Source organism: Cetorhinus maximus, unplaced genomic scaffold, assembly GCF_964194155.1.
Source record: "Cetorhinus maximus unplaced genomic scaffold, sCetMax3.hap1.1 HAP1_SCAFFOLD_636, whole genome shotgun sequence".
NCBI classification, from domain to species: Eukaryota; Metazoa; Chordata; class Chondrichthyes; order Lamniformes; family Cetorhinidae; genus Cetorhinus; species Cetorhinus maximus.
In genome coordinates this window covers 5,418-136,158 of record NW_027596578.1, presented here as the reverse complement: position 1 = coordinate 136,158, position 130,741 = coordinate 5,418, and the positions used below count along the sequence as shown (strand labels likewise).

The 130,741-nt window shown below is 45.4% G+C and overlaps 1 protein-coding gene across 10 annotated transcripts; it reads left to right on the top strand.

Moving 5' to 3' along the window:
* Positions 1–18,601: 18,601 nt before the first annotated feature.
* Positions 18,602–110,387, top strand: LOC144674366 (GRB10-interacting GYF protein 2-like). Of its 10 annotated transcripts, none has more exons than XM_078535762.1 (34): positions 18,602–18,693; positions 22,470–22,547; positions 23,363–23,527; positions 38,314–38,390; positions 42,337–42,474; positions 55,820–55,884; positions 58,118–58,247; positions 61,522–61,617; positions 63,384–63,495; positions 65,310–65,418; positions 70,449–70,489; positions 70,844–71,008; positions 73,282–73,502; positions 75,580–75,715; positions 76,589–76,786; positions 79,111–79,268; positions 79,898–80,060; positions 80,701–80,867; positions 82,583–82,687; positions 83,318–83,415; positions 85,857–85,964; positions 88,432–88,532; positions 89,648–89,736; positions 92,693–92,827; positions 96,218–96,361; positions 98,339–98,560; positions 100,341–100,439; positions 102,354–102,518; positions 103,506–103,702; positions 104,444–104,601; positions 106,885–107,051; positions 107,638–107,697; positions 108,437–108,584; positions 109,593–110,387. In XM_078535762.1, the coding sequence occupies exons 6-34, from the start codon at positions 55,844–55,846 to the stop codon at positions 109,658–109,660; spliced, it is 3,801 nt and encodes a 1,266-aa protein (XP_078391888.1). In that variant the 5' UTR covers positions 18,602–18,693; positions 22,470–22,547; positions 23,363–23,527; positions 38,314–38,390; positions 42,337–42,474; positions 55,820–55,843; the 3' UTR covers positions 109,661–110,387. The 10 variants fall into 10 exon arrangements, with proteins under 10 accessions (XP_078391888.1, XP_078391886.1, XP_078391887.1 ...); XM_078535760.1 differs by having other exon boundaries at positions 70,835–71,008; positions 79,114–79,268; XM_078535761.1 differs by having other exon boundaries at positions 70,835–71,008; positions 102,357–102,518.
* Positions 110,388–130,741: the final 20,354 nt, after the last annotated feature.

The following is a 130,741-nucleotide window of genomic DNA, read 5'->3' as shown; positions in this document are numbered from 1 at the left end:
CTCTATATGGTGCAGTGTCACTACACACCAATAATGTAGGTTGGCCGTGTTGTTAGTAGTCTTTCCGTAAAATAAACGGGCTTACATTTACGTTTAAAAAAAGATTCATATGAATACTTTAACCATTAATATAATAATATCCCATGGTATGGATTTCAAGGTCTAATCTCTTCCTATTGCCTGGAATCAAATAGCACAGAAAGTCTGTCATGTCTGTGCCACTCCCTGAAAAAAGTGCTATTCATTGGTGTCTCTTTAAACATCAATGCCCTTCTGAACAGATATTGATTTTACCCCTCTTTAAAGGCATTAGTTGACTTCTAAACCTGTGGTTCTCAAAGTGAGGTCCACAGATCACTGGGTCCTCCTGGTGGTCCATGGACTGGTCCAAAACGCAAGTCACTGACACACAAGGCAATACGAGAGAACACTCCAGAACCCTCACCCCAGTACTCGTGTGATGTCACACAACCAGACTGGATGCTGTGTGCACAGCACAAGTCGCCATAAGCTCAGGCGACAACAAAGTAGTTTAGTAAGACAGATTTATGTCCTGTTGATTTTGTTTAATTAATACAGATGTGAGGTATTAATTTCCCAGAAGAAGATTGTGATGATTTCCATAGCACATATTAGAATGATTCAAATAAACGTGTTCTCTTGTCATATTAATGTTTATAATATAAAAGCGTCTATACGTTTATGGCATGAATAAATAATTTACTTATGTTTAATTAAAAATATAATGCACATAAGTTTACGTTAGAAAAGCAGAAATGTATTTATAATTTCCATAATTCAGATGAATTTTTTTGTGGTGGCAGCGAGTGAAAGAAGTTGGGTGGGACTGGTAAATGGTCTTTTGACCCACCTAAATGGACTGAGGGCAAAATGTTTGAGAACCACCGATTTACATAACCAACTTCTCTGTGTTGATGCCCACTGTCCTGAAAGGAATAGAAAAATAATCTTTAATTTGGCTGAAGGCTCATGAATTTTGTGTCCCCTCGCTCTCTGCTTGTCCAAATGTAACTACCTTCCTTAATTTATCCTTATTTATATCTTTCAATGGATGTAAACAGTTTCAAAATGACTGAAAAAAAAGAGAGAAGCTATGAACATCAGAGGAATATTTAAAAGGAGACATAATCAAACTCAAGTCACCAATAAATCCAATCGGGAATTCAGGAGAAACTTCCCCCCTATGGAAAAGACCATCACCAGGGCCCATCAATATGAGAGAGTCACAAATAAATCCAATAGAAAGATATTCCTTTACCCAGCAAAGGGTGAGAATATGGAACCTGCTAACACAGGGAGAGGTTGAAGTGAATAGTATAGGTACATTTAAGGAAAAGCCTGACAAGATTATGAGGGAGTAGGGAATAGAGGTTAGGATATAAGATCTAGATGAGGAACAATGGGAGGAGGCTCTGTGTGCCAGTGTCCATTTGATCTTGGCGATCTCCTTATTCTCGAGCATCTGTTTTAAGCTTGCAATGTCAATTTGTAATCTCTTCTCGTTAATGCACTTTGTGGAGTGAACATTTTCCCAAAGTGACTTATTATCTACAAGACATTTGAAAGGTACCATTCCCAAATACCCTTTCCCATCCAAAATTCCTTCCATTATCTTTGATATAAAGAATGCCATATCTACCAACTCAACAAGGGCAAGAGTCTCTGCTGCCAATGTACTTTTTGCAACTCTTCATATCTTTTTAGATTCCCATGCCAAAGGGCAGCATTTGCCTTCTTCCCCACCATGAGAAATATTACAAATCCTCCTGCACTCGAAAATCCATCACTTAGATTTGCATAAGATGCATCACTAAACACAGTTTCATTTTTCTAAGATCACCCATCAAGATGGGAATTTCAAAACACATTGCTCCATTTTTCATTTTGCCAATGTTTTATTTGCCCGAATAATCTCTTCAACCTTGGGACCATTCATTTTAGTGCTCAATTCCAAAACATCAAAACTGACATCCTTCCTGGTTTGTTTGCCTAGCCAATTGCACTGTCCAATTAGACTTCTGAGTTCCTCTTTTTCCATTTCAGAAGTTGCTGTATCTTTCCGGGAGGCCCTACCACGACTAATTGCAATGGGATTGACATTCTCTTAGTAGGATTGCTGATGTAGAAGGACGTGCGATCCTCTCTGCCTGATTTCCAATCCAATGTACTTAAACGCACCAGAAGCCTGACTTTCAATTTTAAATTCCGGTCCTGAGCCCATTAATGACAATCGTTTCAAATTTGCTTACTACCGCCACACACAAAAAAAAATCATCTACATGCATCATAAAGATGCCTGCAAATTTCCCTCCATGGTGCCAATAAAACATTGCCAGGTCTGCTTCCAGCTGATCTTCTAACAAAACTGACCTCACTGAGAGACACCAAACTCTGGAGGCGTCATTTACGCCATATACACATTTATTTAGCTTATAGAGAGTCTTTTCTGCATTTGGTATCTCTTTCAGTGGCCGGAGAAAAACTTCCCTTTGAAGTTGGCCCCTGCAAAAAGGCAGTTTTAATATCAAAGGAATAACAGTCCCAGGCATTTGTAGCTAACAGAGCCAAAAAGATCTTCAGCATAACTTTCCTTGCTGTAGGTGAATCTATTCTTATATCCCGGTCACCCAATTTCTCTTCAAACCCTCGTGCCACTAGCCTGGCTTTAGCTTTATAAGTCCCATCAGGAAACACCTTTTCGGTGCATATCCATCTGTGAGACAGAGGTCCCCTATCTGGCACCTCTCTGTATACCCAAAATTCTTTCCAACTATATAGTTCTTGCTGTTTGGCATCGTTTATTCATTTATCATCGAATTTATTTGATGCTACTAAGACTTCTCGATCACATGGGATTCTGCTCCATGAAGTGTTACCAGTCCGTGCCATATTCTTTGACCTTGTTAAGCTACCTGCCTTCTATCACGCTCCAGACTGTTACTGTTTGATCTCCCTGTCCCATTTATAGATGTTCTTTCAACAGTTCGCGATCTCTTCCTAGAGGCATGTTCACTCCCAGACCCACTGTCCGAACTGATACTGCCTTTCCGTGCCTTCCATTTTTGAACTTCATGTTCTCAATGCATAGGCCTAACCTCCTGTCCTTTATCTCGTACATTTAACCAGTTTTTATATTTTCCAGCGGCCTTCCCTGCTCTACCTACAATCGTTGCATCCCGCCATTGATTGGCCCCTTCTGGCAAGTATGTAACTTTAGTGCCAGCTTTCGGCAGTTGTCCTCTGGACAAATCACCTTATCTTCTTCATCCAAATTACTGTCTCCATCTTCAGATGCCCTGTCAACTTCAGCTACCTGGTCCTCACAATCATGCAACATATGGGTATGAGAAGTACATGGTTCATCGTCCCTTTCTACAACACTTTCCAAACCCTCAAATTTGAGGTCCACGCCAACTAACCTTGATGGGAGTGTACCCGATAGCCTTGTTCCCATGTTGTAAAATTACTGTTTTACCATCTTTACCTATAATCTTTCCTGGGCCTTTCTGCTAGTTAAGTCCTTCTCTTTTATAGTATACTGTGTCTCCCTGATTGAAAATAGTTTCCGATGGTCATTGTGTCTTAGAGCTCGCTGATTTCTTTCTGAAACTTCAGCTTTAAGGAATGCTATTCTACTCACGTATAGCACATTCAAATGCTCAGAAAAGGTAGAGCTAATTGTAGTTCCCTCCCAAGCTGGGGGATGATCACTCAGGTCTGAAGGAATTTGAGTTTCTACCAAAAACCAACTAATATGGACTATAGCCCCAACCATCTGCAGTGAATTCTTGGCATGGACAACCTATGCTAGAGCTGATGTTAATTTACAGCTTGGTCTACCTGCCAGTATTTCACATGGCATCTCATCTATCACTGCGTCATTCCTTTCACACACTCCGTTACTAAAGGGGCTCTCTGCTGCTGTATCCATAATGATTGTATTCATGTTTTCACACGTATCCTGGAACTCGTCATTAGCAAATTCCCCCCCCCATTATCAGTGAGGAATTTTGCTGGTGGTCCCAATCCAGTCCCTATCCACTTCTCCATTACCTGATCCACAATTATTTTCTTTTCTTCACTGTATATGATTGTCAACTGGCTCATCCAAGAAATGTAAAATAAAAATGTTCTTTTCTTTATCCCATACCTTTAAATCCATCCATCACCAACTTCATTGTCATCCCTTGCTAAGGGTAAACTCACTATCAGCCGTGACAATGTCTTCTGTATTTCTTACACATCACCTCTATTGCTTATTTCCTCCATAAGTTTAGCTTACTCTCCATCCTTATCAAAATGTTTAATCTTTGCCAAGAAGGTGATGCAATTTAACACAATTTGCTTTTTGTCTTCTAAATTTCCATTCCCTGACGCTAATAACATTTCTTTAGTCTCCTTAGTAGAAAAGTTAGGTTTTATTAAAGGAATACAGTGGGCGTCCAGGTTGCGTAAATTGTTAATCCACAGGGATTTCCAAATACAATGCCCTTGTCATTTTCCATGTCCAGCTTCATTTGCATTTTCTTCATCGATGGTCTGCTCAACAGCAATGGTATTTCGCTAGGCACTACATTGTCCTGATGAAATGATTGACTCCAGCTATCTTACAGGGAATCAGAACCTTTTTAAAAGATTTTAGGGTATTATCATCTCCAAACCTAAAACTGGTGGAACTCTCAAATTCTTTAGCTTTAATCCGATCCTTGGTCATTTCAGGAGTCCAGGTAGCATTTTAACCAGTCTATTCCACAGACTGTAGATGTGCATCCACTATCTAGCACCACACAGTTGAAGGACTCTGCCACCAAGATATTCATCACCAGGCTGAAATTTCTTGTAACCAATACAATGCTCTCTTTTTGGTCAATATCTCAATCTTCCTCTGAGTCTTCCATCTCATGTTTAATTTCAAACACCTTATTATATCGTTCAGGATAGTTCATTGCATAACGGCATTTTGAATTGCATCTAAATGATTAACCACAACCCGGGCACTTCTGGGATTCATTCTTTTGCCATAAATCCCAAATTCTTTTCTCCTACCATAATTGTCAAAGGTGTTTCTGTCCCCATTGTTTCTAGTTACAAATCTCCTTTCGTACTGATGCCTGTGTCCTGTTTCTGTACGATCACGCCATCCTGTCAACATTGTATCCTCCATTTTCTGTCTTACCGCCGAATGGCTTATTTGCGCCATGAACGCTGCCGGAAAGGAATGTTTTCCAAGGAATTTTTTTTAGAGCTTCCGACATCTGTTCTAGCAGTGTGTGTCTTTCTGCAAATTTAACTCCAGTCAGAACTAGAAGCCTGTCCATTTTCGATTCTCTGGCACAGTCTAGTAACTTAAATGCCAGCACTGATTGGGAGAATTTCTAGACAGAACTTTTATAATCTTGCATATAGTCTACTGAATTCCAATGCGTAATCTTCAAATGGAACTATCCTCCAACTTTCTAAATTTGTCAAAATCTGACCACGCTTCAAAAGCACTTAAGTCATCCTTCTGGTAGATCTTATCCATAAAATCTAATAATGTTTCCAAACTGTAATCCGTTTTCAAATGCAAACTGTAATCCGTGTTCAAATGCTCAGGCTCCAACTCCAAAGATACTTTGCATCTTATTTTGCTTTTGTATGGTAACAAAAGTGCCAAGGCCATTCCTTGTTTTTTTCTTCAGCAAGGACGTAACCCACGTACACATAGTTACTTCCTTCTTCCAATGCTCATGGGGTTCACTCTCAGAAAACATCGGTGGGTAATCACCCTGAAATTCTACATTTTGATTCAGCCATTCTCCAAAGTTATTCCAAATCACTCTTCTCAAAGTTAACTCCAAATACAGTCTTTTGTCTGAAGAAAGCTTAGTTTCCAATCTTTCACTTACAAGCAGCAACCATCCTCTGCTACCACTGTTAAGCTCCAATAACTGTTTGGCAACAAAGACTGAGACCAAGATTGGCTTCTTCAAACAGAGTTTTACTTTTAGTGCAAAGAAACTCTACCAACAAACTTGTCTCACCTTTTATACAACCAGGTGGGTACTTAGGTTAATGAATAATTTGCAACTGAACCCCTTTGACTGTTTCCTTTGCCAACAACTGAGACACAAACAGAGGTACACAAGGTCCTGAACGTTGATGACCAGTGGTTGGCTCCTATAGAGCTGGCACATGCACAACAGGCCGAATGGCCTCCTTCTGTGCCACAACCACTTTGTGTGTCTGCCATTGATAGCCCTTTACCCTACATTATAAGTGGCTACACTTCAAAAAAAATTTTCATTGGCTGTAAAGCACTTTGGGAAGGTTCATGAATAAACGCAAGTTCTGGAATCCCCATTATAGGAAGGATGTGATTGCACTAGAGAGAGTGCAGAGGAGATTTACCAGGATGTTGCCTGGGCCGGAGAGTTTTAGTTATGAGGAGAGGTTGGATAGACTGGGGCTATTTTCCCTGGCGCAGAGGAGATTGAGGGGGGACATGATTGAGGTGTATAACATTATAAGGGGCATAGATAGGGTAGACAGGAAGGAACTTTTCCCCTTGGTCGAGGGATCAATAACCAGGGGGCATAGATTTAAGGTGAGGAAGAATTTTTTCACCCAGAGGGTGATGGGAATCTGGAACTCACTGCCTGAAAGGGTGGTAGAGGCAGATACCCTCATAACATTTAAGAAGTATTTGGATGTGCACTTGCAATGCCATGGCATACAAGGCCATGGGCCTAGTGCTGGAAAATGGGAATAGAATAGTTAGGTACTTGTTTGACTGGCACAGACTCGATGGGCCGAAGGGCCTTTTTCTGTGCTGTAGACCTCTATGACTCTATTTACTCTATAACATTTTTCAGTCAAAGCAACAACCAAAGTCACAGCATAAGGCTTGCCATAAGTTTGCAATTTTCGCATAAGAAAAAAGGAAATTTTCTCCAAAAGACAACAGTTAAAGTAAACAAAGATAAACACTGCTGTTCACCCTGGTATAAGTAGACCTGATTAGCTGAGTTGCTCTTCCGGAGAGCCAGCACAGATACGACAGGCTGGAATGGCCTACTTCTGTGCTGTAACAATTCAGATTCTGACAAGTCAATGGCGAAGACTGTGTCCCCAATCTAGACAGGTCACAATAGGCCCAAAGTTTGGGCTGGGTGGCAGCAGGATACTACAACTGAGATTGCAGATCTAAGATCCTATTTTTGGCATGTTACCTGGTCCATTTTTCTGTCTGTGGGAATTTTACTACTTAAGAGCATAAGAAATAGGAGCAGGAGTAGGCCATTTGGCCCCTCAGGCCTGCTCCACCGGTCAATAAAATCATGGCTGATCTGCCCTATGGCCTCAACTCCACATTCCTGCCTTCCACCCGCTCCCCTCAAAACCCTTGACTCCCATGTCAATCAAAAGCCTGTCTCGCTCAGCCTTGAAAATACTCAATGACTCAGCCTCAGAGAATTCCAAACACAAACGACCCTCCGAGAGAAGAAATTCCTCCTCTCAGTCTTAAATTGGAGACCCCTTAATTTTAAACTGTGCCCCCTCGTTCTAGATTTCCCCCATGAGGGGAAGCATCCTCTCAGTATCTACCCTATCAAATTCCTCAGGGTCTTATATGTTTCAAAAAGATCACGTCTCACTTTTTTAAACTCCAATGGATACTTGGCCCAACTTGCTCAACCCTTTCCTCATAAAACAAATCCTTTCATCCCAGGAATCAGCCTTCTGTTAACTGTTTCCAATGCAAGTATGTCCCTCCTTAAGTAAGGTGACCAAAATTATAAACAGTACCTCAGATGCAGTCTCACCAATGCCCCGAATAGTTGTAGGAAGAATTCCATAATTTTACACTAATTTTACATCACGCCCCTGACCCCTGTATTCTCTAGTACAAATTGGCTGCCAGATCTTTCCATGTGCCAACAGCGACTGCCCTTTAAAAAGGAAGGCATTGAAATGAAATACTTTAAGACGTCATGAGGGTGTGTTGAAGGATGTAATAAATGTCCCTTCCCTCTAGTTCACTGTAAACCGATGACTCACTGACCAAGCAGTCTGATCAGGCCTGGAACTGCTTTAATAAGTAAAAGTTTACAACTATATGACCTTACCTACATCCATGAGTGGACTAGAGCTGACATCTCCACATGCGAGGGGATCTGATGGATTTACCTCTGGAAAGTGGCTCAAAGTTGTCTGTCTCTTTGCAAGGACTGACCAGCTATAAACTGTGTTCAATTATCAGCAATCAGCCATTCCCAGAACCAGTCAGGTGACTGAGGGGAGGAACGGGAGGCAAATGAATTTCTCCAAATGAGTTGCTAATGGCCTCATTGTCTCAACACCCATGGTCGTCTCCAAGTTGATGTCTGCCCATCCCCCAAAGTGGAAGCTCGGTGGCCACAACAAAACATTGCTTTAAAAATGCATAAATTCCCATAGCTGGATGCTCCTGGTGAGGAGCACGGTGGGGAGGGAGGAGGAAGGAGGAAGGGAAATTGTGGATTCACAGACTAGATTCTCTATTGAGTAATCAGGAAAATCAGCAGCCTGTGGGCCTGCAGTTTCCTGACCTCTGTTTGTTAAGTGTTTGCCAATCCTGATCAGGAATGTACAAATTGTAGGAGGAGCCCAATGGTGATGGGGAGCTCACCGGAAGCTGTGGTCAGCGGTGTGAAAAAGGCATGGCTGGTCTGAGTGGGGTTGCCAAATTTGAATCAAGTCCAAAACCGGACAAGATAAGTAAAATATTTGCATTTACGTAGTACCTTTCACAACTTCAGGATGCCCCAAAGCCAACTACATACTTAATTCTCGTTGCTGTTGTAATGTAGGAAACGCTGCAATTACTTTTTTGCACAGCAAAGTCCCACAAACAGCAATGAAATAAATACGACCGAGGAAGTCCTTCCAGAGTCGCAATGCATTTTTCGCCCATTGACCGATGTGATCGTCTCTGTGTGGCAAATTCAAGAAAAGAGCAAGGAACAGCACCAACCGCTGGACATTGCCTTTTCAACCTCTTGAAAGTCTTGTTGTGGAGAATATTCAAGCACCGCTCCAGAGACAGAAATGTGTAGAAATTCAAAGTTTATTCAACCATATGCAGGGGAGAGATACTTAGCAAGCTAAGTATTCTCAAAGAATCAATGGTTTCAGTAGCCGTGTTTATGCTTCCCCCTCGTGTGACCATATTATTCCAGCTAACCCAATTAATAGCTCCAAAATTCAGTTACATTGTTACGGTTTAATAGCAATTGCATTAAGATTTAATTGCATTTACATTGTTAAAAAGGGGGTGGGCATTTGTGCACCTATAAATGGGAATAGCTGGGACATTGGGTGTTGAAGTAATGTTGACCATGAACTAAGTCAATAAATTCAGCCCATTAACAATTGTAAAATCAACAAGTAATTTATTGACCCATAGTTACCCCACACCAGCCTTAACCGCGAAGGAGTGTCCTTCTCAGTTCTGGCTGCCCTCAGAAATTTGTCACCATCCTCGGGCTATAGTTAATCTGTTATAGTGATGTTGATTGAGGGATGAATACCATAAAAAAACCACCAGCCAAGTTATGTTAATCTTGAATAACATGTTGCTAGGCCACACTTGGAGCACTGGTCCCCATTTTATAGAAAGGATATAGAGGCACTGGATAAAGTGTGGAGGCGATTTACCACAATGATACCAGAAATCAGAGGTTATAACTAACAGGAAAGATTGAACAGGCTGAAGGTCTTTTCTCTAGAGAAGGGAAGGCTATTGGATGACCTGCTAGAGATCTTAGAATATTGAAGTGGTTTGATAGGGTTGACAAAGAGGAAATGGTTCCAGTACTTGAGAACAAAACCAGAACTGGGGCCATAAGATAGTCACTAATAAATCCAATTGGTTAGTCAGGAAAAACTTCTTTACCCAGAGAGTGGTGAGAATGTGGAACTCGCTACCACAGGGAGTGGTTGTGGTGAATAGTATAGATACATTTAAGGGGGAAGATGGATAAATACATGAGGGAGAAGGGAATAGAGGGTTACGCTGATAAAGATAGATGAGGATGTTTATCGGATCCACGCTGGTTGGTGAAGTTAAAGCTAAGACACAGCTGCTTTCTTTGCTGGAGAGAGTTTATTGACAGTTCACAGTCAACACTACTCCAGCACCCAGTGTCCCAGCTATCCCCAATTATGTGTACAAATACCCATCCCCTGTTTAATAATGTAATTACCATTAAACCTTAAAAATATGATTGCCATTAAACCTGAACAATGTAATTAATAAGACATTGACAGAGGAAAGATGGGGTCACCCTTTTAGGACACAGATGGGGGGACATAAGGAGGTTGCAGACGGATCTAGATGTGTTGAGTAACTGAACAAAGACCTGGCAAATGGAGTTTAATGTGAAGTTGTTCACTTTGGCAGGAAGAATAAAAAAGGAGAATATTATTTAAATGGAGAATGGCTGCAGAATTCCGAAATGCAGAGGGATCTAGGTGTTCTAGTACAAGTCACAAAAAGTTAGTATGCAGCTAGTAATTAAAAAGGCTAATGGAATGCTATCCTTTATTACAAGAGGAATTGAACATAAAAGTAAAGATGTACGCTTCCATTATACAGAGCATTGGTGAGACCACATCTTGAATACTGTGTGCAGTTTTGGCCTCCTTATTTAAGGAACAATGTAAATGTGTTGGAGGCGGTTCAGAGGAGGTTTGCTCGATTGATACCTGAAATGAGCGGGTTGTCTTATGAGGAAAGGTTGGACAGGCTGGGCTTGTTTCCACGGGAGTTTAGAAGAGTGAGGGGTGATTTGATTGAAGTATATAAGATCCTAAACGGTATTGACATGGTGGACGTGGAAAGGATGTTCCCTCTTGTGGGGTGAATCCAGAACTAGGGGGCACTGTTTTAAAATTAGTGGTCGCCTTTTTAGGACAGAGATGAGGAGAATTTTTTTCTCTCACAGGGTTGTGCGACTTTGCGCTGTAGATACCACATGGTTTTAGCCGCCCAGGAAACTCTCCTGCTCTTACCACCAGCCACAGGCTCATCGGAAGCATTTGCAGGTTGATAATTAATCTGTTTGGCCACATTATGAACACACCCTCTGTGGCCAACAAGTCTTGGTTGGGACTTGAAATTGGAGCTTGTGGCCCAGAGGCAAAGAGACTACCCACTGCAGTGCAAGACCATCAAATTGCTTGGAACAGAGGTCGGCCATTGAGCTCCTCAAATTTCTTCCACCATTCAATTTCATTCGCCTAGGTTCTACATTAAAATCTATGCTGTTCAGATTTTTTTTATTCGTTCATGGGATGTGGGTGTCACTGGCTAGGCCAGCATTTATTGCCCATCCCTAATTGCCCTTGTTCAGAGGGGATTTAAGAGTCAACCACATCGCTGTGGGTCTGGAGTCACATGTAGGCCATACCAGATAAGGGCAGTAGATTTCCTTCCCTTAAGGGCATTAGTTAACCAGATGGGTTTTTATGACAATCAGCAATGGTTTCATGGTCATCATCAGACTTTTAATTCCAGATTTTTATTTATTTCAAATTTCACCATCTGCCGTGGTGGGATTTGAACCCAGGTCCCCAAAGCATTACCCTGAGTCTCTAGAATATTAGTCCTGTGACAATACCACCATGCCATCACTTAACCTTCAGCAGTTCCTTGGGATTGAGAATTCGACAGCTGAAAAGCAACAAAACCCCCGGAGCAGATGGAATCCCCGCTGGAATTCTGAAACACGGTGGACAACCAGTATGACTGCACAACCTCATGTCCTTCACCTGGGATGAAGAGTGCATGTTGGTGGAGCTCAGGGAGGCTGTGATTGTGACTATACTCAAGAAGGGAGACAAGTCTGATTGTGGTAACTACAGAGGAGTCTCCCTGCTGTCTTCCACAGGGAAGATCATTGCAGGGATTCTCCTCAACCGCCTCCTCCCAGTGGCAGAGGAATGGTGCAGTTGCAATACAGTTCTTGCCCATTTGGAGGCACCACAGGCATGATCTTCACTGCGCAGCAAATTCAAGAAAAGTGTAAGGAACTGCACCAACTGCTGGGCATGGCCTCTTTTGACCTCACAAAAGCCTTTGACTCCGTCAACCGCAAAGGATTATGGACTATCCCCATCAAGTTTGCCTGCCCCAGAAATTTGTCACCATCCTCCGCCTACTCCACAATGTTCACCTCAAGGGTGCCCATGACTTATATTCTTTAGCAAAGCTTCCTAATGAGTTGAAGTGCTTTCTGGGCCCTTTCTAACACTGAAAGTTTTTTTTCCTTGCCCTCCTACTCTTACATTTTCCATTAATAAACCGCAACACTATATATTCCTTCTGCTGCAATATTCTACTCCCGCCACTTGGTGGGCTCTCTTCATCTGTGCAACTCAGAACCTGAAGCCAAATATAATGGTCATTAAGAGGAGGCCTCAGTGAATTGGGTAGTAAGTGACAATTGGGCCCAGGCAACATGGTTTCGGATGTAAGCTGCACGCATGCCTAGGGAAAGAGCGATCAGCTCCCTTGGAACATTTATCCAAAAATCAGCACCAAATTGTTAAAAAAGAATTACAAAATTAACCACCTCTTCACTGAAGTGGAAACAGTAGGTATACCATTAAGGAAAAAGATTATCCTGTTGCATCATCCATTCACAAAGATAAAAATATTTGGCTTCTTATGGTAGGACATCATGCCCCCAGTTCTATTCTCCTGATTTGTGCTCTGAGCCCCCCCTTGCTTATTTCCCCTCTCCATCGCTTTAATAATGGCATTGACCATTTTATTTCATAGAATCATAGAATGGTTACAGCACAGGAGGTCATTCGGCCTATCGTTTCTGTGCCAGCTCTCTGCAGGAGCCATTCACCTAGTGCCACTCCCTGTCTTTTTCCCACTGCCCTGCAAATCTTTCCTTTTCCAGATAATGATCCAATTCTCTTTTGAAAACCATTATTGAACCTGCCTCCACCACAGTCTCAGGCAGAGCTTTCCAGATCTTAACCACTCGCTGCATAAAAATGTTTCTCCTCATGTTGCTGTTGCTTCTTTTGCCCATTACCTTAAATCGGTGTCCTCTGGTTCTCGATCTTCCCATGGGAACAGTTTCTCCCTATGTACTCTTTCCAGACTCCTATTGATTTTGAACACCTCTATCAAATCTCCTCTCAACCTTCTATTCTCCAAGAAGAACAGTCCCAAATTCTCCAATCTATCTATGTTATTGAAGTTCTTCCTCCCTCGAATCATTCTTGTGAATCTTTTCTGCACTCTCTCTACTGCCTTGACATCCTTCCTGGAGTGTGGTGTGAATACTTCGGTTTAGGCCAAACCAGATCGGTTAGGTTTATGTGTGTATGACTCTTACAATATCAACCCTCTGAAAACTTTGGCTTCCTCCAATTCTGGCTTTTCGTGCATCTAGGATTGTGACTCATCCAATTTGACAATGGTCTATCTGGTTTTCAGTTGGTCTAACCACTGTCTGGTATTGGATGGTTATATATATCCAGTATTTTATGCCTTAGTACAACAGTGAAACACTAGCAGAGGCCTGTGCTCATTCCTTTCTGCATCTGTAGGGAATCAAATCAGCTGGGACACAGCAAACAATGGTTGGTCTTCATATTTGTATAATATTTTATATTGTAAACAGACAGAACATGTCCACTCATTGTGCCTTTTTCAACTAAATAAAATTGTGGGGGACAGCCATTCCCTAGTTCATTCCCCATGGTAATGCCTTGACCAATCAAAGTCGACCTGCCTGGTTGGAATTTAAACAAAAGCTTGGCAGTTAATTGTTCCCTGGAGCATTCTCCATGGTGACATCTCTACTAATCAGAGCTCACTTGCCAACCAATCAGCATCCTCTTCTCATGCAGTATAAATTATAGTTCCTTTTGAGATTTGGTATTCTTGCAAATCTGTCCTGATGAGTGCAAGACGAAAAGCTTTGACAGCATGTCTCTTTTTTCAGCAATACTCAAGTTCTATACTACCAAGGGACTAGTTTTTGTATTTTCCCTCTCCCCCCACTGTCATCTCTCATTTACTTGCAATTAGGCCTTTTCCATCTCGAGCCATGATTGGTCTCTGTACATGATAATGCCATTTCTGTACAGAATGATGTCATCCACATGCTTCGCAGTGGTTCTTGGTATTAGTGGCCTCCAGGAGTGGCCACCCGATGTGAATTGCAGATCTTTATCGCTCCATCATTGGCAGCCATGCCTTCAGCTGCCTGGGCCCTAAGCTGTGGAATTCCCTCCCTAAACCTCTCCATCCCTCTCTCCTCTTTTAAGGGACTCCTAAAAAACTGCCTCTTTGACCAAACTTTTGGTCACCTGAGCTAATATCTCCTTATGTGGCTCAGTGTATGTCTCTGTGCACCTGACAAGCACCTTGAGATGGTTTGCTATGATAAAGGTGCAATATAAATGCAAGATGTTGTTGTGGGATTCATGATGTTTGTACAGGGGCTCTCTCATCAGGCTCAGTGTCCTTGTACCATGTAATGAGAAGCATCTCACAGAAGAAACTGAACGCCATCAAACCTAGTGGTGTTAGTTTGACCAGGCTTCAGAAAGATTGAAGGATCATACATGCATAACACATGGTGATTCACTTCGTAAGGCAAGGAAGTTTAGTTAGAAATATAGAAACATAAAAACATACAGCACCAAAAGAGGCCATTCTGCCCATCGTGCTATCCAACTTAATTCCTAATTCTCCTGAGTTCCCCACTGGACTTATTAGTTACTATCATAGTGTTGGTGGATGAGTGAAGCCCCTACAGCACTCAAGAAACTTGACACCATCCAGGCCAAAGCAGCCCGCTTGATTGGCACCCCATCCTCCACTTTCAACATTCACCCCCTCAACCACAATGGCAGCAATGTGTGCCATCTACAAGATGCACTGCAGCAACTCACCAAGGCTCCTTCAACACCACCTTCCAAATTCATGACGACTACCATCTAGAAGGACAAGGGCAGCAGATGCATGGGAACACCACCACCTGCAAGTTCCCCTCCAAACCACTCACCATCTTGACTTGGAAATGTTTCGCTGTTCCCTCGCTGTCACTGGGTCAAAATCCTGGAACTCCCTCCCTAACAGCATTGTGGATGTACCTACACCACATGGACTGCAGCGGTTCAAAAAGGCAGCTCACTACTACCTTTTCAAGGGCAACAAGGGATGAGCAACAAGTGCTGGCCAAGCCAGCGATGTCCACGTCTCATGAAAGAATAAAAAAAATTGTATTGACACCCAGAATTGGAAACATTTTCCCCAGGTCTACGCAATCAAACCTTTTTATTATCTCAAAGGCCTCCATTTGGCCACCTCTCAGCATTCTCTTTTCTATTGAAAAGTCTCCCAGCTTGTTCACCTTTACTGATAAGTCTGTCATCTCAGTTTTTCCTTATTAACTTCCTGGAGGGCGGGGATAATCACAGCATCCACTGGAGGTTGGGTTGGAGAGTATGACAAAGTGGAGAGACCAGTTTTAGGTGGGGAGATGATGGTCCATGCAGACTGAGCAGTATGGAAACCCGTATTTTTCAGCTTTATATGAAGTAATGTTGGCTTCCCTAGTCGCTGAGTCAATGCTGCAAATACGTTTGAAGAAGCACCATATTGTACCAACTCCTCATCCTGCCCCCATTTTTTGCAATTGGATTCTAAGCCTAAACTCCATTTCTCTCAAACCCTGACTGGGTTTGATAAATATTTTTACTTCCCTTTCCTTCATCACCTAACCCTCCTGTTCTTATGTGCACCTTATCACGCCAATCCCTTTCACATTCATCACCAAAGTCTGTGACCAACTGTGCATGCCTCCACCTTTGTCCTTCAATTAGCCCTTCCTTGCTCTCTCATCTCTCTCAACTCAAAACCACATTGCATTTTTATTCATTCATGGGGTGCGAGCATCGCTCACAACATTTATTGTCCAACCCTAATTGCCCTTGAGAAGGTGGTGGTGAGCTGCCTTCTTGAACCGCTGCAGTCCAGGTGGCTGAAGAACACTCACAGTGCTGTTGGGAGGGAGTTCCAGGATTTTGATCCAGTGCCAGCGAAGGAATGGCACAATATACTGTATCTACTGGAGTGAAAGTTGATCTCGCATAAAATCCAACCCCATGATTTTGGGCCTAAGATAACCACATTTTTCATACATCTTGTGTAAAAGTCAGCTGTAGTTTTCCAGGGATCTGAGCTCAAACATTTCAGAGCCAATCCTGGAGATGTTAATGTTCCGCTTTAATTGTAAATGTCCAAATGAAATGAAAGTGAGTACCAATAAATAATGTTTAAAACATTTATACCTTTAAGTTTTGTTTTTAATTCATGCAAATTGTGATCAGATTATGAATGACAAACTGGGATGGGACCGTTAATGAAAGCAAAAAGCGGATGTTGGATATCTGAAATAAAAACAGAAAGTTCTGGAAATACACGGCCGGTCAGTCAGCATCTGTGAAGAGAGAAACAGAGTTAACGTTTCGAGGAGAATATGACTCGTCTTCGGAAGACAATCCTGCTGAGTATTTCCAGCACTTTCTGTTTTTATTGTGATCATTTCTTACTAACTGGTAATTAGTAAGGTTTATTTTTAATTACTGGGTTATATTTTTAATTATTAGGGATCATTACAGTTTTTTTTGGATTTCCCTTGGTCCCAAATCAAGCAAGAACCTCATCTGCTTGAAAACATTATCCCTGTAAGGTTCAACCCAGGACCAAAGATATTGGGCCTCAACAATTCAACTCTCACACAAGACTAGGCACTTTACAGCCTTCCGGACTGAATATTGAATTCAACAACTTTAGATCTTGAAATGCCTCCTCCATCCCCACCCCCTTTCCGTTTCTTCCCCCTCCCTTTTGTTTTTTCCAATAATTTATATAGATTTTTCTTTTCCCACCTATTTTCATTATTTTTAAATCTATACCTTTTATGCCCTGTTAGTCTTTCTACCCCATCCCCACTAGAGCTGTACCTTGAGTGTCCTGCCATCCATTCTTAATTAGCACATTCTTTTAGATAATATCACCACCTTCAACACCTCTTTGTTCCTTTTGTCTGTGACATCTTTTGATTATCTGCTCCTATCACTGCTTGCTTGTCCCTACAACCACCCCCCCGACTTCTCTCCCCCCACCCCCCCACCTTAAACCAGCTTATATTTCACCCCTCTCCTAATTTTACTCAGTTCTGTTGAAGGGTCATGAGGACTCGAAACGTCAACTTTGTTCTTCTCTGCCGATGCTGCCAGACCTGCTGAGTTTTTCCAGGTAATTCTGTTTTTGTCTCACACAAGTAGATACAGTAATTCCAAATTAGGAATTTATGGGTGGAGTCTCAGCTTGGAGGGTGGGACTTCAGTCTGGGGGTTGGGGTCTCAGCCTGGAGGGTGGGGCTCAGCCTGGGAGGTGGGGTTTCAGTCTGGAGGGGCGGGGTCTCATCCTGGAGGGTGGGGTCTCAGCCTGGAGGGTGGGGTCTCAGACTGGGAGGTGGGGCTTCAGTCTGGGAGGCGGGGTCTCATCCTGGAGGTGGGGTCTCAGTCTGGAGGGTGGGACTTCAGTCTGGAGGGTGGGGGCTCAGCCTGGAGGGTGGGGGCTCAGCCTGGGAGGTAGGGTTTCTGTCTGGAGGGGCGGGGTCTCATCCTGGAGGGTGGGGTCTCAGTCTGGAGGGTGGGGTCTCAGCCTGGGAGGTGGGGCTTCAGTCTGGGAGGCGGGGTCTCAGCCTGGAGGGTGAGGCTCAGCCTGGGAGGTGGGGTTTCAGTCTGGAGGGGCGGGGTCTCATCCTGGAGGGTGAGGTCGCAGCCTGGAGGGTGGGACTTCCGTCTGGAGGGTGGGGTCTCATCCTGGGAGGGCTGGGTCTCAGCTTGGAGGGTGGGGTCTCAGCCTTGGGGGGTGGGGCTTCAGCCTGGGAGGGGGCCTCAGCCTGGGTAGTGGGCCATCACTTTGGGGGGCGTGGGGTCTTAACCTGAGGGGGTGAGTCCTCAACCTTGTGGGTGGGGTCTCAGCTGGGACGAATGGGTCCACAACCGGGGGGGTGTGGCCTCAGACTGGGGGGGTGGAGCCTCAGTCAGGGAGGTGGGGCCTTAGCCTGGGAGGTGGTGCCTCAGCCTGGGGGTGGGGCCTCAATCTGGGAGGTGGGGCTCCAGGCTGGGGGTGGGGCCTCAATTTGGGGGGGCAGGGCCTCAGCCTGGGCGGCGGGGCCTCAGGCTAGGAGATGGGGTCAGCCGGTGGGGGTGTAAACCTGAAAGGTGGGGCCTCAGTTTGGGGGCGGGAATTCAGCTTGGGGCCGCGGGACCTCAACCTGCTGGGCGGGGCCTCATCTTGGGGGCGGAGCCTCTTCCACGTGGGGGGGTGGTCGGGGTCGGGGTCAGGGGGCGGAGTCTCGGCCTGAGGTCGGGGCCAGGGGGCGGGGGTCTCGGTCTCGGGTCGGGGTCAGGGGGCGGGACTTCAATCTGGTGTTGAAAGCAGTTGTTTGGTTTCCCGCGCGGCACGTGGTGTCTAGGGCCCCGCCCACATCCGGGTGTTCGCTGAACGGGGGGTCACGTGACGCGCTGCGCGGCGGCCATTTTAGAATCGGAGAATCCGCAGCGACAGAGGCGGAGACGGACTTTCCTGCTTCAGCCCAGGTAAGGAGTCTGGGAACAGCCCGGGCTGGGGCAAGTGTCCGTTTCTAGTTATATAGTCACCACCCTCCCTTGTCCCTGCACCTTCCAGGCCCCTCACCCTCATTCCACCCGGGCCTTGAGCGAGCGAGCCGCCGCCTGGCACTCAGGCAAGGCCGAGGCTGTGAGGCCTACATGGAGTGGGGCTGGTGCTGAGAGGAGGGCGGCCCTTGAAATAAATCCTAGTGCTGGGATAGTGAGAAACCTTGTCCCAGAACCCCGCAGTTAAAAGAGTATTAAAATTGATCCATAATGACAAAACCAATTTTTAATATGTTGGGTTGGGTTAAAATGTCCCCAGATTAACCCAGAAAGGGGGAGGTGATGTCAAAACAGACGTGGCAGCTCTGATTCAAGGGATGGTTTGTTTAGGAGTGAAAGGCTTTATGACTGTTTGTCGTGAGCTGATCACCAGCTTTTTATTCAATATTCATTCATAATTAATAAATTCACCCCCCTTTTTCTTGCTCTCTCCTCCAAAAGCTGCATCTCATGTCTCCTCCAATCTCAGGTGACAGTTTTAGTTGCTTAGCATCTAAGTAGGATGCAAACACCCGAAGAGGTCTTGTGTTAATTATATGTTTTCTTTTAACTTTAAAATAATGCATTTATGGAATGCAGTTAGTGGTCTCTCTGTAAACACCTTCTGCTGTGACCTTAGGCCCTTCCCCACTCTGTGTGAAGCAGCCCCCGCCCCCCAACATATCGCTGTCCCTTTCTCATTCAGAACAGGTTGAACCAAGTTGTGTTTTTAAAAAAAACTGTGACATTTGCATGTAGAGTGCCACCCCACTTTGCTTGTTTCCTCCCCTCCCTCCCTGAGGAAAAGAGGGGGAATGACTTTTTTGTAGAAGGTAAACATATCTGACTCGTATATTCTGAAGGATTAAGTCTGGTTCGAGTGAGGCCTGTTGCAGGCTTTGCGACTGAAAAAGGGATTAAAGATGTCTTCCCTGCTTGCAGCCGTTTGGTTATGATCACCTATAAAAAGTGTTATTTTGACTTTAATGGATTATGGTAGGAATCCATATGTTACCGATGGCAGTTGTTTAAAACTGAGTTGTGTTCTGCAGTCTAATTCTTTTTGGCATTGTGCCATATTACACATTTAAAGCTTTTATGCTTTTGTAATTGTAATGTAAACTTCTGAAATGTTAGTTAATGTTTTGCTGGCTGAATAGGAACTTTTGCCTGTGCAACTGTAATAATTTTTGCTAAAAATGATTATAGAAGTGAACTGTTTCTTTTCCTCTTGCTCAAATGATTTGACCAGCGACATTCAAATTATTTCTTGTGTGTTTATATGTGACGCTGACCTGTCGCTCTGACTACATGGCTCTGGTCCTGTTTAACCATTGGCAATGTTGGCTGTGTTATGGTCAATTGTCGAGATTGGATTCTCCTTCGCTAAGATTGATTGCGAAGTATCACCAGTATATGTTAAGGCAAGTTAATGTGCGTGAGATAAAAACAGAAAGTGCTGGAAAAACTCAGCAGGTCTGGCAGTGTCTCTGGAGAGAGAAACCGAGTTTATGTTTCGAGTCCAATATGACTCTTCATATTCATTGGACTCGAAACGTTAACTCTGTCTTTCTCTCCACAGATGCTGCCAGACCTGCTGAGCTTTTCCAGCACTTGTTTTTATTTCCGATCTCCAGCATCTGCAGTATTTTACTTTTAATGATGTGCGTGACAGTTGTGTATGTATGTCTGTGTATACAAGACTGTATTTGAGTTGCTGCATTCAGTTCTTGGTGTGCAAAAAAAGGTAAAAGCCATGGGATTGTTGAAGGTATTTGACACTTGGGATCCCGTTTTTATCGTGTTGCCACTGCTGTTCGTTTCTTCCCATTTCCACCCTGCTCCTTTTTAATTGGCTTATGAATGTGAGGACCTGTGCTGTATACTTCAATGTAACCAGCAGTACCTTGGTATATTGGCAGTGGTTGTCCATGTGAGCTTAAAGGGCTGTCATGTTCCCTTGCATCCTACTGTTAATGTGTGAATTTCCCGGTGTAGACTAGATTGTGATGGAGAACCCTGATTTCTGTCTTTCCACTATGCTCCACCACGGAGCCACCAGTGCAAATTAAGGTATTCCATTGCTGTTCTGGCTGTGATTCAAATTTCAGCTCCGACTGGGGTAAAATTTATTAAGCCTATGTAGCTGTGTATCAATCTACATGGTGCATTTACTCTCTGAACTGTGAAGATGAGCATATTCTCCTTTTAAATCTCCCTACAAATACAATTTGACTAGTTACAATGGCCGAACTAACTTGCTGCCATTTGTTAAAACCAATATCTGTAAAATGCAATGTGTTTTGAGGTGGAATGTTGCATTGTAAAATCTGAGGTAGAGGTGTAATGAATACGCATGTAAAGCACTCCTTTCTTGAGTGTACAGTCTCTTCTCTGTGTCCCTACTTGATCCTGTGTGACAGCAGGTGTCATACACTTGAAATATCCCACCCCTCCTACCTTACTCGTGCAGGTGTTGCCACATCCCTGTGCAGGTAGCTTATTAGTGCTGCCTTTACAGCTCTGCCAGTGGCTTGTGTCAGTGGGGTGTACTAAGTAGAGTTGCCATTTTTCCCATTTCCTTCAAACCACCCCCACCCCTCCCTCCTTCAGGTGCCAGGCAGTTACATTTGGGTTGTCTTCCTAACATGGCTGTGATTGAGCCCTCACTGATATGGGACAGTGGAATCAGTGTGATCCAGTGATATGTTGTCTATCAGTACCTTTTATTTTCTTTTCCTTTGTAGCATCATTTGTTTTCCCATCTCCTAATTTTTAACGGGTGGTACAGTTCCAAGAGTACTGGCAGCCCTGCCATAGCTTACCCAAGTTTCCATTCTTCACATGGACACAGCCTGAATGACACGCTGCTTGAATGAAACGCTGCTTGACTATGTAAGGCCTCACAGTGGTGCCCTGGTCCATACTGGTGCCCTGGATGTTGAACGTCCCTGGTCTGATTTCTTGGTTGTGCTGTGTTCGCTGATTGCAGATGTAGATCTGAATTTCTCTCTGCCAAGAAACGCAAATCGGCCAAAGTTGCTGCTTCTGATTACTGTCTGGAACAGAAGTCTTTCAGATTAGGAAGGGGATTGATGTCGAGAAGATGTTTCCAGTTGCTGGGGAGACTATAACTAGGAGCCATCAATATAAGACAGTCACTAATAAATCTAACCGGGAATTCAGGAGAAACTCCTTTACTTAGAGAGTGGTGAGAGTGCGAAACTTGCTACCACAGGGAGTGGTTGAAATGAATAGCATAGATACATTTAAGGGGCAGCTGGATAAATGAGGGAGAAAGGAATAGGTGGATAGGGTGAGGCTCGGATGGTCCAACAGACCAGTGGGCTGAATGGCCTCTGTGCTGTAAATACTTTGCTCTTGTGATACTTTGTGATTGTAATTCAGCCACCCCAGATGAATATTGAGGCAGAATAGAACTAGCTTGGTTGTGATAATCCTTCATGGGTAAATAGTCAACTAGAATTAGTGCCCCATCATTCTCAGAGAATGGTCACCTGTTTAAGGTACCAGGACCCACTTATACAACTGTATCCTCCTGGATTTGGCACCTTGAAAAGGGTGAAGGTCTTCAACATGTTTAATAAGGAGTTCTAATGATGGAACTAGCCAATATGCTGTTTTTTCTGATTTCATTTCTTTAGTTTGTGAATGAACGCAGTTTCTAACATATTTTCTTTTCTTCCCCCTCTCTACAGATCTATTTCTTTTAGGTGGTGGTGAGACATCAGGTCATCAGAATAATTCTCTACAACCATATTTTTGGCTGTGTTGCAGTAAGTAACAATTCTGCCTAAATCCTGTTGGTACTGTGAAAGCAAAGTTTTAACTTCAGTGTTGTCGCAGAGGCGAGTGTGAGAAATATTCATATTTTGTTTATGTGAATTTGAGAAGTCAGTGTCGGGATGGTCCTTCTGAGCTTGGCTTGTGTTTGAGAGAGTGCATTTAGCAGTAAGGTGAAGCAATGGTGGGGCTCCTCACCCAACCTCTCACCTTTTGAATTCCCTCCCTTTCCCCAAAGCATAAGGTTACCGATAAGGTCAGCTGTGGCTCAGTGGGCTGCACTCTCACCTCCTGAGTCAGACGGTTGTGGGTTCAAGTCCTGCGCCAGAGACTTGAGCACAAAAATGTAGGCAGACGCTCCTAGTGCAGTACTGAGGGTGTGCTGCACTGATGGAGGTGCCGCCTTGGCTGAGATGTTAATTGGCATCCACTCTGTGGGGTGGACGTAAAAGATTACACAGCCGCTATTTCAAAGAAGAGTAGGGGAGTGCTCCTCAGTGTCCTGAGGCCAATACTTATCCTGCAATCAGCTTCATCAAACCAGATTATCTGGTCATTATCATGTTGCTATTTGTGACAGCTTGCTGTGCGCAAGATGGCTGCCATGTTTCCAACACTGGCTAAACTTCAAAAATAATCCATTTGCTCTAAAGCTCATTGGGACGTCCTGAGGTTGTGAAAGGTGCTCTAGAAATGCAAATCTGTCTGTCCTTTGGGTGCTATATGGACCCAACATTGCACGTTTATATATTTTAATATCCACTGTTGCACTGTGTTACATGACTCATTTACACCTTTCCTTTTAAAGGCTTGATTTACGGCTGGAACCCTGTTCTGGCACAAACTAGAAGGGAGCGCCGAGTTGATAACCACAGCTTTCTGATGCACTAGTCTCTATGGCTGCCAGCGCTCGACTTCGGGTCAGACGCTGTCCCCACCAATATTTGAACTAACAAATTAACCGCAAATACACGTAAGTAGATGTGATGGAGCAAATTGTTGAGTTTTACAATCACATGAGGGACGGGCAAAGGACCAAGATCTTTATTTGCAGTGCCCTCATTGGTGTCCCTGTATCAGACAAGCCGCTCTCTTGTTCTTCTGATTTTTAAACCAGTTTTACATGTGTTAAGATCGCCCCCGTGTAGGGTGAGAACTTCAGTGCCCACCATTTTGTAATGTTTCAGTTGGCCACCGAGCTGTGCGCACAAGAAAGATCCCAGGTTAATCTGTGTTAGCTGGGGTGGGGGAAGGGGCCTTGCAATTGGCACCTGTGTTAAGGAGCGGAAAGTTGTGTAATGGATTGCTCCAACTACAAATACATGAATTGGGCAGCTTTGACCCGATGGTCTTACTGAACTGTATTTTCTTTGGTCTGGTTTTTTTTTAAAAACGTCTCCTTCTTCCCAAAGCCATTGATGCCTCACAGTCCCATCTGTGCACAATTTGAGTACTTTATTTCAGGTAAAGGTGCAACCTGGGTACTGTGTGGCTGAGCAAATTTACCCAGTGAATCGCTGAGCTGTGTGGATAAGGAGGACCCCAGGTTAGCTGGGTGTGGTGATTGAAGCAGTCTGAGGGAAGAGGAAAGTTGTCCACATTTCTGTTCCTAATTGTTATCTCTCTAACTCCTCCTCCTCCTACCTGGACATGTGCCTGCACTGGTGTTGGGTAAGGACTGGATGGGGAAGTTGGCTGTGACATCACCTGCAGTTGAATAGCCTTATGACACTTCTTCAAAACATGCACATGAAGCACAGCCACTTTGCACTAAGGGAGGGGCAATTGGTGTGGAACCCAGCAAGAGCAAGCATGTTCAGAAGAGGAATTCTCTTGCTGGTGGGAGGATGAGATGACGATGTCTAACTGGAGCGTCACTGGGGCAGGAGAGAGCTAGGAATAAAATCCTGTTGCAGTCAGTTCAGAAAATCAATGGATTTTTAATCATATAGTTCTGCTGTAAACCTAACCTGGTGTCTTAAAAAATCATGGTTGACCCTGTAGTAGCGCTTCTTTATAAAATGTAGGATGACTAGTGGAAATTAAGAAGCCTCGCTTATTGAATAGATTAGATGATTATCATAAGCTGTGACTCTTGGCTTGTATAGTTTTTAAATTGTCTAGCCTTTCTTTTGAAACGTGTGTTTACCCTGTTCTACCGCCATGTTTGGGATTTTATAGTTATGTTTTAAAATCAAGTCAGTTCAAAACAAGGTTAAAACGAAAGGCCACAGGCATTGAAAAAATATGTTAAAGCCATACAAGCCAGTTTGGGGATGTGGCAACTCGCAGTCCATTTCATTCTGATATGTTTCCATAATAGCTGCTGTCTCATCCCTAGCCCATTAGCCAGGATAACCAGGGATATGGAACCTTTTGCCATCATGCTTCAGGTGGCCAGACAAATAATCATGTTCAGTGTCAGGGCAATTCTGTACAAGTGGGCAGGGCTTGTGATGCCTGCCTAAAACGCATTCCTGAGAGAGCGAGCGGTAGTCAGTTGGGTTGACCGCTGGCCAATCTTGTAAATGGAAAGGTGTTGAGGCCCCTGTTGTTGCTCTCTTTCCTGAGGCCAGATTACCAGGGGGAAAGGGGGAAGGCCCCAGGCAGGCAAGAGGCTGAGGGTTGTAGGCCTGTGGCCAGCAGCTGGTCAACTTTTGCAGCAAGGAGTGATCTGAACCAAAAACAAGTCGGCCAGCTTGCGAGTGTGCTCTGCATCAGCTTTAATATTTTTCTCTGGTGTCTCTGTCCTTGGGCATGGCGGAGGCTGCTTAGAATCAGTTGGATGGATGGAATGACAAATGAGTGGGTAAATTAAGAGCAGAATTTCAGGGGTCAAAAGATGTTGCTAAGTACTGTTAGAGAGAGATAGGACATGGAAACAAGGACCTGAAAGCCTTGTCCTGGCAACAGTTGAAGGAGAACTTGAGGGTAAAGACGAGAGAGAAGAAAAATCGAATGGGTGGATAACATTTGAGGCATGGACTGAGGGAGGCTCAAAGAAAGCCAGAGAAAAACAAGACGATGCAACAGCCCCACTAAGATTATGGTGACAATGAATGAACAACCTGACCTTGATTCTGTTTCTCAGTCCAACTTGGAAAGGATTGGAGAAGTATGCAACAGAGCATGTGTGAGGGGCCCAGTATCCAGTTTGATTGCAAGAGGTCATGCTGTTTAAGCCCCTGGGTTACACTATCATATAGTTAGGTTTGGGGCAGCAGTGGCAGTACTGCTTATGGAGTGACTGGCTCTATTGTATCTAAGGCAGACCCTTAACTTTATATAGAGATATATTGAAACAAAAACCTTGCTAATGTTTCATTAACCGCACAAACAAAATCATCACTGTTGAATAATCTATGCAGTTGATTTCCAATGTTATAAATCATTGGTGCTTGGTAATAGTGTATATATGAGGAGTATTTGGCCCAGAAAATCAGTACGAGTTAGTTTTGCAGTGAGCTTTTTAGTTGGCCTCTTTTTTTATTGCGAGGGTGCGATTCCAACCTTGTGTCCTCAGCAGCTGAGATTAGAACTAACCTGAAACTTGAGCAACTGGGAAGTTTAATAGCCTTTTTTGTATTTGCTAATGTGATGTGGACGCCACTGGCTAGGCCAGCATTTATTGCTCATTCCTAATTGCCATTGAGATTGAACCGCTGCAGTCTGCGTGGTGTAGGTACACCTACAGTGCTGTTAGGAAGGGAATTCTAGGATTTTGACCCAGTGAGAGTGAAGGGATGGTGATATATTTCCAAGTCAGGATAGTGAGAGACTTGGGTGGGAACTGGAAGGTGGTGGCGTTCCCATGGTTATTGCTACTGCAATCTTTCATTAGATGACTTTTTGAAGTCCTTGTTTTTTTTAAGTGCTATCAGCAGAATTATAGTGCCTTAACTGCAATATTTTCTTCTCTTGAGGTTTCAAAAGATAAGAGTTTCATTTTATACAGAAGTTTTCAAGAGCCTGTGAAGCACTTTGGAAGTGTCGTCACTGTTGTAATGTAGGAAACGCAGCAACCAATTTGTACACAGCAAGCTTCCACAAACAGCAATGTGATAATGACTAAATAAACTGGTTTTGTGATGTTGAATATAGGCCAAACTTTGAAAGACCGTGAAGGATTTGTTGAACTTGTGGCTTTGTAAGAAAAACTGGCAGCTTTTATGATGTTTTTTTTGTGGAGCCTGATGAGATGTTTGACGACTTGTCATCTTTCTGTGTTTATTTGAGCACTTTCTACTTTTATACCCATCCTTTATTACCAAAGGGAGATCCACAGGGCTTTCAGGCTGGTGTCGGTGCTCCTTGTGACTGGCTGACAAGTCTCCACGAATCTCCAGCACACTCGGTCTTTCTTACCTGATGTGCTTAGGATCTTAAACCCAGTGAGTTAGCAGGGTTATCTTCATTCTGTTGCCAGACACTAGGACGTTATTTTTCTCTTGACCTCTGGAAAAAATATTTTTATTTTGCTTTCTCCCCCTCACCTCTCCACCCCTTTCCTCTCTTTTCCCACATTGTGGAGTATCCCCATCTGACTGAACACACGGTCACTGACTTACAGCTATGCTGGTGTTTCCCAATCGACTACACACATTTGAGCAACACTTGCTGGAATTCTTGCTTCTCTGTTTGAGTGTGTCTGTTTCTCACACCATATCTTCTGTGCTTTCTACCTCTACCATGAGAATGTCCAGATTTCCTAAAGAAGGCCTGGGTTCTTTAGTGACAGACAGTGGCCCCATATGAGCTTCAGCAGAGGTATGGCATCTAACTGAATTTTTTTTTTGCACTGGAATGCTATAGTCCTGTTTTTCAAGAACTCTTATTTCAATGCTCTGACATGACGGTGCTCATACAGTAATTTATGCCCTGGTCCAGCGACTGGGTTAGACATGTTTTCGAGGCACATTTTCCATTGCTCAGATAAGTGAGGTTGTCCAGTTTGCCAAATGGGTTTTGTGGTGTTTTTCAACCATTAGATGTTCATATTTTTCATTAGCTTCAATATTACAGCAAGCTCTACTTGACTTCGGAAGGTGAATGCGCTGTAAATATCACACCTATAGATAAAGAATCCACCCTCGTCACAATTAAAAAATGTCCTGTGTTTCGTAACCTTTGAGCAGCCCAGGCCACACAGTATCTAGACACTGCTTCGCACCTGAGTTGAGTCTTTCTCCAAGTGTATGGTTTGATTGTGGCCAGACTTCCATGTCTGAAGCCACCGTTCTGAGGGGTTAAAATCGGGTCTGCCAAGTGCTTTGGCCAACTGCTTGGCTTTTTGGACTGGAAAGGGGAACACCAATCAAACCACCTTTTCCATTGACATTCTGAAATCACTAGAGGTGCCTCCTCGGCTTTTTTTCCCTTGTTCTTTCTGTCTGGGTTGGAATTTTAATGTTGTTGAGTGCCGCTCACACGCTGTCTCTGAGTCAATGACAGTACCTAAGGCAGACCGAGGTGCACCCTAAGTACCTTCAGCTCATCCATCTTGTTCAGGTGGTCATTTTTCGTGCCAAGGGCCATGTTACTGTAAACTGTAAGCTGACACGGTGACTGGAGATTAAATACCTAAGGTAATCATACCACCTGATTGAACGGTTGAATCTGCCTGAAACAGAGCATTTAGTATGGTATGATTATTGCCTTTGCAGTTGACAGATATGGAAATGCAGTGTGCTTGTTGTCTGGTATAAACGGCTGCTTGCAGTAAGCACATAGGATCAAGAGGAGGCCAATTAAACCGTCAACTATTCTGCCATTCAACGATCATAGCTGATCTGCAATCCAATTCCATATACCCTCCTTTGCTCCATACCCCTTAATGCAAAAATAGCAATCTGAGATTTTAAATTAACTGTTAATCTAGCATCAGTTGTTACTTGTGGAAGAGAGTTCCCAAGTTTCTACCATCCTTTGTGTGTAGAAGTCTTCCCTAATTTCACTCCTAAAATGTCTGGCTGTAATTTTTAACACTGTCCTGAGTCTTAGACTCCCAAACCAATGGTTTGCAGAGCAACTGTCTCTTCCTGTTAATTTGTTAAATTTCAATCAACACGCCCTTAACCTTCTAAATTCCAGGGAATACAACCCTAGTTTGTGTAATCCCTCCTCATAATTTAACCCTTGGATTCCAGGTATCATTCTGGATAAATATATGTTCCACTCTGTCCAAGATCAATATATTCTTCCTCGGGTACAGTGGCCTAAACAGCTCAGCAGTACTTCAGGTCGGTCTAACCAGAGTTTTATATTGCTGTACCCTGACTTCTGCCCCCTTGTATTCTAATCGTCTAGCTATAAAGGCCAGCAGCCCATTAACCTTTCTGATTATTTTCTGTATCTGTTCATGATATTTTAATCGTTGTATCTGGTTCCCCACAGATAATAACAAATGGTGGGAGCAGTATTTGCTCCTTTTTGCTGTTTGTGTACAGCTTCATAAGCAGTGCTTTTCTATTGATGACCTGGAGAAACTAAAATCCTAAGGCAACCACTAATGCAAATCATCAATTGGGCAATATAATATTTTGCCAATGCCTCTTCTGCCTTGAGTCATTTTATTAATAGATTAATGTGGGGCAGTAGATTTTCTATGCCAAGTGGTCAAGTGTTGTGAACAAATTTTGTTTGCCAAATCCATGGAAAACTTAAATTAATCTAATAGTATTCTTCAGTAAGCAGTTTACTCTGATGGATTAATTTAGACTCTGGCTCCACTAATTCAGTATGGAAGAGAGTAAAGAAAGATCCAGATTATAATTCAGAGGGAATGTAGTTGTCAAAGGGCCTCATAATGGTCATTGATACTTGCTTCTCACCCCCCCCATGTCACTATTCCTCTCATCTTTTCTCTGAATTTATGCTCTTCAAAATGGCGGAGATAGTGTTAAGGCTCAGAATGGTTTCCGTTTCATATCTGTGTCAAATAACTTTGATCAGATGCAGCACAGGTTATGTGGAGAATAAAGTTTGCTGTATTTCAGGCAAACTTCAGAGGTTCAGCTGCACCAATGTGACATATTTTACACTGTTACAATTTGGCCTTGATGATTTCCTAATTTCTGCAAAGTACTACCCATGACTGGGTCGTTGTCTCCACGCTGGGGTAATATTAGGCATGGGTTGTATAGATCAGGGCTGACAGTTACCTTACTTAACAGTAATATTGTCTCCTGTTGAACAGAAATGTCATACATTAAATGCTCAGGCTAAAACTAACCCTGTTTATTTACAAATGAATAACATATGTGAGCAAAGATGTAGGTGACTGCTAAGGAGCAGAATAAAGATATTTTCTAGACCCAGATGGAGCTTTAGGTTTTTTCAAGTAAACATTCCATCAAAACTTATTCCAGATTTTTAGATCCTCGGGATTGAAGCAGCTTTTGGAATCAGCCGTCTCTTGCTGAACAGAATGCTCTCTCCACATGTATCTTTGGAGCAGAGGTATTATATAGTATTCTAATAACAATTGATGGTGTCTACCCTGAAGTCATGAACACAAAGATTGAGTTTTAATTCCTAGTGTGATTACTCATTCTGCTCCAAACAGAGGCTCTCTTGAGAACAAATGTGCATTTCTTGAAATGTAGGCAGACATGGCAGACAGTTGGTGCATGGCATGGCCCCACACACTGCAGTGAGCTGAAGATCACTTAATCTACTTGTGGTATTGGCCTAGTAGTAAATGTTGAACTGGACATAAGGAACGTTCCCTAACCCTTTTGAATAATGCTTTGGGATTTTTCATATGCATATGAAGATGGAGATGGGGCCTTGGACAAGTCATTCACCCAAAAGAAGGTGGAGGGTTTAAGGCCTATTCCAGAGACTTGACCAGATTATCTGTAATGTTCTCCCACAATCAGTTTCAGCAGGGTGGGGTGAGGGAGATGAAAATGTTTTCTAAAATGGAGCGTCTTGGCTGTTGCAGTATTGCTTTATATTTAGTGATTTCTTTTGGTGACGTTTGAGCTGATGAATGACTCATAGGCAATAGATAGGTGTGAATACTAGACTGTACATGCAGTATGTGCATCATCCCCATGAGATACAAATCCTGGCTGAAGACTCTAGCTCTCTGCAGCATTGGCCAACTATACAATAATAGCGCCTCACATAATTGAGTATTCTGATCCCTTGCGTACGTCACTAAGCTGTTGGAATCAGCATCAAGTGTGTTACTTCAGTTATTCTGTGCCTGGTGGCTCCTTCTGGTTAATATTCTATAACTGTGTCATTCTCCAGTGCTGATAGTGTTCCAGGAGGGTAGCTTTTTGAAAATTTTTTCCCCTTGAACTGTACAAGACCTTAGCAAAAGGGAAGAGTGCAAAGCCGTGCTAAAAGTTTAACCAGAAAAAAAGACACTGTTCCTCCCAAACCTGTTGATTTTTTTTCCTGAGAGAAGGAAGTGGGATCATTACCAGAGGGCTGTGTGCCACACTAAAACATGCATTGTGGATACAGTGCTGTCTGGCATTTTGTTCTGTCAGGTTCAATTTTTTTCTTCAAGTGCAGCTCCTTGAATTGTTTCAAATATTTGCACTTCTGATTGGCCTCTCTAAACTCCAACTCATGGAAAGCTCTGCTGCCTCTCGGCCTAACTCACACCAAGTCCTGTTCAGCCATGTGCCAGCTGATCTGCATTGGCTCTGGCCTGGCAAAGCTTTTTTTTTAAGTTCTCGCCCTTGTATCTAATTTCCTTCATAGCCTCCTCCCCTGTCTGTGTCTCTGTACACCCCCTGCAACCCTAACATCTGCCAGGATCTCTGTGCACCTAAAACTTATGTCCCTGAGTTGCTTTGCCTCTCCATTGGTGGCCATGTTTTCATCTGCCTAGGCCCTCTACTCCAGAATCCCCTCCCTAAACTTCTCCACCTCCCTCTCCTTTTAAGCTACTCTTTAAAATCTACCCGTTTAACTAAACTTTTAGGTAGCTGTCCTTAGGTGGCTCGATGTAAGATTTTGTCAGATACCATTCCTATGAAGCACCTTGGAACCATTTTTATACCCTTTCAGAGGAAGTGGGTGTTGCTCATCCCTAATTGCCCTTGAGATGGTGGTGGTGAGCTGCCTTCTTGAACCGATGCAGTCTGTGTGGTGTAGGGACACCCACAGCGCTGTTAGGGAGGGAGTTCCAAGATTTTGACCCAGTGACGTTGAAGGAATCGTGATACAGTTCCAAGTCAGATTGATGTGTGACTTGGAGAGGAACTTGCAGGTGATAGTATTCCCTTGCATCTGTTGCCCTTGTCCTTCTACATGGTAGAGGTCACATGTTTGGAAGGTACTGTTGAAGGAGCCTTGGTGAGTTGCTGCATTGCATCTTGTAGATGGTACACATTGCTGCCACTGTGTTTTTGGTGAAAGGAGTGAATGTTGAAGGTGGTGGATGGGAAGCCAGTCAAGTGGGCTGCTTTGTCAAGTGGGCTGCTTTGTCCTGGATGGTGTCAAGCTTCTGGTGTTGTTGGAGCTGCACTCATCCAGGCAAGTGGGGAGTATTCCATCACACCCCTGACTTGTGCCTTGTCAATGGTGGACAGGCTTTGGGGAGTCCGGAGGTGAGTTACATGCCACAGAGTTCCCAGTCTCCAACCTGCACTTGTAGCCACAGTATTTTTATGGCTGGCCCAGTTCCATTTCTGGTCACTGGCAATAGGATGTTAGTGGGGGACTCTGGTGATAGTGTCATTGAATGTCAAAGAGGGAATGGTTGGATTCTCTTTTTGGAGATGGTCATTGCCTGGCACTTTTGTGGCGTGAATGTTACTAGCCACTTATCAGCTCAAGCCTGAATGTTGTCCTGGTCTTGATGGATATGGACATGAACTGATTCAGTATCTGAGGAGTTGCGAATGGTGCTGAACAATGTGCAATCAGCAGCAAACATCCCCACTTCTGACCTTATGATGGAAGGAAGGTCATTGATGAAGCAGCAGAAGGTGGTTGGGCCTAGGACCCTACCCTGAGGAACTCCTGCAGTGATGTCCCTGGACTGAGATGATTGACCTTTAACAACCTCAACAATCTTCATTTATGCTAGGTATGACTCCAACTAGCAGAGAGTTTTGCTCCTGATGCCCATTGACTCCAGTTTTGCCAGGGCTCCTTGATGCCACACTCGGTCAAATGCAGCCTTGATGTCAAGGGGAGTCACTCTCTGGAGTTCAGCTCTTTTGTCCATGTTTGAACTAAGGCTGTAATGAAGTCGGGAGCTGAGTGGCAATGAGTAGGTTATTCCTGCCAAAGTGCTGCTTGACAGCACTGTCAACGACCCTTTCCATCACTTGGCTGATGATTGAGAGTAGACTGATATGACGGGTAATTGGCTGGGTTGGATTTGTCCTGTTGTTTGTGGATAGGATGTACCTGGGCAGTTTTCCACATTGCTGGTGTTTTAGCTGTACTGGAACAGCTTGGCTAAGGGCACAGCTAGTTATGGAGCACAAATCTTCAGTACTATTGCCAGAATTGTCAGGGCCCATAGCCTTTGCAGTATCCAGTGCCTTCAGTTGTTTCTTGATATCACGTGGAGTGAATTGAATTGACTGAAGGCTGACATCTGTGATGCTGCGGACCTCCAGAGGAGGCTGTGATGGATCATCCACTCAGCACTTCTGGCTGAAGATGGTTGCAGATGCTTCAGCCTTATCTTTTGCATTGATGTGCTGGGCACCCCCATCATTGAGGATGGGCATATTTGTGGAGTCTCTTCCTTAGGTTGGTTGTTTAATTGTCCCCCCACTATTCACGACTGGATGTGGCAGGACTTCAAAGCTTAGGTCTGATCCGTTTGTTGTGGGATTGCTTAGCCCTTTCTATCAGATGCAGCTTTCACTGTTTGGCATGCAAGTAGTCTTGTATTATAGCTTCACCAGGTTGATGCCTCATTTTTAGGTATGCATGGCGCAACTCCTGACATGCCCTCCTGCACTCTAAGATTCTTAGCATATCCCCCACTCTGCCAATGGTTCAATGAAGACTATAAGGTAGTAAGCTATTTGGAAGCTATTTAGAAGTAAGCTATTTGGCCCATCGAGTCTGCTGGGCCATTCAGTGAGATCATGACTGATCTGATAATTCTCAACTCCACTTTCCTGCCTTTTCCCCATAACCCTTGATCCCCTTACTGATTAAAAATTTGTCTACCTCAACCTTGAATATACTTAGGGGGCTTGACAGGGTGGATGCCGAGAGGCTGTTTCTCCTTGTGGGAGAGCGTAGGACCAGAGGGCATAATCTCAGAGTAAAGGGTCGCCCATTTAAGACAGAGATGAGGAGGAATTTCTCCTCTGAGGGTGGTGAATATGTGGAATTCTTTACCGCAGAGAGCTTTAGAGGCTGGGTTGTTAAGTATATTCAAGGTTGAGGTCGACAGATTTTTAATCGGAATGAGGATCAAGGGTTATGGGGAAAAGGCAGGAAAGTGGAGTTGAGGATTATCAGATCAGTCATGATCTCACTGAATGGTGAAGCAGACTCGATGGGCCAAATGGCTTTCTTCTGCTCCTACGTCTTATGGTCTTCATTGAACCAGGGTTGATCCCTGGCAGAGTGGGGGATATGCTGGGCCACGAGGTTACAGATTGTGGTTGTGTATAGTTCTGCTGCTGATGATGGCCCACCATGCTTTATCGTTGCCCAGTCTTGAGTTGTTAGGTCTGTTCAAATCTATCCCACCTAGCATGGTGGTAGTGCCACACAACACACTGGAGAGTGTCCTGAATGTGAAGGTTGGACTTCGTTTCCTCACGGACTGTGCAGCGATCCCTCCTACTGATGCTGTCACGGACAGATGCACCTGCAAAAGGCTAGAAGAAAAGTTCAAGTAGGCTTTTCCTTGGCTCCCTCACCGCCACCTGCAGACCCAGTCTAGCAGCCTTTTGGACTTGGTCAGTAGTGGTGCTGCCGAGCCACTCTGGGTGATGGATATTGAAGTCCCCCACCCAGATTCTCTGCCTTGCCACCCTCAGTGCTTGTTCCAAGTGGTGTTCAACATGGAGTACTGATTCATTAGCTGAGGGGGGCGGTGTTGGTTTTTTATTCATTCATGGGATGTGGGCATTGCTGGCTAAGCCAGCATTTATTGCCTATCCCTAATTGCCCTTGAGAAGGTGGTGATGAGCTGCTGTCTTGAACTGCCTCATTCCATGTGGTGTAGCTACACCCACAGTGATGTTAGTTCCAGGATTTTGACTCAGCGACAGTGAAGAAACGATGATATATTTCCAAGTCAGGATGGTGAGTGGCTTGGAGGGGAACTTCCAGGTGGTGGCATTCCCATGTGTCTGCTGCCCTTGTATTCTAAATGGTAGCAGTTGTGGATTTGGAAGGTGCTGTCTAAGGAGGCTTGTTGAATTCCCTCAGTGCCTTTTGTAGATGGTACACACTGCTGCCACTGTGCGTCGGTGATGGAGGGTGTGGATGTTCATGAATGGGGTGCCAATCAAGTGGATAAGATGATAATTATGAAGTCTCCTTGCCCATGTTTGACTTGATGTCATGTGACCTCATGCGGCCTAGATTCGATGTTGAGGACTCCCAGGGTAACTCCCTCCTGACTCCGCTACCATCTCTGGTGGGTCTGCCCTGTCATTGGGGCAGGACGTACCCAGGGATGGTGATAGTGGTGTCTGGGACATTAAGATATGATTCCGTGAGCATGGCTATGTCGAATTGTTGCTTGACTCGTCCGAGAGACAGTTCTTGCAATTTTAACACAAACCCCCAGATGTTAGTAAGGAGGACTTTGCATGGTTGGCAGGCCTGAGTTTGCTGTGGTCATTTCTGGTGTCTGTGTTCATATTGGGTGATCGCCTAGTTTCTTTTTGTAGACTTTGTAATGGTTTGATACAACTGAGTCACTTGCTAGGTCATTTCATAGGGTATTTAAGAGTCAACCACATTTATGTGGGTCTGGAGTCACATGTAGGCCAGACCAGGTGAGGACAACAGATTTCCTTCCCTAAAGGACGTTAGTGAACCAGATTGGTTTTTGCAACAATCGACAATGGTTTCATGGTCACTATTACTGAGACTAGCCTTTTAATTCCAGATTTGTTAACTGAATATAAAGTCCACCAGCTGCTGTGGTGGAATTCGAGCCCATGTCCCCAGAGCATTAGCCTGGGCTTCTGGATTACTAGTCCAGCGACATTACCACTATGCCACCATCTCCCTTTTATGTTAACTATGAGTTACATTATACGGTTCTGTGTGTACTTTGATTTTTAATACCTTATCTTAATGGCGATACTTCATGTGTGATGCTAGGCAATGGGTGTTACATGCTGTTTTACCATGATAGGATGGTACCAAATACTGTCCTCATTTGATAACCCTTACTTGTGCACGTGCCAACAGAGTGCAGCGGAACTTTGCTGAACTTTTTTCTTCCCTTCTAGTTTAGGGCACTGAGGCCGTTGGTAGCATCCCAGCTGTACTCCCTTGCTCGGATCTACTGAAGTCAGTGTTCACGCATGCAACCAGTTGCATTGCCACACAGCATTTCCAAACTGAGCCATTTGCACTATGGGCAGGTGGTGGGGGTGGAGGGAGATTTGTTTTTTTGACTGTCCCCATTTTTCCCATGGTACAGATCCATAAGTGTTGGCAGCCGATCACACCCCCACCAGCGGCCGTTCCTTGGGAGTAAATGCAGACGGCAAATGTCACTTGATTATTTGACTATGGAGGCACCACAGTTAAGCCCAGTTGCATATGCGTGCTGGAATTCTGGTCCAGGAGTATAGCGATCGGTTAATGTAGGGCAGGTTGGGGAGTGAAAATCTAAGAAGTTCCTGGCCAAGAGAGCTCAGGCAACCAGGAACTGGATCAACTCATCAAATTAATCAGGGGAGGATTCTGACCACGCACGAGCTGTTGTGAAAAGCTATTGAGAGAACAATGGATGCCTGGAAGTGACGGCATTGCAGTTAATTTTATCAAGAGATTCTGTGGCAGCATGGGTGTTGAGCAGGGTGTTCAAGCAGGCCGTAACTTGCAATCCCTGTGTTTAGTTGTTACAAGGTTGTAATCACTTGAGCGCCTGTTATTTTACAGTATATATTGGGAAGTTGAGGATGGACAGCCATTGTGGCAAGGATACATTGCCATGGGCTGAGAGCTGATAATTTCACTTCAAGATTGATGGGCGTAAAGCAATGCAGACGGGTTCATCAGGAAATTACATGGCCTATGTATATTTTTAACTTTGGGGAATGGCTGTCGTGGTTGGTACTTGGCCAGCAGTGAAACAGAATGATCTCCAGCAGAGTCTTGTTTCAGACAGCTGGCAGCAAGTTCGTTTTCTTGCTCCCCTGTCCTCCTCACCAGTCAGCTCCTCGCTGGGTTATAATTGCACAAGAGTCAATCGCATTCCATTATCCTGCCCGAGTGACAGCTCACCATGGTTGAATGTCAGTAGGCTATTCAGCTGTTGGACCATCACACCTCAGCCAGAACCTATTGTTGCTTACAATTGGTACGTTTAGATGGTTAGTTATCAACAGTGGCCTCAGTTTTGCATTTGGCCCGTTACATTTGTATTTCCGAAAGAGCGATCCATTCACTTTTCAACTTTATTTTCAGAAGTTTAGTTTTTTTAAAAAGTATATTTTGCGTTTGCTTCCACCACTTTCAGTTGGGGTAGTCAATCTGTTACATATTTTTAAAAAACTCAACTCTTTGAGCATAAATTTTGCCGCCTGGTTACCAAATCAATGCACCATGAGGAATAGGTTATCCCTGTTTTACTTATTTAAAACTGCTCACCATTTTGAGCACCTAATCCTGAATCCCTGAATCTTTTTGCTCTCATAAAGAGACCGCCAGCTTCTCAGCTCATCATGGTAACTATAGCCTCACATTTCGGGTATTATCCTAGTAAAATTCTCCTGGATGTTGTGAATTGTCTTGATACTGCCTAAAGTAAAGCAATCAAAACAGGTCATAGTATTCTAACTAATGATTTCTATAGGCTTTGTATTATCTGTTAGCTTTTGTGCTCAGTGAACTTATTTATAAAACAGGCTGTTATCACTTGTTCTCCCACTTTAGAAGATATAACTTCAAAGTATCTGTGCCCTCTAATCTTTTGAAGTTTTACTGTTGAGTTGTGTTCCCTATTCTTGTCTGCCTTCTGACTTGCCTTTTCAACACTGTTTATAATTATGTTCTCCTTGGATTTTTCCCCCCTCGTTTCTCCATGTTACATTTAAATGGACACAGCCATTTTACTGTTGTTAGCACTTTTGCCTCTGAGTTAGAAGGCTATGGATTCAAGTCCAGGACTTTAAAACAATCTGGGCTGACACTGGTGGGAGTCCTGCTCTGTCAGAGGTGCCATCTTTTGGATTAGACATTAAACCGAGGCCCTATCTGCCCCCTCGGGTGGATGTGAAAAAAAAAACCCATGGCGTTATTTTGAAGATGAGTATGGGAGGTAATCCTGGAGTCCTGCTTTATATTTATTCCTTAATCCACATAAGAAAAAAAAAACAAATGATCTGGTTGTTATCACCTTGCTGTCTGCTGTTTGGGGGAACTTACTGTGTGCAAATTGCTTGCTGCGTTTCCTACATGAGAACAGTGAAAAGTGCTTCATTGGTTATAAAGTGCCTTGAGAAATCTGATGGTCGTGAAAGGTGCTATCAAAATGCGAGACTTTCATTCATTCTTTACATCTGCTAACATAAAGTTTCTTAATATCCTGTTGCTAATTCTCTTTTTCTCTTTTCTCCCAACTAGCGGTGCTGAGACCAATTGTAGTGTCCCTTCTGCCATCCTAGGCGACCGTGTAACCAGCTGAGCTACTGGGCGAAACTGTGAGTACAAATTTTATGTTGTCCATCTTGAAAGGAGAGAGCTAATTGATATTTTCCTGTTCAACACTTTGTTCCTGAAGGGTCTCTTCAGCTGAAGATTTGTCTGAAAATAAACCTTAAAAATTTAGTTTAAACATTTGGAGCACAGCCCCTTCTCCTTCCAGCATGGTGCCAAGTTTCTTGCTATGGTCCTTCTCCAATCTCGTGACACAATTGCTTTGCAGTTTTAATCTCCTCCCCTTCCCTCTGCTCAAATTATTTATAGAAGTGCAAGGCGTTGACTCACTGATCAAATTGTGGGGATGCCCAAGGTTAGCATGGTGGGAGCTGCTATAGTGGTGTCCTTCAGAGCTGCAGTAATTCTCCTTGAAAGCTTCAGCCAGTTGTTACAATGAAGCTTTAGGCAACGTGTTTGTCCGGAGGTAGCGGCAAGGCTTCTCCCATTTGGGGAAGGGTGCAGCTCTATTCTTCACACCAACTGTATATTAAAAATATTGACCAGTAGAAGGAAGTATGTAAAACGCTTTATTTTGGCATGGTTGTGTGGTAAGATTCCAAAGATTCATCACTTTTGCATTTTTTGTGTTAGAACTAGCAGAGCAGCTTGGAGAAACATGAACAAGAGGACACGCATTCTAACTTAAATTGGTAAACGGGGAATGCAGAGAAATTTTGTCGTGCAGCATATCATGGGGAAATGTGGCAGGGACAGTCTCATTGGGCCGCATTTCTCCCTAAGAGTCATGTAAGATTGAAATATGGACAGCCACTTGGCAGAACAAAAGGTGGAAAGCACCCATTAAAATATAGTTCAAGGGAAACTGGTGTAAAAAAAAACGCAATTCAAATCAATATTGCTTGTGCGATTCCTTTATAAATTCCTATAGGTGCGTACAGCATTGTGTGAAGGGTGTGATGCTTACGAGCGTGTGAAATTATCGGCAGACATTGTCCCTCAAGCTTCCCCCATGCTTCACAATGCTCCAGCCTATTAAGACTTGTTCTGAGTCAGTTGACTGCACCTTAACTATGTCTATCTTCATTCACTGGGCCCTGAATTTGATGCAAATGTAGTTTGTTAAAGTGAATTAGGAATACAAACTTAATCTTCACCCCCTGCTTCTGTTTCAGTGCCGGCAGGAAAGGATTTTGTTCTCAAAGCTGTTTATAACTTAATTGGTTGAATTTATTCCCTTGTGCACCATAGCACAGTCTGCAGGAGGGGATGCAGTGTGCTGATGGGAGGCGCACGAGCGATATTGAGTTGAATTGCGTTTTTTTTTACACCAGTTTCCCCTGAAACATATTTTAATGGGTGCTTTCCACCTTTTGTTCTGCCAAGTGGCTGTCCATATGTCAATCTTACATGACTCTTGGGGAGAAAGCTGCAACTCACGTTCTGTTTCGGCAAGACTCTGATGCCCACTGCCTCCTACGCAGCATTCCTCCTCCTCCTCCTCCCCCCCCCCGCCCAAAAATTAGTGCCCATGCTGAGATCAGCTGACCCAGCAGAGAGCACACTTTGAATTTGGGGCTTTCTCAGTTACACATGGGTTAAACTCCCTGAGCTGTTTCTGGGAGGAGTCTGCTGTCTAATTTTTAACTACCTCTCTGGATGGTGCCTCTGGTCAACAGGATAGCTGACAGTGGTAAGTCACGGTGCGGGTGAACTGTGGGTCCGTTTCAATGGCCAAACTTCAATCCTTTGTTTGAAAAAAAAGGAGTTGCTGATGTTTTTTGGCTCTTTTCCATACAGTCAGTAATCTGGCTGCAATAGAAAGTTGTATACATTGTACTAAGTTGGTTAGCCAGTTCTGCCTTTTGATTATGCTCTTATTAAATGAGGCAAACAATAGTCTGTGGCCGTGTGCCAGGCTGAGATAATTTTACACAGCGAACAGATTGCAGAGTATCTGTTGACGTCACCTCAAGCTCTAGTTCTTGCTATTTTAATAAGGGATTCCGGGGGCTGTCCCCAAACTTTGTGCTTCTGAATCTTCAAATGCATGCCTGCTGCCTGTGTAAAATCCTGAAGGATTACTTTTAACTCTGTTGGCTGGGGAGCTGAAGTTTTAAATTTTTTTTCAGTGTAAATTGTGATATTGGGTTGTAGCTCATACATTATCCCTCATTCCCTGCTCCTCATCTTCTCCATTCCTCAAGAGCTGTGATATATACTGCATTTCCAGTTGCATGGACTCATCCCAGACCCCTGCCGTTTTTTATTAATTTATGGGATGTGGGTGTCGCTGGCTAAGGCAGCATTAATTGCCCCTTGAGAAGGTGGTGAGCTGCCTTCTTGAACTGCTGCAGTCCACGTGGTGTAGGTACATCCACAGTGCTGTTAGGAAGGGAGATCCAGGATTTTGACCCAGTGACAGTAAAGGAACGGTGATGTGTTTCCAAGTCAGGATGGTGAGTAGCTTGGGGACTTCCAGATGCTCCCATGTGTCTGCTACCCTTGTCCTTCTAGATGGTAGCAATCGTGGGTTTGGAATGTGCTGATTAGGGAAGCTTTGTGAGTTCCTGCCGTGCACCTTGTAGATGGTACACACCGCTGCCACTGTGTTTTGGTGGTGGAGGGAGTGAATGATTGTGGATGGGGAACCAATCAAGCAGGCTGCTTTGTCCTGGATGGTGTCAAGCTTCTTGAGTGTTGGAGCTGCACTCATCCAGGCAAGTGGAGAATATTCCATCACGCTCCGAACTTGTGGCTTGTAGATGGTGGACAGGCTTTGGGGAGCCTGGAGGTGAGTTACTCACTGCAGGGTTCCTAGCCTCTGAGCTGCTCTTGTAGCCACAGTATTTATATGGCTAGTCTAGTTCAGTTTCAGGTCAGTGGTAAACCCCAGGATTTTGGTAGGGGGGATTCAGTGATGGTAATATCATTGAATGTCAAGGGATGATGGTTAGATTCTCTTGTTGGAGATGGTCGTTGTCTGGCGTGAATGTTACTTGCCACATGTCAGCCCAAGCCTGGATATTGTCCAAGCCTTGCTACATTTGGACATGGACTGCTAGTGAACCAGACAGATCTTTCCGACAAACAGTAGCTTTTATTCCAGATGTGTTTAATTAACTGAATTAAAATTCCCCAGCTTCCTTGCTGGGATTTATTTTGAATGCAACTTTTCAGATTATTAGCCCAGGATTCTGGATTATTGGATCAGTAACCTAACCACTGTGCTACTGTGCTTGGAGTTGCATAGCAGGTCTTGAGAGTGGTGTGTCGTCCTGTTGTAACCAAGGCTGAAAGCTTGGTTCATTGTGAGATAGCAGATCAAATACTGAATCTCACCACCTTCTGGCTTGTTATGTTTGTACACCAGCTATGCGTCTATTTTAAGATACTCTTATGCACCATTCAGTGTGGGTTGGTTTTGATTCCAGAATGTTTCCTTCTCTGGGCTTCTAACCATTACTGACTTGTCATCATTAGCAGTCTTTGACTGGCAGAGATGCTTATTTGCAAGTACTGTATAATCATGTCTTTCAACAGGTTCATTTTTTTTCAAGGGCTTTATCCTGCCTCTAGGTGAATTGAGTATAATTTTCCTTTTTTGAGTTTTTGACATTTATAAATCTGTGTGGGCCTTTAATGTCTGCTGTTCCACGATTTAAAATGATGAAAGTTTTTGATAGCATGGATGCAGAGAGAATATTTTCACTTGTGGGGAAGAGCATAACCAGGGGCCATCAAAATGAGAGTGTCTAATAGGAAGAAACTTCTATATCCAAGAATGGTGAGAATGTGGAACCTGCTACCACAGGGAATGGTTGAAGTGAATAGTATAGATACATTTAAGGGGAAACAGGACAAGCTTAAAAGGAGGAAGGGGAGTGGATGGTTATTGACTTTATTGGCTAGATTCCCAGTTCCCACAACCCCAGAAGTAAATGTCTAGATGGTCAGATTTCTAATTGAAGCTTTGTCCATTTTTTTCAGTGAAGTTAGCCAGAGGGCTTTGTGAACCATAAAGGGATTACGACCAGACCAATTCATCTCTTGTTAGCCACTCAGAACAACACATCTTGGGGAGTCTCCAACACCGGTTGTAGGTTGGGGACCTGACCTGTGGTCAAGGTATGTGACACTCTACTGTTTCTATTATTTTCTGGATATAGTACAGGCGAACTAATCTTAACCCTGCTTGCTCTTGGTGGTGAGGGCAGGGGGCGCTGCGGCAGCGGGGGGAACCTGCTTCGTATGGTAAATTGCATATAAGTTGACAAGACAAGCACATTTGTCTGGCCCCAAAATCATGTTTTTGCGTTTTCGGCCACAACATGCTGCACTCGCATTAGTCAGCTTCAATATTTCTTCCCACAATTGATATTTTATTTACCGGCACCGTACAATTGGGCACAAGGGGTCAAGTAAGTGATACTGACTGTGTTGCGAAGATGCACAGGAGTTTAAGACATGCCCACTGTTCGAGTCACAAGCAGACATTTCAAAATGGCGACCACCCACGCCGGCAGTTCACTTATATACTCTGCATATAAGTCGGCACCTGTTTTTGGAGGGATTTTTCGAGACTTCAGAGGTTGTCTTATCTAGAGAAAGTGATTTTCCCCAGCGCTGTGTGCTCCCCCCGCAAGCCTACGCTCTTCCCCCGCTACAGAGAAGTGTTGTGGTTTGTAGAATTAACATTGGTATGTAAGTTTTGAGAAGAGAATTGGCTGGCTTCTGCAGAAGTTAAACATTAAAGTTGGCTTCTTCAACAGTGTTGGTCTCATTTGTCAGATGCCTCCCTTTTTTTAGCATTAAGTTTTATTTATCCACAACAATTTTTGTGATGCACTTACTTTTTGTTGTAAAAATGTATTTTTGGACTGTATCCATTTCCTATTTGAGAATTCCCTAGTGCTGAGCTCCAGTTCTGTTTGCTGCTCACTTAAATTTTGAGCATTATGCTCAACTAGTCAACTTTTATTTCTGGTGGTATTTGGTGGGGAAAGAAGTAAGGAGAACTCCTCGCTTCCCTTTGGATAGTAGAACAGAATTTTTAACATCCACACAACAGACAGACAGCTCCTGGATGTTCAGCAATTGTCTGAAGTGTGGAACCTTCGACAGTGCACAGTTCCCCAGTACAGTGCTAAATTGCAGTGTGGCGAAGGATAACTTGCCTCCTGAAAGTTTAAAGAAATCCCCCCCACCCCCAAAAAAAAAACTGGTAACCTGAGCATTACTTATGCGGTGAACATGTAAGACCTTGTCTTGTGTGACTTTACAGTTTTTCATATGAGTATTAAAAGACCTTGGGTAAGGGAAGGGAATGAGAAGAGCTGATGTTTCCTGTAGATGGATATCTTCAATTTTTAAAAAATAGTATGAGTAATAAGCAATACTGCATGAAGTTAGAGAACTTGCATTAATGAAGCACCTTTCAGAAATTCCGGAGGTTCCAAAGCACTTCATAACCAACAAAATGTTACTATTGGAATGTAGGAATCCCAGCAGCCAAATTGTGCAAAGTGAGCTCCCTCAAACAGCGCGATAACTGAACAGATAATCGATGTTGGCTGAAGAGTAATTGTTGGCCAGGCCATAAGGAGCCACCCATTCCCCCCTCCACTGTTCCTGGAGATTTTTTTATGCCCACCCGAGAGGAGTCCTGGGGCTTCCAGTTCAATGTCTCTCATGAAAGGCAGCACCTCTGACAGTGTGGTCTTCTCTCAATACTGCACTGGAATGTGAGCCATGGTTGTGTGCAAGCGGGACTTGAGCCCATGACTTTCTGACTACTACCAACTGAACCAAGGCACCTGAAAAACTGGCTATTTTGAGTGGCGCCGAATGAAAGCTTTGTCAGCTTGGCATCTCATCCAAGTCAGAAGGTTGAAGTTTCAAACTCCATTCTCATAATCTAAGCTGTCACAATGTAGTACTGAAGGAGTGCTGTTATGTTGGAGTTTCCATTTTTAAAATGAGATGTTGAGTCAAGAAAGATCCCATGGCACTATCGGAAGAACAAGAAGTTGTCCCAGTGTCCTGATTGACTTCCCTGAATCACCTCAACCGAAAACAGGTTTACGGTAACCTGGCCATTCACCTCACTGCTGTTCCTGCAGTATTGCTGCTGCATGATGGCTGCAGCATTTGCTATTATAAGAGATTTCATTTTAAACGAATGCATTGTTTCTGAAGAAATTTGGCATGTCCTAAGAGAAATTATGTAAACGTAAAATATTTCCTTTTTAAAATGTGGCTTGGGCTGCAGCAAAGTAGTTTTATTCCTTGTACCTGACTCTTTCAGTATTTTGCCACTTGCTCAGTTTCTGACACATCATTTTGTGGCACTGTGTTTCTAGAAAAATTATATCTTGTATTTTTAAAGTTTTGTCTGTAGTTCACCTTTTTCCCTTTTGCCCATATTTAAAAAATAAAAAATCCTGAAATCCTTAAAGGACTCTGAATTTCATCATTTAGTTGGGTGCTGAGGATGTGCTTTAAGATGCCAGAGCTCGCTGCTTCATTAAAATAAGCTTTAAATTGCTGTGCTGCTAAGCTTCCAGACATTCTATGCCTGGTGAACCTGCTTTTTAAAAAAAAAACTTCCCTCCTAAAGTCGAGGAAAAACCCAGCAATTTCCTTTTCTGGGGGTGTCTGTTGCATGCAAGAGGTCAGCACACGAACTGACATTCCAAATGTGTGTGCATCTGGGGCTGTTCACCTAGTAGCAGGGAAGGCTATGGGGAGATTTGACAAGAGATGTTTAAAATCATGAAGAGCTTATTGAGAATAAATAAAAGAGAAACCTGTTTCTAGTGACTCATGGGTCGAAAGCCAGAGATGATTGGCAAAAGAACCAGCGGCAAATTGAGAGAAAGCATTTTCATACAGAGCGATTAGGATTTGAAATGCACTGCCTGATGGGGTGATGTAATCAAATTTGAATCTTGCTGAAAAGAGAGACATGATGTTGAAGCTTTTCATCTTGCACTCATCAGGCCAAATGCAAGAATGCCAAATTTCAAACAATCACAACAATTTATACCACAGGAGAAAGGGGTGCTGGTTGGTTGGTTGTGATTCTTTGGAATTTGGTATTTTCTTGCATTTGTCTCCTGATGAATGCAAGATGAAAAGCTTCAGCAACATGCCTTTTCAGCAATTATTAAGTTCTGTACTACCAAGCGAGTAAACAGATTTCCTTTCAAAAGGGAATTGATTAAACACTTGAAAGAGAAAAAAATGCTGAGATATGGGCAAAGCTCTGGAGAGTGAGATGAAGTGGATTGCTCTTTTAAAAAAAACTAGCACAGACTCAGTGGGCTGAATGGCTTCCTTCTGTAGTGATATGATCCCTGGGCTGGATTTTCAGCAAGGTGAGAAACTAAGGCTGTGCAACAGAAATTTTTACTTTTCAGGGGCCTGGATTTGAAGCAGTTTTAAAAATAGAGAACTTATCTGGATAACATTGCTGGCCTTAGATCTATTTCTGCTGTGAGGAATGTACTCACTAGTACTGCAGCAAATGCTGCATTTTAACCTCTGATTAGGGATGGAGCAAGGACAGCTGTGCACTGGTGCAGTAACCACACTGACATTTTTCTGAAGACTTCATCAATCAAAGGCTGATTCAGGTCACGCACTAAATCATCTTTTTAACAAAAGAAACTAGATCGCAACTGTTCCCCCATGCACTCTTCCACCATTAAAGTGGCTGGAGCCACGACAATGAGCATAGTTTCTTTTAATTTTATTTTCAATAATTAAAATTTTGAGGAGAATGAGAGGCTGCTCGTGAGCCCGCCATGATATTGTAAATAATAGTTTGCCTCTTCGCTTGACTGCACCTCTATGAATAATGAGAAGCTTGGAACTGTGGAGAGCCAAGTGTCCAAGTAAATCCTACATTAATGCCACAATGTTAACATATTTTTGTTTTAAATTGGCTTTAAAAATGGAGAACTTACCCACGTAGCACTGCAGGCCATGGCCTCTATTTTCGCTTTAGCGCGATTAGTATGCACGTGTCAAGAACAACGTTGATAAGTCATCACTGGGCATATGTCAAGGAGCACACCACTGCTGCTGTATTTGGTGATGAAGCTACCTCAACATTGTTCTGTGGAAGATTTAACATTTCATTTAGCATTCCTTGAAACTTGTGCTGTACTGTAAATGCTCTGTATAAAATACATTAAATTAATGCATCAAAATAGGTTTTTAATCTAAAATTTACAGGTTAGGCACGTAACCCTCCTTTATTGCATGCTTTCATATGGGAAAGTGGTTTCCATTCATCACATTTTCATTTAGCATGCCCTTTTTTTGTGAACACATTAGGAAGGCTAAACAAGGTTCATGCATCATTAACAGCTCATAGACAGGTACCAAAAAGCTAATGGAATGCTGGCCTTTAAGTCATCTGCAATAGAAAAGGACGGAAGTTATGCCTTGGTTGTACAAAACCTGTTTGACCCCTACAATCCATTTTAGGCACTGCACCTCTGGAAGCCTGTGTTGACCTTGGATAACACTAAAAGTAAAACTTGAAAAACCCAAATTATTAAATTGACAATTAAAAAAAAAAGTGACTTTTATAATCTTTAATGGAGTGATAAATATTTAGTGATTTCTAAGGAGGTGCTTGGGCTGTGTTGGATGTCAGTTCAGTGCAGTGTGGTTGGGATCTTGTCCATTATACCTGTATCACCAGATCACCAGCGAAGAGCAATTGAGGTCGCAAGCTCCCTTTCCTCCGTGGCAGCACTGTTGACTGTGGAGCGGAGATTCCTGAGATGGGGCAGCTCTGGGATTGGCTCCGAGGCCGCTTGACGTGCGCATGTCCAATTTTTTCCTGCCTTGGTCCATCGGGTGTCGCCTAATGAAATTGGCTGAGGCCTGATCGCTACTTCCAACAGAGCGTGCAAAACAAAGTGGAAAAGAAACATTGTTGCCTGTTCTCCAAACCCCCATCACTCTCAAGTCCCCTCTCCCCGATTCATACTCACTCCCCTCTGCTCCCACAAATCTCCTTCCTGACCATACAACAGCCCCACCCTTAGAACTCTCCACCCCTCTGAAAAATCCCCCTCAATTCCTGCAGATCTGGCCACCACCCCTGCTGTCTCAGACCCTCACCACGCTCTGAGAGCTGTAGTCCACACACACTCACACACACATACACACACACACAGTCCTCCCCACCCCTGGCTCTCATTCCGGGATCACGGCAATCATGAAGCTTCACAGTTTGGGAAGCAGCCCACTGGATTGTTTTTTGGTTCATCTAATGTTGGGGTGTACTTTCACCAGTATGTTAGTAGTTTGTTGCTGGAAGCTGTCCTGTGGAAATGGGAAGGGAGGAGAGGGCAAGCAGTGTTTGATCCAGAGGTCCAGTGGAGGTGTATAATGGTATTAGATGTTGACACCAGCAAAGGAGCGATAAGCAGTGGAAGTGAAACTCAAGGACCAAGAGTAATAGAGACCACAGATAGTAAACAGCAAATCCACTGAATTGGTGCAGGATGTGGGAGCTGGTCCACAGAATAGCTGCAGACAAGTGAGAGCACATGAAATGGGGGCCAGCAGGAAGTACATGAGGATTCAGTCTAGTAAATAGTGAAGGCAGAGTCCTGAAGGATGAGGGAGTTGGTGACAACACGAAGAGCAGGTGTATGGTATTAAAGCTGAGATCGTTCAGCTGGGGAGTGGAACCTGAGGAAATAAAAAAATCCATTCACACATCAGGCATGTACCATATAGAGAGCTCCACGTTTATTCCGTCATGGACTCTCCAGCCATCGGTAGTTGTGCTCCTCTTTAAAGAAGCCATAGCTCCTTCTTACGGGGATTAAAAAAAACCAAGCAGTGTCATAAATACTCGAGCAATATTCATTTAGCTGCTTTTTAAAAATGGGCATATGATCCCAAATCAGCAACCTTTTTTATTTTAGAATCCACTCTACAGGTTCCCTATCTCACGGGGAGGAGGAAGACCAGTGTTATTTCTTATCTCAAAGCTTGCGAATGTTGCCCTTGTGTCCTCTTGTCCTGTGCTCACAGTCCAAGTTAAATATCTTGTTTACTGTTATCACCTCCATATCTCTCCCCGTTTTCAAATTGGTGACAATGCAGCTATGTGCTGGGGTCCTACTGCCTGGTTACTGATTTTCATGAGATTTTAAACACTAGTGTGAATCATTACTTAGTTGTGGTAGAAAATGGTGTGTGGGTACATGTGTTTATGACATGTTATAAAGAAAAACAAATGATCGCTGTTGAAAATTGGAATTGGCCAGAATTTGCTGGCAGGGATTTTTGAAGAATTGCGCAAGATTTCCAAGAGTTCATGATTCATGGCAAAATTCATTTTGAGATATATTAAGCATGTTTCCGTGTCCACTCATTATTGCCGTTCCCAGTAAGATTATTGCCCCATTCTAATGAAATCATTTTGCCAGTAAACCTTTTTTGTCCATAATTGGTAAATCTTGGAAAGGTGAAAATAAACTCTGAAGGACAAGCCTTGCTGCTCAGTCTGTTTAATGTGAATTACAAAACAGCATGTTAAGTATGACCCCTAGACTCTTTAATTGCTAAAGCTGCGAGAGGTCAAGATGGTCAAGTATGACCCTTGCCCTCAGGTAAGAGTTGGCCTTTTTATATTTTATGCATATTCAAGATGGAGTTGATCAATTTACTCTCCCCTTTCTGTTTGCCCACCCCCCACCACCCCCTGAAATCCCAATGCCCAGAATACAGCAGTATGAGTTATGTATTCTTAAAACAGCATATGAGTGTTGATTTGGCGCAGTGAGGTCAAAATTGCTACATATCATAAAACCGTATGTCTGGCAACACGCATGGATGATCGGGGAGTGTCTTGGCAGGCTCAGGCTGTGGGAAAGCCAAGGACAGTTTGTCCAGTAACACGGTCATAGTGCCTGCTAGGGAAGCTCTGTGCTGTAGTTGGCCGCCTCTACTTCTACCAAGTGGCACTTGTGCATTTCTAAAGCTTTCTCTTCCCCCTTCAGATAAAGTCAAATGCAGCGATAGATGCTCTTGTGCAATTATTCCTTTTACTGCCTGGCAAGCTTGTCTGGTGAGACTCCCTTCAAGCCTCCCATCAAGACGACAGCAGGAAATCATCAAACGCTTCATTTATAATCCCAAACCCTCCCGGTCAGTTTGTTTAGAAATGTGTGTTTTTAAAAAAACTTAAACCAAACAGAACCTGAGGGCTGTTGGTTAGATCCACAGGGTGCAGTTGGCTGGTCTCAGCTGGGACGTCAGGTTTGAGTGTGGTGGTTGGCACTGGCCTGGCCTGGTGGTAGCTAGGGTTGACTGCAGCCCAACCAATGACCTGTGCAAACATGTGGATGTTGGGTGCAGGCAAAATGGGCTCTCCTGTGGTGCCCCTCCATGGACCAATGCGAAGAATGATTACTGGAAAGGTACCAGAAACCTGCCTCTGCCCTGACCACCAACCGGAACTGCCAGGAGACCAGTCAAAAGGAATGTCAAAAAAAACCACACTACTTTACCTTGTTGGGCTTTAATTTCAGACATTTATCACTCGATGCTCTGTCATTATCCAGTGTTGCTTTCCATTCTAACACCAGGCTGACACAGGAATGGGAAGTTGTCCAGTCAGTGCTGCCGCTGTCTGAGCATCTGTTTGAATTTGGTGCTCATGACTTGGGGAATGATGGCGCTGACTACAAGTTGGAGAAGGAAGTAGATAAGCATCAAATTAGGTCGTGGCCAGCTGGCACTCTGGACACCAGCAAAATCAGGCTGGTTTTTGCAGTGCAGGGAGAGTGGTATCAGACTCTCATACAGCTAAGCTCAGCTACAGAATTACTTCTGTTGTATTGCGTTTGAGCCTGGCACCAGCGCATTACTTGCAACAGCTGATGGATGTGAACGTTTAAGGGGTGATCTAGCTGAAGATTCAAACTTAGAAGCTGGAAATTTTAGGATTGTATTTTTGTTCATGTGGATAAGAAAGGTCCCATGGCACTACTCTTAGAAGGGCAAGGCAGCCCCAATATCTGGGTCAGGCTTATCTGTCATCCAACATCACTAAAACAGGTTCATTGATCATCTGCCTCCTTACTATTTGTTGGACATTGCTAGGAATAAATTTGGCTGCTGCATGTGGCCAAAAGACAGAGTACAATTCAAAGATCATTCACTTGCTGTGCATTGCCTTGGGATGTGAGATTCTAGAAGACACCATATAAATGCACGCTGCCCCCTCCACAAGTTTAAAGAGAGGGTGTGCACGAGTCCCTACAGTAGTGCAGTAAGGCTGCATGCTAACTGTGTACCTGGCATTCTGCGGGGAAAATGCCACTATGTTCTTTCCTAAGTTTTCCCCCACTCCACCTGAAAGTTTTGACACGCTGTGTTTCAGTTCCACAGGCACATGCAGCCCTATTACCTCACATGACTGTGAGCCTCTTCGTTGACTCCATTTGACTAAGCAGGATGTCGCAGCTGTCAGCGAGCTTATTAACATAGCTCAGGGCTGTTGGAGTTTAGTAAATTCAGTTTAGACTTAAATGGACCCTGGGACCTTATTGTTCTATTCACCTGCTGCACCACAGGAGGAGTTCAGCAGCATTTTCGTTGTAAAAATGGGCTTGATATTGGAGGGAAAAGAGTGAGTGATAGAGACCGGAGGTACATGAGTATGAAATTCACGATGAAAACAGAAGTTCACTTCCCCTTGCTAGAATCTAGCAAATACACAGGATATTACTTGTAACCACTGTAAAGTTTCATTCAGGATGCTCTAATTAAAAACCCTTAAAACGTTTGATCTCTTTTATAGCGCAGAATTCAGACCTGTAGCGTTCAAATTTGTGATCTGTGTAAAACAGAATCCAAGCCAAGTCTCTTTCTGCACCCCTCTGCTGTTTGTTGCTGTGCCAGATTTCTTCCTCTGGGGTCTGCATCCAAATATATCATATCAGGGAATGGAGTTGGTGGAAATTGTGTCATCGCCTTTTCCCTGTTTTGGGATGGATGTACTTGTCCTTCTCAGTGCTTGCTCAGTTAAATGTATTCTTTCTTCTGAGTCACAATGATACAGTATTGAAGGTGGCAATTCAGCCTATCATGCCTGTGCTGGCTCAGAAAGAGCTATCCAATTTGTCGCACTCCCCTGCTCTTTTTCCTCCACTGCCCTATGAATGTTCCCCCTGCAAGTATTTATCCAATTTCCTTTCTGAGAGGTACTATTGAATCGACCTCCTCCGCTGTTTGAGGCAGCGCTTTCCAAATCACAACAACACTCGTTTAAATTTGTTTCCTCATGCCAGTGGGAACAGTATCTCATTATGTACTCTTGAACCGTTTAAGATTTTGAGCATCTCTATTAAATCTCCTCTTGACCTTTTCCACTCCAACATAAGGAATAGGAGGAAGAGCCATTTGGCTCTTTGAGCCTGTTCTGCTGTTCAATACAATCATTGCTGATCTTCTACTTCAACTTCACCGACCACATTATGTCCATATCCCTTAATTCCCATAGTACTCAAAAATCTATTAAACTCTATCTTGAATATACTCAGTTATGAAAACGTCCACAACTCTCCAAGGTAGGGAATCCCAAAGATTTGCACCCCTTGAGTGAAAAAATCTCTTCTCCGTCCTAAATGACCAGTCTTTTATCCTGAGACTCTGACCCTGTGTTCTAAGTTCCTCAGCGAGGGGGAGCAATCCTGCTTCTCCAGTCTCTTCACATGACTGATGCCTCTCCCTCTTGGTACTATTCTAGTAAATCTCCTTCTCCATGGCCTTGACATCATTCTAAAATCATGGTGCCCAGAATTGAAGACACTACTGCAACTGAGGCCTAGGGCTTGAGCACTGAAGCTAAGCTGCACTGCTGAATTGTTGTGTGACCCAGTAATCAGAGGCCCTCTGCTGCTTCTTCTGGTGATATTTGAAATGCCAGAGCATGATATGAAGAGTAGGTGTTCTGGTTAACATTCCTGCCTCAATCATTGCTGCTAAAACTGTGTAGATTAACCAGCTATTAATCTCATTGTTGTTTGCTAGACCTTAGTGTGTGAAAATTTATGCTGGCCATAATAGTGACTGCATTTTAAATAGCAATTCATTCCAGGTGAGTTGTTTTGGTCTATTTTAAGGTGACATAGTTTAGATTTGATCCTTCAGTATCGGAGCATTGGTCCTGCCTCCCTTCCAGGAGAATTCCGTCAGGGCTATGATTAAAGTATAGTTTTCAGTGGGTGGTGATAAAGGTAAATTATCCAGTTGATTTCAGGCAAGAGGCTTTATCAGTAGCCCTTGAGACTGTTTAGACTAATTGCTTTGGACCAGATGACAACTATTCTGCTTGGAGTGCATCAGGAGTTTGCAAACGGTGGGAGTAGGAGGGAGCATTATATCGGAAGATTTGGATCTGAGATCAAGTTTTATCAAGTTTATAAGAACGCCAGTAATGTGTATCTTTGTAATCACTGCCTCGAGGCGCTGTGGTTTCACAGGCACCAGCTGCCCTCTGGTACCTTACCCAGCTGCGCATTGCTTACAACTCTCAGCAGGCGGTGTGACTGTGGAAGGCATTCCTGCTCACCTAAGCCTGTATTTGGCTGAAGCCTGCTCAAGCATACTTTCAGCAGGAATGAATGAAGCCAGTTCTTGAACTTCCGAAGTGCTGCAGTCAGCCAATGGAATATACTTGAAAGTCGATAGCGAGTGATAGTACTTCTTAAAAAAAAAAATGTATACTGTACTCTAAAAAGGCATCATGGTGTGTTGCTAATCTGTACAGGTCAGAATTTTCCACATTTCTGCCCTGAGAATTATTTCTGTTGTTCAGTGATGCAGCAAACTTAATCTGTCATAACTGATGTGTCAGCCTCTGCTTTGGTAGTACTTTTGTCTCTCGAGTCCGAAGGTTGTGAGGTTGAGCCCCACTGCAGAGACTTGAACGTGCAATTTTTGGTCTGATACACCAGCGAGGGAGTGTTATACTGTTGGAGGTGTGGCCTTTTTGGGTGAGACGTTAAGCTCTTGGTAAGGTATAAAAAACATCTCATGGGGCTACTTAAAGAAAATCAGTGAAGTTCCTCTTGTTGTCCTGACTAATATTTACCCCTCAATCAATGCTTCTAAAACAGATATCTGGTGGCATTACATTGCTGTGGGATTTTGCTGTGTGAAAATTAGCACCACCCTTTTCCCTACATTACAACGGTGACTCCCCTTCAAAAGTTCTTCATTGTAAAGCCCTTTGGGACCTTCTGGGGTTGAGAAAGGTATTATATAAATGCAAGTTTGTATATAAAGAGTGGTGGAACATTTAAGTAACTTAGGAGAAATTGGGTTATAGCCACTAAGACAGAGGTTATCAAATGGGTTAGAACTTCCAAGCGGTGCTTGATCAGCATCGTGGACTGTACTGTATATTAGTATATGGTCAAACCAGGTGCATTGTTTAAAAGGATCCAGATAAGTGAAGGCGTTTTCAATTTTGTGGTCCTTGCTGAGACACAAGTGCAGTCCTGATGCATTTCTTGTGTCTCTTACGAGACAGCCCCGCAACTGAAATCAACACTGCAGTATTGCAAACTCGTCGTCTTGGAATGCATTACAGGAACTACCTACACCTCATATTTCCTCAATGGTGGCACAAAATTTACCACGACTTCTGGGCCACGTGACCTTGAAATAAAAATGAGACAGGGGTAGTTCAGGGGACAGGGCTGTAAAATTTCACTGGATTTACTTGCTTTGCTGCCCTGACCACAGCTTGCAAGTTGACACTTGTTGGTGCTGCTGTCTGAATCTTCATTGTGGAAAGCAGAAAATATACTGAAATCTACTCTTGCACAGCCCCAGACGCCCCCAGCTCTGTGAGAAACTAATGCACTGAGACCATTTCTGTTAAATATTAAATGGGTGGGTATAGTAAAATTTGGTGCAAAATATGCCTTTAATGTTTAGATCCTTCGAGGAGTGCTATTTCGTTTACTTTTTTGATGTAACAGAAAGTTCTCTTGGTGGTGGGTGGGAGGAGAGAATGGTACACATCTTTACGATTGATTATTAAAAAGAATCTGTGCTGAAATGGGAAGCAACTTCTGCAAATTAACAGCATGGATTGCAATTTAGAGAAGTTTGTGGTTTGCAAAGGCAGTGGTTTTGAAATTGTTGGTTTTAAGTTGGGCTGTACGCCAATTAAAATGATTTGATGATTCTTTCAGTTTTGTGGTTACAACAATGTTGTAGATGTCACCTACCTAACACAAATTGGGTCATATCTTTAAGTCACGCCTGAGAAACTGTCTCTCTTCCTTTCTGCACATTCCTCCCACTCCCCCGCAAACCCCCCTCCCCACACCCAGCTCATCTTCTGAAGCTAGTGATCACAAACTGATGAGTGACTGGCGTCTGTGGTCAAAGCAGAAAAGCATTTAAATCTGTGGGTTTTGTTGGCCCTTCAGTGTTTTGCTGAAATTTGGGACCATGCGTTATTGATTATCTTGGGTTGTTTGAGGCACATCAAGCTGAGCCTACTGGGCATAAATCCGCATGTGCCCTTCTGGTCGGGTTCATTGGAAAGCAGTGTAGTGAATGGGAACCGTTCCCCCTATTTAGTAAATTATCTTATCTCCGTATTGCTATTAAGGCAGCCACTTGCCCACAGACCAGAACAAGTGGTGAACTCTTCATCCAGGCTGATCTCCACACCCCACCTAGAAATTTGCTCAAGAGCGGCATTTAGGGAGCAATGATTATTTATCTATCACAATAAAGGCCTAGGGCAAAGCAGTTGGTGCTGGTGAAGTGGGTTTTTTTTTATTCATTCATGTGATGTGGGCTTCACTGGCTGGGCCAGCATTTATTGCCCATCCCTAATTGCCCTTGAGGAGTTGATGGTGAGCTGCCTTCTTGAACCGCTGCAGTCCAGTACACCCACCTAAAGTGCTGTTAGGAAGGGAGTTTACCATGCTGCTGTTAACAAAGCTTTTTGACAAATTCTCAAAAGGTTTTTCTTACGAATGTTTCCCTCCCTAGTAATTCCATTTCGGAAAGAGTTGATTTCATGTTGCTATGTGGTTCTGCAGGTGCTGACTGTCCTCTAGTACCTAATCCAAGTGACCTTTGAATTCAACATTCTGACCCAACTGAGAGTGCTGCCTTTGAGCCAAGATAACAGTAGTGGCCTGTGGATTTGTTTCAGTTCTTTACTTGCTGTGCCAACCTGTGGCACTTTGCAGTGGACCATGGAAGGGAACATTAGTGACAATATTACCTGGGTTGCCTAGCTTGTGTACCACCTCCTAGCTGCTCCCAGAGCAGCCTTGAAGCTGGCCTATCAGAGACTGATAGAGAAGATGCAGACAATATGTGGGTCTCAGTAGTAAAGATTGTTGCCATGCCTGTGTTACCATAAATTAAATTGTGATTTTGTTTTTAATCTTTGTAGAGCTGTTCTGTCGAAGACAAGGAAATGGCAGCAGAGACTCAGACGCTCAACTTTGGACCCGAATGGTAATGCATAATCTTAACACCTTGTGTGATAATTTGGAGCAGTAATGGAGTTGTAGGGTACTTAGGATTTGACTGCGCAGCTGACTTACATTCTTTCTTGGGCCTCTGGACTCATTCGATGCAGTGCATTTCAGCTTCTTTGGCGAAGATTAATAGTAATCGCTTAATTCAGACTGTTTGTACTCATCACAGAATTGTTACGGCTCAGAAGGAGACGATTTGGCCCATCGTGTCTCCGAATGAGCAGCCCACCTAGCAATTATCTCCCTGCCTTCTCTCCATAAACCTGCACATTCTTCCTTTTCAGAGAAGTCAAAAGTCCATTTTGAATGCTTCAGTTGAACCTGCCTCCGCCACACACTCAGGAAGTGCATTCCAAACAATACCCATTCGCTGTGTTTAAAAAAAAAGTTTCTCCTGCTATCACATTTACTAATTTTACTAATTACTTTAAATCTGTGCCCTCTCACCCTTTCACGAGTGGGACCCTATCTACTCTGTCCAGAGCCCTCATAATTTTGAATGCCTGTATCAAATCTCCTCTTGACCTTTTCTCCAAGGCAAACAGTCCTAACTTCTCCAATCTGTCTTCATAACTGAAGCTCCTCACCCCGGGAGCCATTCTTATGAATCTTTTCTGCACCCTCTCAGTGCCTTCACATCCTTTCTAGAGTGCGGTGCCCAGAATTGGACACAGTACTCTAGCTGAGGCCTAACTAGTGACTCTCACAAATTCAACATAATCTCCTTGCTCTTATACTCTATGCTTCTATTAATAAAACCCAGGATACTCAATACTTTATTAACTATCTCAATCTCTCCTGCCACCTTCAATGATTTATGCACACATAACCCCAGGCCCCTCTGCTCCTCCTCCAACTTTAGAGTTGTACCCTTTATTTTATATTGTCTCTCCATGTTCTTCCTACCAAAATGAATACCTCACACTTCTCTGTAATGAACTTCACCTGCCAACTGTCTGCCCTTTCCACCAACTTGTCTATGTCCCTTTTGAAGTTCTATGCTATCCTCCTCGTAGTTCACAATGCTTCCAAGTTTTGTATCATCTGCAAACTTTGAAATTGTGCCCTGTACACCAAGGTCAAGGTCATTAATATATATCAGGAAAAGCAAGGGTCCCAACACTGACCCCTGGGGAACTTCACTACAAACCTTCCTCCAGCACGAAAAACATCCATTACCAGTATCTGTTTCGTGTCGCTCAGGTAATTCCGCATCCATATTGCTACTGTTCCTTTTATTCCATGAGATACAACTTCGCTTGCAAGTCTGTTGTGTGGCACTGGATCAAACGCCTTCTGGAAGTCCATTTAGACCACATCAACAGCATTGCCCTCTTCAATCCTCTCTGTTACATCCTCAAAAAGCTCCAAGTTAGTCAAACATGACTTTCCCCAAAGAAATCCATGCTGGCTTTCCTTAATTAACCCGTATTTGTCCATTTGACTATTAATTTTGTCGTAAAATATTGTTTCTAGAAGTTTCCGAAGTTAAACTGACTGGCCTGGCTTATTTTACAGGCCTTTTTTAAACAAGGGTGTAATGTTTGCAATTCTCCAGTCCTCTGGGACCACCCCTGAGTCTAAGGGAGAGTGAAAAATTATGGCCAGTGCCTGTGCAATTTCCACTCTCACTTCGGTCAGCATCCCATCCAACCCTGGTGCCTTATCAACTTTAAGTACAGACAGCCTTTCCACTACCACCACCGTTTCAATTTTAAATCCACCTATGGTCTGAATTACCTCATCTTTTACCATGCCTTGGGTATCATCTTACTTCATAAAGACAGATGCAAAGTATTCATTTAATACCTCAGCTATGTCCTCTGCCTCCATGTGTACATCCTCTTTTTGTTCCCTAATTGACTCTACCCCTCTTCTTAGCACTATTTTACTATTTATATGCCTAAAGATGACTTTGGGATTCCCTTTCACTCAAGCTGCCAGTCTCTCATCATGCAGCCTTTTTGCTTCTCTTCCTTGCTTCTTCACCCCTCTGAGCCTTTTGCATTCAGCTTGGTTTGCAGTTGTATTTTCTACCAGACATGTGTCATAAGCACACTTTTTCTTCTTTGTCTTAATTTCTATCTCCTTTGTCCTCCAGGAAAGAATTGGGTTTTTGTCTCTGTTGACGATTCTTTTTATACTGCAGTTTTAATGTCATCAATATATAGGATGACCCTTCATGAATTGAACTCTCTCTTCTGTTACAGGCTTCGTGCGTTGTCCAGTGGTGGAAGCATTGCCTCCCCACCACCTTCACCTGCATTGCCAAAATACAAATTAGCAGATTATCGATATGGAAGAGAGGAAATGCTAGCACTTTATATGAAAGATAACAAGGTATATATAGCACTTTTCAGTCCAGTGCGGTCAAATTCAATTTTCCTTTGTGCGCTATCACCCATTTCCGTTATTTGCTTAACGTTTGTTGATCCAGGAATATTTATCATTTGTAGAATGCTATCAGACCATGCTGTACTGAATTTTTTTCTTATAGCTCCAGAACTTGTATGCCGACTACTTTGTATGAAAACTCTTTTGTGGCGACCTATGACATCCAAGAAGGGTGGGTGGGGTGGTGGGAGGGGGTTGATGTGGGGAGCGGGGGAATAAAGTGGTTGCTGATAGTGCCTCTTGATTTGTTGTTCAGTGTGACCATTATTCCTCTTGTTAATTGGATTTTTTAAACAACAATATAGTTGACAGAGCAAGGCTTCGTTGCATTTTTTTGTAAACAGAAGGCTGTTCTTTGTGGTTTATGTTATTGAGTTAGAAACCAGTTGCCAACAACATGCCACAGAGTTTGGATGTTGAGTGTTTCAGTACAAGGAGCAGGCTCATTTGGATGTTAACATAGACAGCAAGACCATTATCCAGGTCTGTTTGCAACTGAATGCAACAAAAAAATGGTGCAAATTGGTAAAATTGAAGGGAACTCTGTGCTTCAGCAGAGTTCGTGAATAATGGTGTAAGGCCCCTTGATTCTGGCATGGAGTGGAGGCATACCACCAAGTCTCGAAGGATTTGTGCAGCTTAGGGTACAGTGAAGAAGCTGGAAGTTAGATTAAAAAACCAGCAGGGCATTAGAGTTATCCCAGCTCAGAAGATAACTCTGAGCGATGCCTGTTGCCTAAGGTGAGAGGATGGTGAGCAGGATAGCTTTTGAGTGGTACTGACAGATGACTGGAAAAGTGGGTTTAAGTGGTGCTAGATGTAACAGTGCTCAGACAGCTGGTTGAAGTAGTTAAAGCTACATTGAGGGAAGCAGAATAGAACACAAGAACATGAGAAATAGGAGCAGGAGTAGGCCACTCAGCCTCTCAAGCCTGCCCCACCATTCAATAAGATCACGGCTGATCTGCCCCAGGCCTCAACTCCTCTTTCATGCCAGCTCCTCATAACCCTCAACTCCTCGATATTTCAAAAATCTATCTACCTCCTTTTTAAATACTTTCAGTGATCTAACCTCCACAACTCTCTGGGGTATAGAATTCCAGACATTCATTACCTTCTGAGAGAAGAAATTCCTTCGCATCTCAGTTTTAAATGAGTGTCCCCTTATTCTGTAACTATGTCTCCTAGTTAGAGATTCCCCCACTAGTGGAAACATCTTCTCAACATCTACCCTGACAAGCCCCCTTCAGAATCTTGTACGTTTCAATAAGATCACCCCTCATTCTTCTAAACTCTAATGAATAAAGGCCTAACCTGTTTAGCCATTCTTGATAAGTCAACCCCTTCATTCCAAGAATCAGCCTAGTGATTGTCTCTTGAACTGCCTCCAGTGCCAGTATATCCTTTCTTAAATACGGGGACCAAAACTGTACACGTTACTCCAGGTACGGCCTCACCGACACCCTGTACAGTTGTATCAAGACTTCCCTATTTTTAAACTCCAGCCCCCTAGCAATACAAGCCAAAATTCCATTTTCCTTAATGACTTGCTGCACCTGCATGCTAACTTTTTTGTGTTTCATGCACAAGAACACCCAGATCCCTCTGTGCTGCACTTTTTTGGAGTATCTCTCTATTTAAATAATAGTCTGCCTTTTGATTCTCCCTACCAAAGTACATGACCTCACAATTTCCTACAAACTCCATCTGCCAAGTTTTCGCTCGCCCACTCACTCAACCTGTCGATATCCCCTTGCAGATTCCTTATCTCCTCATCGCAACATGCCTTCCCACCTATTTTTGTGTCATCAGCAAATCTGGATACATTACGCTCTGCCCCCTCCTCCAAGTCATTAATATAGATAGTAAATAATTGAGGCCCTAGGACTGATCCTTGTGGCACTCCACTAGTTACGCCTTTCCAACCTGAAAAAGACCCATCAATCCTGACTCTGTCTTCTGTGTGTTAACCAATCCTTAATCCATGATAATACATTACCCCCAAGACCATGAGCCCCTACCTTGTGCAATAACCTTTTATATGCCACCTCATCGAATGCCTTCTAGAAATCCAAATATACTACATCTACCAGTTCCCCTTTATCAACTCTGCTTGTTATGTCCTCAAAGAACTCTAGCAAATTTGTCAAACATGATTCCCCTTTCACAAAACCATGTTGACTCTGTTTGATTGCATTAAGCTTTTCTAAATGTCCTGCTATTTCTTCCTTAATGTACTCTAGCATTTTCCCAACGACAGATGTTAGGCTGACTGGCCTATAGTTTCCTAGGGAGGAAAACGAGGTCTGAGCCAGTATGCTACAATAGCTGCAAATGAAGCAATTCCCACTAGTGTTGGTGGAGGAATGGTACGAAAAAACTGGCCAAATTCATCCAATTCCGTAATGTGGCTGTGGTTGCTAATAGAAACTAATGTTTAATCAAATGCAAGGAGTGATAATCCAGGGCTACATTCTATACAATGCATTAGTGAGAAGTTCCCTTCCAAGCCACTCACCATCCTGACTTGGAAATATATCGCCGTTCCTTCACTGTTGCTGGGTCAAAATCCTGGAACTCCCTCCCTAACAGCACTGTGGGTGTACCTACACCATATGGACTGCAGCGGTTCAAGAATGCAGCTTACCACCATCTCCTCGAGGGCAACTAGGGATGGACGACAGGTTCACGACCTGTGAACGAATAATAATAAAGAAAAATTGCCCATGAAATATTCTATTACAGCTGGTCCTGCTCCTCTAAGCCCCAGAGAAAGAAATGGAGAAGGGTTGTTGAATAAATTTATTAGTGGTGCAGTTCATTGGAACTCTGGCGTGCAATGGTGTTTGTGGACTTATGAATGTATCATTTTATTTCCTGTTCTTAGTAAAGCAGAATGGATGTCAGTTACTGTTTCTCCTCTCCTCTCCCCACCCCCCACCGCCCCTCACCAGAAAAAGTTAGCGAGTTGCCCTCGACAAGATCCATCATTTGCCTCCTTACTTGAAAGAATGACGTGCTGTTTTGCTTTCAGTAAGTTAGTGCGAATATTGACAATTAGGTCAATGGTGCATGGGGCGGCATTGCAAAACACTTTCAGCAGTGGGGCACAAAATCAAAAACAAAAAGCTGGTTCGCAGGGATCAATGATGAGAGAGGCTGTACGCCAAGATTCTGCCAGTGCACGTGTTGATACCTGTTCCTGGTTTTATTTTTTCAGGTTCCTGAAGAGTTGTCGGACAAAGAATTTCTGGCTATCTTACAAGATGAGCCGCTCCTGCCCTTAGCGCTTGTACCTCTTACAGAGGAAGAGCAGGTGGGTGGTGTTGATGTGCTTTGTTAAAAGCTGGAAGAAATGCTGGATACACTGTGTAAACATTAGTTTTTCTTTGAACTGAGCAATACCGTGCCAGCTAGTCTCACTCAAGGTCTCCTGAATTTGTGGACTCAATTTGGGACATTGTTGATAAACTCTAACTAAAAATATAACAAGGTCAGTGTGAGTAGATGTTACAGTTGCCTTTTCCCCCCTCAGTCTGCAGGGAAGCCAGATTGGCTTTATATAAATAGTGTATTTGTTCCTGCAATAATACCTGGATATCCACTGTGTTAAGAACTTGTTCTTCTTTTGCTCCTGCTCCCAGAATCTTCCCCTTGTCGCTACCTAAATTTGAGACATTTCATCATTTAATTGTGCATTTAAAACTGGAGTACCTAGGCTGGTGGTGTCACAGTCTCCAAAGAGTTGCAAGGTTCTGGGCCTTTGCAAGAAATGAGTCTCACTTTCATGGTTGTAGTGCATGTCAGGAGAGAAGGAATTAAATTGCCTAACCTCAGACAATCTTTCACAAAGAAATCCAACTGTCTAGGGGCTGCATACATACATTAGACACAGCTGATAGGATAGCAAGATCAAGATGGAACAAAGGCCCAGGTAGCGGCACGCTTGATATGATGTTAAATTCAAGACCTTTTTCATCACTGCAGATGTAGCTATTGAAATGTGGAGGGAGTTTGGGTGCTGTCTTCAAATGCAGTTGTGTACTTCAATCCCACACTACTACAACAATGACCTGAATTTACATAGCGTCTTTAACGACAAACGTCTCTAGGTGCTTCATTGGGGCATTATTAAACAATGTTTTACTGAGTCATATAAGAAGATACGGGGGTTGAAAACAGGTTTTAAGGCGCATGTTAAACCAGAAGATGCGGCTGGAGAGGTTGAGAGAGAGAATTCCAGAGCTTGGGACCGAGACTGCTGAAGACACAGCCTCTAATAGTGGAGTGATTAAAATTGGGGATGTGCAGGAGGCCTGAATTAGAGTAATGCAGAGGATTGTAAGGCTGGAGGAGGTTACGGAAATAAGGCGGGGTGAGGCATGGAGGGATTTGAATGTGAGGGCGACTAATCTAAAATCTTGACCACTAGCCAGTGTAGGTCAGTAAGCATAGGAGTGATGGTTGAATCAGTTCAAGTTAGGGACCAGCCAGTAGAGTTTTGGATGTGCTTTCAATATTTTATTTAAGCTGAGCATCCTGCCTTTTGTTTCTGCGCAGAGAAATGGTTCTGTCTGTGAACAGCTCTGCAGTGATGAGGTTTACGCCAGGTAGAATATGGGAGGCTGGCCAAGTGTGCATTATATCTGTGATTTTTCCATTTCCCGTGGCAGCTGTTCACACGGGTTTTCAAAACAGCTACTACCAGAATGCAATAGCTGCTGAATTATAGATGGTTGCAACTTGAGAAACCCATTCACAGTTGAAAATATTGACTCAGTGGGTGAGTGAATGTAGATTCAAAGCAGCTTACAAAAAAATGTATAGATTTAACATTTGAGCAGAGAGAATTTGAATAGGTTTTAAGTCGCTGCAGCAGGCTGGGCAGCAAAATGGCGCATTTAGGGCCCTGTACGTCGACTGAATGTCACGTTTGAACCACGTGGCCATCAGTCATTCATAGGAAGAATGTCTTGGTCTTCACAGACCACTTGACATTGTTGTAAGATAAGAGCGTTGCATTTGGATGTGCTTTATGTATTCTATTTAAACTGAGCATCCTGCCTTTTTGTTTTTGCGCAGAGAAATTTTTCTATGTCTGTGAACAGCTCTGCAGTGATGAGGTTGATGGGGCGGGGAGGAGGAGCCCCATCAGCGGGGGTTGTCAGAGGCCGAGGCAGCGCGAGGGGCCGAGGTAAGAAACCAAGACTGCAGTGTGCGCGCAAACTGTGAACTCTGAAATAGTAAAGCAAACTGGAAAAGCAGGTGGAACCTGAGAGAGAGGAGCAGGAGTAGCTTGTGGTCTCGAGCCTGTTGATTGAATCAAATTATGGCTGATTTACTTCAACTCGCTTTTCCACCCTATCTCCCCATATTTCTTTATTCCCAAGTAGTCGTGCAGTTGGTGTATTGGATCCTGTGTCTTAGTTTCCACAATTCATAAGTAACCAGTTCTCCAGATCCCAAGCCCTCAAAGTACAGGATGTAAGTATGTTCTGTGGATAGATAAGAAGTGGAACACTGGGCTATCGATGTGCTGGTCATCTCCACTGCCCTTTTTTTTTATTGACAATTTTCTTTGTACCTGTAAAACAATTTGAGTTTAGGGAGTGCAGTGTTTTACCAGAATGCTACGTAGACGCCAAGGGTTAAATTACGAGGAGAGGTTACACAAACTAGGGTTGTATTTCCTGAAATTTAGAAGGTTAAGGGTTGATTTGATGGAAGTTTTCAAGATATCAAGGGGAATAGACAGGATAGATAAAGAGAAGCTTTTCCCCGGTTGGAGAGTCTAGGACTAGACGACATGGTCTAAAGATTAGTTTTTAAGAATGAAATTAGAAAACAGACAGGGTACAGGGTGGTAGAAGTTTGCAACTCTTGTTGGCAAATGGCAGTTAAAGCTAGATTGCTTAATTTTAGCTCTGAGATTGATAGATTTTTGTTAACCATAAATATTAAGGGATACGTGAAAAAGATGGATGTGTAGAGTTAGGTTATGGCTTAGCTGTGGTCTCGTTGAATGACAGAACAGACTCGAGGGCCTAAATAGCTGCCTCCTGTTTCTATGTAGGCTTGTACATTATTTGACACTGAATTGCTTTGACATGGGAATGGTGCATAAACTGAGCCCTTACGTTCCCTTTAACCTTGTCTATGTGGCCATTCTCCAAGTTATTCAGCAGGCTAGTCAGTCTGGAAGCATCACAGCCAAACACGATCCAGTCCATATCTTGCAATTGTGCATGCAGTTGAGCAGGAATTGCTGGAATATGATCAGGAGTGAGAACTTGGCTGAGATTCCTTGTCCAGTGTCCACATGCTTGCAGGTTCCCACAATCTTGTTTATTTTTTAAAATACCTCTTTTTAAACTCAGGATTTGCTGTTTTTTGTGACTCTGTATCTATTGGTAACAGTTTCACACACAATGGTTCTTCATTGCTGCTGTATCTGATGAAGGTATTACAGACGGGTCACAGCCCAATATATCTTTTTAAGGCATATTTCAGTCTCGTATTGAGGTGATCTACCAGGTTTTTTTTATTAGTAAGGTGGAATTGTTGTAATGGTTGCAGCACAGAGGAGGCCATTCAGCCTGTCTGCATTGACTCTCCAAAATCAGTTCTGCTAGTCCCACTCCCCTGCCCGTTTCCCGTAAAGCTTCAAATTTAATACCTTCAGGTGCTTATCCAATTCCTTTTTTAAAAGCCACGATTCGGTCTGCTTCCGCAACACTCAGGCAATGCATTCCAGATCATAACCACTCTTGGCATTAAAATAAATATTTTTCCTCATGTCACTTTTGGTTCTTTTGCCAATCACCTTAAATCTGTGTCCTCTGGTTTGCAATTCCTTTGCCAAAAGTAGCAGTTTCCTCTCTTATCTGTTCCATCTTGACCCCTCGTGATTTTGAACACCTCTGACAGATGCGGCAAATTATTTTACGGTGCATCTCGTTATTTCCCACTCCCCCACACTTTTAAAAAATCTTTTCCCTTTTTCCACAGGTCGAGGACGAGGGGAAAGTGGTTACTACCAAAGAAGTTTCGAAGATGGTGAAGGGGGGTTTGGTCGTGGGGCACGCGAAATGCTGAGAAGTCAAAGCTGGGAGGAAAGGTAAGTTTCGGCAGGTGCCGTGGGCAGTTTGACAGAGCCTGGAGAGGTTAGGAGGACGGCTAACAGTTTATAGACGGTGGGAGGTTGTCTTCTGCACCCTTAGGTACCCTTAAGCAGGTTGGAAAATTGTTCAAAGTTATGCCTTTAAAGCAGGAGTTTACCATGGTCTTCTTTTCCTGCAGCCCCAGCTGCTTGGATGTGTTATCAAGGGGCTGCAGTAAAATTAGTAATTAAATGATGAATTATCTGCCTTTATTAGATTCGAGTATAAACACATGGATTATCACATTGCTTGTTCTTTAGATTGAATTTACATAGACACTTTGAAGATACACTGCAAGATTCTCTGTCTGTCAGCTACGATACCTGGTTATGTCTGCATGGCAGCTGCTTTGCAGGGGTTCCATATTTGGAAATAGAATCTGATGCCAAAGGCCTTTCTAATTGACTCGGATACAGAAGTATTTGGCATCATCTTGAATATCTTCATGGACGTGATGAGATTGGTTTGGGCACAAAATAAAATAACTGCACAGAACTGAAATCAATTCTGCTACCCTCCTTAAATTTCTGGCTCTTGCTTTGGGATATGGTTTCATGGTCCCAGCACTCGACCCACAAGGCTGTACTTAACATGTGAGACTTAAATTAGGTTTTGGCCAGTTATAGGTGCTCATCAATTGTTGGGCCCATAGGCTTTCCAGCAGGTGGGCACCTTCAAGAAGCAGGAATTGTGGTTGGTTATTCTTCCCCTCCACCTCTTGGGTGACGGACAGGCCAATTGCGATTGCCCAGTTCTTGTGGTGCCCCAGATCAACTAACCAGTCATAAATAGTGGTGGACAATTAAACAGCTAGCTGGAGGAGGCAGCTCCACAAACATCCCTGTCCTCAATCATGGGGGAGCCCAGCACTTTAGTGCAAAAGACAAGATTTGCAACCAACTTCAACCGGGAGTGCTGAGTTTTTAAAATTTATTTGTTCACAGGATGTGGGCATTGTTGGCTAAGCCAGCATTTATTGCCCACCCCTAATTTCCCTTGAGAAGATGGTGGAAAGTTGCCTTCTTGAACTGCTACAGTCCATGTGGTGTAAGTACACCCACAGTGCTGTTAGGGAATTCAGGATTTTGACCCAGCGACAGCGAAGGGGCAGCGATATATTTCCAAGCCAGGATGGTGTGTGGCTTGGAGTGGAACTTGCAGCTGGTGGAGTTTTCATGCATCTACTGCCCTTGCCCTTCTAGATGGTAAGAGGCTGCAGGTTTGGAAGGTGCTGTCTAAGGAGGCTTGGTGAGTTACTGCAGTGCATCTTGTAGTTGGCACACACTGCTGTCACTGTGTGTTGGTGGTGGGTGGGGTGCTGATCAAGAATGGATGATCAATTTTGGTGAGGCCCCTAGCATCACAGATGCCAGCCTTCAGCCAGTTCGATTCACCACTTGCTATCAAGAAACGACTGAAGACACTCGATACATTAAAGGCCATGAGCTCTGACAACTTCCCAGTTGTGGTACTGAAGACTTGTGATCCAGAACTAGCCTGACTTGGAAATATATCATAAAAGCAAAAAACTGCGGGTGCTGGAAATCCAAAACAAAAATAAAAATACAAATACCTGGAAAAACTCAGCAGGTCTGGCAGCATCTGCGGAGAGGAACACAGTTAACGCTTTGAGTCCGTATGACTCTTCAACAGAACTAAGTAAAAATAGAAGAGAGGTGAAATATAAGCTGGTTTAAGGGGGGGTGGGAGAAGTAGAGCTGGATAGAGAGCCAGTGATAGGTGGAGATAGCCAAAAGATGTCATAGACAAAAGGACAAAGAGGTGTTGAAGGTTGTCCACCTTCAACACCTCTTTGTCCTTTTGTCTATGACATCTTTTGGCTATCTCTACCTATCACTGGCTCTCTATCCAGCTCTACTTCCCCCACCCCCCTTAAACCAGTTTATATTTCACCTCTCTTCTATTTTTACTTAGTTCTGTTGAAGAGTCATACGGACTCGAAACGTTAACTGTGTTCCTCTCTGCAGATGCTGCCAGACCTTTGGAAATATATCAACCTTTCCTTCACTGCCCCTGGGTCAAAATCCTGGAACTCCCTAACAGTGCTTTGGGTGTACCTGCACCACATGGACTAAAGCAGTTCAAGACGGTGGCTCACCTGCACCTCCTCGACATTTAGGGATGGGCATTAAATGCTGGCCTAGCCAGCATCACTCGCATCCCTTGAAAGAATGAATGGAAAGCACAGCCCAAGCCAAACTGTTTGAATGTTTTGGCTTTTATCTTCAAGGTAAAACCCCCTCTTTGCATTGATGTAGTGGCTGTTTTCACCAGGGGCAGCACCATGCTAATTTCTGCAGCCCTGTCTGGTGACTTCTCAACTGTTAACCAGCCAGTTGTGAAGAAAGTAAACGGTGGACAGTTTGGTTTATTGGGTAATATTCAACTTCCCAACGCTAAGTTTTGTGCTGAAGCTGAGGGGGTTGAAAACCATTCCAGTTATCCGGTAACTGCTCGACTGCCAGAAGTCGGGTAGTAAGATCAAGAATAAAAACTCTCCCGGGTCTCTGTTCAAAGTGACCTCACCGCGCCTCAGATGTGCCCTGTACCAGTGTTGCCAGTTTAATCTGTTTAAGGTTGCCAGTTACTTGGGAACTTGTGTTGTGGAGCTGTGCTCCCATTTGAGCTGGTTTTAGATTGCCCTAGGGCACTAATTGGAAACCCTCGAGGTTGGCTAAGGTGAAATTTTTGTTCTTTCCAATATAACGTGGATAAGCCTAGGGTGCTTGGGGTGAAAGAACAGTGTTGTAAGCCGCAGTGCCCTATTCTCTTCCATCTGCTTTGGGATAATGGTTTGTGACTAATATAACATGCAAAGCTGTTCCCTCTGAAGATCCTCCATGACTGATGTGGGTTTGCTCAGCTGTTGGCTGAATTTGTGAAGGTGAAGCCTATTTGAACCATCCAGGCCAGCGAGGGTCAGGGTTAGATCCTTGGCCTCTGCTCAGTTACCTGATTTCACCCAGGATTGAGGGTGGGGGGTGGTTGCATCGATTACTTTCATTGTCCCTGGATCAGAGCTAGAAGCAACCAGCCGGGATGTATGTTCCTGATGACCATCCACTCAAACCCCTGTCAGGTGTGTGTGCATGCTGAGCCGGGACATGCCAGCTACATCAAGATTGCTCAATTCCGCAGTATTTTGTTTTATTTTGTTTTATATTATTGTTTTCTAGCCCTCAGCCAGCTCCTGTTAATTATCAGAAATTCTTGGATCATATTTAATCAAAAAGCAACCTCGATAGCATCTCAGCTAATATCTTTAAAAATACTTAAATACTTTAAATATACTTTTTCTTAAGTTTCCTGCTCTAGTGATAGCAGTGACCCTGCCTCGGTGTATTCCATGCGTAGCAAACAAGAACCCCTAGTTTTCGCATTCATCACTTGCGGCCATAGACATTGAACGTCAGCACCGTGTGGGTATCTGAGACCGACCCTGTCTCAGCTGGCAGGAGTTTGAGTGGATGGTCATCAGGAAGTAAAAACAAGTGCTGCAGAAACTCAGCAGGTCTGGCAACATCTATAGAAAGAGAAATTGAGTTAACGTTTCGAGTCCAATATGACTCCTCTTCAGAACTGTAAACAGTAGTGTGGCTCACTGATGTGTAAAGAACTCCTTTATTTCTGTATCCTTATAAATTTGTTCTTGGAATGGCAGGGCTCTATTTTTTATCCCCACCCTGTGTTACACTGAGGAAATGGCTGTGGGCCCTCACTTTGAATTATTTGCTGTGGTCTGGTTGGCGATGGTGCTTTCACAATGGTAGTAGGTGGGGAATTCCAGGATTCTGACCCAGCGATGATGTGAGAATGTCAGAATGGTCTGTGATTTTGAGATGAGGCTGTTTCTACTCCATTTGCTTACTCTTCCCCTACCTCCACAACTGAGGATACGTTGATGAGTTGCTGCCATGCAACCTCTATGCTGTTGGAGGGGCTGGATATTGGGTCCATTGGCAGGTGCATCAATCAAGTACTTGTACCCAGTTAGCTTTTTGAACAATGTTGCAGTGTATCCACCACAGTAATTGTTCCATTATTCTTAAAGCAAGATGCCCAGACGTACACTCCTGAAGCCTAATCATTGATTTTCTATCTCAAGATCTATGGTGTCAGATTTCTCAGCATTAAATTTCACCAGACATCCTACACCTTCCTGTAGTCCCTTCAGTTTATCATTTGTGCTTGAAAATATTGCTACCATATATATTGTGTTCAATTTAATTAACTCACGAGTGGAAATGTGCACTAACTGGTACACATCTTCAAAAGAAGCAGAGAGAGACTGTCAGATTTTTCCAAGTGGGATACTAAGTTGAAATGTAATGATGCAGAACACAGAAGCAGAGAGGCCAAAACTGTGTTCAGTTTTGGGTGTCCTGTGACTGATCCCAAGCCCATAGACTGGGTGTAGAACAGATTTGCTGGGATCATAGCAGGGCTAAGAAGCGTAATTTAAGGAGAAGCTGGGACTGATGCACGCGTTTGGAATTGAGGAATTTTGATATAGCTGGTACTGGTAACTAGAGGGTGTAATTGTTGCATACATCCAAGGTACAATGGTTGAAGCAGGATCTATAATGGCAGTTCAAAAGGAAGTGGATAAATATTTTAATTCTATGGAGTGGAGAAAGGGTGGTGGAATAGGATTAAGTGGATAGCTCTCTCGCAGATATCACGGGTGCAGCAGATTCTGGGATAGGCTAAATGGTGGCTCCTATGCCACTAATGACTCCATGGCTCTGTAAATGATGCTGACTCAATGGCTTGTAAAATATCATCTTGATTTGATTTAACTGTGCCTATTTTGTGTCTGGAATACATTTGCTTGCTCCATACTTTCCCTTTGTACGACCAGCTGGGAGTAGACTTATTGCAAACAATATTGTTTTTAATATTTTTTCTCCTTGGTGCATCTCTGCTTTGATTTGTTTTCCAACTCCTGATTCTTTGTTTACCACAGGGGTGACAGAAGATTTGAGAAGCCTGGACGTAGAGATGGAGGTATGGTTTGAACTATCAGGGAAAGTTATTAAGGTTTAGTTGTGCATTCTTCTCTCTGGGCCCCATAGTGATTAAGACAAAATGATTAGGAGTTAATGGGAAATTTTACTTACCCATCAATTATTGGGGAAACTGGTTTTCAAGACGAATCCAGATTGATCAAGTTGTCTAATTTTCAATGTCAATGTCTTCAGTAGTTAATGTCCATGTAATTTTGTTAAGCTAAAATTAAAATGCCGACACTTTAATGATAATTCAAAATCTGACTTTATCACTTTCTTTTCTCCCAACATCTCTTTTCTTCTTCCACCTCCTCTTTCCTTTTCTCCTCCTCTTTCCTTTAAGTACGGGTAGGGTTTGAGGAAGTAGCTCCCACGTCACGCAAGCAGGATTTTGCACGTTCTGACAGCGAGAACTGGCGAGCCATTCGAGAAGAACAAAATGGTGAAGAGGATGATGGAGGCTGGAGGACAGCTGGAGCAAGAAGAGAAGGTGACAGGTGGCGGCCCCCGAGCCCAGGTACCCCAGAAAGCCTGTTTCCAACTTGTGCAAGGTTTTCCCATTGGCCTTTCAGAGTGCTTCACGTAGCAATAGTGAGGGAATTACTGCAGAATTCACAATGCGGCAAGGGGGTAGGGTGAGCAGAGGACAGTAATCATAGGTTCATGGTAAGGAAAGAGTAAAAACATCCGGCCTTTAAACTTTCAAAAGGCAGTCTTTGGGAGGTTGAGCATACAGGTTGAGAGGTGAATAGGCACGAGGCTGAAATTGAGATGGAGTTGTAGCTAAAACTGGCTTTAAACTAATTGAGGGGACAGTGGCATTATATGTAACTAGGAGTTTTAACAAGAATTGTTGATGATGAAGGCCACTGTGGATGATTTGAAAGTGAGTAAAACTATTAGCAGTAAAGTGAAGACATTCAAAGCCCATTTGTTTGAAACACAAGACGTTAAGATCTAGAATAAAGAAATTTAGCAAGTTCAAAAGGCATGGTAAAATGGCTTTGAATTGAGAATTACTTGGAGAATTAAGACAAATAAATTGAAGTGCATTAAAGGTAAAGGTGAAAATGCAGAGGTATAGAGTCACTAACTTCTATACAGGGAGCTAAGGTTAGTGATGTGGAAATGGCTAAACTATGTTGAATTAATCCTTCGGTTGTATATTTATTGGGGCTGTAACAACTTGAGTTTAGAATGAGCAGCATCATAAAATCATCAATTACTACACAGTTGGTTGCTGCATACTTAAATAATGTTGGAGTGAATAAAGGACATGTAGATGAATCACATTCTTTATTCGAGTTCTTGGGGAAGCTGACAAGTAATCAGCACCTGTTAGAAAAATGGACGGTACTGGAGGATGAGAAATGATTCCAGAGGGAAGCATTGGAACTATAGACCAGGAGGGAAAATCAGTTGCCCAGAACAGGTTGGCATAGTGTTGAAAGTTCATGGCTTTACGAAATAATAACCTGAATAATGAGCATATCTGATTTATGTAGCTAAGGGAATCGATAAGGATGAGAAACTGTGTCTGACTTGGATTTTAGTTTTTTTTCTTTTTATTCTTTCATGGGATGAGGGCATCGCTGGCAGGGTTAGCATTTGTTGCCCATCCCTAATTGCCCTTGAACTGGGTGGCTTGCTGGGCAGTTAACATTGATGTGGGCCTGGAGTCACATTTTGGCTAGACTAGGTGAGGGTGGCAGATTTCCTTCCCTAAAGGGCATTAGTGAACCAAATGGGTTTTTACAACAATCGGTCGTTGTTATGGTCACCATTACCGAGATGAGCTTTATTCCAGGTTTATTAATTGAATTTAAATTCCGCTAGCTGCTGTGGTGGGATTTGAACCCATGTACTCAGAGCATTAGCCTGAGCCTCTGGATTGCTAGTCCAGTGACAACCATCTCCCCGTAAATTAGGTGTCTCATGGAAACCTGTAGTGGAGAAAGTTACCTAACATGGTGTTGGCACCAAGGAGCAGAGATGGATTGGGTCATGGCTGGGTGACAGGAAACAGAGGTCCCTGTAAATTGGTAGTATTGGGTTTTTATTGATTAGAGGATGTGGGTGTCGTTTGTAATATTGGCATTTATTGCCCATTCCTAATTGCCCCTTGCTGAACCACCACCTTGAACTGCCGCAGTCCATGTTGTGTAGATACACCCACAGTGCTGTAGGTGGGAGTTCCAGGATTTTGACCCAGTAACAATGAAGGAACGGTTATATAGTTCAAAGTCCGGATGGTGTGTGACTTGGAGGGGAACTTGCAGGCGGTGGTGTTCCCATGCATCTGCTGCCCTTGTCCTTCTAGGTGGTAGAGGCCATGGGTTTGGAAAGGTGCTGTTGAAGAAAGTTGATGTGATGAGTGAAGTCCCCTCTTCCATTAGGCCAAGTTCTAAGATGAAATGAGCTTGGACAGTCTCAATCCAGTACTGCCATTAATTGTCATTTAGTTAATCTTACTTTGAAGTTACTGGATGGCTGGTGTGGGAAGATATCTTGCTGGTGCAGTATTGAGATTGTTCTGATTGTGGTGCAGGAGTAAAGGAAGCTTTTAAGCTGTTTATAACCTGTGCTGAACCTTCCCTGGGATTTAATGGGAGATTTGCTCTACATCAATTTCTGCTCTACCTCCTATACGAGTGCTGGAAACTGACACTGGATGCCTTAATGCCTTTCTACTTTATCTTCTCTTGTATGGTTGTCATGGTCCCTGACGATTGTTTTCCCCTGTTTTCTACCCCCCCCCACCCCCCACTCCCGACCTTTCCATCATTGCAGATGGTCCTCGCTCCGCAGGCTGGAGGGACCACACTGATCAGCGGCGGCGGAGGTTTGACTTTGATTTCCGGGAGCGAGATGAGGAGCGTACATACAGGAGGGGCAGGACAGGCAGCGGAAGCTACGAAGACGAGAAGGATAATTTACCCGAGTGGTGCCTGGAAGATGCAGAAGAGGAAATGGGGACGTTTGATTCATCCGGCGCTTTCATGTCATTAAAGGTGCAGAGCCTTTGGTCCTTCAAGTGGGATGGGCAGAAGAATGGGATGAGGGTTTGTGGATGTGATTCTGTCTGTGTTGTCGGAATTTTCTTCCTCCACCTTCCGGGACTTGATTAAATAGATGTGATTCTATTTCTGTTCTGTTCTGTTCTCCCTCTTCTCTCTCCTTTTCTGGCAGCGCTGACTCCTGCTTGATTATGGTCCTGCAGGTGCTTCTCGTGCCTTCCTATGTTGATCCTAAACAGTGAGAGTTGGCTGGTAATTCAAGGATAGGCTTTGCAGTTGAGTCCAGTCCTACCCTCACCCAGGGTTTGTTTGTGCATGCACACAGGAGTCCTGGTTAACTTGAGGGCCTTCAACACCTCCCTACTGCCCTTGCCCAGGGTTAATTGTTGCATTGCCACTGTGTGAGCTGAAATCAGCTAACTCCATGCAGAGTGTGAATCAAACCAGGGACTGTTGGTTTGTAACAGGGTGGGGATGGGGGCAGGTGGCGGGGGATTTACCATAATGATAACAGGACTAAAAGGGTTAATAGGAGGACAGGTTGCATAGACTGTGCTTGTATTCCATTGAGTTGAGATTAAGTGGTGATGTAAATGAGGTATTTCTGATGATTAAAAGGCTTGATAGGATATATGGGAGAAACTATTTCCTCTGGTCTGGGTGAGGGAGTCCAGAATAATGGATCGGAACCTTAAAGTTAGAACAGGCCATTCGGGTGATTTTGGGAAGCACTTTCTCATACACAGGGGAGTGGAAACCTGGAACTCTGAAATGAGGCTGGGGATCAAATGAAAATTTCAAGACTAAGATTGATGTATCTTTGGTCAGCAAGGATATTAAGTATTATGGAACTTAGCTGTGTAGATGGAATTAAGATACAGATCGGCCATGATCTAATTAAATCGAGGACAGGCTTGAGGGGCTGAATTTTTTGCTGCCTTTTATTTGTTCATGGGATGTGGGCGCGTCGCTGGCTAGGTCAGCATTTATTGCCCATCCCTAATTGCCCTTGAGAAGATGATGGTGTGCTGCTCCCTTGAACCGCTGCAGCCCATCTGGTGTGGGCACACCCACTGTGCTGTTAGGGAGGGAGTTCCATCCATAGTGAAGGAACAGCGATATATTTCCAAGTCCAGATGTGTGTGGCTTGGAGGGGAACTTGTAGGTGGTGGTGTTCCCATGCATCTGTCACCCTTGTCTTTCTAGGTGGCAGAGGTCCCGGGTTTGGAAGCGGGTGTCAAAGGGGCCTTGATGAGTTGCTGCATCTTATAGATGGTACACACCGCTGCCACTGTTCTTTGGTGGTGGAGGGAGTGAATGTTTGTGGGTGGGATGCCAATCGAGCTTTGTCCTGGATGGTGTCAAGCTTCTTGAGTGTTGTTGAGCTGCACTCATCCAGGCAAGTGGTTTATATCCCATCACACTCCTGTCTTGTGCCACGTAGATGATGGACAAGCATTGGGTAGTCAGGAGGTGAGTTACTCACTGGAGGATTCCCAGTCTCTGACCTGCTCTTGTAGCCACAGTATTTATGTGGCTGATCCAGTTCAGTTTCTGGTCACTGGTAACCCCCAGTGTGTCGATCGTGGGGGATTCAGTGATGGTCATGCAATTAAATGTCATGGGGAGATGGCTAGATTCTCTTGTTGGGGATGGTCATTACCCACCACTTGTATGTGTATGGCACGAATGTTACTTGCCACTTAGCCAAGGCCTGAATATTGTCCAGGTCTTGCTGCATATGGACACAGAATGGCCTTCTCCTGTTTCTTTGTCAGGCTCAGTGTCACTCTTGAGTAAAGCATTGATAAAGCCCCTGTTGCTGTGGAGTAATTGAGGCAAGTAGCTTTGATTCATTTAAGAGGAAGTTGGAAAAAGCATGTTAGAAAGGAAGGAAAATAAGCTGAAATGAAGGAAGATGGAGGAGGCTCATGTGGAGTGCAAGCACCAGTGCAGACCAATTGGGCCTAATGATCTGTTTCTGTGCTCTAAATTCTATCTAATGTCATTTTTGCTGCTTTCTGCCCACCATCCATTTTCCTAACTGATTCTTAATTACTGTGTTAAACAGAAAGGTTCCAAGGAACCGATACCCGAAGAGCAGGAGCTGGAATTCAGAGGGGTGGATGAGTTGGATGAGCGACCGGAAAATGAATATGATATGGAATTTTTTAAGGAGTCTGATAGGACGGAAAATGAGGATGCAGGTAACCAGGCATAACATAGATAATCTTACACCAGGCATCTGGTGTTGGCATTAAGCACAGCCTTGATTCAGTCAGATTCTGTTGCATCTGAAGATTCCTCACAGCAAACATTAGCTGCTTTCACAGCAGTTTTTCCCCCATCCCTGGCCCCTCCCTCACTCTGTGAGCCAGCTGCGGGCACATGACAGCACAGTGTGGGAGGGAGGGAAGGTGAGGGGCAATAGTGGAGTTGGCTGGTCATCAAGGCCTCCTGGTCAAGAGGGTGACAGCACAAGTGGGTTTGCACTGGTGCTACCCAGGTAAGTGGAGGAAAGCTTCCCCAGCGACCAAGTGAGCATTAGTTAACAGCAAGGTGCCTAGCCATGCGTGGGCAATCTGTTCATAATGCAGACATATTGAACGGACTTGTGCAAAGATTACAGTTATGAAGTGTACTGAGGGCACCAAGTGGCAATATAAGGAATTGTTTCCCTTTGAGCTGAACAACCCTCTGACTTTTTGATGACAGTGGTCCTCATTGTGATTGTTTTGTCAGTTCTTTTTTTCACCCTTTCCGCCACCCGCAATTTCTGCAGCCTCCAGTTTACACTATAAATGCAATCCGATAGGGAGGGGAAGTTGATTGGTACGCTGGCCCTAACCTTCTGTGAGTGACCACATGCACGAGATGAGAAAGTGTTGGCAGGCCAGTTGACTGTGGAGGGAATAACACGTGTACCTTCTAGCAGAGGTCACTCGCTAATGATCAAGAACTGCCCATGGCAGTGTTTTTTGTTTTGCCTAGTATGTCATGTAGGGCGATCTTCAAACTAATTCATGAGCCTGCCACTCTTCAAGGATCTTGCTCCTGAATAACCTGTTTCTCCACAACAGACAGAACCGATCTGCCAGCAGAGGTGTACAATGGCAAGATCTCGCCATCGTGTTCGTCATCCTCTCCCTCGGAATCTCAGGCCCAGGAGGTGTTTCTCGCGGTACCAGAAGAGTGTGAGCCCGTTACACACAGGGCAGAGCCTGACATGGCGGATCCTGCGTCAGACACCCAGGGACAGAACAAACCTCCTGCTGATGGTACAGAAATCTAATGTTCAGCATTTACCATTTCTTTCTTTGTTTTAATCCGATATAGTATTCTTCATTTCTGCTGTTATCAACTGGATCTGGTGGATGCAACAATTTAAAGAGTGCACAAATTGATGTCCAGTTAAAGGGGAAGGAACTCCTATGGGTTGGTCACCATTCAAAACCCTGCCACCTGTATGCAGTGATCTCTCTAAGCTCCCAGTAGCATTGCACAACAGACAGGCCATGTGCAACCACTGTTTCCTCTAAAATGTGTGTACATAGCAAAGTTAAAGGGACCATGGAGTGCAACAAGCAACCTGCGCACAAAATGATTAGAGGGAATATTATATGACTGTATATTATATATACAGTCACTTCCCCAAGGGCCACATTTCAATTCTTTTTTTGACTGTCCCTGATGTCCCCCTGGGAACACCCTTTGCCTGTCCAAATGTAAATGTGCAGCAGCTTTTCAATCCTCCCGAGAGACAAAGTATTTGCCAAATCCCCCGGAAGCACACAGGCAGCTGAGTATACGGGGGTCCCCAGCCCCCGCACAAACTTTTTCTGAGTATTGAGTAACTCTGTCTCAGCTCTTGTTATTGGTCGCCTCCTGTTGATGGCTTCCACACCTACCCTGAACCACCACCCCCCGCAACCCCCCACCCTTTCCGACATTGCTGTGTGAAACAGGCCTGGGGTACCAGTGATAATAAGCTGTGGCCTAGCAAGGAGACTCAACTTTGTGAGTCACTTGGTATGTTTTGAAGATTCTGGATTGCTCTACAGAGAGCCAGCAGGTTGATGGGACAAATGGCTTCCTCCTTTGCTGTAATGACTCTCTGTATGGTTCAATAATGTTTTTTGAAATATATTGGGCTTCCTTACCCACAAATTAATAATAGTAGGGCCAACTGGATTTTGTGAAAAATCAGGGGCTCTTGTATATGTTTAAATGTATCCTTGCAGTGGCAGTTATGTAAAAGAATAGCATCTTTCATGCCCACAGGATGTCCCAAAGCACTATAAAGCCAATGAAATACTTTTGAAAAGTAGTTATTGTTGTAATGGAAGAAATGTAGACAAACGCCAGTAGCACCTCTGAGCAGCAATGAAATGACCAGTTATTCTTTTTGTCAGTGTTTGAGAGCAATGTTGGGCAGGAGGCAAGGAGGACTTCCGACTCCACTTCAAAATACAATGTTGGTACATTTCACATCCACTGAAAGAGGCAGATGAGTTATTTCCTGGCACCTCTGGCAGTGCAGCACTCCTTCAGTGCTGCGTCCGCCTAATCCTGCAGGCAACGAAAAGAAAGAACCTGCATTTATGTAGCATCTTTCATGACCTCTAGATGTCTCAAAGCATTTGGCAGCCATTGAAGCATAGTCACCGTAACAGGCCCAAGCCTGGAGTGGGGCTCGAACCCAGGGTATACAAACCCATAGATGCAAATTTTTTCCCTGTGGACCTGTAGTCCATCCTCTGTTCTCAAGAAAACTTATTTTTGTTTTAAATTTCCTGTTTGATAAACTGAGAATAATTTGGTTGACAGTTTCAGTAAATCCATTTAAAATAATTTCCATTTTCCCTGTTTGCTCCTCTTGTTGAAGAGGCTGGACTGGATGGAAATCTGTGGAAGTAGTTAGAAAGCAGTTTTCACAGAATCGTAAAATAATATAGTGCAGAAGAAGGCTGTTCAGTCCATCGAGTCTGCGCTGGCTCTTGGAAACAGTCCAATTAGCCCCACTCCTTTGCTCTTTCCCTATATCCCTGCAATTTGGAAAATGGTTTCTGTCGATGTGGGTTTTGCCAGTGCCATTCTTTAACCAGCTTTAGGGCCTGAGAGAATGAATGGCCTTGGTGACTGGCCTTCTCCTTTACCCTTGAGGTAAAAAAGCCCTGGGAATTTGAAATGAAAATGGAACATAGTGGAAATGTACAAGAAGACTGGCCATTAACTAGAAAAGATTGTTGGCATTTTGGGCGTGGACTGTTTGTGATAGCTGGTTCTAACAAAGAGTGTGAACCCAGACCATCTGTCCTTTCCCTTTCGGATGCTGTTGTCATTCCAGCACTTTCTGCTTTGATCTCTCCCTCGCTGTGGGGAAAATAAACTGACCTCAACTCATCGCCATTCAAAGATGGAACTGCAGAGGGGGAATATCAGGCATGATCTGAAGCGTTGTTTTCTCTGATACAGCTCCAGTGCTGTGTTACTGAGTGCTGCCTGATATCCCTGTTTAAAAGGCTGAATCTCAAGAGGTGTTTTCCGCCGACATGTACATTCTGCTAACTGACTCCCTCTCTTTTTTTTGCTTCCTGCATAGAATCTGTCAATGTGGGCCAGCCTGCTCAGCTAAGTCCAGCAACAGTGTCCACTTTATCATCATCTTCTCCTTCTTCCTCTCCTCCCTACCCCGGCACCGTTGCTGAATTTGTGCCAGTGGACAATGACGATGACGAAGGAATGAAACGTTTTGAACAGGTAGGGAAGGGGGCTCTTGTGTTGTGTGGATATTTCTTTGCACTGACAGATTGTCCTTTCCTGGCAGAAACCCAGAATCTGGAAATGACTAGATTGCAGGCTGGCTTTTATCTCTCCCAGTGGACATTTTCCTGAAGCTCAAGATCACAAATTCTAGCTGGTATTTTATGTTAAAACTATGCCTCTCAAATATGGGTCCTCTAGAGTGTAACTTGTGATACAGGAGAGACTTAAACTTATATGGATCCTTTCACAAACACCAGACATCCCAATGCACTTTATAGCCAATGAAGTACTTTTGATGTCTAGTCATAGTTGTAGTGTAGGAAGTGCAGCAGCCAATTTGTGCACAGAAAGCTCCCGTAAAAGGCAATGTGATGCATTTGCTGTCAGTTTTATTTCCTGGAGGATTACTAAGTTCCAACATGGGTCATAACTCAATTGACCTTTTTCTTAGAAGGGTATGTGCCCAAGTAAGAGGGCACTGCCTTTTTCCTCACTGCTGGAAAGTTGAGCTTGATTTTGAAATGGAAAGGCGGCCCTCAAACGGTAGTGTCAGTGTTTTGGCGCCACCGTGATGTGACGTGACTTTTCACGTTTCTTCCCACCTTGTGGTTTCTGTGCGGCAGGAGGCTGAGAAAATGGTGGCGTCGCTGCATGACAACTCGCTGGACGATGAGCGGTTTGTGGAGATGATGCAGGATCAGAGGAGCCGAGCTGCTGCTGCCTTACCCCTCTCACATGAGGCAGCCATGAAATGGTTCTACAAGGATCCACAGGGAGAGATCCAAGGTAAGTTGAGCAGATGTGTGGTTAATAAAGAAGCAATTGATGGAGCCTTGGGTTCCTTACTGAGTGGTTTTGAGTCATTTGGTGTAGCACTAAACTGCACAGACCACAGCCTGATGCTCAGTTTCCAGTGTACCCACCTCACCCAGGGCAGCTGTGGTCCCACTATATTTGGCATCAAAGCTTCAGAATCAAGGTAGGAAGAGAAAGCCTGGCATGGTCACTGCTTTTGATGACTATCCAGTGCTGCTGAGTGCCCTGGAACCAAAAAAAAAAGTCTGGACCAATATATGTGATATGACTGCGCTGGTGCACTCAGCAGGCTGTTTACCTCAAGGGCATTGGAAATCTGGAACACTCTTTCTCCCCTCATCCTGGCTGCTAACTCAAAAGGCCGTTGATGCCAGGGGTCCACAAGAAACTTTCAAGACTTGGATGGGCAGGTGTATTCGGCTGAGGGGGGGGGGTTACAACCAAGGCAGGTAAATGGAATTGAGGTACAGAAAAATGATGATCAAGTTGAATGGCTGAACAGGCTTAAGGGAGTTTGAGGTTGGGGTGGTTTTAATTGCTTGTTGATTGTTATGTAACCGATTAAGCAGTTGGGGAAGCAGAAAACGACTTAATGTTGACTTTTTATCAGGTCCGTTTACGACGCAGGAAATGGCTGACTGGTTCCAGGCTGGATATTTCCCCATGTCCCTGCTGGTCAAACGAGGTTGTGATGAGGGCTTCCAGCCTTTGGGAGATGTGATTAAAATGTGGGGAAGAGTGCCTTTTGCTCCTGGACCCTCTCCACCACCATTGCTGGTAAGTCAGCATTATTGTTGAGGTTTAGATGCTCCTCATGGTAGCGGTAAGGGGGGATGTTGTTGACAATGAGAGGGTGCCGTGAGCTTATTCACATGTCAGCAGTTTGCTACTTTTTGTACTTTTCACTTTTGACATGGCCTGCATGTTTCGTGCACTCATCTGAGTTAGGTTTGCGTGCACGCATATACCCATCTTCTGCAAGGTTGCCTTGTAACCAGTTCAAGGGAGGGGAGAGCTTGGTGATAACTTCCTCACTGCATTAAATTGAGCCACGTACTCCATGTGCATGGCAGACCCTTTCTGACCCACCACTTGACATGCCAATGTGCCTCCCCTGGTGGGTGCAGTTGTGCCGGCCAGGGGTTGCTCTGCTGACATTCTTAAATCGAGCTCCTGAGCCTCTGGTGCTGTGGTGACGAGCAGCTAGTTTGCAGACCCTTGAGCGATGGGGACATGCGCGATGGTAATCAGTCAGCAGCCCTTCATCAGCACCTAGGTGATACTGCAGTCACCTCTGGAAACAGCCGCCATCAAGAAAAACATAGGATGCAGGCTTGAACCTGCGGCCTCTGACTCTGTAGCATTCTGCATCTTGGTCCACGATCACCTTGCCACCTACGAGCCAAGCTTCCTTTATGGAGTGAGATGGTTTCTAGTTTGACTGGTACCAGCACTGCATATGCAGATGTTAATTTTCCCCTCGATTCAAACAAGTAGATTGTTTGTTTCCTGTTGGGTAGGAGCAAAGAGGCTAACCAACAGCTCGTCTGCAATCTGCTGTGCTGCTTAAGCAGGAGATGAGATTCTGTGGAGAAATGGCTGTGCATTTAGTTGTGACTAATTTTTGGTTACATGTTTCACCGACTTGATTTAGGTGAAGGCATGATAGCGACTTTTCTGCTTTTCCTTTTTATTTAACGACCAATATACTGCTAATTTGTGGAGCCGTTCCTTGGTTTAATTTGGGAAATTAGTTTGGGTACAGCTTGCACTTAAATACTGAAGTTGTGACAAACCACGGTATCTAATTGTTGCAATGGTTTGGTTTGTTGTACAGTGTGCGTCAGATTTCAGAACCATTTGTTCTCAGCCTTGTTGACGAAGCAGGCTGGATTAGAACGTAGAATTTTTAAAAATCATTTAGTAACACGTCCAGCAAAATGCTTGTGAGCGGGTTGATATTCTTAATTCTTGCTGTTTCCTTTTAAGTTTCTGCCCATTTCTCTCCCACCCCAGTGTTATTTTAAATTGGGCATCCTACCCTCAGCTCAAAAGCTGGTCGTCTGCATTGAAAAGAATTGCATCTACTTAGAGCTTTTCACAAGCACCGGATGTCTCAAAAGTGCTTTGCAGCCAATGAAGTACTTTTTATTTTAGTCCCTGTTGTACAGTGGTGCTCTTGAGCAGGAAGCACGTTTGTAATGCACTGTCCTCTCATTTAATTATTCTTTGATCTCTCTTTGGTGAGTGTGTGGCCAATGGTAACCATCTCCCCTGGAGAAATGGGCTATCCTCTATTCAGATCAGTGGTGTGATGTGCTAAAGCAATCATAGCCTGCACCATCATCATTATCATTTTAACCACTTTTGAGTTGCATCTTTTTAGTAGTGATTGTTTTAGGTTGCCACTTGACCGTTGCATTCTTTGCATTAGGAGTTAAGATGAGAATAAATTTTTTTTTTTGGGGTCCTTATCCTCCCTTTCTTAACAGCTTGTCCCTTACTCTGTAAACCACCAACCAAGCAACCAAGAGAACGGACAAGTGGAATTGTGGTCTCCTCACAGCCCTGCTGAAAATGCTACTTTGTGTCAGCAGGTAGGAGGCACACGTTGGCTGTAAAATTAGACGTCAGTACGTGACAGGCAGTGTTAACCCGAGACATGAACTAAAATCGCAGATGCATCCTTTTTCTCTTGAAGAAAGATTCTGTTGAAGCGTGGCGCTCAAATCGCACCAACTCCCTTCAATGCTGGTGCCAGTGCCTGGTGACTGGGTGAGGTGTGTCTCTGTGGACCATGCCTGGACAGCACTCCAGCTTGGAGCCATCAGACTCCAGTTCACTGCGTGCACTCTTCCCTTCCCCCATTAGACCTCACAAAATGAGTTTACGTGATGACTTCCCACCCATCACTACTCCCAATTGGCCAGTAAGTAGGTGAATCACTGATCGTTTCAAATCAAATCCTTTATTTTTAATTTTTTAAAAGGAAAAGTTTCATCATTTAATATTGTCTGCCATTTTTTTCATTTTATTTTTCTCCCTATCTGCATTTCACAGGTGTCTCACAAGACTAACCAGTACAAATATTTGCCTGTGGTAAAACCTAAATGTAAAGGTGACCGAACAGTCTATTTGCAGAATTGGGTTTACAGAGCACATGTTGATTCGAAAGGCGGAGAACTCGGATTTTATTTTTTCAAATGGAGTTTGTTTGGTCTTGGTAGGGCGATATGGACCAGGGGAGACTGAAAAAGCAGCGGGAGTTGGCAGCTGCCCTGTATCATCAGCTTCAGTACCAGCAATTTGTACAACTAATAAACAGGTAAGTAGAGAACCATCCTGAGCTCTACAGGCTGCAATATATCTTGCATTAACCATTCACTCACAGATTCCATCGCCCCCCCCTCCACACACACACACACACACTCTACACCCTCCCCACTCATCATTGCGCATCAAGTGATGTCAGTTACTTGCATAAAAATATGACTTCAAACTCTGGACACCCAATTGAAGTGTGTACTCCATGGTATGGTTTCTGAGCTGTGCATATAGGATGATGCTAGGTTGATCCCTGGTCCATATGGAGTTGAACCCAGCCAAGGGCACCATTTTACGCACTGCACTTGGTCTCCGTGTTTTGCTGCCTACTCCCCCAGATGGTGTCCCATTTCTGGGACACAGTGGACTGATTCCTGGCTCAAGTTAAAACTCCGACTGCTGTCTCACTACATAATGGTATCAAGTCATGCTGTGTTCTCCACATTCTTCAACCCAACCTTCCCTTTTATGAATCCTTTGCTGGTCAGGATGAATGGTGTTGGTATTGGAAAGTGGAACACTTTTTTGCACGCATGGCTACCGTTACCAACTCAGATTAAGGCACATCATGGGCTAAACAGAGTAAAGTTCAGTCTGCCCTAACCAGTGATGGACTTTGACTGCCAGTTTGAAAGACGCACACCCTTCTGCACTGGTGTGGTCACTTGATTTTCCCCCAATAGTCATTTTTGTGGTCTCTGAGATTGCTTCATGTGTACAAAATAGGTAGATAGTGGTGTTTGTGGGATGGGTATGTCCACTATCATTAGGGCCTGAATTCACTCAGGATCATATATTGGTGCCAAAGAGGGAGGTTTCAATCATTGCAGTTTGTTCTGGTCCTGGACCCAGATTCCTAAGTTGATTGGAGTAATTGTGCATTACACAGTATAGTGCTTATCCTGTGAACGTTGTCACGGAAGATCCATTAGTCTGAAATAAAAACAGAAGTTACTGATTGGTCGATCAGCACGTGCAAAGAAAAGAGGTGGATCAGTGTTTCAGGTGTAGGGCCAGGGTCAGAAGATGCTGCATATTCCTGGCATTTTCTGATCTGGCTTCAGATTTTCAGCTGCCTTTACTGGGTCAGACATATGATCAGTTATTTATCCCGTAGTCTCGGGGAATTTGGCTCAATTACCGACAATGGGCAGGTCTCAACTCTGCTCCCTTCAAATACATTAATAAAACAAGAGGCAGCTTAAATCTTCTCCCTAACCTGAGTACTTGGTGCGAGGAATAATTTGTGCTGAGAGGATTTATTTTGGGAATGACAATGAGAGAGAAGCAGTGACCTTGACCTCAGGACCACACTTGGTGTGTTGTACGGCTTCCTTGTTACGTTAGTAAATCCCAGAGGGAGAAGAACACTGCATCGTTTTCAGTTTGCTAAACTTCCTTGCCTTCCGACTGAGACTCCGCTTTATTGCTGTGGGGTTTCGTTTGGAATGGAACTGGATGCAGAGCAGTGAAGCACCAAGCTCCTCATCTGGCAAACATCGCACCTGCTTTTAGCCCAGAGCTCTCAGGGTTAGAAGCTCCCCACCCCACAACACCCCACAGCCACCATTCAGCTTGTGGTCTGTGCTGTGTTATCTGACCTCATTTCGGGTGTTGTGTTTGTTCTCCGTGTTCCCCGACATAGACAGGAGAAAACTTTAACCGGGATTTTCTGCTCCTGGAAGGTGTCCCTGTCTGGAAGGGCGGGTCAGCACTGATGTCCTGCATGGTTGAGGCTACTTCACAGTGAATTAAGAACCCACCACGTATTTGTGGGACTGGTGTCACATGTCGGCCAGACCAAGTAGGGCGGTAGGAGCCCTTCCCTGAAAGACAGCAGTGAAGAAGTTGAGATTTTGCAACACATCAGCTTTCAAGGCTGAATATTTTTCTGGAGTCATCAGATTTGTTGAATTCAGTTTCACACTTAACCGAGGTGGGATTTGAACTTGTGACTCCAGATCCAACGCTGTAACTGCTACATTACACACACTTTGCCAGTCCCAAAAAGAATCACAACTATTCAATTCCATGTCTATTTTAATGGGGGTTTGTCTTTGATGGTTGTACTTGAGGGCATGGATTTGTGCTGTTTTGAGTTGAATTTGCCTCGGGCAGAGCCTGTCCCCTTCCCAGTGCCCCTGGTATGAAGCTTCTGATTCTGTGTTGATTGGTAATCCCAATCGGATGTCATGACACGGAGTGACTGGGGATGAGAAATTTAACACGGTATGGGGTGTTGGTGGATCAGAGATTGGGAATTTGGGCAAGGCGGAGGGAGCTTTACTCCGTACCTTACTGTGGCATGCCTGATCTTGCAATGAAGTTTTGTGCCCCAACAGTGGGAGAGCGGACTGGGGAAATCGCCCCTGTTCACGGGTGCAAAGATGAATACTTGAACAGTCGGAGACAAAGTTATAACGCCCCTCCTTGTTTTTGTAGCCGGCAGCAGCTTGTGCAGTGTGCGCTACAGCAGAAGGCAAACATGACGCCCCAACAGCAGCAGCAACTTGTGCTGTTCCTACAGCAGATCCAGGCCCTCAAATCAAGGTAATGATGTTTACCCCCTTTTATGTACCACTCTGAGAAATAATTGCAGTACCTGTTCTCTTTTCATTTTATACTTTTTTTGTTTAAGCATAAGGTAGAACATTTTGTGATGCCATTAACTACATTTACTGCAGCAGAACCAATATACTGTAGCAGGGATTTGCTCTTCAACCGAGAATTGAGAAACTGCTGCTTGTGTGATACTCTTAATCCGTCAATGCAAAATTGGCGTAGGTTGATTTGACACAGAGTCCACAGTAGGCTAGAAGTACCTGCCCCAGTGTTCACTTAAGGATTCCCTCCCTTTCTCTTCCATCAGTAGACTGTTGTGAACAGTTTGCTGATCAAAGGCACTGACTGAGCTCCCGGCTCCACAGTTCTGCCTGATGATCTGGCCATTGAGAACTTGCCAGGTAGGGGAGGTTGTGGGTGGAAGGCCATATGCCGGTTGTTTGCATTGGTGCATTAGCTTGATCAAGGGGTAGCAATCACACTCTTAAAGCAAAGTGGAAAATGGAACAACTGGACATTTCACCTCCTTGTTTCCTAGGTGTAAAACCTTGGTCTCAATGGAATCTATCCCGACTAATGCAAGGTTGTGTTCTTCCGTTAGCCAGTGTTTTGGGAAGATAAAAATGAGAGGGGCTAATATAAGAATTGATGCATGAGTCTATGTTCTTTGTAGTCACTCGGCTTTTTTAATTAGGGTTGTATCCTTGGAATTTGAAGATGAAGGGATGATTTTATCAAGGTTTATGTTAAGGGGAACTGAGGGTCGATAGAGAGAAACCATTTTGATTAGCTGGGGAGTCTGGGACTAGGACGCAGAATCTAAAAATTAGAACCAGATCTTTCGGGAGTGAAATTAGGAAACACTTCCCCACATCGAAGTGTGGTAGAAGTTTTGGAACTCTCTTCAGCAAAACGCAATTGATGCTAGATCAATTAATTTTAATTCTGAGATTGACAAGTTTTTGTTAATCAAAGTTATTGAGGGGTATCGGGCAAAAACAAGTATATGGAGTTTGGTAGTAGATTGGGCTTGAGGAGCCAAGCAGCCTACCCCTGCTCCTTTATTCAGTATGTGAATACAGATGAAGGCGAATGGGTGGGCGGATAGTCACTGGACTACTGGTGCTTATGTTGGCACCTAGACGAAATACCAGCAGTGTCACCTGCCTGCACCGTTGCCAGTCATTCTCGCCCCCCACACCGGTGCCATTGTTTAAATTGCATTTCTACTGGAGCCAGGCGCCTCCTGATATTCTTTTAATTCTTTCATGGGATGTGGGCGTCACTGGCAAGACCAGCGTTTATTGCCCATCACTAATTGCCCTTGAACTAAATGGCTTGCTAGGCCATTTCAGAGGGCAGTTAACAGCCAACCCCATTGCTGTGGGCCCAGAGTCACATGTAGGCCAGACCGGTTAAGGATGGCAGACTCCTTCCCTAAAGGGACATTACTGAACAATCGATGATAGTTGTCATGGTCACCATTACTGAGTGCAGATAAATGAGTGAAGACTTGAGTGAGAAATTAACTCTGCTTTTTCTTCAGATCCCAATGTTGTGTATTTCCTATCTCTTTATTTCATGAATATGAAGTGCACTTGGCTATAACATAGATATATACTATACAATATAATCTGTGGAATTTTGAGGGGTCAATTTTTCAGACAGTCCAAGCCCAGTAAATGGAAGAGGGGTAGATTTTTTTTAATAGTTGAACCCAGGGCGAAATGTCCCTTTTAAATGTTGCTCAGAAGTGGAATTTTCCCAACCTCCTGGCACCTTTCCCTTACAGGAGTGGAGACAGCACAGTTTGGCAATAATTCACAAGAACTGCGACAAAGGGGAGTTACTTGAATAGGTCGTTTATTATTGTGATGGGGAACAGGCGATGGAAGAATTGTTAGCCACATTCAATTACATGAAGAACTTTCTTCAGTGGGGTTAATGTTTCACCAGAGCCTAGGGAGAATGCTTCTTTTACAGTCTGAGATTTAAATCAGATCTTCAAATCGCTACCAGTATGTTAACAGGGTTTCAACCAATTGAAAGCACTGGACACATGGGGGCAGGTGGTGGGGGGGGCGGGGAAAGGGTGTCCAGTACAGTGCGATTAATGGAAGCTTGAAGTTGAAGGATTGAGGTTTTTAGGCAGCTGCAGTGCTTTCCCTTTGGGCATTGGAGCAGGCTTCCTGATCCCTAATTTAGGTGCTCACTGACAGAAATGGGATGGAGTGGGGACTGCAATCCCAGATTTCTGAGCAATGAGAACAACATTTGACCTCTTCAGTCGCCTCCAAGCAATGACCCTGATGGTGCAGTATTCTCTTCGTTGTTCTTTCGTGCCTTCAGAATGGTTTGGAATAGACATTTTTCAGAGCTGATATACTTATACAGTTCGTTCCTGAAGAAAATCTCAGGAAGCACTGAAGATCTTCCACCATTTTTGTCCCCCCAGGTGTGCAGAGCAAAATTTGATTCCTGCCATCAACAGATCTATGTCAGTGCCCGAAACGGGGTCTCTCTGGGACCTTCCGACCTCCGCTTCACAGCCCTCAGGTGAGGATTCCCTCTGGTGACGCCTAATACTGCAAGCGGTTTTGAGCAGCAGTTGCTGCGACCTAGACTGAAGCTCCACAACTTAAATTATGTGGTGGACTGGCTTGTTGGATAAATGTCAGTTAGCTATGGCATATATTACTATTGAATAAATATGTTCATAGCAAATTCCATCACGTACGTTTTGTAAAATGCATTCGCGCTCTCCCTTCCCAAATTTTCTTCTGCTCTCCTGTAGGCATGGACTCTTGCTGGGGTACAGTCCTGGCAGCAGGCAGGATGGGGCAGGGTCAGCAATAACAGTGCTTTTGGCCCTTGTAGATTTTTTGTTGGTAAATTCAAAACTTGGTATAATTGTATCCCATAGAGGTGGCTGACGTTAGTGGAGAATGGACCGTTATTGCAGTATGGCCTGCATCAAGCCTTTGGCTGCTTTTTACAAAAGGCTGAAGAGTCATTATGATACTGGAGGAGGCCATTCAGCCCATCAGTCAATGCCAGAAGGATCCCATTCCACTGTGCTCATGCAATTGTGGCTGTTTCAGGATGGTCCACACTGGATGGACAGGATCAACTCTTGGGCATTATATGGACCACCTGTCCAAATCAGATGTGCGGGATGCTGGGGGATGTGGGATGAGGTCTGGCAATCTTTGTAAAACCTGTTTTTTTTTTTCATTTGTTCATGGGATGTGGGCATCGCTGGCTCAGCCAGCATTTATTGCCCATCCCCAATTGCCCTTGTTCAGTGGGGATTTAAAGAGTCAACCACATTGCTGTGGGTCTGGAGTCACACATAGGCCAGACCAGATACGGACAGCAGATTTCCTTCCCTAAAGGACATTAGTGAACCAGATGGGTTTTCATGACAATCAGCAATGATTAGACTTTTCATTCCAGATGTTTATTGGAATCAAATTCCGTCATCTGCCATGGTGGGACTCGAGCCCGAGTCCTCAGAGTGTTACCCCCAGCTTTCTGGATTACCGGTCTAGTGACAATACCACTATGCCACCACCTCCCCTGTTTTTGGTGAAATTCTGGTAATTAATAAATAAATGTTGGTTTATAGGTTGCGTGGGTTGTTTTTGAAAAGTGTGCACTTTCTGTTCTAGGGTGCGAAGCAGGTAGCTTGTGGGATTCAGCATCTCAGGGTCCGCTACTGGAACAAATTCAAAAACTAGAGCGAGAGAAAGCTACAAAAGTAAGATCCTGCTGTTGTTTTATTGATGATTCCCAGAATAGATTCGCCTTGATTTAATGCAATAGGAATGTTTCACAGCAGTCATGGAGTCGGCATGTACTGAAGTCATGTGGGTTTTCAAAATGGGGTCCCCGGACTGAGGGGGCCTGAGTCATTTCCTCACCGGTCTACAAGGTTACCAAATTCTTTCTTTTCATTGGAGAATAGAAACTTGCAGCACAGAACAGAGGGAGGTCATTCAGGCTGTCATGTGCTGGCTTTTTGAAAGACCAGTCATGCTTAGTCCCACATTTCACCTTTCTGTCCATAACCCCTGTAAGTTCTTCATCCTGATCCTAACCTGTCCAACCCCCTCTTAAAGTTAGTTCAGTCAGCTTTCATCACCACCACTTCAGTTGGAGTATTCCAGATTTCGACAACTGAATGAAAAAAATTCTCCTCATCTCCCCCCTTGATCTTTTGCCGAAGGTTTTAGTTTTGTGACCTCTAGTTATTGAAGGAATAGATTTTCTCCATCTACACATATCAAAATCTTTCATCTTGAAAACCTCAAAAGGCCACCTCTCAACCGTACCTGTTCTGAGGAGAACGGTCCAAACTTTTCCAGTGTTTCCTCATAGCTGAAGTCCCTCATCCCTGGTAACACTTATTGATTTGCCGGTGACATTTATTCCTTTTCCGACATGGTAAATATTTTGATCAGTAAAACTTCTTCCACTTTGGGTCTTGGTCTTTCATTCAGAAATTTGCACCGGATCCCAGCGAGCGTGTCAGTGTCTGTGGGGGGCCTCCATGAGTGTTGTCTGTACATAGTTGGTGTGAGTCCACTTAAGTCTTCCAGTATTTGCAGGACTTCATAAGTTCAGAAATCATTGTGGTACAGAATATTACATGGCTGGAATCTATTGGAACGCGCAAATGTATATGGATGCAAACACCGAGTTGCAAGAAGCACAAGCAGTTTCTTTAGGTCATGTTGAAGCTGACATATTAAAGCGTTACACTGATTTGCTTCCTTGGAAGATTTATGTGCCCATCTTCTATAACTATTTGCTCTGGCAACAGATTAATGGGAGATAGTCTCCTTTATAGACTAAGTGTCTCAAGACCTCTTGATGCACATGTTGTCTTTGGAAGAATAGTGGAACCACCAATATCTTCTGCCATTTAGAGGACCCTTCCTCTTCCTAGCCCCATCCTGTATGCCCACTCTTGCAGTGGTGTGAATTCAGGGACGCCAGCATCTTCTGCGACTTGATTTATGTCTATTCCTTGTGCACAATCCCAGAGAGTTCGTGTTGGCAGCATGTTCACTGTGCGAGGTATGTCAACCGAACTGGGTCATTTCTCCACACACTTTTTCCAGCCAGGCTCGCTGGGTGGTGATCAGGAGCCTTTGGCTTTTCGCAACCACCGGATGTCTCAAGGCACTTTACACCCAATGAAGTACTCTTGAAGTGTAAGCCTAATTGTAATGTACAAAATACGGCAACCAAATTGCACACAGCAAGCTCCCACAAAGGGCAATGTGACAATGAGCAGATAATCTTTTCGTGATGTTGACTGAGGAATAAATATTGGCCCAGGACAATGAAGACAGCTCCCCTGTTGCTCTTCAAAATGTTATCATGGGATCTTTTAATCCACCCGAGCAGCCAGGTGGGATCTCGGTTTAACATCTCATCTGAAAAATGGCACCTCAGAGAGTGTAGCACTCCCTTAATAGTGCACTAGAGTGTCAGTATATTTTATGCTCAAGCCCTGGTGTGGGGCTTGAACTCAGAACCTTCTGACTCAGAAGGGGGAGCGCTACCCACTGAGCCACCTGTGACCGCATCTGCTGAGAGAGACAAGGGGCTGAACATGGGGCCTTCTGGTCTGTGGCTTTTAACCATAGACTGTCCAGTTGAGTTATTCAGGGAGTTGATCGCTGTGTTAAAGCACCATCCAATATACTTAGCTGACCTTGGGATTAAACTGAAGCTTGTAGCTATTGCTTTGTAAAAGATTATTAGTAAAATGAACTATTTTGAAGGTTCTGTAGAATAACAAGAAGCCTGGTGTCTGATGTCAATGTGTCATGTGCACCCGCAACAAGATTCATTATTTCTGGGCTTCTGGACTTAACATTCGTCTTTAACACTATCATTAACACTTCCTTGGCCTTGTGCCCATGACATCTTTGTCCAATCTCTCCTGAGCTCCCACTTATCCCTGAACTTCTATTTTGCTCCACCTGCTCCACTCCCTTTCTTCAACTGTATAAAACCCATCACGTTTCTGCTTCTCTTCAGCTCTGCAGAAAAGTCATAGGGGCTCGAAACATTAACTCTATTTCTCTCTCCACAGGTGCTGCCAGACCTGATGAGTATTTCCGTTTTTATTTCATTATTTCTGAGGTCAGCGATGCGGTGCTAACTTTGAAGGAATCATCCAATTTAGACAGAGCACTCAAAGGGGCACTGCCCCTGCTTGTTTTTGATCACACTGGATTGCCTGGCAACATAAAAGCCTTTTCTCTCTTCAGCTCCTACCCACTACTCCCCTTCTGCATTGTTCAGTGACCTGTAACAGGTCATTGAGGCTGCACCCTATGTTACAGCTGTAACAGTGGTTTCTACTTGGTGTGGGCACAGAAGTTGAATAAATCTGGCGTCAAGGTCCAAGTCTGGAGCAAAGCACAGCGATATCTTAAAGGTTAGCACCCTGTTCCCCACTGCCATTCCTCCAGATTTATCAGAACTTTTAGTCCAGGCGGGGCAGAAACAAGTCAATGTACGTTCAGCCCAAGCGACGCCAGAGAGGCAGGGTAGGTGAAGTGTACAGTGTGGATCGTCTCTGCCGCCACATTTTGTGATCCTTTCAGGATGGAAGTGCTCCTGGGCTCTGTGAATTATGTTGATGAAGGAAACCGCTCCCCAAATTGTCTTGGGTAACAGGAATGTTGCTTGTTCAGCTAAAGCAGGAGCGAAGAGACGTAGAACTCAGGAACAAAAGGGAAGAGGATGACAGAAAACGGCAGGATGAAATCCGGTGGCAAGAGGAAGAACGCAAGCGTAGAGATGAGGATGAGCTAACTAGGAGGAAGCAGGTAATGTGTCCCCTGTGTAGTTCTTATCAGCCTAACCCATTCCCGAATCCCATGGTTTCTCCTGTTGGTTAGTTTGTCTATGGGTCAGTGACCCAGGCTACGGTTAAGTCAGTGAGCATCAATGTGACATTTGCAGTGTAATGTGGGGGAATGTGAGGTTATTCACTTTGGTAAGACGAGAAAAGCAGAGCATTTTTTTAAAAGCCGTGAACTTGTAAATGTCAGTGTTCAGAGGAGCTTGGGTGTACTCGCACAGGGAAGGTTAGCAAACAGTTAGGAAGGTAAAGCACATGTTGGCCTTTATTGCAAGGGGGTTGGAGTACAAGAATGAAGAAGTTGCTGCAATCGCACAGAGCTTTGGTGAGAGCGTACTTGGAATGCTGTGGGCAGTCTCGGCCTCCCTATTTAAGGAAGGATATACTTGAAATGGAATTACAGCAAAGGTTCACGAAATTGGTCCCTTGAATGAGAGTATTGTCCAATAAGAGGCTGAGTAAATTGGGCCTAAATTCTTTGGAGCTAAGAAGAATGAGAGGTGATCCCATTGAAGTATACAAGATTCTGAAGGGGTTTTACAGGGGTAGGCGAGCTTGTTTCCCTGGCTGGGCTACTTATAACATGTGGTACAATCTCAGGATACGAACATACGAATTAGGAGCAGAAGTAGGCCATTTGGTCCCTCGAGCCTGCTCTGCCATTCAATAAGATCATAGTTGATCTGAATGTAACATCAACCCCACATTCCCGCCTACCCCTGATAACCTTTCAACCCTTTATTAATCAAGAATCTATCCAGATCTTCCCTAAAAATATTCAAAGACTCTGCTTCCACTGCCTTTTAAGGAAGAGTCCCCCAAAGACAGTCAAACCTCAGAGAGAAAAAATTCTCATCTCTGTCTTAAGTGAGTGACCCCTTATTTTTAAACAGTGACCCCTAGTTCCAGATTCTCCCACGTCCCCTTCTCATCCACCCTGTCAAAACCCCTCAGGGTTTCAATTAAGTTGCCACTTGCTTTTGCAAATTCCTCTAGATACAAGCCTATATGTCCAGCCTTTCCTCTTAAGACAATCCACCCATTCCTGGTATTAGTCTAGTAAACTTTCTCTGTACTGCTAATGCATTATATCTTTCATTTAAATAAGGAGACCAGCGCTGTACACAACACTCCAGATGTGGTCTCACCAATGCCCTGTACAACTGAAGCATAACCTCCCTACTTTTGTAATCAATTCCGCTCACAATAAATGATTACATTCTATTAGCTTTCCTAATTATCTGCTGTACCTGCATACTGACCATTTGTGATTCATGCACTAGGACACCCAGATCCCTCTGAATCTCAGAGATCTGCAATCTCACCATTTAGATAATAAGCTTATTCATTCTTCCTCCCAAAATAAACAATTTCACATTTGTCCACATTATACTCCATTTGCCAGACCTTTTAACTACTCACTTAACCTACCTATGTCATTTTGTAGCCTCCTTATGTCCTCTCCACAATTTACATTCCTACCTGTCTTTGTTGTCAGCAAATTTAACAGCCATTCCTTCGGTCCCTTCATCCAAGTAATTTATATAAATTGTAAAAGGTTGAGGCCCCAGCACTGATCCCTGTGGCACACCACTCATCACATCTTGTCAACCTGAAAAAGACCCATTTATGCCTACTCTCTGCTTCCTGTTAGCTAGCCAATCTTCTATCCATGCCAATATGTTACCCTCTACACCATGAGCTTTTATTTTCTGCAATAACCTTTGTTGTGGCACTTTATCAAATGCCTTCTGGAAACCCAGGTACAGTACATCCACCAGTTTTCCTTTACCCAAAACACATGTGACTCCTTCAAAGAATTCCGATATATTAGTTAAACGTGATTTCCCTTTTACGAAACCATGTTGACTTTGCCTGATTGCCTTGAATTTTTCTAAGCGCCCCACTATAACATCTTTAATAATAGCTTCTAACATTTTCCCTGTGACAGATGTTAGGTTAATTGGCCTATAGTTTCCTGCTTTCTGCCTCCCTTTTTTGAATAAAGGAGTTATATTTGCTATTTTCCATCTAATGGAACCTTCCCTGATTTCTAGGGAATTTTGAAAAATTAAAACCAATGCATCAAGGGGCCGATCATTTAAGGCTGAACTGAGTAATTTCTTCACTCAAAGGGTTGTGAATCTTCAGAATTGTCTATCCCAGGGGTTTATGGATGCTCCATTATTAAATATATTTAAAACTAAGGTGGATGGATTTTTAATCCTTCAGGGAATTAAGGATATGGGGAGTGGACGAGAAAGTGGAGTTGAATGGCGGAGCAAGCTCAAGGTGCTCCACTGCTGCTCCTATTTCTTAAGTTCTTATGTTTTTAGGTTGACCGAAGCAATTTGCAATTGTTTCCAACCTATTTAATGTATTGTGAATGTGGTGTAAAGTCATGTAGACCAGAATTTCCCACGTTTTCATTCACAGATTTCTGTTCTGAGTTGCATTGTAGCTATGTTGTGGGCCTCTGTGTCCCTGGGTTGGCAAGAGGCAAAAACTTGGGTGGGCTTTGAGCCCCTGGTTGCTGGTTGTTGACACCCGCTGGAGAGTGTATGTGTGGGTGTTGAGTCAGGACAGGATTGGAGCTTTGGTGCAACACTTCCATGGTCAAAAAACGTGCTGACACTCGTTCATGAAGAATAGCCGCTCGGGGAATGTCTGAGGTTTGGGGGAAAAGTAGAGAGGTGGATTTATAAAAAGAAATGGTGTTTCTTCTCCTTAAACCACTGCAATCAGTCCCTGTGCTGACGGTGCTCCTGCAGTGGCGTTTGAAGATGGAGTTTCCAGGATTGAGAGCTGCTGGCAGTATAATTCCAAGTCACGATGGTGTGAGGCTTGGAGAGGATCTTTCAGATGGTGTTCCTGAAACATTGCCGCTCTTGTCCCTCGGTGGGACTAAGCGATGCTGCTGAAATAAGGTTGCTGGGTTGCTTCCTGTAGGTGATGCCGGACTCCCAAGACTTAATAAAAAAAACGCTACTTTTCCTTTTGATTTCTCCAGTTGCTATCTCCCTGGTCTGCCCATCATTTCAGTCAAGCCTCTACTGTTCTGTAGCTGACTAAGAAGGGACCGTGAGCAGCTCAGTTAGGAGTTAGGTTATTCACACACCCCATCCACCCCCCCTTACCCCCAGTGTGGCTCTGTCACTTTAGAGATATTGGGTTCATTCATATTTAGGTTCTACTGCCCAGCACATTAGACCACTACTGAACCACCCTAGATTGCTGCTGTTTTGTGACTGCATTTTGGCACACGGAGGGGGCAGGGGAGGCCGAGTTCTGATGCTGCAGACCATCGCTGACACAGCCAGCCACAGCCCAAAGTAACTGATCTGTTTCCATCCAGGAGGAGGTGGTCCGATTTCAGAGGGAGCAGCAGGAGGAGGCCGCCCGGCGCCAAAGGGAGGAGGAGGATCGCCGACAAGAGGAAGCCCTGAGGCGACGTGACGAGGAAGAAAGGCGGCAGATGGAGGACATCCTCCGAAAGCAGGTGACTTGCTGCGTCTTTACTGTGTGTGTGGGCCATGTCCCTAAACCAGATTGTATCTTCATTAACACATGCCCTTTGACAGCTGTTCATAATTGGTAGGTTCATGCTCTGTAGTGGTTTTTGGTGCGATGATTGTACAACCTCACTGCTTGCGGCAAGTTTACAATGTAATCTGAGACCTGTTGATGGAAATTCCCTGTCTTCCCCGCCCATAATTCCTTTGCTCTCCCGCATCCTCCGGATTAGCATTGCGTTTGCAGGAAGCTTATAGAGGTAGATTTGCGACGTGACTATAAACAGTGGCCCCTCCTTATGAAACGCATCCCACGCTGGAGCCCTCCATCTGGCTGCAATATCTGATCCATAATAGAATTTCCTGCCACTTGGTGGAAAAATTGGCATGACCATTATGGAGTGGTTGCCCATTTCATCCATGTCGTTTATTTATTGCCTTCACTCTCTGAGCATTTTATGTGGGTGCAGTGATGCTGTGGTGAGGGTAGAGTACCAGGGCCCTGGCGTACTACCCTTCTTAGTTGCTTAATTGAAATAGTAACGCAAAGTGTAGAGTTGGAAAGGAAAGCACCTCCCAGTTAAATGAACATAAAAGTGAGGATATGCTTCAGTTATACAGGGCATTGGTGAGGCCACACCTCGAATACTGTGTGCAGTTTCGGTCTCCTTATTTAAGAAAGGATGTAAGTGCATTGGAGGCGGTTCAAAGGAGGTTTACTAGATTGTTACCTGGAACAAGTGGGTTGTCTTGTGAGGAAAGGTTGGACAGACTGGGCTTGTTTCCACTGGAGTTTAGAAGAGTGAGGGGTGACTTGATCGAAGTATACAAGATCCTGAGCGACCATGACAAGGTGGACGTGGAAAGGATGTTTCCTCTTGTGGGTGAGTCCAGAACTAGGGGTCACTGTTTTAAAATGAGGGGCCGCCCGTTTAGGACAGAGATGAGGAGAAATTTTTTGTGAGGGTTGTGCAACTTTGGAACACTCTGCTCAGAAGGTGGTGGAGGTGGGGGTCACTGAATATTTTTAAGGCAGAGGTAGATAGATTCTAGTTAGCCAAAGGAATCCAAGGTTATTGGGGTCAGGTGGGAATGTAGAAATCGAAACATAAGATCACCAGCCATGATCTTATTGAATGGCGGAGCAGGCTCGAGGGGCTGAATGGCCTACTTCTGTTCCTAGTTCTTACGTTCTTATGATCCTTATTCATCCAGCTGAGAGAGTCTGATGAATTGCTGGCCACTCAGTCCGTGTTGGGCTTCTCCGCAGAATTCAGAGTGTGCTGTGCAGGGACTGAGAAACTAGAGGCCCGCACGGAGGGAGCCCCATAACTGAACTGCAGCTAAACCTCTGCGCACCCGTAATGTACGACTCGCTGTTCAGAATTTTCACAGGGCAAAGCCTGGTTCAGACTGGTGTCTCATTGCATTATTTTTTAAACATGCAGTTTGTCTTCGTTGAATGATAGAAACCTGTGACAGAGGAGGAGCCCATTTGGCCCATTGTGCCATTACTAGCTCTCAGAGTAATTATGCTTAGTTCCATAATGTAGCTTTTTGTGCATAACCCTGTAAGTTCCTCAACCTCAAGTAAATCTTAACATTATAGGTTCAGTTTGTGTCACCTTTACCGGTAAAGCATTCCAGATCCTGACAATTGAGGGGGGAAAAAAATTCAATTTCCCCCTTTTTACCACTGGTTTTAAATCCATGATTTTTGATTATTGACCCGCTCATCAGAGAGAATAATTTTTCTCTGTCTCATCCCTGGCATCATCCCAGTGAACCACCTCCATATTGAGAAAAGCACTTAAAATTTCTTTTGTGTTTTATGTGTCTACATTCCCATTTCTAGGGTACTGCGAGCGAAGTTGGAGCAGGCTCCTTGTTCATCCAGCTTCCTCTTAAATGCGTCTGTGCTATTCTTCTCTACTACTCCGTGTGCTCGTGTCTTGTTGTTCCAGGAGAAAGACCGGCGGCAGCAGGATGAGACCCGGCGGTGGCTGGAGGAAGAGGAGAGCAGACGCCAGCTGGAGGAAGAGGCCAGGCGCAGGCTCGCTGAGGAGGAGGAACGCAAACGCAAGGAGATGGATTTACAGCTTCAGCGGCAGCAGGAGCTGCTGAGACACAGGCAGCAGCAGGAAGCACTGAGGCGCTTGCAGCAGCAGCAGTTAGCACACATAAAGGTAGCACTCGCTTATCAATGCCCCTGGAGCTTGGTGGAAGATGGTGTAACTAGATCTTAGTGCATACCAGAGTCCTGGATTTGATTCCCGTCAGACTGATGGGATTAAAATCTCCCTGCTGACTATGCACTTAGTTAAAATGGGATGAGTCTGGTTTTTTTCAGTCTGATGACAGTTCTCACAGGGCATTTGCAGTACAGCTCTCCTTTACTCTGGGGCCTCTTACAGTCTTGCTGTTCCATTCTGAGTAAACTGAAATTATCTGGCTCTCTCCTTTACTCTTCAGAAGGCTAGAGAATGTAGATAGAGGGCAGTGTTATCCCAGTTTCCCTACAGCAAGTGGAAGGTTCATGTTAAAAGCCTTTGGCTTTTATTCTCCTCCTATGGGACCTGGCTTCCTAGCAGCTGCCCTGAGAGATGAGCTTTCACAGAATTTGATCTTGTAATGTAAGCCGTGGATGAAGGCATAGAGATTTACATATAAATTTGCAAATGACATTGTCAGACGGTTACAGTAAGTTGTGTGAATGGGTGCAAGAAGCTACAGAGAGACGTGGACACTGATGGCACCCAGTCTTACCTCGCGACCACCACCTCTCTCGATGACTCCACTGTTGCTAACTTATCAAAGTTGCTGATCTGGCATCCACTACTGGATAAGCAGCAATTTTCTCCAGTTAAATATTGGGAAGACTGAAGCCATCTTTTCTTGGTTCCCACTTCAAACTCTGTTCCCCAGCTACTGACTCCATCTCTCTCCCTGGCAACAGTCTGAGATTAAGCCACTCTGTTTGCAACCTTGGTGCCACTTTTGGCCCCGAGATGAGCTGCTGACCTCACATGCACGCCATCTCTAAGACTGCCTATCTCCACTTCTGTAACATTGTTTGACTCAGCCCCTATCTCTGCTCTTCTGCTGAAACCCTCAATCATGACTTTATTACCTCTAGACTCGACTATTCTGATGCCTCGCTGGCTGATCCCCTGCATTCTACCCTCTGGGGCTTGAGGTCACCTGAAACTCTGCGGACCAAGTGTTCCAGAGTGGACCTTGTTCACTGTATTGGTGGATGGCATTCAGTGACTGCCCCTTTGTGTTGCCTCACATCCACTCCCCCACCCTCCCGGGCCCACTGCGTTGCCGCAATGCTTCTGTTTGTTGGGGGTGGGGTGTTGTGGGGTCATTACTCGGCAGCAGCTGAATTGATGAACTGCCTGGAGAGGAGCTGATTCGAAAGGTGATATGAGGGGGGGAAAAAATCCCTCAAGGCCCATGGAATAGAATCCGACTTCATAACTTAGCATCAGTACCTGACCCCTAACTGTGCTGAAGCTTTGTCAGAGACTAGCTAGTGAAGGAGTTTGACAGTGTGAGGTTAGATTAGCCATGTCTGAGACCCCCTTACCCCTTGGTGGGGGTTTACTCCCCCACTTGTGAGCGAGACTAGAATTAGTGGCCATTACATAAGGTGATTGCCATTAAATCCAATAGGGAGTCCAGGCGAAACTCCTTTGCTTGGCGAGTGATGAAAATGTAGTACTCTCTACCTCAGGAAATAGTTGGGGAAAATAGATCTGATGTATTTAAATGGTTGTTGGATCAGCACGAGGGAGAAAGGAATAGGAGGATATGCTGGTGGGGTTAGACGAAGAGAGGGGGCATGGAGTAACATAACCACTGGGATAGGCCTGTTGGGCCAGAGGGTCTGTTCCTGTGTTGCAGATGTGATGTAACTCAAAATGTTGCAAGGTAAGAACTGACCTGTTGTTCCTTCATCAGATCCCATCTTCCAATTCGTGGGGGCAGCAGTCCAACTCCGGAGCACCTCTCCAGAAGCTGGAGGAGGAACGGGAACGGGAGCGACAGCGCAGGGAGGAGGTAAGGCGGACGAGAATCCGCTCTTAACATTTAAAAGTGCATCCCTGCCTGTGCCCTACCACGCTGCTCGCCACATGTGGTCTGGGAGCTTGTCCAAGCAAGAGCTGAGCTGGCAGGCTATTTGGCAGCATGTGGCATCGCAGGAGCTTGATCCTATCCTCGCCCAACATTGTTGGGCACCTGTTTCTTTTTGAGTGGCAAACCTCAGTGTGTTTACCCTGATTGGTATCGCAGCTCTGACACCAGGGTGCTGAGCAGAATTCCAGCTCCCTGTCATCTGCCCTGGTGGAGACCAACTAAAGAAGCCAGCAATGTGGCAACTTGTGGACAATGAGACTCTCGTCATTTTGTGTTGTACATCTACCCACTTGAGCCTTCAGGGGAAACTCATATTTCTGAAGCGAAGGGACCTGGGGGTGGGAATGCATTATTGCTTTACAATATAGAGCACAGAATTGCCATAATGTTCTGAAGTGAGCTTTCCAAAATACAGTTGAGTTTCCTTTTCTTGGTAATCTGATGCAGCGATGAAAATGATCCTGCTCTCAGGATGACATACGATGCCTTCAGTTGCCGCTGTGAAGTCTTGCACAGTGCTCCTCTGAACTAAGTCAATTCCACTGCCCCACTGCTACCCTCTCAAACATGCTGACTCGTTGCGGTGTGACAGGAGCTCTCTCGTGCCTCGTCTATATGAACATTAATCTTGTGTGTGTGTAGTGTGTGTGTGTGTTTGTGTGTTGGTCAGCAGGTCTTTTTTTTTTCATTCATGGGATGTAGGCATCTCTGGCTAGGCCAGCGTTTATTATCTATCACTAATTTCCCTCGAAGGTGGGGCTGACCTGCCCTCTTGAACTGCTACAGTCCATTTGAATCACAGGCAGACAGGCTCAAAGCTGTCCTCCACACCTCGCAGAGGTCACGGGGGGGTGGGTGGGCAGAATTCTAAGCAAGAATCCTGTCCTCACCCCCTCCTGGTGGCAGGGCTGTTTGCAGCATCTTTCACTCAGCTGAGATCAAATAACCAGCACAGGCTGTGAACTGAACCTGCCACTTCCTACCCTGTGTCGGCTATTTTACTTGTTGCCTTCACTAAGCTAATGGGCAACTTTGGAGCAGAACTCGAATTTAGATTTAAAAAAACTGCTGCATTTCTGTGGTGCCTTTAACCTACCCATTGATCTCAAGGTGCTTCAGTTGAGCATAATCGAACAAAATTTGACACTCAGCCTCTTAAGGAAATATGAAGACAGGACTGAAAGCTTGGTCAGTGAGAAGCAAAGCCAAAGAAGTTTAGGGAGCAAATTTCAGAGCTAAGGGCCCAGAAAGCTGAAGGCGTGAAGGCCAGTGGCGCAGCGATTAAAACCAGTGATGCTGAAGACTTGAGGACTGGAGGAGCGCGGAGATCTTGGAGGGTTGTAGGGCTGGAGGCAGTTACAGAGACAGGGAGGGGCAAGGCCACATTGGGATTTCAAAACAAGGCTGAGTTTTAAAGTAAAGCCATCGCCCTAGTGGGACCAATAGAGGCCAGTATAGTCCAGTAATTATAATACTGTTCTTGACTTCTAAGGTCAGGTACACATAGACTGGTGCAGCCAGAGGTTGCATAGTATTAAGGATTAGGTCACAGTGTATCTCCCATTGACATACAGAAAGTGATGAGTGGGCATTCTGCACCCAGTGCCATTCAGTGATGGATCGTGTATGCCTGCAATGGCTGGCAGGAAAGTCAGCAGCAGCTCGGGCTCCCCTGGTCTATGGCTGTCGACTTGGTCATGTAAAAAGAGCATGGCCAAGCCTCGCTGATGCATGTGCTCCATCCACCCTTTGTCTGCGGGAGCCACGAAAAGATAAGCATAGAAAATTGTAATTAAATTTGAAAAAGCGAGTGAATTTTAATGTTCTTTGCTGCAGCAGTGCCGTCAGCAACAGGAGATAATGAAGGCCCTTCAACAGCACCAGCAGCAGAAGTCACCTGGCTGGAACAATATCCCCAAGCAGTCAATGTCTGTCAAATCACTACTGGAGATGCAGCAAGAGCTGCAGAAACAGCAACAGCAAAGAGCGCAGGCACGAGCAGTGAGTATCGTTTAGCCCACCCAAATTCAATTCCTTCCCCACAATGCTTTCTTCCGGCAAGCTGACTCTTTCTGGCTACACAGATTCCGGGTAGCTTATCTGAGCAACTCTCTCCCTGTCAACAGGGTATATACGCCAACAGAGTGTTCAGTTATGCGGGCATCACACCTGAAGCTAATCCTGTCCTCGCCAGTGTTGCTGATTAGCGAGCAGAGGACATGAACTGCTCTGGTCGCAGTTTGTTGTAACATCACGAACACTTGTAAACAGAAGGCGTTTACATTTAGAAACTGTGATCAGAGAAAATCACCACAAAGATGTGCTGAGCCATCTTAACTTCACTGTGGCTGTCCCCTACATCAAGTGGGGCATATACTTCAATCTCTAGTGTGTATTCGACAGCGACAAGTAATGCTGCAATTTGACTGGTCCCTACTCCCCCACCCCCCACCCACAGACAATTGTAGAGAAGAAATTAATGTGTAACTTTCCTTTGGGAGGAAAATAACTCTTTTTAAAATTGTGAAGCCTTTCATTCAGTTCCTTAGTTCACCCTTTCCTCCTCTCAAACCCTTTTCCTACTTCCTCTCCCACATCTCCTTCCTCTTCCTCATCACTCTCCAAGAGCTCACTCTCAATCAGCCTTCTCCCTCCCACCCTCCTGCTTTCCGCAGCCCCCCCGCACCTCCCCCCTCACTCCCCAATGCCCACTCTCCTTTTCCCGTTTTCTCTCTTTGAGCTAGCTACAGTGACTTACCCTTTCCCCTTTCCCTGATCCTCATTGAGTAGATGTTGGAACTCAGGCCTTGCCCTGCTCCTCATTGTGCCTGAGGTGGATGAGCTGCTGCTAACTAGTTACCATTGTCTGTTGGGTTGGCCTGTGGCCAGGGTTTTGTAAACTGATGGACAGTGGCTCGGGTATATTGTCTTGTCTTTCCTCTGTCTTTGCTGAATACTTTCTCTGTCCTTTTTTCTGCCTGCCATTAGCATTCCAGTATACCTATCAACAACTCATCAGTGTGGGGATTGCCCAGTCAGTGGGGGTCTGATATGAACAGCATGTGGAGTGTACACGAAAGTAAGAACTCTAACATAAGCCTATGGGGGGACGAAGCTGTGAAGAGCACGGGCCCTGTGATCAGGAGCGCAGGGCTGAAGAACAGCAGGAGCAGTCCCTCACTAAGGTTTGTCTCTCCGTTCTCCCAAACAGTGCATAGTGCTCGGTTTTTCATGTTTTAATACGTGGGGGTGGGGAGGGTCTGTGCTGTGAAAGGATATTGGGAGGTTTGTGGTTCAATGGAGCCAAACAAAGGGCGTTTTCCAGCATCTAATGAAGACGAGTAGCAGTTGGCACAAAGGTGAGAGGTTTTGATGTAATAGGTTGAGGAAAACGATTCCCTCGGAAGCAAGAAGCCCTAGATTTAAAATCATTGGTGGAGGGGTCGGTGGGGGGGAAGAGATCCAGAGTGGAGGTGAAGATTTTTTTTCATCACATTGTCGGGACCTGGAACACTCTACCTGAAAAGGTTGTGGGAGCTGACTGCAAACGTAATTGCAAAAGGGAGTTGAGCAGGTTCCTGAAAATGAGGAACTTATCAGAGTTACGGGAATGTTGATAGGTGACGATATACCAGCACTTCTGTGATGGGTCGAATGGTCTCCTGTGCTGCACTCAGTATTTTGCTTTTGTTTCATTAGGGAGCCAGGCTGGGTTGACTTTGATGTTCTCTCGGGGTTGACTCTACAAATAGAAGTCATTAAAAAATAGACGAAGGCTGTAATAGCTTGCCTCCAAATTTCAGTCTTATGTGTCTCCGTTCCAAAGTTTGCTTTGGAGGAGCCTCATGTTTGAACTTTATCTGGCTGTCATATTGGCGCACCCACGGCTGCAAAGTTATTATTTTTTAAAAATCTCTTTCCTGCAGCGACTCGTACGGGATTCCTACCAGACCGAGTAAAAAGAAGACTGAAGAGGAGGAGAAGTTACTGAAGCTGTTCCAGGGAATGAACAAAACCCAAGATGGCTTCACGCAGTGGTGTGAGCAAATGCTGCATGTTCTTAACACAGCCAACAACCTTGATGGTACGAGTCAATAGTCCACATTTCTCTTCAATCTAACCGCATTTGAGGTGCTCGAGTAGCTGATCTGAGCGCTGGGACTTTTTGATCCAAGATTCTACTTCAGGACTAGTTTTAGAGTCATAGAATCATAGAGCTCTACAGCACAGAAAAAGGCCCTTCCGCTCATCAAGTCTGCGCCAGTCAAACAAGTACCTAACTATTCTGATCCCATTTTCCAGCACTGGGCCCATAGCCTTGTATGCCATGGCATCGCAAGTGTACATCCAAATACTTCTCAAATGTTATGAGGGTTTCTGTCTCTACCACCCTTTCAGGCAGTGAGTTCCAGATTCCCACCACCCTCTGGGTGAAAAAAATCTTTCTCTCATCCCCTCTAAACCTCCTGCCCCTTACCTTAAATCTATGCCCCCTGGTTATTGATCCCTCCCCCAAGGAGAAAAGTTCCTTCCTGTCTACCCTATCTATACCCCTCATAATTTTATACACCTCAATCATGTCCCCCCTCAATCTCCTCTGCTCCAGGGAAAATAACCCCAGTCTATCTAATCTCTCCTCATAACTAAAACTCTCCAGCCCAGGCAACATCCTGGTAAATCTCCTCTGCACTCTCTCCAGTGCAATCACATCCTTCCTATAATGTGGATTCCAGAGCTGCACACAATACTCTAGCTGTGGCCTAACTGTGTTTTATACAGTTCCAGCATAGTGTTTTTTTTAACAATCTGATTATATTCAAAGTTCAGTTTCTCGGCCTTCCATGCATTTTTGGGATTGAGAGTGTGAGGCAGTTTGTTTGATTGCCTTCATGGGTAGTGTGGCTATGGGAGAGGGGTTGTACCTCCCCACTGCACAGGTAATAAGACCACATTGGTAAATTTTGCATAAGGTGTCCAAAAAAAAGCTTTTTCCCCCTTGCAATGAGAGAGAGTGATGGATCACTTGCTGTCAGACTGTTGTTGTTCTTGCTGTCGAATGGCAGCCAAGAATGGTCAACTCCTGTCTTCTTTCACCCTCTTAATCCACCAGCCCACCCCCCACATACACGCTGGCCGTGATGAACTAACTGAGCGAGTGCATTCGGGCATCGGATGTGAACCCATTCACTACGCGACGCCACCTTCTGTTTTCACTCCTTGCAGCTACATTCAGGTCTGTTGCCTTCAGCTGAAGCGGTCACTCTGGCTGACCATTTCTGTGCTTATTGATTCCATCCCATCCCCTGTTTCTGAGATTCCAACGCTCCCCACTCGGCAATCTTGGGATGTCCAGTAAAAATCTGGATCCGGAATTCCACTTTGTAATTGCTGGGGATGATGAGGGATCGGAACTAAATTAAGAGAGCTTGTCCCCTCCCCAATTTCTTTCCTCAAGAGTTTGGTCAGGGTCTCCTTAACTTGGTGACGCTTTGTGCTCTCCAATGTGTAGGATGTTAACATTGGGACAACTGGGTGCATGTTTCAGGCATTCAGTACCTGCATTGAACAATCCTAGGCCATGTAAAGCACAGTGGAGCTCCTGCTACTATGTCATCACTTCAGAAGAGCAGCCTTCACTAAGGAGCAGCATTACATTTTTCACTTCCCACATCGACTGTTGTGGCTCTGAGTGAGACCACCAGGTGACCATAAGGGGCAGCCATGTGGTTTGAGCCCACGATCGCTCAGAACCGATTGAGGCAACCAAAATTCAGTTTTATGTTGGGTTATTCCAGCTAGCAGAGAGAGAGAGAGAGGAAACTTGGTTTGTGTGGGTCTTCGGTTTGGATAGGTGACGGTCTCTAATATTTTTTTTCCAAAGTATACTTTATTCATAAAATATCTAAAAGTTCATTCCAAAACATTTCAAATTAGACATTTCGGAAAGTGCGATATTTAACTTTGTAGATAATGTTGTACCCTGAGGTGCCTCAATACAATTGCATTACTATATACATTCAATGACAAACACACAGCCCAAGGGCTTCTGCAATCTTACCAGCCCCTTGGTGTACTATAGCTGAAAGGCCTTAAATGGTGGCCTTTCCCCATTGCATCTTTGCGGCAGCGGCTTCCCCAAGCTTTCCTGTGTCTCTCAGCACTAGTCCTGGACCTCGGAATGTGCCAGCCTGCAGCACTTGGTCGGGGACAACTCTTGGCACTGGAAGACCAACAAGCTTCGGGCAGACCAAAGAGCATCTTCCCCCGAGTTGTTGAGTTCCTAATGATGAGGCAGAGTTACTAGTTTGGAAAGTGAGTTGAACGTTTGATCTTGTCTGGGTTTTCACTAGCACCCTTGTCGTTGCAGTCCCCACGTTTGTATCCTTCCTTAAAGAAGTGGACTCGCCATACGAGGTGCATGATTACATCCGTGCTTATCTGGGTGACACCCCGGAGGCCAAAGAGTTTGCCAAGCAGTTCCTGGAGCGTCGTGCCAAACAAAAGGCCAACCAGCAAAGGCAGCAACAGCAACAGGTAATGTATGGATAGTAAAAGGAGCAGCACAGCTCTGCTTTCCCGTTGGAATCTTTCCCTGGTGTGGCAGAATGCCTCCTCCATAAAGTCGCAAAAGCGTAATTATTGTGCGTACCTAATGAACTCATGTTAGATTAATGGAATCATGTTGCCTTTTTTAACACTGGCTTGAAACGATTTCAGAACTGGACAATTGTTCTTCCTATTTTCTCCGTCCCTCTCTTTACTTTGGCTGGGGTGGCATTCTCTGCTCACTGTCTGCTCACTGTCTGCTCACCTGCCCATAATTTGCTCAGGTGACCATTTTCTTCGGTTCCACCTCCTCGGCCCATCGCAGGAGTATAGCCCAACGTGATCAACTACTGGGGAAAGCAGCAACTCTCTGCACATTACATTGTGAATAACCACTTTATCTTCTGTGTGGGTGGGTGGAGAGGGTTAGAGCTGGAAAAATCCTCATGGTTTTCCTGACCTGTGGAAGATGCATCCGAATCTCGGGGTAGCATGTCACAGAAACGGGCAGTGAGCATCTTGTGTTGGGATCCGGTTTCCTGAGGATTGATGGTGTTTTCCCTTTCTTTCCTAGTTAACAAAGGAGCTTTTAAGCCTCACCGGGAACCTCGCTCTGCAGCCTGACAGGTTACAGGTTAGCATGGAACTTTTCTTCCAGTTTATCTCATTACTACCCTAGTTACAAGCGACCAGGCGCAGGATTGTGTTTCGCTGACTTTCATTGGCTCCTGAGTCTGGCGCTAGTTGTGGCTTGTTCAAGGGATGGTATATAGGGCCATCCAACTCAAGAAGCGGTGGGAAAGGAATGAGAGCGAGGAGTGTAGTTTTGAATGACCATTGCAGCCTCGTGTACCTACTGCATTCTCCCGTGGTTCCAAATGTGCCATCTTACTGGGCAGTGAGGCATTCATGGACTGGCCCCCATTACCAGCAGCACCCAGTGATGACTGGTGCTCCTGGCTGACCATTGCTTATTCAAGGCATCTGTACCTGCAGGGTTTGCCTCGTCAATGGACTGCATGACACTAACTCCAGAACTTTCCAGAAGTGGTTTGGGGGAGTTGGTTGCGGGGAGAGCAGGGGGTAATGCAAGGGGAGCCAGCACATGGAGCTGCTGCCCTGTGGGGAGCAGTACTGGTGGCCCTGCCAGCAGGTGGATTTGGAATTGGGTGCCTGGTTTCACCCTTCTTCCCCCCAGCCCCTGCCAATCCTTGGCTGAAGGTGCCAGCTGCTGCTGGGTTGTCCAGTTACCGCCTAATCCCCGCCAGCCCAGGGGCCACTGAAGCCAGTTGCGATATCGCTGCCGACTGAGTGAAGTTACTCGTTCCAAAGGTTCTGAGAAACTAATTGTGCGATGGTTTCTCTTGTACCAGGACTCTATCTGGGGGATCAGTTCAAACAGCCTACAGTCACTATTCCAGGGGAATCACAACAGTGCACAGCAGTCGTCTTACGAGAGCTCGCAAGCTGGGAAAAAGAAAAAGAAGCAAAAGATGGTGCGGGCTGATCCGAGTATTCTGGGTAAGAGTCACTCTCTCCTCTGACTGTGTCGCCACGATCTGCAATGCCTGGAACCCACAACAGGGGATAGAACCACTGGACTGAATACTCACTGCACCGCTCGGTGTCATTCCTGATCTCTTCAGTCCCCAGTCCTTTCTGGTTCACACGCCCATCCGTGGCTTTTGGCCAGTTCTGCAATGGAGAACTTCATTTCATGCAGCTCTTCTTTCCCCCCAGAGTGAAAGAATTAACTCGACGTCGAGGAGATTGGGCTCCACCTGATGCCTTCAATCCCAACAGGAAAGTGCCTCACAGTGCAGGGAGCAGGATCTTCCTGAAATGTTCCCTTACTGACTCTTGCTTCTTGGTGAAGTCCAGTCTCTCCCTCTGCCCCGCCTCCCCTTGATTGGTTGTCTTGCCAGTAATTGTGGAATAGGGGGCTGAACTTCCTTATTGCCCTAGTGGGGGGGGGGGCGAGCTTTGCTTGGTGTAGAATGGAGAAGAGCAGGCTGCCTCAGGTTCGATTCCTGCCCACTGCTTAGCCAGCACACGTCAGCCAGGGGGGCGGCAGTCAAGGGGCAGCAAATGGAAGAATCTGTTGCGAATCCCACCGGTTGCATCCAGTGACCTCAGCCTGGCAAGTGTGAGTGTGCGTGGACATTAGTGAGCTCAACTGTGATGTTGTCTCCCTCACAGTCGAATAACAGCCTGTCCCTCCACTTAAATCTCCATGATCAGCATCTGAATGGAGTTACCGGAGGGCAGCCTGTGGAGCCAACCCTGAGCCCGGAGGGGAATCATTATTTCCTGCAATTTTTCGGTGCGGTACAGAAGTCCTGGTTTGCGTTTGCAGTTCGTCTGTAGGGTTACAAGCTGGTTCCGCTCCACATCGCCTTGGCTGTCAGGACAGCTGCTGAACCCAGTGCAGAGTCGGCGTGAAAAGGTCGGGGGCAGTGGGGAGTTAGTCCCTTCCTTTTTGAATCTAAATGAACCCCTGTGCTCTCTTTTTTGTTTTATAAAACACAGGCTTTTCTGTGAACGCGTCGTCAGAGCGACTGAACATGGGAGAAATAGAGACAATGGATGACTTTTAAACAAGGTTTAAAAAAAAAAAGAGATACCCCTTAAAGCTGCCTTTTGAATCCTACTCGACCGTACCTGGAACATGCTTCATGGCAGGTGGTCACAGTGATGAATCCAGGATCTCTGCTCCCTCTGCTGCCAAGGAGTGTGGAATTCACTTCATTTTTTTGGTGAACCCTCTGGGTACTTCTGTTCTTCATCGGATGAAGCACCTTAATAAACATGCACTTTATTAGACGTTGTACAGAGACTGAAACTGGAGGTTTTCTTGAATTTAAAAAAAAAGTTCCTTTTTTTTGGAAATATATCTGCAAAACACTGTTACTGTTTTTTTTTAAAAAGAAAAAATGTGTTTTTTTTTTCTGTTGGAAAGGATGTGGAGCCTGAAGAAATGCACTTACACAGACTGAATGCAGAACTGGAACTTTTGATGTGTTATAGTTTGGACAATGTGATTGCGAGTTTGGGTCCCTAAGAAAAGGAGAGAGGGAGAGAGAGAGAGAGTAAGAAAGAGAGAGAGAGAGAGAGAGACAGGGAATCCAAGAGTCAGGAGGCCACTTTCTGAGTTTTACTTTGGTTGCGCACACAGCACCAAGCTACATTGGACTAACCAGAAGAGCACTGCGCGAGTGTGGATTTTCAGCGTTTACGTGGTGCTTTATACAAGGAATGTAAAAAAAAAAAAATAATAAATAAGTAACTTGGACAGGGTGGTTCAAGTGGACTGCTGCGTTGACAGCTTTCTTGTTGGTTTTGTTTCTAAAAAGCAGCTATTTCTCCCCCCCCCCACCCATCCCCTCGCACGCTTTGGCCCCCTCCTCCACCCTAACTTCTGCCAAGATCTCTTCACCTGGGAATCCCGCCCCAGCATCAGGAAAACTGACCTCCCCGCTGCCTCGGTGACCACACGCAGCTCCCCACCCCCACCCCCGACGGTGCGGCTGGCCCAGAAGCGGGCAGCGGTGGAACTGGCCGAGGGGGAAGGAAGGGGGGGTGGGGAAGAAGGACTGCGGCCTCGGTTTTTGCTTCGGGTACTTCGGAAGGTGACAAGACGGCGGCAAACCCCAGGCTCCAACGACTGCCCCCCCCCCCCCGCCCCGCCCTCCAACCCCACCGAGGGCAGGCAACGTGACAGCACTTGTGACAGCAGTATTGCTCCTTACCACTGTTCATGTGGGAGCATTTCAGCCGTGTGTGTGTGAGTGAGTGTTTTGAAAAGGGGATAGTTGTACTTGATCTGTTAAGTGTTTCTTTACTTCCAAACGTCTGATCCCATTCGACGTTGACCCAGAGCGGTCATACTGAGGCCCCTCTCTTTTTGAATGTTTGCTGCTTTACTTTTGATCCCTGCTACACTGGCTCCGACTAAATAATGCATGTGTTGTTGTTGTTTTGTGCAAGTTTCTTTTCTCGTAGTGAACCACGTTTTTGTCTTGAAAGCTTTGAGAAACGTGCTCACCCTAAAGTAGCGTCCAGCGAGGCCGGGCAGACGTGTACAATGTTTATTTCACGAGGCGGCTCTCCGTTGGAGGATTGGGATGCCAGCTGTGTTTCCTCACCTTGTGACCGGACTGGGTAAAGGCTCTCTCTGCTTCTCTTTGTCTAGCGAGTGTGTTCAAAGTGCTGAGAAATACCCTCCCTCCCTCTTCCCGCCGCCATCTCAGTGCCTCCCTGGGCACCATCTGACATAGTGTGCCCTACGTGATAGGACTGCCCCAGGTTTCGGTGCCAATTAACTTGGCTAAGACTCAGCCTGAAGCATTGCAAGGGTGGGGGTGGAGGGTGGTCGTGGTTTGGTTTCAGCCGGGATTACCTACTCCTGATGGCTGCCCAGCGGCTCCGGGTTCAAAACCCAATGTTGGACGGTGATCGGTCGGGCTAGCCCGTGGCCTGCTAGGACCCCAGTTGCCTGTCCGTGTGTGCACAGCCCCAGGGGGAATAGGCGTTTGAGCCCTGTACCTGCAGGGAGCAGGGTGGATGGCTGATGAAGCCAGACCTCGGGCAGAGAGCGAGCTTTGGGTGACCGGATGAAAACACAGGAGGTGGGGTTGGGGTGGGGAAGGGAGGAAGAAGCTGCCTTGCCAGTTACTGAGCACCTCCGTGGCAAGAATGCCATTGATTGGGAGGGGAGATGTAAAGAGCAGCTCTATATGACCCCTGAGAAACCTCAAATGGACTTCTCCCAACTCAGTGAGTGCAGCTCAGTGTACTGCTGCCCTGAAATCCCTGGTTGCTGCTACCTGAAACTTCTCTTCCCCCTGCCCACTCCCCCATCCCCTTCTTCCCCACCCCCCCTCCTCTCTCCATCCTTCTATGCTGCACTCTCTGCACTCGTTCCTGTAATGGGTGCCAGAGGCAGGCCTAGACCATGAGGCTGACCCTTAGACTTGTTACGGTGGCTGGAACATCCCTTCCCTGGTTGGGATTTCCTCAAGTGCGTTTAGCCTGATTTGGGATTGCTGCCAGTGTTGTGTGATTATTTGGTTTCTAAATTATTTTGCGCGTGACAAGCTTTATTTCTTTGTTTATTGCAAACAGCTGAACTTTTGTGGATTAGCCTGAGGAGTTGAATTGCAGCTTGTTTTTTTAAATGATAGGAAATGTTGCTGGAAAGCGAGCGAGAAGGTCCTGCAGCTTTCATTGGAAGGGATCTGGAGTGATAAGATGGCGGTAGCCTTGTGAGAGGGCTGTTTGGAACAGAGTGCGTCTTTTTTCCGACTGCTTCTCTGTGCCAAGTTGGCGCTGCCTTGACCACTTGTCCTGGGGGGGGGGGGCGGGGTCATGCGCCTGGGAAGCTCGGGCATTAAGGTGTGACTGGTGTCCGAACCCCGGTCCTTTGCCAGTGCAGCATGCGTTTCATGTGATCCCGCGTTGGGGTGAGGCGAGTGTCCTACTTTCCCGCTCCCACCCCAACCTCATCTCCCTCACCGTGTGGGGAAACCCATGAATATAGTTTATGCAGCTCAGCTAGAGAGAGTGTCCTCAAAATGTTCACCTGCCCCTTCACAACCCCGCCCCCTCCTCCTCCTCCTCCCCCCCCTCCCCTCCACCGCTGCCCAGTTTACTCCCTCCATCCCTCTGCTGTGGCTGGTGTGATTCCTTGGGTCAGCTTTCAACTGAGTCTTTTCCCAATCGGGTGATGGACTTCTCCAAATTTGCACCCAGTGCACAATTTTTCTCCCTGGGGTGGGGAGGGGGTTGAAATAAAAGTCAGTGCCTGACCTTTGGGCCACTGTTCTCCATTATTGTCCTTTCCTTCAACAAACATTTGTGTGTTTGCTTTTAAAAAATGTGATGTGTGTGTATCTTTGTGTGTGTGTCTATGTCTGTCTCTCCCTCTGTCTGTCTTTGTGTCCCTGTGTGTGTGTGTGAGGGGGGGCTCTGTGAGGGTAGGGGTGAGGCTCTGTGAAGGTGTGTGTGAGACGGGGGGGCTCTGTGTGCGTGTGAAGGGGGGGCTCTGTGTGCGTGTGAAGGGGGGGCTCTGTGTGCGTGTGAAGGGGGTCTCTGTGCGTGTGAAGGGGGGGCTCTGTGTGCGTGTGAAGGGGGGGCTCTGTGTGCGTGTGAAGGGGGGGCTCTGTGTGCGTGTGAAGGGGGGGGCTCTGTGTGCGTGTGAAGGGGGGGCTCTGTGTGCGTGTGAAGGGGGGGCTCTGTGTGCGTGTGAAGGGGGGGCTCTGTGTGCATGTGAAGGGGGGCTCTGTGAGAGTGTGAGGGGGATGCTGTTTGTGTGTGAAGGGGGGCTCTGTGTGCGTGTGAAGGGGGGTCTCTGTGTGTGTGAGGGGGGGTCTCTGTGTGTGTGAGGGGGGGTCTCTGTGTGTGTGAGGGGGGGTCTCTGTGTGTGTGAGGGGGTTCTCTGTGTGTGTGAGGGGGGTTCTCTGTGTGTGTGAGGGGGGTTCTCTGTGTGTGTGAGGGGGGTTCTCTTTGTGTGAGTGAGGGGGGTTCTCTGTGTGTGTGAGGGGGGTTCTCTGTGTGTGTGAGGGGGGTTCTCTGTGTGTGAGTGAGGGGGGGTTCTCTGTGTGTGAGTGAGGGGGGGTTCTCTGTGTGTGTGAGGGGGGGTTCTCTGTGTGTGAGTGAGGGGGGGTTCTCTGTGTGTGTGAGGGGGGGTTCTCTGTGTGAGAGTGAGGGGGTGTTCTCTGTGTGAGAGTGAGGGGGGGGTTCTCTGTGTGTGAGTGAGGGGGGGGTTCTCTGTGTGTGAGTGAGGGGGGGTTCTCTGTGTGTGTGAGGGGGGGTTCTCTGTGTGTGAGTGAGGGGGGGTTCTCTGTGTGTGAGTGAGGGGGGGTTCTCTGTGTGAGAGTGAGGGGGGGTTCTCTGTGAGTGAGGGGGGGTTCTCTGTGTGTGTGAGGGGGGGTCTCTGTGTGTGTGAGGGGGGTTCTCTGTGTGTGTGAGGGGGGTTCTCTGTGTGTGAGTGAGGGGGGGTCTGTGTGTGTGTGTGTAAGGGGGGGGCTCTGTGTGTGTGAGGGGGGCTCGGGAGGGTCTCTGTGTGTGTGTGTGTGTGTGTGTGTGTGTGAGAGGCGGGGGGGGCTCTGTGTGTGTATAAGGGTGGGGAGGCTGTGTGTGTGTGTGTGAGGTGGGGGGAGTCCGTGCGCTGGTTGAGCTCTGTTCTTGGGAAGTGCTCAGTGCTGCCACCAACCATGACAGATCTGGAACTACCAGTTCCTCACCCAAGTCTTGTCCAACTCCAGCTCCTTTCTCCAGACCCAACCCAAATTTGGAAGGAGAAGCCTGTATAACGGGACTGCTCTCTGTACCTCACAAGTCGACCAAAGTCCTGATGGAGAAACTGGGATGTGGGTTGGCTGGAAGTTTCCAGCCCTGAGCATTGCAGCAGCCCTGGTGACAACACTGACAGCAGCTTTAGACATTGTCGAGGTTTACGGTGAGACAGGCACAGGACAAATGTATAGGCTGCTGCAAGACTCTCAATTTGGGGGTCGGGGTGAGGGGGGCGTTGTATCAACTGGCGGCCTCACCGTTAAACCCTGGCCATAGCAGCTGGGCAATCGCCTGGTCTCAGCTGTACTGCAAAAAACAAACCAGGTCATTCACTTTGTGCCCAGTTGTGTTCAGCTGCTTTTGAATAGGGCAAGAATGGTGAGACTGATGAGTCACGTGCAAGGCTGTTACCAGAGCGGATATTGAAACACCACTTGTTGCATAAGCTAAATGAGTTCTACACTCATCCAGGTGTAGAAGGGTATATTTTAAACAGTCTTGTTTTCTCACCACGCCACAGTCCGCTTTCTGGAATACATCCAGGAATGTGGGTAGATGAAGGAGGTGTGTGTGTGAGAGTGTGTGTGTGTGTGTGTGTGTGTTTGGGGGAGGGGGGTTGGGGTGTGAATGCAAGTTGGTTGACTTACTTGCACAGGCTTGTGGTTGATTTTAATTTTACCACCGATATCTGTCATGGGTTTTTTGCGGGGATAGGGAGGGGCTGGGTGTATAATGTACTTTTTAAGAAGTGTTGTGCATAGTCTCCAGAGCTTTGTAGATACTTTGCTTACATCTCTGCTGTATAATAACTTGTACTTTTTTTGTTGTTGTTGGCTGGAGGCCCTGCCACAGAGTCAAGTTGAAACCTCCCTCTGCTAAAAAGAAGATATTTTTTTCCCAGAGTGGGAAGCCCTGTGAATATTGCCTTTCCCCAAGTCTTTCAAAGCTTGGAATTCTTTTGTGGATGTAACGGGGTTGGGGGTGGGAGGGGGGTTGGTGGGGAGAGGGGTGTGTGGATTTGGGAGGGGCGTAGAAACGATCTGGAGCTGAAGCAAATGTACATAGTTTGAAATGTAAAAAAAAACAACAGAATAAATTCATACCTGGGTTTCTGAAACGGAATTTCTTTTTTGTGGTTCTGTATCTTTTTCCGATTCCTGTTCTGATTGTCATAACAGTGGCTGGGGTGGTTCTGCTAACTCCCGAGCGCTTTCTAAAACATGACGGTTTGGTCTAAAGATCCACATTCGTCGGCCTTAGTTACCTCGAGACTCGACTACTCCAAAGCATCCCTGGCTGCTCTCCCACATTCCACCCTCTGTAAACCGGAGGTCATCCAAACCTCTGCTGCCCGTGTCTTAACTCTCAGTGAGTGCCATTCCCCTGTCACTGTCTCTGCTCACTGGCCCACGCTGGCTTCTACTCAAGCAACACCTTCAATTTCAGATTCTCATCCTTGTTTTCAAATCTCTCCACAGTCTCGCCCCCCACACGACGCCTCTGTAATCTCCTCCAGATCCACGACCCTCCAAGGTGTCAGAGTTCTTCTCACTCCTGCCTCTTTGTACAGTCCCAACTTCCATCGCTCTACCATTGGTGGCCAGTTGCCTGGGCCCTAAGCTCGGGAATTCCCTCCCTGCATCTCTCCAACTCTCTCTCTCTCTCTCCCCCCCTTAAGACCAACCTCTTTGACCACACTTTTGACCATCTGACCGAGTGTCTCCTGATGTGGCTCAGAGCCGCACTGTTTTATAGTGTTGCTGTGGATGTGCCTTGTGACAGTTCATGTCATGTATCAGATATTCATATTATCTTCAACCATTAATAAATGCTGTGAATCTGAGGTACATGTGCGCACACAAGCACGAGCACAGACACGTGCACGTGTGTGCACAGAAACATGCACATGCATGCACACACGCATGCACACACACAATCTTGAGGGTAAAGAAGGCAACAGAAATGACATCACAGCGTTCTCTCTGCACCCGGTTTAACATTTGACCATTTAGTTTATATTGCCTCTCCTCAGTCTCGAATTCAAAATGCTTCACTTCACTTGTCGAAGTATTGAGGTTATCTGGCCTTGTGTTTACCCATTTCACCAGACTGCCTATATCTTCCTGAAGGCTGCTACTATTCTCTTCCCAGTTTACTACGTTGCTAATCTGTGTCTCATCTGCAAACTTTGAAATGATTTCCTGTGAACCCAAGTCTGGTTAATTCATTTCTAACAGAATATGATCCTCTGGGGAGTAGCACTCTATACCTCTGTCCAATCTGAAATTACCGTTAAGGACTATGTTCTCTCAGCCAATTTCGTATGCGTTCTGCCCATTTAAACTCATGAGCATCAGTTTTTGTCACTGTTCAAATATGAGACATTATCTCCTCCCCATGAAGACACTGTCCCATCAAAATTCACAGCACAGGGACAGCAGAGGTTTGACAAAGGAAAGCTCTGTCTGAACTAGCCCCGTGAAACATTCCTCAGGTACAGCAGGGGCTAAGATAAGGTGTATCCTTTTTAAAAACTTTCAATTTTGTCAGATTTTTACAGACTGCACTTTGCCATACATTGACATGTTTATAAACATTTTTAGGGGTTTTTTGAAATGGCTTCCATCGTTGAAGCTTTTCTCAAGACTCCAGTTAAACGCTTAACACCTGTTGGAGGAAAAGACCCTTCGGCCCTTCAATGAATTCACCCCAGGCACACTCGAATAAAGATTTTTACTTCCCTGGATCTTACAGACTCCAGAGTGGCTTTTCTCCACACAATTGGCTCAGTCGTCAGGATCCTCACAACAGTGTAGAGGGAGCTTTACTCTGTATCTAACCCCGTGCTGTACCTGCCCTGGGAGTGTTTGATGGGGACAGTGTAGAGGGAGCTTTACTCTGTATCTAACCCCGTGCTGTACCTGCCCTGGGAGTGTTTGATGGGGACAGTGTAGAGGGAGCTTTACTCTGTATCTAACCCCGTGCTGTACCTGTCCTGGGAGTGTTTGATGGGGACGGTGTAGAGGGAGCTTTACTCTGTATCTAACCCCGTGCTGTACCTGTCCTGGGAGTGTTTGATGGGGACAGTGTAGAGGGAGCTTTACTCTGTATCTAACCCCGTGCTGTACCTGTCTTGGGAGTGTTTGATGGGGACAGTGTAGAGGGAGCTTTACTCTGTATCTAACCCCGTGCTGTACCTGCCCTGGGAGTGTTTGATGGGGCCAGTGTAGAGGGAGCTTTACTCTGTATCTAACCCCGTGCTGTACCTGCCCTGGGAGTGTTTGATGGGGACAGTGTAGAGGGAGCTTTACTCTGTATCTAACCCCGTGCTGTACCTGTCTTGGGAGTGTTTGATGGGGACAGTGTAGAGGGAGCTTTACTCTGTATCTAACCCCGTGCTGTACCTGTCCTGGGAGAGCTTCATGGTCTAGTTTGGACAGACAGGGCTTTCCTCTGTATTGAACCTCTGCTATACCTGTGCTGGGAATTTTGATGTGTGTGTGGAAACTGAGAGGTCTGGGACCAATGTCTTCATGTGGAGGAGATAATGTCCCATATTTGAATAGTGAGCAAAATTGATGCTGATGTGACTAAAGGGGCAGTGGCAGAATGTGTACAACATTGGCTAAGAGACAGAACACAGTGTAATCGATAATGGTTGTTTCAGACTGGAGGGAGGTACAGAGTCCTTTTCCCCACTGGTTCATATCAGGGCCACTGGTTCATATCAGGGCCACTGCTTTTTCTGTTATATCAGAATAAACTGGAGCTGTGTTCACAGGGCATCACTTTACAGTTTGCAAATGTCTCTCAGTGTGACAATGTAGTGAAAATGGAAGAGAATAGGAGCAGATTTCAGGAGATTATAGTCAGTCTGGGGAAACGGACAGAATTATAGCAGGATAACTTCAATATTGTGATATGTGTCGTGATCCATTTTGAATGTTAGACTGAGGAGGGGGCGATATAAATTCAATTGTTCAATGTTAAACTGGGTGCATGGAACAGAGAAAGCTGCAGTTCCATTTCTGTGTTTATTTCTATCTCTTTAAGATTCAATTTTGGCTGTAGACCTGAAAATTTCAGCCTGAAATTGCATTAGGGAAATTTGTCAAAAACATTTTCCCTTCAGAAATTCTGGCATTGTGGAAAAGTGAGTTTGTAGAAAGAGGAGATGGGCGGGTTTGAATGGACATGCCGGTCTTTGGTTGATTAAACTGTAAGTTCATCGATATCCCTTTCGGATAAGCTGATTACAGTAAGTGCTCCAGGACAATGAAAACCTTCTACACTGTCTGGCTAAACACCAATTCTTCAGACACATGAAGGAAGCAAAGAGATTGTAAAATACAAAAGGTGAGATGGCAGCTAACCATTGAATTGAAGGTGTGGGGCTTGTTTGGAAAGTGACGCACATTTTTAAACCTGGAAACCTGGGCAGATCCCGAAAGCAGGAATTTAACAAATGCCACATTGGGCTGTTGTGAATTAAAATACTGTTTTCTCTGAGAATAAAAAAATGAATCTGCAATTTAAAAAATCTCCTGGATGACTCACTCCCGCCTGCTTCTTCATAATGTGTGTGCGTGTGTGTGTGTGCAGGAGTTCCTCAGGGTATTGTCCTAGACCTAACCATCTTCAGCTGCTTCATCAATGACCATAATAAGGTCAGAAGTGGGGATGTTCACTGATGATTGCACAATGTTCAGCGATTCCTCGGATACTGAAGCAGTCCATGTCCAAATGCAGAAATATCCAGTCTTGGGCTGACAAGCGGCAAGTAACATTCGTGCCACACAAGTGTCAGGCAATGACCATCCCCAACAAGAGAGAATCTAACCATCGACCCTTGACATTCAATGGCATTACCACGGTAGAATTCCCCATTATCAACATGTTGATTTTTTACTAATTTATGGGGCACGGGTGTCACTGGCTGGGCCAGCATTTATTGCCCATCCCTAATTGCCCTTGAGAAGGTGATGGTGAGCTGCCTTCTTGAACCACTGCAGTCCATGTGGTGTAGGTACACCCACAGTGCTGTTAGGGAGGGAGTTCCAGGATTTTGAGCCAGTGAAGGAACGGTGATATATTTCCTAATATATTACAAGAGCAGGTCAGAGGCTGGGAATCTTGCGGCGGGTAACTCACCACCTGACTGCCCAAAGCCTGTCCACCATCTACAAGGCACAGGTCAGGAGTGTGATGGGAATACTCTCCACTTGCCTGGATGAGTGCAGCTCCCACAACACTCAAGAAGCTCAACACCGTCCAGGACAAAGCAGCCCCACTTGATTGGCACCACATCCACAAACATTCACTCCCTCCACCACCGACACACAGTACCAGCAGTGTGTACCATCTACAAGATGCACTGCAGCAACTCACCAAGCCTCCTTAGACAGCATCTTCCAAAACTGCAATCACTACCATCTAGCAGGACAAGGGCAACAGACACATGGGAACACCACCACCTGGAAGTTCCCCTCCAAGTCACAATCCATCCGGATTTGGAAATATATCACAGTTCCTTCACTGTTGGAATCCTTACCTAAGAAAAGATATACTTGCCACGGAGGGAGTGTAGCGAAGGTTCACCAGACTGATTCCTGGGATGGCAGGATTGTGCTATGAGGAGAGATTAGGCTGACTAGGTCCTGTATTCACGAGTTGAGAAGCATGAGAGGGGATCTCATTGAAATGTATAAAATTCTGACGGGGCCGGACAGACTGGATGCAGGGATGATGTTTCCTCTGTCTGGGAGTGGGGTCTAGAACAAGGGGTCACAGTCTCAGGATACGGGGTCGGCCATTCAGGACTGAGATGAGGAGAAACCTCTTCACTCAGAGTGTGGTGAACCTGTGGAATTCTCCACCACAGAGGCTGTGGAGGCCAAGTCACTGAATATATTTAAGAAGGAAATAGATAGATTTCTAGACTCTAAAGGCATTAAGGGTTGTGGGGAGAGAGCGGGAGTACGGTGTTGAGATAGAGGATCAGCCATGATCATATTGAATGGCGGAGCAGGCTCAAAGGGCTGAATGGCCTACTCCTGCTCTTATTTCCTATGTTTCTATGTAACAGTGGTTTATATGTGGAGTCTAGTTTCCACTATCCCCATCAAACACTCCCAGGGCAGTTACAGCACGGGGTTAGATACAGAGTAAAGCTCCCTCTACACTGTCCCCATCAAACACTCCCAGGGCAGGTACAGCACGGGGTTAGATACAGAGTAAAGCTCCCTCTACACTGTCCCCATCAAACATTCCCAGGACAGGTACAGCACAGGGTTAGATACAGAGTAAAGCTCCCTGTACACTGTTCCCATCAAACACTCCCAGGGCGGGTACAGCACAGGCTTAGATACAGTGAAGGAACAGCGATATATTTCCAAATCAGAATGGTGAGTGGCTTGACGTCCTGGGAGTGTTTGATGGGGACAGTTTAGAGAGAGATTTACTCGCTATCTAAGTTGTACTGTGACTGTCCTGTGAGTGATGGTGAGATTTTAGACGAAGCTTTACTCTGCATCTAACCCTGTACTGTACCAGCCCTGGAGTGTTTAGTGGGGACAGTGTAGAGGGAGATTTAATCTGATCCTAACCCCGTGCTGTACCTGTCCAGGGAGTTTTTCATGGGACAGTGTAGAGGGAGCTTCATTCTGTATCTATACCCGTACTGTACCTGCGCTGGGAATGTTTGATGGGGACATTTTAGATGAAACATGACTCTGAATCTAAACCCTTGCTGCAAATGCGACTGGAGTAGACACATACATAGATGCGTACGTATACACACACACATGCAGACACACAGTGACACACACACACACACATGCAGACACACAGTGACACACACACACACACACACACATGCAGACACACAGTGACACACACACACACATGCAGACACACAGTGACACACACAAGGACACATGGAGATACACACACACAGACACACACACACTAATCAAGGGAGAGAGAGTGACTGATGAATATTTGGATTTCCAAATACGAAAACTCGGTCTAAACTGTCCCTGGAGAGTTGGATTTGCCAGGGTCACTCACACAACCGGGTCAAGATCAAGACTCACCTTCCGCAGTCACTCAGGCACTCCTGTATCACGTACCTTATTGTAATCAGATGCCGTGTTTGGGGGCAGAACAGGCACACAGGATTAGCACAACTGCTCATGTGGAGGTTAAGCACCAGGAATCTATCAGAGAATCCGAACAGACCAGAGAGAATCAAAAAATGAAACTCATGTTGAATTTGTGAGCCTTGCTTTGTGGAATGCTTTAGCATTTGTTGGGAATCTTGACCCAGTGACATTTTGCCCCTAATATCCGAAAAGATATTATAACATCTTGCAACATTAATGTTCCCTGTGTACTGAGTGTAACAACATTTACAGTTTTCCAAAATAAACTATGCCTTGGAGTTTGTATTGTCTGAATCCAGCTGTGAATTATCTGCAAATTTTGCTCTTTTTCCACTGACAGGCAGGGGAATAGAGTTCAGTCTCTCAGTGATTTTCCAGATTTAACAATTAAAGGTTTTAAGTGGAGGTGAGGACAGGGGGAGCAGTAATGAGGGGGGGGGGGGAACCTCCCAAATCTAGAGACCCTTGGATGTCAAGGAGCAGACAGGACAGGAGAAGGTAAAAAAGGGAAGCTTATATCAGACAGTGAGAGCTCACACACACACAGATAAAAACAGACACAAAACACACACACACACACACACATACTCACTCTCACACGATGGTGCAGCCAATCATTAGGAGGGCAAATGGACTGAATGTCTTTATTGCAAAAGAATTGGAGAACAGGAGTAAGGAAGTGTTTGATTGGGACAATGTAGAGGGAGCTTTACTCTGTATCTATCCCCTGTGGGATTTTTGTCTCTGGGCGAATGAATGAATTAACAAAGGTTCAAAGCCTCTCTCCTCCTCAAACCTATTTCACTATCTTGTGATTAAAGTGATACAACGCCACCCTCTGCTGGCGGACCACAGCTACTACAGGCGCTGGTCTTTGGGTCTCAGAGAAGTTCAGTAACTGGGTGGCTGCATCTGGAGACGGATTGATGAAGTGTGAATATTGAACAATATTGTAAGGGATTGAAGTTTGTAGTGGGAGCTCAGGTGGTGAATTCGCCCTTTTATCACCAGACACTTTCCCTGAACTGAGATAAGAAGTATCCTTTTGAAAGACTATTTTACTTTTGTCAGCAACTTAAAAGCCACACTTTGCCATATATTGACAGAGTTTTTTGATGTGACTTCAATCTTTACCAAGGTTTTTCTCAGATTTCCGTTAAACGCTGAACACCTCTCTCTCCATGCTGAACTTGTGTCTGTGTTGACGTTCCTGTCAATTTGGATTAATGCTGTGTGATGCTCACTCCCCCTGATGGCTTCCCCTCTGCTAGTGCAGTAGCGTCCATTCTTTTTTTTTTTATTTTTGTAAAAATATACTTTATTCATAAAATATCTTCAATCACATTCCAAACCATTTCAAAAACAACATTACAAGGGTACAATCCAGGTTAAACTTTTACAAAATGTATCACCAGGTGCATCAGTACAAACAATATTACAATCATTTACAGCCTTTCATTTTGATCTGTACAGCCCGAGGGGCTCTAAACAGTTCCCAGTCTCTCGGTGCGCTGTGGTAGAAAGGTCTTAGACAGCGACCCTTCCCCATTGCGCCTTTGCGGCAGCTGCCCCAAGCTTTAGTGCGTCCCTCAGCACGTAGTCCTGGACTTTGGATTGTGCCAGTCCGCAACAATCGGTCGGGGACAACTCTTTGTGCTGGAAGACCAACAAGTTTCGGGCAGACCAAAGCGCGTCTTTCACCGAGTTGATGATCCTCCAGCTGCAGTCGATGTTTGTCTCGGTGTGTGTCCCTGGGAACAGCCCGTAGAGCACAGAGTCCTGTGTCACAGAACTGCTCGGGATGAACCTCGACAGCAACCACTGCATCTCTCTCCAGACTTTCTTTGCAAAGGCACAATCCACAAGGAGGTGAACAACGGTCTCTTCCCCACCACAGCCACCTCGAGGGCAACGTGCAGAGGGGGTGAGCCTCCTGGCGTGTAGGAAGGATCTGATGGGGAGGGCCTTTCTCACCACCAGCCAAGCTACGTCTTGGTGCTTGTTGGAAAGTTCTGGCGATGAGGCATTCTGCCAAATGACTTTGACAGTCTGCTCGGGGAACCATCCCACAGGGTCCACCCTCTCCTTTTCCCTCAGGGCCTCTAGGACGTTACGTGCTGACCACTGCCTGATGGACTTGTGGTCAAAGGTGTTTTTCTGCATAAATTTTTCCACCAGGGACAGGTGGTACGGCACGGTCCAACTACTTGGAGCGTTCCGCGGCAGCGTGGCCAGACCCATCCTTCGCAACACCGGGGACAGGTAGAACCTCAGCACGTAGTGACACTTGGTGTTTGCGTACTGAGGGTCTACGCACCGCTTGATGCAGCCACACACAAAGGTGGCCATCAGTATGAGGGCGATGTTGGGCACGTTTTTTCCCCCTTTATCTAGAGGCTTGTACATTGCGTCCCTGCAGACACGATCCATTTTCGACCTCCAGATAAAGCGGAAGATGGCTCGAGTGATCGCCATCGCGCAGGAGTCTGGAATGGGCCAGACCTGCGCCACGTACAACAATAGCGAGAGTACCTCACACCTGATGACCAGGTTCTTACCCGCAATGGAGAGGGAGCGTCGCTCCCACATGCCCAGTTTCCTTTTCACCATAGCCACTCGCTCCTTCCAGTTTCTAACGCATGCCCCGATCCCTCCGAACCATATCCCCAGCACCTTCAGGCCGTCAGCCCTGACAGTGAAGGGGACAAAGGATCGGTCAGCCCAGTTCCCAAAGAACATGGCCTCGCTCTTCCCACGATTTACCTTGGCTCCCGAGGCCAGTTCGAACTGGTCGCAGATGTGCATCAGTCTGCGCACCGACAGCGGATCCGAGCAGAAGATGGCGACGTCGTCCATGTACAGGGAGGCTTTTACCTGAGTGCCTCCACTGCCTGGGATCGTCACTCCTCTTATGCCCGGATCCTTCCTGATGGACTCGGCAAAGGGTTCTATGCAACACACGAAAAGGACAGGCGAGAGAGGACAGCCCTGCCTGACTCCAGATTTAATCGGAAAGCTATCTGTTTCCCACCCATTGATTGAGACTGCGCTACTGATGTTAGTGTAGAGCAGTTGGATCCAATTTCGAATTCCCTCCCCAAACCCCATTTTGGAGAGCACATCCCCCATGTAGGTGTGCGATATTCTGTCAAAGGCCTTCTCCTGATCCAAGCTGATGAGGCAGGTATCCACACCCCTGTCCTGTACATAGGCAATCGTATCCCTGAGCAGCGCCAGGCTGTCAGAGATCTTCCTGCCTGGCACAGAGCAGGTCTGGTCAGGGTGAATCACCAATTCCAGAGCGGATTTGACCCGGTTGGCGATGACCTTGGACAGAATCTTATAGTCCACATTCAACAGTGAAATGGGTCGCCAATTTCTAATTTCCTCCCTTTCCCCCTTGTGCTTGTAGATGAGGGTGATGACGCCTTTCCTCATGGATTCTGACATACTACCGGCCAGGAGCATACTCTCGTACACTCCTAGCAGGTCTGGGCCGATCAAGTCCCACAGAGCCGAATACAACTCCGCCGGCAAGCCGTCGCTTCCGGGGGTTTTACTCTTCTTGAAGGACTCGAGGGCCTTAGTCAGTTCATCAGGAGTTAGCGGTTTGTCCAGGCTCTCCCGCGTACTGTGGTCTAAGACCTCCGTGATAGAGGACAGGAAGGACTGGGAGGCCGTGCTGTCCGTGGGCTTCACGTCATACAATCCGGCATAAAAGGATTTGCTGATCCTCAGAATGTCGGACCGTGATGACTTTACTGAGCCGTCTTCTTCCTTCAGGCTGCTGATCACAGAGCGCTCTCTGTGTACCTTTTGGAAGAAGAAACGTGAGCACGTCTCATCCTGCTCCACGGAGCGGACTCTGGAACGGAAGATGATCTTGGAGGCCTCCAAGGCAAAGTGCGAGGCTTGCTGGCCCTTCACCTCTTGGAGCTCCTCCTTGACATCGACCCCCATCAACTGCAGCCGGAGCAGATTCTGCATCTTTTTCTGGAGTCGGGACATTTCCCTCTGTTCCTTTCTAGCTTTCTGGGTGCCTTTGAGGATGAAAAACCTCTTGATGCTTCCCTTGATCGCTTCCCACCAGTGTGTCAGGGACTCATAGAGGGGTTTCACGGTTCTCCAACCTTTGTATTCCCTCTTGAGCTCCTCAATGTTCTCTGGGGTCAGCAGTTGCACATTTAGCTTCCATGCCCCCCTGCCCACCCTCAGGTCCTTCTCCAAGTGGCAGTCCACCAGTAGGAGGCAGTGGTCAGAGAAGAACACCGGCTTGACCTCGGTGGATCTGACTGTGAATGCACGGGACACAAACAGGAAGTCTATCCTGGAACGAATGGACCCGTCTGGCCGTGACCAGGTGTATCTACGCTGCGCTCCGTCTGCAGGGTTGCTGAAGACGTCGTGCAGCTTGGCATCCTTAACTGTTTCCATCAGGGATCTGGACGTAGCGTCCAATCTGCTGCCGGCCCTGCCGGATCGTCCAGCCGCATCGATGATGCAGTTGAAGTCACCGCCCAGAATGACCGGCCTGGAGGTCGCCAGCAGCAGTGGGAGCTGCTGAAAAACCTCCAGCCGCTCAGCCCCTTGTGCCGGGCCATACACGTTAATTAACCGGAGTGGAGCGTTCTTGTACATTACGTCTGCTACGAGGAGTCGCCCGCCCACCACCTCCTTGACCTCGGAGACGGTGAAGTTGCCTCCCCGCAGTAGAATACCCAGGCCGGAGGAACGAGAGTCGTTTCCGCCCGACCAGATCGATGGCCCGTGGGACCACCATCGTGACCATTGCCTGTAGGAGCTGAGGTGCGGTATCGCACACTCCTGCAGAAACAACAGGTCAGCTTTGACCTTGGCTAGGTAGTCCAAGGTCGCAACACATCGCGTAGTAGATTTAATGCTACGCACATTTATGGATACAATCTTTAAACCCATTTTAAAGCATTTATTCTCCTACCAAACCCACTGTCTCTGAGAGTCCCAGACCTTTAGTCTGCTTCTTCATACCCGTAGTGAGCTCAAATTCCTTCACTTTGGATGGGCTGAGGTAGATCTCCTTGGCCGTGTTCTGCTCCGGTGGCATCTGGAGGTTCACGTAGAGAGTGGGTTTTGAGATGACCTTTGCTGGAGAAGCTTCTCCAAAACTCACCCCCTCTGGGGTGTTGCTGTTCCCGGCTTCCTGGAGCTGGGGTGCGATGATTGCCTCACTGCTCCCAGATTCCAGGGGCTGTGGTGCACTGGCCTCCTCAGGTTGCAGGCAAAGTTGGGGTGCGCTGGTCTCCTTGTTGTCTCCAATTTTCTGGAGCTCGGGTGTCTCGTCCTCCAACGCCCTGGAGCTTTGCCGCCTCTTCTGTCGGTGCCGCTCTGGCACTTCATCATCCGAAGAGCTGCTGCCCTTGTCATCCGTGTCGGATGGGAGACACCTCTTGCCGCTTCTCTGGGAAACGCCTTTGCTTCTTCTTCGCTCCCTCTTACTTTTCTTGTTCTTCACCGTCCGCCACTCCCCCTGCTGCTTTTCCACTGCTGCCTCCTCCTCCATTGATTCGCTGTCCTGAGGACTGGGAGGTTCAGGGGGTAGTGCTGTTGATTGGCTCTCTGTTGCCTCAATCTCTTTCTCCACCTTGTCTCTCTCTGTGTCCTCCTTTGTCCCGTTGAGCTCCCTGGGGGCCTTGGTGGTTGGAGTGACATGAAACATTTCTTCTGCTTCCCCCTGGTCGGCTTTGGCTGCCTGTGCGTAAGTACGGCAGCGTTTGGGGCAGGTCCTATAGAGGTGACCTGCCTCGCCACACAGGTTGCAGCACTTGGCCTGTTTGCAGTCTTTTGTCTGGTGCCCTTCCTGTTTGCAGATCTTGCAGAGGGAGGCGCTGCAGTTGGCCGCCACATGACCAGCCTTGCCGCATGAGCGACAATGCTTGGGTTGCCCAGCGTAGACCAGGTAGCCACGGTTTCCCCCGATAGCGAAACTGGAAGGAGGGTGGAAAATGGCTCCCTTACCATCGGTCTTTAGCGTGACCTTAAACAGGCGTTTGCCTGTCCAGATCCCCAAGTCGTCTCGAATCTCGGTGCCGCTCCCCACCTTATCGAAGTACCTGGTGAGGAAGGTGACCACGTCGGCGACAGGGACGAAGGGGTTGTACACATGCACCATCACCTCACGTTCCCGTTGCAACGGCAGAGAAAAGTGCGGCTCCGCCGTCAGGATCTTCATCTCCGGCAGGTCTCTCTTCTCCTCGAACACCCTCAGGAGCCGGACGCAGTCTGCCACCCGCTTGAACGTCACGTCGAAATAACCACCTTTGCGGGAGTCATGCAGGGTGAAGATCTCCGGAGCTTGGAAGCCGCACGCCTTCAACAGGATCCTCCTGGTGAAGAAGCCCCGATCCATAGGTGATCCTCCTTCGCTGTGGTTCACCGTGACTCGGACGGTGATAGGTAACCCACGGTATGGATTTGGATTGCGATTGGTTATAGCCCTTCCATCCCGACCTTGCCTTGGCAGGACCATGGTGTCGCCCCTGCAACACTTGATCTTAGCCAAAAGGCCAAGAAGCGATCGAACAGATACTACACTTGATCTTAGCCAAACCCATTCGCCAGCAGAGGGTGGCAGTGTATCACTTTACTCACAAGACAGAGAAACAGGTTTGAGGAATATAGAGGCACTATGACCCTTTTTAAAAATTCATTCAAAAGATCTCCAATTGCAGCAGCCCCAGCTGCAATGTTAAACCGAGTGCAGACACAGAGAAAGCTGAAATTTCATTTCTGTGTTGCCTTCTTTATCCTCAAGATTGTGCGTGTGCCTCAGATTCACTGCATTTATTAATGGTTGAAGATAATATGAATATCTGATACATGACATGAACTGTCACGAGGCACATCCACAGCAACACTATAAAACAGTGCGGCTCTGAGCCACATCAGGAGACACTCGGTCAGATGGTCAAAAGTGTGGTCAAAGAGGTTGGTCTTAAGAGAGGGAGAGAGAGAGAGAGTTGGAGAGATGCAGGGAGGGAATTCTCCCTGGCCATCGATGGTAGAGCGATGGAAGTTGGGACTGTACAAGAGGTAGGAGTGAGAGGAACTCTGACACCTCGGAGGGTCGTGGATCTGGAGGAGTTTACAGAGGCGTCGTGTGGGGGGCGAGACTGTGGAGAGATTTGAAAACAAGGATGAGAATCTGAAATTGAAGGTGTTGCTTGAGTAGAAGCCAGCGTGGGCCAGTGAGCAGAGACAGTGACAGGGGAATGGCACTCACTGTGAGTTAAGACACGGGCAGCAGAGGTTTGGATGACCTCCGGTTTACAGAGGGTGGAATGTGGGAGAGCAGCCAGGGATGCTTTGGAGTAGTCGAGTCTCGAGGTAACTAAGGCCGACGAATGTGGATCTTTAGACCAAACCGTCATGTTTTAGAAAGCGCTCGGGAGTTAGCAGAACCACCCCAGCCACTGTTATGACAATCAGAACAGGAATCGGAAAAAGATACAGAACCACAAAAAAGAAATTCCGTTTCAGAAACCCAGGTATGAATTTATTCTGTTGTTTTTTTTTACATTTCAAACTATGTACATTTGCTTCAGCTCCAGATCGTTTCTACGCCCCTCCCAAATCCACACACCCCTCTCCCCACCAACCCCCCTCCCACCCCCAACCCCGTTACATCCACAAAAGAATTCCAAGCTTTGAAAGACTTGGGGAAAGGCAATATTCACAGGGCTTCCCACTCTGGGAAAAAAATATCTTCTTTTTAGCAGAGGGAGGTTTCAACTTGACTCTGTAGCAGGGCCTCCAGCCAACAACAACAAAAAAAGTACAAGTTATTATACAGCAGAGATGTAAGCAAAGTATCTACAAAGCTCTGGAGACTATGCACAACACTTCTTAAAAAGTACATTATACACCCAGCCCCTCCCTATCCCCGCAAAAAACCCATGACAGATATCGGTGGTAAAATTAAAATCAACCACAGGCCTGTGCAAGTAAGTCAACCAACTTGCATTCACACCCCAACCCCCCTCCCCCAAACACACACACACATACACACACAGTCTCACAAACACACACTCACTCTCTCACAAACACACACTCTCTCACAAACACACTCACTCACTCTCTCACAAACACAAACACACACACACACACACAAAAACACACTCTCTCACAAACACACACACTCACTCACAAACATTCTCTCTCTCTCTCCCACACACACACACATGGCTGAAATGCTCCCACATGAACAGTGGTAAGGAGCAATGCTGCTGTCATGTCGCCTGCCCTCGGTGGGGTTGGAGGGCGGGCCATTGTCTCTATTTCTCCCATGTTCAGTCGCTCTGACGACGCGTTCACCGAAAAGCCTATGTTTTATAAAACAAAAAATAAAGAGAGCACAGGGGTTCATTTAGATTCAAAAAGGAAGGGACTAACTCCCCACTGCCCCCGACCTTTTCACGCCGACTCTGCACTGGGTTCAGCAGCTGTCCTGACAGCCAAGGCGATGTGGAGCGGAACCGGCTGGTAATGGGGGCCAGTCCATGAATGCCTCACTGCCCAGTAAGACGGCACGTTTGGAACCACGGGAGAATGCAGTAGGTACACGAGGCTGCAATGATCATTTAAAACTACACTCCTCGCTCTCATTCCTTTCCCACCGCTTCTTGAGTTGGATGGCCCTATATACCATCCCTTGAACAAGCCACAACTAGCGCCAGACTCAGGAGCCAATGAAAGTCAGTGAAACACAATCCTGCGCCTGGTCGCTTGTAACTAGGGTAGTAATGAGATAAACTGGAAGAAAAGTTCCATGCTAACCTGTAACCTGTCAGGCTGCAGAGCGAGGTTCCCGGTGAGGTTTAAAAGCTCCTTTGTTAACTAGGAAAGAAAGGGAAAACACCATCAATCCTCAGGAAACCGGATCCCAACACAAGATGCTCACTGCCCGTTTCTGTGACATGCTACCCCGAGATTCGGATGCATCTTCCACAGGTCAGGAAAACCATGAGGATTTTTCCAGCTCTAATCCTCTCCACCCACCCACACAGAAGATAAAGTGGTGAACCACCCGCGCACTCGCTGCAAACTTCAATCCCTAACCATATTCTTCCTTAACACATCTGTCTCCAGATGCAACCATCCAGTCACTGAACTTCTGAGACTCAAAAGACCAGCGCCTGCAGTAGCTGTGATCCGCCAGCAGAGGGTGGGGTTGTATCACTTTAA

Bases quoted from the DNA above. Each gene is read 5' to 3' on its own strand.
- LOC144674366 (XM_078535759.1), top strand. From the start codon at position 55,844: ATGGCAGCAGAGACTCAGACGCTCAACTTTGGACCCGAATG. The intron at 63,496-65,309 runs GTAAGAAACCAA...CTTTTTCCACAG, and splicing joins AGGCAGCGCGAGGGGCCGAG to GTCGAGGACGAGGGGAAAGT. The intron at 102,519-103,505 runs GTGAGTATCGTT...GCCTGCCATTAG, and splicing joins AAAGAGCGCAGGCACGAGCA to CATTCCAGTATACCTATCAA.